Raw genomic sequence first — 144,179 nt, forward strand, 5'->3', positions numbered from 1 at the left:
AACAACACCAGGTGACAGATTAAGTTAATAACACGATCTTGCTAGAATATAGTGCTCTTTTAGAAAAGCTCAGGTGTTGGTTTGTATGTTAATTTGACAGTTTGACATCTAATGCCACTTCCACCTAAACACTGACCCTCCTCTCATGCAACTGGCACTCCTGATACTGTGTAGTCTCCTGCAGGAAAATGCAACTTGCTAAGCTTCAAAATCTACTCAGGAACAGACTGAGTAGGCTAAAGGGCTCAAGGCACTGACTTGGCCTCTAAACTCCCTAGATCCTAATCCGAATGCTCTACAACACTGTCACAGTTTGCCGAGGCAAACTGCGTGGAATGTGAGGAATGGACCCAGGTGCAGACACAACTCAAACATAACTGATGATGAACTGTTTATTAAAGCAGACAGAACAGTACAAAATAAAAGGGCGAAAACAACGCAAACTAAGCAATAACCTAAACTGGGTAAACTAGAAAGGAAACATGAAAAACTTTGGCAAGTAGAAAAACAAACAAACGCTAAACATGGCAATGATGATGAGGAGGAGGATGATGATGAGGAGGAGGAGGAGGAGGAGGCGGCGGCGGCTCTATGAAAACCTGAACGCAGGACATGGCATGGGAACAATGCAGACGATCCGACAAAGATTAAATGAAAAGGCACAGACTAAATACACACAGGAGGCTAATGAGAGAAGTGGGAACACATGGGGGAACAGCTGACACACATGAACATAATGACGTCACAGTGGAAGAGTAAAACTAAACACGATGAACACAGGAACACAAGACCTCTTCAAAATAAGACGCAGACATGACAACCTGAACTTGACAACGTAAGACACAGACATGAAACACATGAAGGGCAAGTGAGACTTAACAGGTGTGGAAGACACAAGGGGAATCTAATGACAAAGAACTATAACAACCTAGGCATGATAAAAATGAACTTAGAAAACCTGAAGGGCTTAAACATAAACCATAAACTAAAACTCAAAACGCTGGGTCAAAAGACCCAGGATCGTGACAAACACACCCAATTCATGGAGGCGCCACCCACCGCCCGCAGGACCTGAAGAATCCACCGCTGATTTCCTAGTGCTGCAGGACATGCCCATAGGCTGGACCCAATTTGGGAGGACACAGAACACATCATTATGCTGACAATTTAAATATTATGGCTGATTAGAGTATGTAGATCCAAATGCCCATTTCAGTCTAACAAATCGCATGGAAAACATTATAATATCTGTCACTTAAAAAGTATCAGTTTTCATGTTATAGTAAATCAGAACCAGAAGCACTTTTTGGGTCAGGACCAAGATCCAGTACATCCCTGCACTAATGCCTGCTCCTCGGGTGGGGACGGCTGGCTTCTGGTTGGTCCCAGTCCTTGTTGTCCTGGCCAGGTGGGGGTGACTGGTCTGCGGCCAGCCCTTCTTTTTCCAACCATTTCCTCACACAGTCTTTCACAGTCTCTGTAAGACTCAGTCTTTCTGGGATACTCTTTTGTTAATATTATTATTTCCCAGTCTTTTGATATCACTGTGTCTTTATGAGCACTTAATTTTCAAAAACAACTTCATATGTTAGTTTTAACATTTGATATGTTGTCATTGTACGGTTTTCAAAGTGTAAATGTAAAAAAAAGAAAAAAATTTAAATGATCTGCAGTCTTTTTGCCAAATGCTTGCTCACAGAGGACAGTCTCATAGTTCGAGATTCCTCTCTATTACTGTATTATCTTTACCGTAAATATATAAAGCATAAAAGCAAATATGTGAAGCAAGATGACTGTTAAAACTCAATTGAACTGAGCACTAATAGAAAAACTATGGCGGTCTTTTTTCAGAAATTATATAACCAGGGTCTGGTTAATAAGATAAAACACTTTTTTTTGTACCTCATTTTATTTGAGTTTTTAGAACCATCTACCGTTTCTAGTAAGACTTAGAAAACACTTTCATCATAATTGGTACGTGTCAAAATGAGATTATGTTTTTAAGAAAAATTGCTATGTTTTGTTAAATGCTTGTAGAGCCAAACAAAAGCAGGTTTGACAGCTTAAAAATAAATGAAGCACTTACATCTTCTGAATGAACACAGTATTTACACAGTCAATATAAAAAAAGACCCCATGGTCACAAAGTTTAGCCAGTTTCTCATCTCTTCAGAGTCTCTGTCCATTAGTCATCAGAGCTGTCAGCACTATATCCAGATACATAATGAACAAGAGGGCTGTTCTGTCACCTCTCCGTCACCTACTCCATCCGCTATCTCTTAATCAGGAGGGAACCTGTGGGGGTGTAATGTGGACATAAGTCTTTTTCTAAATCTGGGATGGAGGTTGACAGGGTAGGTCATCTTTCCCTTCCGTCAAAGGAAGTCAACACACAGGAGGGACACGCACACATTTGGATTCACCGGCATCAGTGTCTTCTAGAAGAGCCAATATTTATGTAAATGTATAAATTTAACCATCTGCCACGACACAGATGATTGGACGAGTTAATTAAAGTTGCAGTGGTCTTCAATAAAACCCATTAAATGGCGAACACACTGCGCAGGGTCTCATTGACCAGTAGCAATAAAAAATGTCAACACTACGGAAGTCTCTCTTGTGAGGTTATCGCACTCCTCCTTGGCTGTCTAATTAATTCACTGGAGTGATATCTAACTCTATCAGAGGTTATGTCCCCACCTGTTTATCTAATGGGCTTCTTCTTCCTCATTTTCACGAGCTGTCTGTTATTCTTCACCCTATCCCTTTGTCTCCTTGTCTCCCTGAGGATTTGATTTAGATTTGCCTGCAGACCAGGTGGGAAATGACTTGTGTTGCTGCTCATATGTCTATAGTGACAGATTAGGCACAGGAATCACAAGCACCAAGCCAAGGATAAGAAGAAAGAAGGAAAGGAGACGGAGCAAAAGGTGAAGCAACAGGAAGCTAATGCGTGGAAAGAGGAGTACCAGTGGAATGTGAAAATTGAAAAACTGAAAGAGATGGCAACAAAGGCAAGTTGGGGAGGGGGGGTGACAAAAGGAGATGGCGAGAAAAGGAAAGAGATTCTAATTTATAGCTGTGGAGTCACGGATGAAGTAGCAAGGAGAAGACGAAAAGACAAGAAGAGGGAAAAGAAACAGAGGTGACGGGCAAAATGAGACGGTAACTAAAACAAGAATGTAAAGAATAACGCAAAGAACAAAGAGGCTGCATAGATGACACTGCTTAAGTTTGTTTCTTAAAGAAAACATGTCTGCTCTTTAATGCAACCTTTCTACAGTATCAATGTGTGAGTAACTGCTCGGCTTAAGGACCATAGTGAGCAGTCTACCAACAGTTCTCTGGCAGCATGAACCCTGCCTGAGCTACAAAATGACCTCCAGCAGGCCTCTGGTGTGAATGTGCCAGTGGGCCTCATGTTAGTGGGAACCGTGGAGCCCGATTGATATTTGCCATAAAATAGCAGAATTGGCAGGTTCATCACTGGTACCCTGTGCTTTTCACTGTTAAGAGCGGCTTCAACCCAAACACATGTGACAGACATGAAAGGATGAGGAGAAGCCGTGGACAACTTTACTCTGCCTGGAACAGCATTCAGCATGATCGGTTTGGTGGTATGTAGCATATCCATGGAGGGCTGGACAGACCTCTACAGGCTAGGCAACACCACCCTGACTACCATTGGGTGTCAGGATGAAATCCTTGAACCAATTGTCAGACATGATGCAGCTGCAATGGATCCGAGATTCCGACGATCTCCTTCTCTTCCTCCACCACTGCTCTCTATCCTCCCTCCTTTCTACCTCGTCCTCTTCCTCCTAACCTCCAGCCTCATCTCCTGAACTGAAGTCAGGGCTCTAAAATGCAGAAACTTGTACAAACATGATTATATATTCCCGATATTGTCTCAAATACTGTTGACTACTTGTCAGCAAATTAGACACGCAGGCCTCCGGTCTCCTGATAGCTGACAACAAGGCAACTGCTCACACTCAATACAGATTAAAAAACAGCAAGACATGTTTGTCTCACAGTCGCCACGATAGCTCGAATTATGCACTTGAATTGTGATAGGTAAGAAAACAGTTTTCAGTTGACTACTTTCTATACAAGTGAGATTGTACACACTCTACCTTTACTGTAACACCACAACAACTCATTTTAAAGGCAGTTAACAGCTAACATTAGCATGAGAATATTGTAGCCTGTCAAAAACTTGAGTTTAGTTTGTTTGCTAAGTATTGCTTTATCTACAACCTCTTGGACACGGCTACTATATATGGAAATACTCAGGACGTGACAGACTCATGTGGCCAGTTACAGATGTAAAACCATGACTAAAAAAAATCACTATTAGTTCATGTTATCAATGGTCCATTGCTCTATTCACTCATAATATAACCAAGACTGTTTAAGTTTATTACTTGGCAGCCCTGTTTTCACCTTCACGCTAACTAAAAACAACAAATGTCTAAACCACACATACAGTGGTGTGAAAAAGTGTTTGCCCCCTTCTTAATTTTATATTTTGTTATATTTAGGTTGTTATTTACAAACTGCATCTTGTGTTTACGTGTGTTATCTTTATCTAATATTCAAATTTGTGTGACGATCTGAAACATTTAAGTGTTACAAACATAGGAAGGGGGCAAACACTTTTTCACACCAGTATAGTTGTGGTCATATTTCGAAATCATTAGCTGTTTTCTGGCGTTCGCACTGTGGTGCTCTGTGCTTCTTGCTGTGCATTAGTTCATTAAAAACTTCCCCTTTTGTCAGACTTTGTTCCAAGACTGTGTGTGCCTTGTCTTTATCTGCTATTAATCTCAGCACTTAGTTGGTTTCACAACACCCCTGACAAATCACTTCATTTATTCACTGCCAAATAACAGAATACTATCTATAATTTCACACTCCTCAATAACTGTCACGAGCCCCCTCAGGTAAAATGATAAATAATTGCATCACATGTATAAATCACATATTTCTGCTTCCTCAGCTTGTTGCTCGAATGGCTGTTTGTGTCTACAAGTGCCAGCTGAGAAACAGGCCTCGCTGCACATTTTCTTCTTCATTTGCTCCTCTTCTCGTATCGCCAGTGACAAAGAATAATTGCTGTCAAATGAAATGATGATACATCAGGAGGGACATCACTCCCAAGGGAGCATAACTGAAACATGTGACTCTGCGTGCCAGAAAACACACAAAAACACACATCTCTGATGAGGTATCGAGGGTTGTGTAGCAATTTTATCGATTCATGGCTTCCATAACAGCAGCTTTTCATTTAAATGGGAAATGCGATTGTTTCATGCTGTTGGGATGCGCGCAGTGCTGACATAGCAGAGGAATGAAGCTTTCTCAGCTCCTGCTTACCTATGGGGGAAAAAGATCATATTACTGATCATATTTCTCTGGCTCTAACTCATCTGTGTCAGCTCTCTGCTGATTTTAAATTTGGCTAGATTCTCAGAAAATCTAGCATGTTATTGTATCTGCAGAGGCACAAGGATGTCTATATTTATAGAGACCAGTTGGGAACCTCTGGAGACAAATTTGTACTTTAATGTAATGGTATAACTTTATATAGTGTAAGTATAACATTATTACCTCCGCCAAGGAAGTCATGTAGTAGTGTTTGCGTGAGCGTGTATCATTCTGTCTGTAAACAAAATAGATTGAAAAGTTTGAAGGAATCCATTAACAATCCATTAAAATTTGACTTACATCCACCGAGGTCCTCAAGGTCAACTTCATGATTTATTGGTTGAAAATAAGCAAAAAGTCTCATAACAACTGATGTGTATTGTATGGAAAGTACTGCATTGTTTCAAATACCACGTCACATGTATAATGTCACATTTGACCTCTGACCTCTCCTTCAAGTTTAGCAAATTGAAGTGATATTAATGCTATCCAGTCTTTAAGTTATGACGTGTGAACCCTGCATCTGGGTTCAAGCTACTCTGCGTTTATCAAGGCTGTTGTGTTTTTAACATTTTTTAATGCTTTGTATTACCACTATTCATTTTAAAGCTCAGTTTTTAAAACCTTATGATGTAACTACAGCCCAGCCCGTGCAGCGGTATATGAATGACTAACCTCGTATTCTGGATGGATTATCTCAGTTGTTCTCCTGACTGAAGTTTGGTCCGTTTACAGCATCCTGCCATGCAATTGCATTTCTTGCTAACCATTGGAAACCCTCACGTTAACTTTTATTGAGTGGAAAAAGGTTAGCATTCATCCTCCAGCTTCATTGTGCTAACGTGTTTATAAATATCCCATTATGGTTTGCTTCCGAATATCGTGTCACATTTGACCTCTGACCTCCTTTTTGTATTTCATATTTGCCTTTCTCTCAAGTTGATCCCAAAATGAGTCATATCTTTAAACAAAGCATAGTCAAGAGAAAGAGACATCACAGCCACATAAATAAAAAAAATCATTAAAAAAAAGATAATTGTACTCAAAATTATGTCAATAATATAAATATAATTTCCTGTTTTCTTACTGAGCCACATACACTGAGATCTGGGCAGGCAGGCATCCAGAACCTTCTTGCTTTGAGGTGACAGGTAGCAAAAGATTCAAGTCTAAAGGTAAAATTAATATTCAGTCAAATTTCTTTTCAATTTGGAAGACAGACTGTGAAGTGACACATTAGAATCTCAAGGAATGACTCATAAATATGTACACTCATAGTGCACTTGCAGAGGTCACATATCTAGCCTTTGGGAAGGCATTCTTGTAGTCTACATATGCAGAGAGAGAAATGGGCTTTTACTGTACAACAATGGACATACTGACCGAGGAACAACCAGGCTTGGAAAACCTTTTGTCCTTAAGCAATAAAGCAAATGTCAAAGCAATATTCATGCAGGGTTCATATGCCTCCTTCCTGTCCCTCTGTTGAGAAAAACAAGTGTGTATTACATTGTGCAGTTTGTGAAAGTGTATCTATCAGAAAAACTGTCCTCAGACGACCCTCCTATTATTACTAAGTGTGAGTGTAAACATGCATGTGTTATATAAGTGCGTGCATGTGGTTACAGGCCGGCGTACGTGCAGAACTGAACGCAGACAGGCCTGGGTCCAACAGGACTGGTGGGTCTGAGCGGTGTGACTGCACTAAAGTGCAACAACTTAAGCAGATAACAAGAATGATACAGAACCTCAATAGACAGTCATTGTGCATTAATATTTGCTCAGAGTAACACAGATGTAATTAAAAGATTATTCTGTCCACTGATTCAACAATGGTAAATGATTAACCAATGATAACTGATTATAAGAATACAAAATAAAATATCCCCTGATCACAGTCCCAAACACAATGTTATGTAATCTATTCTTAATATAAACAATAAATTAAATAGAAACAGGTAGTTTTACATTCTGCTGCCCTGTTTTTTATATAGAAACTACCATGCAAAGCAGTTAAAAGCAGAGTACCCAGGGGGGGCACCTTTCAGCACCCTGGCCAGTGACTCTGAGAAGGCTGGGTGTCTTGAACTGTCATCCTGCTTCTAAGTGCAAAAGACAGCCCGGAGTCAATCCTCGACGTGAAGATACACGGAAACAGTCCTTTTGTCCACAGACAAAAACCTACAGGCAGTGAACTGGGAGGAAGTATGCTCAATTAGAACTGTGCACCAAACACAAGTGCACATTGAAGGCTTAAACCTGAGGGGTTGAACATTAGCTGTTAAGGTATTAAAGACATTATTATACACTCTCTCTCTTTTCATGGGTTCACATGCACTTGGAAATTTAAAATGTATTATTGTCAGTATTCTTCCAGCTTTTTGTCTTCACTGAAATGCTTGCTAGGCTGATTTGAGATCAGGCAATTCACTCTGTCTTTGCTAAATATTTCATTTGTTTAACTTCAGTAACTCCTGTGTTACAGTGTGTTTTGAGCACCTGTCCATCCCTGAGCTTGGTTCTGCTGGAGGCTTCTTCCTGTTGAAAGGGAGTTTTTCTTTCCCACTGTCTCCAAAGTGCTTGCCCATAGGATGTCATAATATTGTTGGGGTTTTCTCTGTTTTATTGTTGTAGGGTCTACCTTATGATATAAAGCCCCTTGAGGCACTATTGTTGTGATTTTGCCCTGTATAATTGACCCACTTTCATTAGAATACATGCATGTTCATGCATTCACTGCCTACACTATACTTTATAATTTGTGATTTCCTTTAAATTATGAGCGTTCCCGAGGCTTTTTGTACCTTTTCCACTCTTTCTGTTACAGATTGTCCAGAAAAAGGCTACAGAAGAGGTCAGCTGATTTAAAAAAAAAAGTTTTTTGAAGTATAATTTGACCTGTTGATCCCACACTTTGTACTGTGTGGTAATTCCTTTGTATTTTTCCTGTAAAGTCTTGCTATTACATTAGACTAGCATTACAGCTACCGCCTGATGTGTGTTCTTTACTTGGCTGGATGTTGTGAAAGAGTATTTCTTTATCAATGAAGGCCTCATGCTATCGTCCACATATGATGTCTTTCTTGGATGTCCTGAGCGTTTTATGTTACCAGTGTATTTTAATTTGCACAAAGTGTAACACAGTATTCATTTAGAAACTCTTTTTGTTTCCCTTTTTTCTTTTTTTTCTTGCTGCATGTTTTAATTCAGACAACAGCAGCTTTCATGGGCAAATGCCACGTTAACCCACTCTTGTTGTATGTTTTTTTTAAATCAACTATCCAAATACATTTGAACCAATAAATAGTTTTCTGTCTCTTAAATTCAAGCAGAAAGTTTGAACCTCGGCTTTCAAACTTTACATCTCCATATGAGACGTGGTTTAAATTAGACATTTTGTTTCTTAATGCTGATAATTGATTCAACTAAAAGCTTAATATAAAGTATATATTTCAGACAGTAATGGTTAAAATAATAGCAAAGCATATCCACTACAAGTAATGAAAGGGGATGGTTTCTATTTTTATTTGTTTTTAATTTCATTTGCAGGTTTAAAATTCTGACAGCTGGGCTAAGCCCCTGACTGTGCTGCCGACTGAGAAAGGGAATCACGGTTTGACTCGTTTTCAGCTGATGAGCCACATCATCACCGAGTTGGAGGAAATCCTTCTCTGGAGCAGCAAATAAACCTTAAAAAAACCAAAAATGTCATCACTCTGACTTGTAGCTCCAGCGATTGTTAAGTAAAAGAGTCTTACTTGAATGCAGAAGCACAGAACTGACAAGCGGTCTTCAAACAACAGGTGAGCGATTGTGGTGAACGAAGGGTCCACGCTAAAAACAAGTGCTTTCCAGTTCCATGTTTTGTTCAAAAACAGCAGACTGTTATTATAGTAAGAGCATGTTCCTGGCTTTTATGAATAGTGGGGCCTTTGTTCTTTGGCTATAAATGGCACTGCAATTACCTCACAATACCCTATTCAGGGGCCTTCATGTTATAAGAAGGATTTTGACTAGAACTGTTATTTCTCTATTTAGCATGTTAAATGAGGTGATGCATCTACCACTTTGACAGTGTTCCCGTGAAAACCCCTAATGTTAAAGTGTTGTTACAAAAAGGTGGTTTTGCAGTCTAAGTCTGGTTTTGGAAGTAATCGCCTCCTAAATGAAACTCAAAATGCTGTCCTCACCTAACTGGTGGTTATACAAGTACTTATAGTTCTGGATCTTGAAAACTCGAAAACAGATTTTCTTAGCATTATAAGAGGTTTTGCTATAATTATCGGCGAAACAGGCACTTTTCATGCTTAGTGCTTTTAGCACAGCGCTGTCAGGCTGTACAGGAAAATGCATCATCTTCATCTGGCTCTGCTTGGTCTAAAAAAACAAGGTGTAGCTGACACAGATGTATAAAACGTGAAAAACATGCCTTTAACAATCAGTAGACCAACAGAAAGCATGATCAGTTTCAGTTTTTCAGTTTTATTTGTCATATGCAAGTTAGCACAGGGTCAACATTGCAATGAAATGTGTTTGACGAGCAGCAGTCACTCAGCAGCATGATACAGTAGGAGAAAATATAATAAAATAAAAATAAAATAATAAAAAAAATAGAAAAATAGTAAGGAGCAAAATATTAGAGAGACATGGTAAAAGAGAAAAGATGACTAAATATATATGTATCTATAAATATAAATATATGTACACTAGTGATGTGCTGTCTCCTGAAACGCATTTGCATAGAAGCATAGTCACTACTGATCCTGGAGTTCTTGTAGCAATTCAGAAAGAGTTAGGCACAATACATATCTTTTAAAATGTCCTTGAAGACCCATATGCTATAGTGTTTGTGTTGATTCATGGTTTATAGTTATAATCTTGTTGTGTGTTTGGTTCATATGCCTCCTTCCTGTCCCTCTGTTGTCTGAGAGAGTGTTTTCTTGGTCCTTATTTCAGTTTTCTTTTATTTTTACAGTTTGTTCTTGCCTTCACCGCCTTTTGGTAGCATTTGCTTGCGTGGGTGTCATCATTCTGTTTGTATACATGATAGCTCGAAAGGTTTTGAATGAATTCTGATAAAAAATTTTGCAGGGATGTGGAGTAGAGTCATGTTTACAATCCATTAAAAAAATTGACAAGTGTGGTGTGTATTGTTAACATATAGAAAATATCATATAAAGACATCTAAATATCGCATTAAATTTTACCTTTTCACCTTTTTGACCCGAAAATGTGTTACATCTTTAAAGAAACTATTGCCAGGAGAAAGAAAATGAGCTGCCTAGTTAGTTAGAAATATGCTACAGTATAATATTATACATAGGGATGGGAAGTGATAAGAATTTTGCGATTTCGATTCCATTATTGACATCCCTTATCGATTTGATTCCTTATCGAGTCACCGCCATCTCCAAGAAGCATATCAAAGACATTACATTCATGCAGGTTAGTTGCATTGCTGTGTGGTCAAATGTTTGTACATGTTGGATGTGTTTCCCCTCTTTGCTGTGATCAGTGTTGCACTTGTTACTTTTCTTAATAGTAAGTAAAGTGAAGTACATGAATTAATTACTCCCAGGAGTATTCTACATTGTACTACTCATTATATTATTTTCACCCTCTCCATAAAATGACACATTGTCTCATAATTACCATTTAACAATATAAACCTACAGTCCCACACACCAACACAAATCCCTATCGTAAAGAGAACACATATATGATCTTTCTCTTAGTATTTAGGCATGAACACAAAGCAAAGCAGAAAACCAGCACAATGACACAAAGAAACTGATCGCCACTGTGATTCTGCTGTAGAAACATGAACAGGTAGGGTTGGACAATTACTCAGCTTTAACATCACTCCTGGTCTTAGCTAGCTTAGTGTTAGCATACTTGCAAACTGCCAAAGTTGTGTTAACAGCATACTGCAGTTGTTTCTGTTCTGAATGCTGTTTGCAGTGTACTATCGTGCAAAAAATACAAGTACTGTACATGTCCTCGCTGCAGACTGTGCCACTGTTTTCCGCCTCTGGCACTCAAACAGAAATCAGCTGATTGTAGTTCACCCGATAAACAGGATGGACAGCCAAGCAGAGGACCAAGTCCAAGGAATTGCAAGGAATACAGGTTCTCGAGTCCCATCCCTGATTATAAATACTAAGCCCATTTTATTTATGTACAGTTATTTATAAATCAGAACCTGTTATTCATTATCTACGCCAACGCAATGTTTGTGTGATCAGAGTAAAGACATGACTTTTTACTGCACTACAAACTTCTTAAAGTATGTTTAAAAGAACAAAGTAAAGAAAATAAATATATACGAAATACAATACTACTAAGTGAGCTGAATTGGCAAAGGTTTGCAACCTTGGTGTCCTTGAAGTTTAATTGTGAGTTTGGATAAAAGTTCTTTATTTGTTTATCTATTCAGTTTCAGTTGTGTTTAAGCTGTTTGGTTAGACATAAGATCTTCACTCTTAAGGTGAAACTTAAGATTGTTTGGACTTATAATCTGGGGGAAACTATTCTATTTTTTCCCCTTAGAGTTATTGTCCCTGAGGCCCCTCTGTATATATTCTGCACTTTCTGTAAGCATAAATATGCACAAGTGTCTTTTAACAGTGACTTTGAGCCACTTTCAAGGTTTCTTTATGCCACATAAGATAAGATAAGATAGAACTTTATTAATCCCTCGGGTGGGTTCCTCTGGGAAATTCGACTTCCAAAAAAAGCACAGCAACGACCAAAGTTACAGTTACAGAACTGTTATATATATATACACACACACACACACACACACACACACACACACACACACACACACACACACATATATAAATACAGAGACAAATATAAATAAAATATACAAAGGGGATAAATAGAATAAATAGGAATAAAAAATAAAAATACAAGTGAATTGCACATTTCAAGTATTGAGTCTATTGCACTGTTGACTATTTACAAAAAGTATTGCACAAGGTATTGTACAGTGAGGTGCAGAGGCACTACAGCTTAGTTGTTCCCCCCTCCTTTGTCCTCCTGTTTCCCCTCCCTCTCCCCTCCAGAGAGGAGTTAAACAGTCTGATGGCGTGTGGGACAAAGGAGTTTTTAAGTCTGTTAGTTCTTGTCTTGGGGAGAAGCAACCTGTCACTGAACAGACTCTTCTGGTTGTTTATGGCCGTGTGCAGAGGATGCCCAGCATTGTTCTTTGTAAAGAGAGATGACAGCCATCAGGACTGTGTCACTTCAAAATATTTGCACCATCATAATTACTCCAGTACTACATTTTCCTTCTTATGACTGAAATGAATAAATGAGCATCCATTTAATTATGTGAGTGATTACCCTGCCAAATAAAAACAGAATAAAAGTGTTTTTATAGTCTGAACCCATTCTTACCTTACTAATCAGAAGGTTGGCGGTTCAATTCCTGTCTGCTCCAGTTTGCATGCCAAATATCCTTGGACAAGAGTCTAAGCCCAAGTAAGAATGTGTGTGAATGTTAGGTAGAAAGAGCGTAGAAAAAAGTGCTTATGTGACTGGGTGAATGAGGCAAGTTATTTAAAGTGCTTTGAATGCACAGATAGAGCAGAAAAGTGCTAAATAAGAACCAGTCCATTTACCATTTAATTTTGCTGGTGCTTTAAATGCGTTTAAAGGCAGGTTTAATGTCCCCGGTGAGCCAGCCAATAAAGGTATCTTTGCTCCGAAGTCTGATATTTTTTCTCTTTACATCAGAAAGTGAAATAAAACATTCTTATTGATTTCCACAGTGAATTAATGCACTCTGCCATGTGCAGGAATGTGTTTCACAATTAACTGATCATAGTTACCAAACAAAAACTGCAAACAAAGGTATGGGTGCCAGCAGTTCAGCAGTGAAGAGTCAACAATCTCACATGATATCAGTACATGAAATAATCGCTGAGACATGATAGTCATAATCAGTTTGGATTGGGTGTAACAGGCAAATGACTTGAAAAAGGAAATTCAAAATCAAACTGATAACCTTTTTGAAGCTTGGTATGAATATTATCTGAGCCAAACTGATTGAAATTTGGAACAAAAAACCCCTTCCACACCTTCCTTGTTAGGAGAGAAGCAGGCTTTCTTTTTTCACTGACATGTTTCAGAGCCGAGAGCAGGAAAAAATACTCCGGGTATTTGGAAAAGTCTGACGACTGAACTTTCGGCTCATAGAGATTACATGAACATGAGATGATTAATAATATTAATAAAAGTATCCACCACTTCAACCATATGTGTAAGTTCAACAGTGTGCTTTAAAGACACCATGATCATTGTTTGTAGAATTTTAAATGACCTCAGCACATAGTTATGGACAGCTGCAATGACATGCACTTGATTTGACACCTGCCAGTCTGCCACAAAATGCTGAGCCGCATCCTGAGTGCCTCTCACAATCTATTCTCAGACAATCCCCCCACCTCCCACCACCATCATATATTCTCCTCTGCTGTATCACGCCATGACAAGCTGTGTGTCAAGCACTTAAAGCACGGGTCTCAAGTAGGGGCTGTGGAGGGCCTGTGTATTACATTTGTGGACAATAAATTGATATGATCCACAGCATCACGCCTCTTCTGAGCTTACCCTAAAGCCCGTGGTACATTAAGTTGCAGAGCAGCAGAGGCCATTCTCACAAGGTCAACATCAGAGGTGAGGGTAACAATGATGTAGGAGGAAGGAGGAAGCATGGGGAGGATGAAGGAAGCTGGGAATTTTGTAGATTTGTCATTTAATTAAAACCTCCTGTGTCCGCATGTCCAACCAGCTCAGCCCCTCACAGTTATATAGACAACAAGAAAAGGCAAACTTGGAGGAAGAGAAGCTATGATATATCCAGCAGAGCTGTACAAAGCTTGGCTTGGCTGCTGAACTCATGGCTGTTTTCTAACTCAACTTAAAGCTCAGATATTGGTGTAATTGCAGCTTTGGCCTGCTGAAAAGCACATGAGAGAATATCATCTCAATAAATGGGGTAATAACTCCAGAAATATTACTCATTTTAGTATATACTGTTATATTAAAGTGGAAATGACACAGCCGGCTGCCCAGATGTGTGAGTGCTTTTCATAAATAAATGTAAACCCTAGCAATTGAAAGCATAATGTGGGACAGGGCGAGCAGAACAGGGCGAGATTGTGAATTTGGGTCTGAACATACCACGGAGAAAGTGAACATGTCCTTTTCACCTAATAAAATACTTTCTGTTAATAAATGTAACAATTTACCCCTCTGAAATTGGGCTACAGTGACAGAACTGTGTGTCTCTTTGGGGGAACAGCAAGACAGATTTAATGTGACCAAACAGGTAACAGTCCATAACAAATCAACTAAATGTGATATTATCCATAAAGCACCATTCTGCTAGCACTTTTCCTCTGATTTACACATAAAACAGAATCTCTGAGACAACCTTCTGACCCCATTTGCACTTCATCGTCCTGGACATCTCCTCAGAGCACAGTCGCCAAATTGACCTAGAAACCCACCTAAATACCAACCGCCCAATCCCACTGCGATGACTAAATGAGGGTGGTATTCACAGCAGAAACCCAAGTGTCTTGATTCAACTCAATTAGGCCTGCATATGGGGAAGATGTTGTCAGAGTAAATGTCACTGTACAGTTTTCACAGGTAATTACCTCGCTCCACTGTGACAAGGGGCCTATTTGGTGGAAAGTGTTAGAACACACTGGGAAGGTAAGACTAAGTTTCCCCATCTAATTCTGGAACTTTCCATTGCATGCAAAGTCAAGAGATGCAAAAGAGGGATATTTTTATCACATTGCTTTAGCACCAAATTGTTGCCCTCCCACTCGCATGCAGTCGATATTTGTCTGGCTACCAGGATTTGCTTTTAATCATCAGCTAATTGCTGACAATCGTTGAACTGGTGGTTTATTAATTATTTTTTGTGTGTGTACTGTTTGTCTGTGTCTGCTGACATGACACATAAAGCTGCAACAACCAGAAGAGACTCAAAGTTATGTTATTGCTGATGCAAACTGATCTATTTGTTCACTCAGCTTTTTTTTATCTGCTTACTGTCGCTTCAACATAAAACTCCGTTTAAATCAAAGTGAAAGGCGACATGCTGTTCCTCGCACAAACGAAAAAAACAACAACTGCATTATCTGTCAGACATGCCACGCGCGTGTTTAGAGATAAGAGTTGAGAGGTTAGTTTAGCATGTGGAGGAAAGGTTGCGCTTGTTTGACTCAGAAGTGAGTCAAGGTTCAGCAGTGCACGGTGTGCTATCTGCACACAAATGCTACGACTCCTCTCTGCCTGCAGCGGAATATATGGACGCCAGGAGAGAAGATGCCTGACACTCATGTTTTAGCATTTCACTGCTCCTCGTTATTCCTGGCTGAAAATGCAATTCATGGAGTTTTACAGAGCTGGCAGATTGGAGGCGGGTGAGGCCCAGACATCTGTACATTGTGACTTCACACGCAGAGTTTCAACCTTCCGCTCAAACCCAGTGCTGCACGGTGACCTCGTTATAATCTAAAACAGCCCCAAAGTCGGCTGGAAATCTCCCCATTAACGCCGGAGTGATTATTCACCTGATTCATTTAGGGCGGCTCATTGCTTTTGTGCCTGATTTAGAAAGACTGCACAACATTTCCCACTGCGAGAGATGCTTTCTAAATAAAGACAGTGAAATGCTATAACTGGTGGTGATATATTAAAGAGCCGGGGGCTTCTACCTTTCTACTGCTACGGTATTGACTTCATTTACATGCATGCAGACTTGGACGCACCGTTGATTAGTGGAATTGGTTCAGCACCTCGGACAGCGCCGAGCATCGATACCTGCACTGAGGACGTCAGAGCAGAGGTGGGGCTGGGGTGGTGGTGGGGAAGAGCAGCTCCATAAACTTTATTGAGCGGGACTTTTTGTCGAGTCGCGCTCTGAGCAAGAGCGGGTTGGCGTTTCTCTTCGAGGAGCGCCATTATCGCCCGATTGGTCGATGCTGCTGGATGCCCAACGCCGCTCCTTCCACCCACACACCCTCCCAGTCACCGAACGTCAGCTACCGGAGAGCGGGCCACGGTGATTTAAACACGGACAGAGAGAGAAGGTGTTTGCGTGAGAGACAGGAGCGTCTCCGGAAAGAGTGCGAGTGCACACTGTAGACATCCACACGGTGGAGCAAAGCCTACAAACTTTATTCCTTTTCTTTCTTTCATTTCTTTTTTAAGATATATTCCTGTTTACGAACACTCCCCTCCCCCTGAACAAAGACAAAGTTTTGACATCCCCACCAAAAAAAGAGCAAAAACAACAACTATTTATCACCCCACTTGTCCGCTTGGCTCTACTTGACGTTTCTTTTTAAAGCAACAAGTGTTGTCGGCTACGGTTCTTTTTCCACACAGGAGGAAAAAAAGAAATACCGATGATATATTAGCTACCGTGGTCACTCGGTGTGGCACCGCAGTGACACCAGGACTGCCATGATCGTGTCCAACGTGAGCCTGAGCGGCTGCGCGGATTTCAACAGCGCTCTGTGTGCCGGAGCCGGGGAAGGGCACCTGGGGGGCGGATCATACCGGGCCGCTCTCACCCCGACTGGGAACCTGGTAGTGGCTGTGTGCCTGGGCTTTATCGGCACTTTCGGACTTATTAACAACCTGCTGGTGCTTGTTCTTTTCTGCCGCTACAAGATGCTGCGGTCGCCCATCAACCTGCTCCTGATGAACATTTCCATCAGCGACCTGCTGGTGTGCGTACTGGGGACTCCGTTCAGCTTCGCGGCCAGCACGCAAGGAAGGTGGCTCATAGGGGAACGGGGCTGCGTGTGGTACGGCTTCGCCAACTCGCTCTGTGGTGAGTACAAATGCGGGATCAGTTAGGTGGTGCTATAGGTTTCTGTACTGTATACAGGCTCTATATTCTTTATTTCACACGAGGTCGTGAGTGTTGCTGCGCGGAATGCGTGGATCCTCTCCAGAGCACTGCGCTTTGTAGACTGGATCGTGGTATGCTTTATTCGTACAGACGAAATGATGATTTTGAAAAAGAAAACGTAAAAATGTCCAACTGTCTCTCGTGCACTGAGTCATGTGTGAAGCCATATCAAACTTTCACAGAAAAGCTTAAAAATCTTCGGACTCCTAATGAATTAAATCTGGAGATAATGAGCAATGCTCGTGTGCCACTCTGGAGACAATAAGAGCCTGTTATTACAGCTGTTTGTTCGTTCTGCATGACTCGTCGCTGCTGGAACAAGGCATTTTGTTTATTGCAAGCTTTCTCTCGTTCGTTTCGTGCATTTTGGGTGGGATCATCCTGCAGTCTCCTACGTCATTAAGGTCTTTCATTAAGGTATCGCTTAAAGTGGAGGTTATCTTATTACGTTTGATTGTTTTAAAAAACAAACAAACAAGCAAATAAAAAACTCATTCTGCACGAGTCAACTGGTTCATGAATCCAATCCGTGATTCGAGTTGCACATCTCCTCTCATAATCCCGATGAAGCTTTCACATAAAGATGCGCAGGTTTGGTCCAGGTGCGGTACTGGTCATTATATCTGTGGATGTGGTCTGGATGGAGCTCCGTGACAGACCGTACCGTACCGGTCCCTTCTGCAGCTGTGTGCATCATTTTGACATTCTCCTTGTCATAAGACAGCTCCACGGTTTCACGAAAGTAATTTAGTCATTTAGAAATCGTTTGTTCGAATTCCATTATGAACTCTGCAGCATGTCACAGTACTGTCGGCTGGTGATTTTTGTGTGCAACCTGCTATTAAATGGCCGCTAAATGCTTATTACCGTTTAGTTGAGAGGCTGTACCTGAGGCGAATCAAACCTCCTCACTGTGCACTGTTCATTTAGCTGCTCCTGCAGGTCTGTAGCGGGCTGTGGCGACGCTGTCTGCCTCCATGGCAGGTACATCTGCAGCATTTGTTGCAGAATAAAACATTTCCAAGGGGGAAAGCTGTGTAATGAGAAAACGGGATGCTGCTATACCTTTGCTCAGCAGTGCTGACATAAATAAATTGGGTATAATGATGCACACAATAGAGAATAATGCTGGTACGCACTTGCTTGATACTGGGCCAGACTGGATTGCGGAATTAAAGTAGAGCGATCAGACCAGGTGTGCTCTATACCAGCAGCAAACAAGGAGTTTCAATTAGCATTAAACACAGACTTACATTAATTGTCCTCTAAGAGTTGTATTAATTAAAACCGTCAGTGCACACATCCGAGTCACTTGGATGAAGTTCTCTTTTTTGCAAGCCTTATTTCTGTATAAAAGATGAAAATGTTCTTCTGTCAGCAGGAGTCCTTGGCCCAGTGCCTGATTTAAAGTGTTTAATGAACAGAGTCACGCTGGATGTCTGCGGTCAGCGGTGGCAGCCTTTCACTGATGAAGTTTGCAAGGGCTGATAAATCTTTTCTAAAACTTCTCTCACTCACTTCAACACATCTAATCTTCTGATGTTTAAAGGCCTGCTTTAAGCTGAGAAATGGCCACTGGAGCCAAACATTAGGTCCTCTGATACCTGCTGCAACTAAAGATTTCGGGCGTTTGATCTTATCTCGAATAGGATTACAGCTTGTTAGCCACCTATGTGAGAGTCCAGTTGCTGTGAAGCAAAAATCCCTCCGAGATAAAAGTCTGATTTCTACTTGAGAAACATTTGTGTTACATAATTTCCCATCCTTACTTTATGGTCATTCTGTGGCCCTGAGGTCGTCACGCTTCTTTGTGGTCACTTTGTGCATTATGTGAGCACCGAAACCTTCCTATCCAGGCGACAAAGGAAGAGGCTAAACACGGAGCAAACAAGTCCAGCAGGGGTTTTAATCCCCTGCTTTTATCAGCTCTTTCACACCTTGATCTCTGGATAACATTTACCCGCAGTGCACACTAACTAAATTGCATTTTACTTTCCACAAGAGCCTCGTGAATCTGTCAGCCTTTTAAATTCAAAACAGGCTCTCGACTGGTACACTCGCTTCCTCTGGGATAAGTTCCAAAACTTTATTTCTGTCTTATCATGGTGCAAAAAAGGCAAACTTCCAATCATTTTACAGTATCTGAGCGAGCTTTGATCGCATCCACCGTCTCGCTAACTCGAGTGTTAGACCAAGATTAAGCACCATGTGAAAATATGTAACACTGACCTCCACAAAGAGCCAATTTATTAAACATCTGACAAAAAAACTGGGCTTCGACAAACGTAAATATTGTAGGGAGACAGTGTGTGTGTGTGAGGGAGAGAGAGAGAGAGAGAAATATCTCACAGACATCATTAGAGCCTCCACTGGTTATGGATGAGTAATTCCTCAATGGCCTCATAAAACCAGAATGAAAGAGTGAGGGAGGGCCAGAGAAAGGAAAAGTGAAATTGATTGTTTGGGTGAATTATGCCGGGTGCCGCTTTGACAAAGCGACAGTCTCTGTATTCGTCGAATCTCCGCGAAGCTTTTCTGAGTGATCGATGTTCCTTCAAATTAGAGGGCATCACTGTCAGTGACAGAAGACATTGTTAGCGTGGCGTTAGCACGTCGTATTCCTGCTCTCTCTTCACATCGATTTCTTCTTTCTGCTCACAGTCTTAGATGTTTGAATGACTGAACAATTGAAGATGTATTGCATTGACTTTTGTGCCAAGAGCACCCACTGAACACAATTTGTGGAGACGCATGCATGTGCATGTGTGTGTGTCTTTATCTGGACCTCCTCACCCACTGCCATCAGCCTCCTGGCATCCATTTAGCTGCTTCACCTCTTCTACCCGCCTCTTTGCATTTTCTTCTCTGTCTTGCTGAACTTTTAGTGTCTTCCATTATACTGAAGATGAACAGGACAGGATCTTTTTTTTTCTGTCTCTGACAGCTCGTCTATGTCTTCCTGCATGCCTCCTTCTTCAAGCAGGCTCTGCACACAGTCGCTGGATTAACCTTGCACTGCTGGGGGCCACTCACCACATATTGGAGTCAGATTGCTTTCCGCATACACTCACTCGCTGACCTGCGCACAGCAGCATCACCGAAATAGGCGGGCAAACTGATGAGCGTGCACGTGGGGGGAAAGGAAAATGCACGAATATGTGCATCATGTTGGTGCGCACAACTTTTGGCCTGAGTGATGTTAATTTGTCAGGACGCTACGCAGAATTCTCAGTAGGGAGAAAGAAAGCAGAACAACGCTGCCCTGCTGTAAAGGTCATAGCAAGCAAGCCGACTAATGAGGCACGGTAATAAATACTGAATTAAAGGTCTTGCATAGCAGAGACCCAAAAATATGTTTAGGACGTGATGTGTGTCTGGTGTTCAGCATTCATGATCATGTCCGTATGCTCTGACTTCGAATAAGAGGTACGCACGTTTGATGTCTCTTAGTAGACTCGGTGCGTATCGCGCTGGTTTCGCGGGATCTTCTGAATAAACACAGCTTTACTCAATCCTGTGTTTTTCATTCAAACTGTCTTTTCCTGGATATACGGTATCAAAGGAGTGATGCAGAAGCAGATGGTTTCTAACAGAAAAGCAAGACAGAAGTGGCGAGTGAATGTCACACAGGCAGGAGAACAAAGACTGTTCCTTTATACATATAAATATATATATATTTCAGATGTTATCACATCATAAGATGTTTCATTTTGGAATATTACATTCAGCTGATACATTTGATCCTGCCAGAGCAGTAAAAGATTGATGCAGGGTGATGTTTGATTTCAGATGCTATCAAAGTTATATCCAAAGATGTGTGGGTGTCTTTCATGATGATATTACATGGCCTCTAATAATGGATTTATTCATACAAAGAACCTTGCAAAGCAGAGACAGTGTTGTATTCATCGGGTAGGTGAAAGTTGTAGGGGATCTGCTGCTATAATCTAGTTTTCCCATTAAAAGCAATGAATTAAATCAACTACAACAGTTTCCATGAGCCTGAGACCAGAAGACTTCAGCAACATGATGCCAGTATTCAATTTTGGGTTAATTTTGAGCCGTGGAAGAGATTTGCTAATTAGTTTTTAGTAAATGTGAAGTTTGATTTATTGTGACAGTTCTTAAAAACTGCTTAAGGGATATTGGAGAAATTTATATTCAGCTGTTGTCTGGAAGATATACAATATGCACATGCTCACCAACCTGACCCGAGACTCATGACCACAGCCAATAAAGTATGTTGTTTAAGATGAAATGCTCTTCTCTTCAGCAGTATATTATTTTCCTCATGCTATTAGGGATGCATCAGTACTGTACTCTGGATCAGGTTACAGTTATACTTCAGTCAATGAGCTCATCAATAGCTTCAATGCTAAAATGTTAAATGTAATGGACACTATTGCTCCCATTAAGGTGAAGGTTATCTCTGGAAGGAAGAAGTCTCCATGGAGAAACTCCACACTGGTGAAAAATGAAAAAAGAGAGCGTAGGAAAGCTGAGCGCAGATGGAGAAAAACAAACCTCCAGGTTCATTATGACATCTATAAAGAGAAACTTCACAATTCTAATTTACAACTGAGGAGTGCAAGGAGGTCCTACTTCTCTGACATCATCACCAAAAACAGTCATAATGCTCGAGTCTTATTTGCTACAGTTGACAGGCTAACAAACCCTCCTGTGTCAGTGGCAGCTGAACTTCATTCAACCATGGCCTGCAATGACTTTGCCAAAGTCTTCAAAGACAAAATCCAAAAGATTAGACAAACAATTGGTACATCAACAGCAGATTCAGGATATGTACTGTGTCCACCAAAAAACAGTTTAAACACCATGAAACAGTTTCACCCTATGTGGGATACACCAGGCACAAATACACGCACACGCAGGTATGTACTGCCAACTTCCACATTTATTTGTCACTGTTAGTTTTGACAGCTGAATCAGTCGCACAGCCTGACAGCTCACGAGCCCAGCTGATCTCTCCTGGCCGCTCCTCCCCGTCTCACTATAAACACAGCGGAGGGAGACCATCATCAGTACATAAACACCATCAGCTGTTCTTACCGGCCTCGCGGCGCCGCCCTGTTGAGCCTTCTGCTCCACTCCTCCCCTGCAGCTGCGCCCGGGGCCACGCCTCCGCCACACACCCCCACCGCCCGTTCGAGGCCGGGGAGCCGTCCGGCCGAGCCAACTCCCCCTCCCGCGAGCGAGAGAGGAAATCGGCCACCGCCATCTGCGCCCCCGGCCTATGGATCACCTTGAACTTAAAGGGCTGCAACGCCAGATACCACCGGGTGATCCGGGCGTTGGCATCCTTCATGCGGTGGAGCCACTGCAGCGGGGCGTGGTCCGAACAGAGGGTGAATGAGCGTCCCAGGAGGTAATAGCGCAGGGAGCCGACCGCCCACCGGATGGCCAGGCACTCCTTCTCCACGGTGCTGTACCGGCGCTCGCGCTCCGCCAGCTTCCGGCTGATGTACAGGACAGGGCGGTCAGCCCCCCTCACCTGCTGAGACAAAACGGCTCCCAGCCCTCTGTCCGAGGCGTCAGTCTGCAGAACAAACGGGAGGGAAAAGTTAGGAGTGTGAAGCAGCGGCTCCCCACAGAGAGCATTTTTCACTCGCACAAACGTCGCCTGGCACGGCCCCGTCCACTGGACCAGATCCGGGGCACCCTTTCGAGTGAGATCGGTCAGGGGGCTGGTTAGCTGTGCACAGTGTTGGGAAGGTTACTTTTAAAATGTATTCCATTACAGAATACAGAATACATGCCCCAAAATGTATTCTGTAACGTATTCCGTTACGTTACTCAATGAGAGTAACGTATTCTGAATACTTTGGATTACTTAATATATTATCGTGCTTTTTACAACAACGTGAATGTACTATTGCTGTGTGATTTATTACTATTACTGAAGGTCCGCGACTCCGAACTGTAGTAAAGGGACCTCTGACTAATACGGCGGGGTCCCTGTCGGCTCATAGCCGAAAAATAGCTTTACTTTGTTGTGTGGGTCAATTTTTCTTGCGAGAGACAGAGAGAGGCGTTGAAGACGTCAGGCACTCTTCTTGGCTGCAGTGGTTATTATTATATTTACATGCTTCCAGCTCCCGTTTTTCCACGACGACAACTCGTACCTTTCCACTCGCCTTTTTCTCCCTCCTCGCGCTCACAGACACATAACGTGTATGGCAGTGCATTCTCCCTGCAACACGGACTATACTGCCCATGATGCTACATTCTTTAGAGCTATGCTTGTAGCATTCTGCCTGTTAGCTTAGCACAACAACGAAAAGGTGCTCTCTCACCCAGGAAACACACAGTCGCAGAGAGAGAGAGCGTCGCCCTGTAACCATGGCAACCGTAACGCTGCCGCCTGGAACGAAAGAACGTAGCTGTCAAACAAAACCCAAACAGTCCTGACCCGCGACAAAATGAAACAGGAAAGTACCGCAGTGTAATCCATTTATTTCAACAAAGTAACTGTATTCTGAATACCACCTTTTTAAACGGTAACTGTAACGGAATACAGTTACTCATATTTTGTATTCTAAATACGTAACGGCGGTACATGTATTCCGTTACTCCCCAACACTGGCTGCGCAAACCCCGGCACAAAGCGACGATAGTAACCCGCCAACCCCAAGAACCGTCTCACCTCCTTTTTCGTCCTGGGGCGCGGGCAGGATGCGATAGCCGCCGTCTTCTCCACCTGTGGACGCACCTGCCCGCCCCCCAGGTGGTACCCCAGATACTGCACCTCCCTCCGTCCAACCGCGCACTTCCTCGGATTGGCCGTGAGCCCCGCCCCCCTCAGGGACTCCAGGACCGCGGCCACCCGCAGCACATGCTCCGCCCAGGTGTCGCTGTGGATGATCACGTCATCCAGGTAGGCGGCAGCATACGCCGCGTGCGGACGCAGCACCCGGTCCATGAGACGCTGGAAAGTGGCCGGGGCCCCGAACAGGCCGAACGGGAGTGTCACGAACTGGTACAAACCGTACGGAGTGGAGAAGGCCGTTTTCTCCCTGGCCTCGGCAGACAAGGGAATCTGCCAATAGCCCTTGGTTAAGTCCAGCGTCGTGAAAAAGCGGGCCGTGCCTAACCGGTCCAGGAGCTCGTCGACCCGAGGCATGGGGTAGGCATCAAAGCGTGATACTTCGTTCACCCTGCGATAGTCGACACAGAACCGTATAGACCCATCCTTCTTCGCCACCAGAACGATGGGGCTACACCAGGCGCTGTGCAACTCTTCTATTACTCCCATCCTCAGCATTTCCGCTAATTCCCTCTGCACGATTTTTCGCTTATGCTCCGGGAGCCTGTAGGGCCGTGAACGCACCGTCACGCCGGGCTGCGTCACGAAATGGTGCTCGATGAGGGACGTCCGGCCGGGCAGGGGGGGAGAACACGTCCGCAAAACGCTGTTGCAACGCGACAACATCCGCTCTCTGGGCCTGTGTGAGATGGTCATCACAAGGGAGGGAGGTGGGAATGATAGAATTTGGCACCTCAGGCCCCAACTCATCTCTCTCCTTCACCAAGCTCACCAGAGAAGCGGTTTCAACCTCTCGCCACTGTTTGAGGAGATTGAGGTGATAAATCTGCGCGGCTCCTCCCCTGTCCGACCGAGCGACCTCATAGTCCACGTCCCCGACTCGCCGTGTGACCACAAAGGGACTTTGCCACTTGGCGAGCAACTTCGAGCTGGAAGAAGGGAGTAACACAAGCACTTTATCTCCCGGTGAAAATTGCCTGAGTCTAGCCCCTCTGTCATACAGGCGTTGCTGACGCTGCTGAGCCTGGAGCAAATTCTCCCGTGACAACCTCCCCAAAGTGTGGAGTTTTGCTCTCAGGTCCAACACGTACTGAATCTCATTTTTGGCGGGGCTCGGACCGTCCTCCCAGCTTTCTTTAATCAGGTCGAGCACCCCACGTGGCCTCCTGCCGAACAGCAGTTCAAAGGGAGAAAATCCCATGGAGGCCTGGGGCACCTCCCGCACTGCGAATAACAGAGGGTCTAGCCAGTGATCCCAATTGCGTTCATCCTCGTTAATGAACTTCCGAATCATGGACTTTAAGGTCTTATTCAGCCGCTCCACCAGCCCGTCAGTCTGAGGGTGGTAGACGCTGGTCCGAATAGATTTAATGCCCAGTAATTCGTACAGTTCCCGCAGTGTACGAGACATAAACGACGTGCCCTGGTCAGTCAGTATCTCTTTCGGGATTCCGACTCGGGAGATGACCTGAAACAGTGCCTGCGCCACACTCTTAGCCGAGATGGTGCGCAGCGGAACTGCTTCCGGGTACCGCGTTGCGTAATCCACCAGGACTAACACAAAGCGGTAACCGCGTGCACTCCGGTGAAACGGCCCGATGAGGTCCATGCCGATGCGCTCAAACGGGACCTCAATGAGGGGGAGAGGGCGCAGAGGCGCTCTCGGTATGGCCGGCTGGTTAACAAGCTGGCAGTCTGGGCAGGACGCGCACCAGCGGCGCACATCCGCTCGGATGCCCGGCCAATAAAATCGGGCCGTTATTCGCTCCAGAGTTTTCTCGTAGCCCATATGCCCTGCCATGGGGTTATAGTGGGCCGCCTGGAAAAGTGTTTCCCGGCGGCCCTGCGGCACCAACAACTGGGTGTGTGTTTCCTCAGTCTGAGTGTCACGACTCACTCGATATAATCGGTCATTTAATAAGACGAAACGCGGGTAGGTCTGCGCGGCCTCAGGGCGCACCACGTGACCATCAATAGCCATCACTTGGTCAAAGGCTGAGCGTAGGGTGCCGTCACGAGACTGCTCCAGTGGGAAATCACCCATGGGGGACACTTCCGGGGCCGGCGGGACGTCCCGTGAGGGACCCGCCGGCTCCTCCCCCCCGGAGTCGGTGTCGGACGACCCCGCGTCACCGCTGAATGCTGCGCACACGCTACACCCCGCTTCCGGTCGTGATCGCACCCCCGCGTACTGCCCCAGTAGCTGATGAAACCCCGGCCAATTGGTACCCAGAATCAGGGGGTGCGACAGGCGCGGGCTAACCGCCGCCGTTACCCTATGTGTATGGCCCTTGTATTTTAGCAGCAGCGGCACTATGAGGTACCGGTGCACATCACCATGAACACACCTCACCTCCACCCATTCTGCCTCCAATAATGCCCCGGGGCGAACCAAGCCTTGGTGCACGAGGGTCTGTGTGCAGCCCGTGTCCACCAACGCTTGGCGTATACCCCCTCGAGTCCTTACCGGAATACTGTATGTCCCTCCTGGACCGGGGGAGGGTGCTGGGGCGCCAACAACGCGGAACACCTGCCCCACTTCCATAAGCGGACACTCCCTCCTCAGGTGTCCTGGCTGCCCGCACTTCCAACACTCCGGCCCCGGCGTCTGTGCTGCCCTCCGTGGCTCGGGGGCGGCTCCACTCGGCTCGGTTCCCCTGGACGGCACCAATGCCGCGAAAGGGTTAGTGGGGCTCAGCGCCGGCGGCCGCTCTGCCTGCCCTGGTGCCGGCACACGGCGTCTCGGGGCCGGCACTGGGGCCTGTTTGTTCGGCCTCCGTCCGGCGTCCCCGGGCTCCCCTGCTCCAGCGGCAAGGTGGTCCTCCGCCAGCGTCACCGCTACCTCCAAGCTTGCGGGCCGGTGGCACCGGACCCATCTCGCCGTCTCCGCTGGCAATCCCTCCGTGAACTGCTCCAGCACCACCTTGTCCACCAGCTTCGTCTCGCCCTCCGATGCTCCCGGCTGCAGCCAGCGCACCGCCGCGTCGCGCAGCTGCCGGGCCCAGGCGAATGGTCGGTCCGTTGCAGCCAGCCGACAGGCCCGGAACCGCCGGCGATGGTCTTCGGCGGTGAGCCCCAGCCTGTCCACCACCGCCCGGCTCACATCCGGGAAGCTGCTCCTCGACGCCGGAGGCAGACTCAGGGCCGCTGTTTGTGCCTCCCCAGACAGCAGGGGGAGCAGCCGCAGAGCCCACTCCTCCCGTGGCCATTGGCAAGCCTCCGCCATGGCACGGAAGGTCTCCAAAAAAACCTGTGGGTCGTCCCCGTCCCCCATCCGGGGCACCGCCACCGACAGTGGCGAGGGCTTCGGCGTGGCAGCGGCCCCGACCAGCCGCTCCAGAACTTGCGTCTGTCGGTCCGTTTGCTCCCACAGTGCGGCCAGGTGGGCACGCTGGTCGGCCGCCTGATCCCGGCTCATCGTCGCCATCTCCGCTAGCATCTGCGCCAAGAATTGCAGGGGCTGGGCGGGTGGCGCGGCCTGTGGGTCGGACATTCCCCCACCAGCACTTTCCTGGGTTTCGGCACCACTTGTGGGATACACCAGGCACAAATACACGCACACGCAGGTATGTACTGCCAACTTCCACATTTATTTGTCACTGTTAGTTTTGACAGCTGAATCAGTCGCACAGCCTGACAGCTCACGAGCCCAGCTGATCTCTCCTGGCCGCTCCTCCCCGTCTCACTATAAACACAGCGGAGGGAGACCATCATCAGTACATAAACACCATCAGCTGTTCTTACCGGCCTCGCGGCGCCGCCCTGTTGAGCCTTCTGCTCCACTCCTCCCCTGCAGCTGCGCCCGGGGCCACGCCTCCGCCACACCCTATTAACAGCAAAGACCTGGAGGACATCTTGGGTCAACTGAACTCCTCCTCTTGCTGTTTAGACGTCCTGCCAACAAGTTTTTTCAAAAAGGTCTCAAAGACTTTGGAGTCAGACCTGTTACAGATCATCAACCTTTCTTTAATGTCAGGTGTGTTTCCAGAACCACTAAAAACTGCTGTAATAAAACCTATACTGAAAAAGGACAATCTTGACAAGACACAAATGAACAACTACAGGCCGATCTCAAATCTCCCATTTTTAAGTAAGATCATTGAAAAAGCAGTTTCTCAACAGCTGAGTTACTTCTTAAAACAGAATAACTGCTACGATGCCTTCCAGTCAGGTTTTAGACAGAACCACAGCACTGAAACCGCTCTGACCAAAGTGTTCAATGACATATGTCTGAATACAGACAGTGGAAAAATGTCAGTCTTAGTTTTACTGGATCTCAGTGCAGCATTTGACACAGTTGACCACAACATATTACTCAAACGACTGGAGAACTGGGCAGGTCTTTCAGGAACTGTACTAAACTGGTTCAAAACATACTTAGAAAAAAGGAAATACTTTGTATCAATAGGTAACTTCACATCTGAGCAGACAAGTATCACATGTGGAGTTCCCCAAGGTTCCATCTTGGGACCCCTTCTGTTTAACATTTACATGCTCCCACTGGCACAGATTATAAAGAACAACAAAATAAACTACCACAGCTATGCAGATGACACACAAATATACATCACAATGTCACCAGGAGACCAAGGCCCTGTACAGGCTCTTGGTAAATGCATTGAGGAAATTAATGACTGGTTGTGCCACAATTTTCTCCAGCTAAACAAAAACAAAACTGAGGTAATAGTCTTTGGAGCCAAAGAAAAATGATTACAGGTCACCAGAGAACTTCAATATACCTAAAAACCACAAACCAGTAGTGGTGATGGATGCAGACCTAAACTTAGAAAAACACATTAAGACAATAACAAAATTAGCTTACTATCATCTCAAGAATATTTCAAGGATAAAAGATCTGATGTCTCAACAGGACCTGGAAAAACTAGTCCATGCATTCATCTTTAGTAGGCTTGATTACTGTAACAGCATCTTTACAGGTCTACCTAAAAAATCAGTCAGACAACTGCAGTCATTCAGAACTCTGCTGCTCGAGTCCTCACTAAGACCAAAAAAGTGGACCACATCAGTCCAGCTCTGAGGTCTTTACACTGGCTGCCTGTTCGTCAGAGGATAGACTTTAAAGTTCTGATGCTGGTCTATAAAGCTCTGAATGGTTTAGGACCAAAATACATCAGTGACCTCCTGACCCAGTATGAACCTTCCAGATCCCTCAGGTCATCTGGATCCGGTTTTTTATCTGTTCCCAGAGTCAGAACCAGACACGGAGAAGCTGCATTCAGCTTTTATGCTCCATATATCTGGAACAAACTCCCGGAAAGCCTCAGATCAGCTGAAACACTCAGTTTATTTAAATCCAGGTTGAAGACTCCCCTATTCTCGGCTGCATTTGAATAAAACACCAAATCCACACGTTTAAGCTTAAATTTCAAAATGTACTCTTTCTTTTTCATTTTAAATCATGGTTTTTATTTGTTTCTGTTTTTTAATGTCTCTGTAAAGCACTTTGAATCACCTTGCTGTTGATTGTGCTATATAAAGAAACTTGCCTTGCCTTATACTGCTACATCAGGCTGCCAGCTCAGCTTTTAGTCCTGCCGCAGTCTCAGGTACATTCAAAACTAAAGACATTTCTTAAAGGTGACCCATTCTGCTGATTTACATTTTCATATTATTACTGTCAGACTCTATTGTATTTTAAACTTCACAGTTTAAATTATTAATCTCATACTGGGTCTTTGTGAAGCACGTCAGCTCATCTAGTTTATTTTTTCGTTTCTCTCCCTTTAAGCCAACTTTTTTCTAATTGGCTATCCTTCACTAATAGAAGGTTTGAACAGCAGATGGGCGGGGCTGCTGTTCCTGAGATGACTGTATTCATCACACCCCCTATCTTTGGCATCATACAGAGAAAAGAACAGAATAAAACCATTTAAAGCAGAGTGCTTAAAGACATCTGAAGCCTGCACATATGCTGCACCAAACTCTAGCGATGGTTATCCAACCATTAACCATCCAAAACTGTAATGCTGTTTCGTTGTGGCTGTTCTTCTGTCATCTGTTCCCTTTATGTGGGGTTGCCACAGTGGATCATCTGCCTCCATCTCATCCTCTCCCTAGCATTTGTCTGTCACACCAACCTTCTGCACGTCCTCCTTCACTACATCTAAGAATCTTCTCTGAGGTCTTTCTCTTTTCCTGCCGCTTGGTAGCTCCATTTTCAACATCCTTTTGCCAATTTATCCACTCCCCCTCCTCTGCACATGTCCAAACCAGCTTAACGTTGCCTTTCTCCACACTGATCAAACTGAGCTCTCCCTGTGATGCACTCATTTCCAATCATGTCCATCATGGTCACTCATAATGAAAATATTAATATGATCGACTCTGCCACCCCCCGTCTTTTGTCAGTGCCACCATTTTCAAATCTCATATCACAGCAGGTCTCACTGCCATCTTGTAAACTTTCCTGACACTCTCGCCCACTCACTCCACCCTGCCTGCGCACTCTTATTCACCCCTCTTGTGCAATGTCTGTTTTCTTGGGTGGTTGATTCCATGTATTTTGCTGCCTTTGCTTGTTGCAGCTTCACTGTTACACCTGCTTCTCTCTCATTCTACTTTCCTCTTTTCTCCAGTGCATATCTCACAACTGAGAATACGCTTTTTTTTTTTAGCTGCATGGCCACCAGCTGGCAGAATTAAAAAGAAATTGCAATCTTGCTCAGTGAGAACTTGTTTATTTGAAATAAACTCCTCTGCCGAAAATATGGAAGCCTTTACAATCACTATAATCACTATAATCACAAAAATTACATCTATTATATTGTTTCTCCTAAGCTGATGACTTGGTAGTCCGTGGTCCACAGCAGCAGAGAAAACACTATAACAGAATTTGATGTGCAAACAACAATAAAATGAACCACATGAGTTCAAAAAACTTTTGTATTATCAGATTCTGCTTAACTGAAGTATCTTCTTTGCACATTTCATGGTCACTAAAACACGAAGTTTCATCTTTTTTTCATTGCCTTAAATAACGAGAGATGTTTATTTTCTTATCAGCAGTGAGAAAATTATTTTTCTCACTGTCTTTAAAAATGTTTTGCACGTGATTATTACAAAAACACTCATCAGATATCACTATGATGTGTAATGCTTAAGATTTGGGAACTTTGCAGAGAATTCAGAAAATGCTTCCCTCTCATGTCACTGAATCATTCCTCACAGGAAAGGTCAAACATCTGAGGATGCCTGAGGAAAGACCGATTTAAACACATAATGGAGTAGAAAAGGAGTTTTTTGAAAGCGTTGCTACTGGATTACAGCAGATTTTACAGATCATACCCAGCTATAAACACGACCGCTTTAGATCTCAGCTGAAAAATGACAGTAGCCCGTCCACCTGCTGTGGGAGGATGGTGTTACCAGGCTTTCATGTCAAAACTCACAGAAAAAAAGGGGGAGAGAGAGTAACAGATTTGGCTTAAATTAAAAAAACAACTGGAATTTTTTTTTTAGGTTTGGTTCTTATGAGCCAGCCCAGATCAAACAGAAACATAAGTGGACTGTTGTAAAACTGTGTTGACTTTAGAATATTGCTGTAACAGAGCTCATAAAAGCCCTGAGCTAACAGTCTGTGCAGGACAAACCACATTGAGTTTAATATCTGGGGGTAAACAGACAAGCACAACACACTGTACCACAGAGACTGTGTAGTCAAGTCAATGTATTTGGATAAACAAGACAAAAATACTCAAGTTTTCAACTACAGAACTAAACTTTGTTTCTATTCTGCTGACTTAGTTTTCTCTACCTAACCTCATGCACAGTTTATTTTTTAAAATACAGTAAAATAACAATAATAATTAAAAGTGGTCATTAAGCATGGCCCAGTGAACAGGATGACAAGACTAAAATTATGTTGTGTATTGAACAGTTACATACATATATATGAAAATGGTTTCTGAGATTTCTGTCTTGTGCTGCACTGAGACGCCGTGGGTAGTGCCGCTGTTTATAATGTGCAGTGTGGGTTTGCTGCAGGCTCCAGACTATAAATATAAGATGATTTCTTTTGCTATAGTTTTCTACGCTATGATAAAAGCTCACTTTAGCTGCACTTGTGATGCCAGGACGTCTTTGGGAGGCTTTATATCACAGTGACTGTGCATGTTTTTCTCACTAGAGAAGAAAAACATTTGGACAGGCGGTACATTTCAGTCTGTATTTTATGATCCCATTAAAGGTGAAATATTATATTCAAGCTTACAACAGGAGCACACTGAACAAGCAGTCTGTAGTCTTGCTGTATGTCTGTGCATGTGTCACACTTACGTTTCAGATCATGAAATATAATTTAATATTTGACAAATAGAAGATGAGTACGTACACTCGGAATACAGGAAATACCCTGCAGGAACGAGCAGGAAACAAACAAGCAGACTACACAGTACAACAAACAGAAGCAAACTGAAGATTTAAATACACAAGAGCTAATGAAGGAAAAGGAAAGAAGTCACTGCCATCTATCAGTCTGTAAAGGGTTACAAAGCCATTTCTAAAATTTGGGACTCCATTGGACCACGGTCCACAAATGGAGAAAACTCAGAAAAGTACTGAACCTTCTGAACTTTCCCAGCCTACCAAAAGTACTCCAAGAGTGCATCGACGACTCATCCATGAGGCCACAAAAGAATCCAGAACAACATCTAAACTTCTGTAGGGCTCACTTCACTCAGTTAAGGCCAGAGTTCATGATTCAACAAAAAGAAAGAGACTGGGCAAAAATGGCATCCATGGAGAGTTTAAAGGAGAAAACCACTGTTGACCAAAAAGGACACAAAGGCTCGTCTCACATTTGCACAAACGTCTTGATGATCCCCAAAACTTTCTGGAAAATATTCTGTGGACTGGGGAGAAAAAAGTTGAACTTTCACCATCTGGTGTAAAACTAGCACAGCATTTCATTAAAAAAAAAAAACACCATCTGAAAAGTCAAGCATGGTGATGCTAGTGTGATGGTCTGGGGCTGCTTCTGGGTGACTTGCTCTAAATGATGGGACCATGAATTCTGCTCACTGCAAAGAAATTCCGGATGGAGAATATCCAGCCATCGGTTCATTTCCTGAAGCTCAAGAGCAGTTGGTTTATACAGCAGAGTAATGATCCGAAACACAGCAGCAAGTCCACCTTTGAATGTCTCAAAAAAAGAAAAAGAGAAAACAAAGAACAAAAGCAAAATGAAGGTTGTGAAGTGGCCTTGTCAAAATCCCAACTCAAGTCAGATTCAGATGCTTATGGATGACCTTAAACACGCTGTTAAAAAAAGTCTCCAGTGTGGCTGAACCGAAGAACAGTGGATCAAAATTCTTCCACAGCGATGTGGAAGACTCACTCCCAGTTATCACAAACTCTTGATTGCAGTTCTTGCTGCCGTGGGTGGCACAACCATTTACTAGATTACGTTTCACACAGGGTCGGGTAGGATTGGAAACTTTTTCCCTTACTAAACGAAATCCTAATTTAAAAACTGCATTATATATTTACTCTGGTTATCTTTCTTTAATTAACATCAAACTAACTAAAAAGACTTTAATGATCTGAATAGTAAGGGGGAAATACCATATGTGTCTGTACCACATGTGCATATAATGCCTACCTTTGTATTTCTGTGCTCTAGGCATTGTGTCCCTCATCTCTCTGGCTGTCCTCTCCTATGAGCGCTACAGCACTATGATGGCTCCCACTGAGGCGGACTCCTCCAACTACCGTAAAATCTCCCTTGGCATCATCATGTCCTGGGCGTACTCACTTATCTGGACCCTGCCGCCGCTCTTCGGCTGGAGCCACTACGGCCCAGAGGGACCTGGGACCACCTGCTCTGTTGATTGGACAGCCAAGACAGCAAATAACATCTCTTACATCATCTGTCTGTTTATATTCTGCCTCATCGTGCCCTTCCTGGTGATTGTGTTCTGCTACGGAAAGCTACTGTCCGCCATCAGACAGGTGAGTCAATATGGGGATGGAGGAGACTTTCAGTCACCTTGCAGGACTTGCAGAGGAGAGCCTGTCCTTTCTGTGTGGGAAAATCCCCTCAGATCAGCTGCAATACTCAGACAGCCTCGCTGGCACCTGCAAACATACCATGTTCTGAATCACATATGATTGGCTGACTTAAATAAGCAAGCTGTTGAACAGCTGGACCTAATAAAGTGGCTGGTGGGTGTATATCAGCTGAACATTTAGGCGAATGTTTTTCTAACATATGTCAGTGTTGTGCTTGCAGCTTATAGAGTGGTAACATTACTCATATGTGACTCAGCAGATGCTCTCAGTGTAAAGAGTGAAATTAAATCCTGTCTACACCTCAAGACACTCAATATTCTAGTAAATCAAACAGGCAATGTGAAAAATCACAAAGCAAAAACAGAGATTCAAAGTCTTCCCAGCTTTACTTAGAACAGCAAAATCACAGGTCACTGATTCAGAATCATTTCCAGAGCTGCATATATGCACATCAGAACTACTTTAACAGTGAATGAAAAAGAAAGAAAAAATCTTTGAAAACCATACAGAACAGTGATTCAACCATTTCTGTTTTCTGGCAGTTAAAGCAATAGTTTTCAGTTTGAATAACTTTCCTCCAGTGATGTGAACCAGTGAACCAAAACCTACAGCTGGTTTATATACTCATTTCTATAGCAGAGCTAATTATGGTTTGGAACCTCAAACTGGTGAAACGTTACACTGAAATGACCATCGGTAAGTGCGTGTCTGTCTTTGGGCCACAGGACAGCTGCACACACACCAAACGTACACACACACATCTTTTAGTTTCCGCCGTTATCTGAATCAGCCTAAAAGCACAGAGACTTTTAAAGTAATGGTCTCTACACGGGGTTTGTGTATCACATTACCGTATTTTGCTTGTCTTTCCAGCTAGTTTGAATTAGCATCCTGAGTAATGTTTTCAGTTGCTGGTAGCAATAAAGAGCCTAATTTACATAACGTGAATTTACACAAGTGCTTAACAACTGAAAATAAAGTGTACAATGCTGCGGTAGCCCGAGCATAACAGATTAGTTATTACTATAAAATGACTTTAGGTGAACAATGTCTTTGAATGATAGCACGATCCGCTTGTTCCTGTTTGTTTTTGCTTCGTTTTGTCTGTGCTGAAGAAAGTCTCTGGGCCTCAGTCTTCGTTATTCTATGGAGACAAGTTGAAATGTTGTCTGACATGCGACAGGTAATCCTGCTCTTTCTACGACTACATACACTCATACTTGTATTGATTAGTGTCCCTGACACTGACAGTTTCTTAATGAAATCACAAGTGGTGATTGTGGACTAAGTGTTTTTCAGGAAGAAACATGTCCTTCCATGCAACAGGCCACTTCTTCACACTGCCCTCCCTTCTATAGATAGTCAATATCACTTTGCTGTGAATTACACTGGACATGTCTTTGGTCACCACATTTACACAGTGACACATCGCGAAAAGATGCTTGTAGTGGACCTGCTGGTGTCACACTGACACACACTTGTTAAGTGAATAGACTGTATATAAAAGATGGCCTTGGCTTAACTGCTCTGCATTGGGTTACCTGGTAGCCATTAGAAATGGTAATAATAATCATCATCATCATCATCATCATCATCATCATCATCATCTTACTCTAATAGTTATAGTGTATATACACGTGTCTATTCCTATTATTCATTCTGCATTAAACCAAACAAATGATTAATAAATAGATGTATTTATTTTATATATTAATTATTTTCTTTGGTGTTTATTAATGTACAGTCATATAATGATGATCGAAAGAATATGATAAATTAACATAAATGTCTTTCTTTTAATACATAAGTGAAGAACCACAGGTCTGACAAAAACCGCCCATAGGGTGTTTTTTTTGCAAGGAACACCACCACTACTAATAATAATAATAAAAAGAATGATAATACGTGTGAATGTGAGTGTGAATGGTTGCCTGTCTCTATGTGTTAGCCCTGCAACAGACTGGTGACCTGTCCAGGGTGTACTCTGCCTCTTGCCCCCCTCCTCCCTCGCGACCCTGACAAGGATAAGCAGAAGAGAAGAGAGGGGAAGAGAGAAGAGAATGGATGGATGAAGATAACAATGACAATGAAACCAAGAATGGCCACCAGGGGGCAACTCTTGCCCTTAGCACCATTGCACTAAGTTCATTGTAAAGTTTCTGTTTCCTTATTCTTTCTTATCATTTTCGGTTATAACACCAAGAATGAAATATGAAAATGCTTCACAAAATGAGTTTGTTCATCAGTTGGTGACATCACAGTGGCTATTTCCATCACATATTTTTTCAATATCCACTGATCAATGCCAGTCGGTTAAATCACTAAATGAAAGGAAATTTTACAAAATGAAACAAATCAGAATGAAAGCTGAACAAAACAAAGATCAAAACATAATACGCATGTAACTAAAATATGATCTCTGGCACCACCTTCTTGTGACACCAACCTCTTAACGTGGACTTTGCTCCTCTTTGAATCATTTTGCTATCATTGGTGCATCAAGGCTCACATTCCAAAGTCCATCCCACGCATAATTTGAAGAAGCCCGCAGCACCCTGGGATGGCAACATACTGAATTAGCCTACAAGCCCTGCTCTGTTGGGCAAGTTTCAACACAACAAGGAAATCTAAAATACTGGTAAAAATTTGGTCCTGATCACAGTAATGAATATTTAACAGCAGTTCCCTGCTGTGGGCGTGAGAAGGACAACAGATGATCCAAACTTTCTGTGTTTTCTGGGATTTGCTCCTTTTTCTCCCCTCGGCTGAGAACTGTGATGTGAGCCAACCGACGTTTGCTTTTCCACATTCTGTTCCACGCTGACTGAATCAAACAGTATGTGCAGAGACAGAGAGCAAGACAGAACAGCAAGAACAGGTCCCTGAGCAATTTTTTTTTTTTTTTTTTTTTTTTTAATGACATCAGAAACAGCAGTATGCGACATTACGTGATGGCAGAGCTTCAGTTCATCCTTTGTCTTTTTTTTTTTTTTTTTTTTTTAATAAATAGGACAGGGGGAATGAATGAGAGAAAGAGGGGGAGAGAAAGAAAGAAAACCAAAGGGGAGAAGAGACGGTGAGAAGGGGGGGGAAGAGAGAGAAAAAAAAAAAAAAAGAACTCCTGGGTCACCTGTATGGAGAAAAAAAAAAAACAAACAAAAAAAACAAACAGAGGAGACAGCAAACAACAAAGAGCAACATAATAATAGAGAAAACAAAGCACCATCACAATAAACTAGCTAGCCATAGATATCAATATTTACTAAATAATAAACGATATTGTGCAGCACGCAAGATAGACAGCGCACAGTGTGCTTTGAGGTAGCAGCCAAGAAAGCTGTAGTCCGCGTCTGTGAATACCCATGTGTGCATACCTGTGTGGATCAGCATGCTTGCATTCCAAAGGTTTCTCCATGTAATGATCTGCTAGGGAGTGTGGGGGGGCCACAGCCCCGTCCTCCAGGGTGTGAAGCGGGTATGGAGGAGATCAAAACTCCAGATATCCAGAGGCCCCCAGAGCAATTTTGTGTGTGTGTGTGTGTGTGTGTGTGTGTGTGTGTGTGTGTATCCTGATAAATTCCAGTGTGAGACAGAGACACACTGGTCACCTAAGATGCATAACAATGAATCTAATGGCAACAACTTGGTAGTTTTCCTCTATTTTTATGACTTTGCAGAATAAAAAAAGCGTGCTTCTTTCCTTTTCAAGTGCACACAGTTCTTTGTATGAATGAAGAAGAGAAAGTAACAATATAAAGGTCCCTTTCTCAGTTTGTCTTTATCCCATTTCTCCTACTTTTCTTTCTTGCTCATATATCCATGTGCCAGCTGGAGCTTCTTTCTTTCTTTTCGTCACCCTCGTCTTTGGTGATCACATGTGCTTTCTTTATCTTTGCTTGTTTTAATGGCTGCTCTGAGTTCTTCTCCCACTGACGGTGCAATGTAAAACAAAGCTTCTCCCGTCACGGTCACTTGGGACAACTATGACAGATAAAAGCAGCTAAGCCACTTGTTCAGCAAAAGCTAAAAGACCTGAACCTCCTCAATCTGATAATGTGGAGCTGGAGCAGTCAACGTGGAAAACATTGATTCAGCTTTGGGTTTAGTCCAGGTTGGTGTAAATCACCGCCTGTAGACAGGGAGATTTTTCCAGCTTATGACTGAAAGACTAATTTTATGTATTGCAATATAGATCACACAGATCGGTCTTTGAGGCTGCAGGTTTTAATAGTGTTTACTTTTATAAACCAAACTGTAAATGGGCTCAAATATGTAAAGACGGATCTGAGATTTCCCATTAAGAATGAGAATTTCTGTTTTTTACAAGGTTTAGAATTTATGTTCATAGCATCCACACCGAGGGGCAGACACTCAGAAGAAAGGAGCATTTTAGTGGGCTGATTGGCTTGCAGAAGGCAGGGAAGAAAACGATTGGACCAGAGTGATGATAACAGAATTTCGCTTGACAGCGTGGAAACGAGGAAGTGATGTAAAGAGCCTGCAGCAGCCCGAGCAACCAGGAATGCAGGGGTTGGATCAAGATGTCCTAATCAAATTTACTCATAAGATTCACTATGAAAGAAATAAGGATTGTTTGAATTGTGAACCAGGCAAAGCTTCTCTAGTTGGAAATGAACACAACAGGCCCCAGTAAAAAGGAAACTAAACTTCAAGGTTTCCATCAAATCCTCTCAAAATTTTAAGAAAAAAAAATGAAAACGGGCAGGCAGCCAAATGGGTGCAGCCTGTCTCTACTTGTTTGATCATAGCTGGCAGTGTTGCCATCTTTTTTTATTTCTCCTGCTCTCTTCTTATAATGTGAAACGGCGGTCTTTATCACTGCAGGAAACAGATGCTGTCTGTCCTTTCTCGGGTACTTGAGTGATAGAACATTGATTTTTAAATTTTAGCTTCAATTCTATGAGGTTCTGCCTGGAATATGATTCTAAGTAGTTTATATGATTTTCTACTTAATGTGAATTTCTGTGTATTTAAATGGTAACATATTTGCAACAAATGGCTGATTTATCACAGTTAATTTATCACATTATATTTCCCAGTCCAAAGACTTTCTGACTTTTTGCCTTCCACGACAGGTAAACAACGCCAGAAAGCAAGAACAGCAGTTTCAACAGAGACACGTGAATGAACTTTATCTATGACAAATAGTTAGGTTTTTAATAGAACACACACACACACACACACACACACACACACACTAAGCGGTCTTTGGTTAGATAACCAGTTGTCTTCTCCCTTGTGTGAACATCTTTACCTTTGGTCTGAATTCATTATGTGTCCCTGTGGAAAAATACGTCTTAAGCTTTTTCTGGGCTGTATGGCACTGAGGTCACTTTGGAGATAGGCAAGGAAATGAAGATTTCAAGAGGAAGTGCAGGAGGAAGAGATGACGGAATAACAAGCAGTGCTGGTGGTGATTATGGTGGGGCGGCTCTCAGACTTTGACTACTGGGGTCCTAATTTTGTACTGGCCTACATCATGTAGTGACCTTGTGCGGATCGTGTGTTAATTCAATGGCCACGAGGAGAGTTTTTTCCCCGTACCTTAACCCAATTGGTAATTTTGTGACCTACTATTTCACAAAAACAGCCAGGCAGTGCACTACAGGGGAACGTCTGTGCAAATTAGCTGGTGAAGCTTCAATTGAGAAATTACACTCCACATCACACACAGCACTGGTATTGAGGGATCATGTGTATGTTGCACTAGTATAATGCATAAAAAGCTACAATGCAAACAGCATTTTTCATATTGTAAATAATAAAGTTGATCAACAGAGGGAAATGTTTTTATGTAGAATTCATATTTTGGCTCCCAACTTATCAAATGTCGGGTTTCTTTATTACTGTACATTAAATATATTTGGATATATTAGTCAGACAAAACTAGCTGCACCCTATTATTGTGAAGAGAATGGCAAAAGAGAAGCAGAGGGTTTCAGACAAGCTATATTGTCTTGTAATCACACTAGGCACAGTTATCTTACGAGGCCATGATTTGTCCCCACTCTCCTGCAGACCTGTGCTCTGCTGGGCTTAACCTTCTGGACCTGATTGGGCTTCACTTTATCTCCTTTGCTCCTCATAGTTTCACTCCATCACTTATCTCTCTGTCTTTTCTTTCTACCAAACCTAAAGGAGGATCTCAACTCCTTTTGGTCACTCTCTCACATAACACAGTTTTTTGGGGAAAAAAATAATACAGTGAAAGTCCTGTGAAAACCTATGTACACCCTGTGGTTAAACAGCTTTTTGAACCATATTTAGCAGCAATAACTTGCTTTCCATATGACTCTCTTAACAACATTGCTTCAGTCTATTGACATTTAATAACAGCTCTCTTAGGGTCCCATGTTTTCTTGTTCAGTCATTCTTTTGTAAATTTGCTGCTGCGCTTGGGATCATTGTCCTGTTGCATGACCCGGTTTGGACCAACCTTTATCTGCCAGGCAGACACCCTCACATTTGACTCTGTTGTAGTTTGGTATACAGAGGAATCCTTTGTTAACTCAATGACTGCAAGCTGCTCTGTGGCTGCAAAACAAGCCCAAATCATTAACCCTGCACCACCATGCCTGACACTTAGTATTAGGTGTTTGTGCTTTTATTTGTAGTTTGTCTGAGGATTGCATTTTCTGACCTTGGGGTGAATTTGCTTGGACTTCCACTCCTGGGAAGATTGTGGCATCGTATTAAAACACCTGAATGCTCCAGACCAGCAAACTGCTAAAACCTTTGCTATTTTATGCAGTCACATTTGCTGATGATCAGTTAATTAAGTGCATTTGATTAACAGCACTTAATTACCCTTAAACCTTAAATCCCGTGGAAGCAGTAGTAAGGGTGTACTTAGTTTCTCACAGACACAGACGACACAGATTCACGTTATTGGGACCCTTTTGTAAGTGGTGAATGCCAGTCTGTCACATTTCCTAGAGACTTATTAGTCATTTAGTCACACTGTTGAGATCATGTTGGAGTTCTGTGCTTGGTCAGCAAACACACCATATGTATACTTTAATCAGTGTTGGGACTAACGCGTTATTAAGTAACGCGTTACAGTAACTACGTTATTATTGTGGTAACGAGCACGGTAACTAGTTATTATGCCAAAATCAGGAACGCATTACTCATTACTGGGATTTAGATAGGCTCGTTATTCGTTACTTCGTGTGGTGGCCATCGCGGAGCTTCCACAGATTCAATAACATTAGCAAGTGTTGGAGGCCAGCAGGTGGATGAAGGAAAAGGGAGGCAAGAGGAGAGACCCGAAGCGGCCGCCGGTCCGAGAGTGTCAGGTGAACTGAACTTCAGGTAAGAAGTTATGACCTGCAGTCCATCTGGGTCAGATATAAACCAAGTTTAGTTGGAGTTTATTTTCGCTATGCTGACTTTTTCGTACTGCGTGCTAGCTAGCATGACGGAGTTTCTATACAGCTGGGTGGTGCTATGTTACTGATGTTGAACTTTATTTTGTTCATAAGGTTAAGAGTTGCCAACCCTCCCGTAAAAAACGGAATCGTCTCGTATTCAGAGAAAATATTACGGGTTTCCTATTGAGCTGAAAAGGAACATTTTGTCCCGGACTTCAGCTACAATGAAAAAGACACAAAGCTGGAGTTATTCTGTGTTTACGCCGCACAGCTGCCTCTTCTTCTCTCATCCTCTCACCCTCCCTCTCCTGTTTCTACTTCAATCATGAAACTGATCAATGATCAGCTGATTGGCTTTTCTCTCTTGTTTGTTTATCGCCCACTTTGCGCCAGAAAGAGGAAACCAGCAGATGTCGCGCTAAACAACAGCAGCACGTTTAAGCTTGATCAGCTGTTGTTAGAATTTATTTAATATTAATTTCAAGTATCAGCTGATGTTTGCTGGAGCCACAGCTGTAAACCTGCTGGTCATGATATGGTTTGGTTATCTGGTGAGAGGGAAACATGAAGATGAAACCAGGAGATGTCCTTACTGAATCATCAGAGCTGAACAGGTGATAGAGAAACAGGTTTACCTTTTAGGTGACATGAATGAGTTGAAGGGAAGTTATGAACTGTTTCTGAGAGACAAATAACACCAGGATCCTTTTTTACGTAGCTGACAGCTGGTAACTGTGCAGGGGCGGGTCTAGCAAAGTGTTGCCAGGGGTCCATGTAGGGCATTAAAAGGGAAAGGGGGGCACAAGGAAATACTTTCTTATTCTCATTTAAAATGTCTCACTCAAAAAATAATTATCTGAGTCTTACAACAAACAATTGATAGATTGATGCATATATACCATCAGAACAGTGTACATCACTGTCACAACAGTGTTTATTTTCATTCAAAGGCTTTATGATTTTTCCTATAATGGTGGGCCAGTCTCTAGTCAAAATGCCCGGGACGATTTTTTTGTCCCAGTCCAGCTCTGTATGCAGCTCATCTGCAGTCTGGTGTTACCTACATCTTCCTATTCAGAAGGAAGAATTTCCGAGTTCTGAGTACAATCGAAAGCACCACGACTGCAGTTTTTGTGTTGGATGTAAAAAGCAGGCTAGAATCATGGCAGCAGTCAATGACGGTCCAGGCGTGGGATTTCTCTCGTGGAAATATGCACATTTTCTTTTCCTTTCTATTGGTAGGTGGCACAGTGCACTTGCGGCAAGTAAGCAAGCTAGAAGACTGGCAAAGTTATGGAAGAAACACATTAACAAGAGAATTCTGAGTAAAACCAAAGTTACTTTCCCTAGTAACTAGGTACTCTGAAAGTAACGAGTAACTTGAAGTAACTGAGTTACTTTTGATAGAAGTAACTAGTAATGTAACTAAGTTACTAATTTAAAGTAACTTACCCAACACTGACTTTAATATACCAACACCACTAATGACTACTTTTTCTGTGTAAAGCAGGAAGATATAGGATCTTATATGCATGTTGCTGTATGTTGTGAAAAGCTTAACTTGAGAATCTAATTCCACAGTATTTGACAAGAAAGACTCAACAGTGAACAGCTGAGTGTTGTGTTATTTGCAAACACAACCTCCCCATTTTAGTGCCATTGAAGGTAACTCTCCCCAGGGTAACAGCATCAAAAAGTCAAAGGAAAACAGAAATCTGTTGGAATGAACAGACAAAATACAATTCATAACAAAACTTCAGGGACAGTTTAATGCCTGCTCCTCGTCTCTTCTCACGTTTCATAAAGAACATGCCGCTCATGTCCAAGTGTGCTTTGGGCACAAAACCCGTATCCGTGTTTACTTCTTTGGTTCATATTAGGACTCCTGATGTTTTTCACACTAAAAAATCACCATGTGTATAAACACAATACACTCAAACATCAGAAGGAGGAGACACAGCTGTGAAAATATTTCTTGGCAACACTCAGAAGGAAATTTGCTTCTGCTTGATATGAACTTTGTTTGGCAGAATACTTGACACTAGAATGCACAATTAAAACATACAATACTCCTGGATGTCCGATTGGATTAAACTTATGCTGTTTATGTGTGTGCTACAAGTGCCTTGTCTCAGTCTCGCTGGTCCCTTGTTTTTATTGCATGCTTTACCGGCAACCCCTCTGCTCTCTACGCATCCAACTTTAACCCAGTGTCTGCTCTGTTGGCATGTCTGGACTCTTATCTTAGTTGTGCGCTCTTCTTTCTTATTCTTATTTTCCACACATTCACACTCTGTGCATCTCAGCAACTTACATTTCCAATCTTTGCGCACACACATATCATATATAAGAGTGGCTCATTTCATCTTTTTGCAGTACCTACTTCAGTCTCTATTTTCTTGCTAGCTCTTTCACATTGTTTCTCCGTCTCCATGTGCCCTGCTCCTATATTCTTTCCCTTATTCTGTGCCATTATCATCCGTCTTCTTCACCTTGGTTGTCTCACTTGCCATTATTGTTTCCATTCAGTTCACACCACCTCGCCATAAAGCACCCCAAAAAGTGTTGTTTGTGTAACAATGGGCCAGATGTTAACGCCTGAAAGCAAAACTTGTAAAACAGAAGGTGGGAAGCCCGTGTTCTGAATGATGTGCATATGCCTGATGTTTTATTTTGCTTTGTTGTGTTCCCAGCTGATGCAAATACTGCATAAAATTTAATTTATTGACAAAAAAGTTACATGAATGCAAACAAACAAGAATAAATAGATGCTGTAAAGTTTGTCCTGTCAACAATTAAAAATACGCAGAACGTCATTGCATATGGGGCGATGATTTGGATCCATTCTATTGCAACTTTTAATTAAGCCACTAAGCGCTGTTACAAAGTGAAAACTACGATTAATTAAATGAAAGTGTAATGAACAGGACTCAGAGCATAAAGAGACTCACGAAGAAAGAACTTTTCCTACTACGGCTGAATGTTATCTCCAGTAATTCCTATAACTGTGAGATCTTCAGATTTTTATTTTTAACTTGTTAATTTGCTATTATGCTATTTAATGGTGTCATTAAACAAATAACACAAATGGATAGCTGGCTTTTCCATCTGATGGTGCAGCAGTTCTGAGGGGCATTTAGAGAGGAACAGCCACGCTCATAGGTGAGAAGACTGTCATTCAAAGCATCATTCACAAACACATTTATTGTTGCCAGACCAAGATGCTGTATAATATTTCAGATCTGAGATATTGACTCTCAAATTCTAGCGATGATCCAGGTAAATGTAATAAACTTTTCAGTCTCTCAGAATTTAAGGTTTGGTTTGATTTTTCTTTTCTTAACAAATCAAATACACTAAATGTCTTCTGGGAAACACTCTTACAGGAGGTTGGTTCTGTCTTTGCAGCTCTTGATGATGACAGTGGTCACTTTCTTTATAATGTATTTGTAATTTTTTTTAAAGGCTGTGTAAAGACTTCCTCTCCTTACACCCTTCCACAGTTTTAGTCTCAGTATAGCTGAGCACAACGGTTCAGTGATGATGCTGTGAATTAGGACCTTTATGGATTTGGCTTGTGATACATCTGCAAATAGGATCTGGGGAATTGGGAAGCTAAGTCAGTGCTATCTTGTTTGGGCCTTTCCTGGGTGCTTTTTGCAGTTTGATGGAGTTTATTTTATTCCTGGAGGAGCCCATCATGGAAAATCATCACCAGTAGTACTGGACTTGGTCTCAAACAATGTTTAGGTGATCAATAGCATTTACCTACCCATTATTTGGTTTACATGTGTCGGCTAATTGGTGTCAGTTCTTGACCATTAAAGACATTTAAGACATAGAAACTTGATAACCCAGTGCTGAAAATCTTAGGCTCAGAGAACTCTGGCTTCACTCATTACTGGAGGTGGAGCCAACAGTGGAAACAGGAACAGGACAGTGGTTCTAAACCGTCGGGGGATTATTGAGGGTCTTAGTCCTTCCATCCCAATGAACCCTTTGCGACAAAGGTGCCATTCTGTGTCGCTGTCCCAGCCTATACTCTGCCTCTGTTAGCCCCTCGGACAATTCAATTTCAAAATGTGGTGCAGTGGGCGGAGTTAGTGTCAGAGCTGTGGGCAAGGTTACAACTTAAATTGCATCAGTAATAAACCATAAGTCTTTATTTCATATCCCATGTCGACCTCCCTCATTACTTTTTAATGACGCCCTGTGAAATCTACATAATGAAAGAATATTAATAAGTGGCAATATTTAAGAATACTGTAATCATAATGCCATTCCCAGTGTCCTTAAGGCTTTTATTTAATTTAGCAATATAATTGTTTTAAACGTTAATTCATCCTTTGTTTAAGAAACTAATGTGAGATGTAGATTTAACTTGGATTCTAATATTATGTAAATTCTGTTAGTGTAAACTGTGCCATGATCTGAGTGAGCATCTGCTGTTTTTGTGCGTTTTTCCATGCTGGCTCTGGTACTCTGGTATCCACCTATGTGGGCTCATTTTCACACCGGCATCGTCCACCTGTGATCCATCAGTGGCAATCAGCAGACAAATTGGCCACACGGTGAAAGTTTCAACATGGAAAAAGCTACTTTATTGACCCACAAATCTCCAATGTCCACATTATTTGAACTGAAAGGATTTCCTGTGTGTATTACTGACCCAATAACTCAAACCAGTTGCACCACATGGGGAGAAAATTATTCAATTATTCATTCTTACTGCATTAATTATTGACACTTGCGCCATGGCCCTCTGTTAGGAGACAAGGTTCGGATGACTGTCACTAAAATACCAAATAGTGTAAACTTGCATCCTGATAATTCCCATTACGTTTGTCTCCAAACCAAACTGGGACAGGAAAATCTGTAAATATCAGCCCCAATTCTCCTTGTGCTGAAAGCTTTCAAGTTGGCATCCCAAAGAGGAAATCAGAACACAGGCAACAAAGTAAAACTGAAACACTGTAAATCTCAAGGCTCTTCCGTCATCGAATTAACTACAGTGCTTTACTTTCTAGACTCCCAGTCTTTACTGGTAAATGTAATTGGATGGTTCTGTGGGAAATATAATTAATGTTTATTGGCAACATGTGGAGGCATGGGTTGTTGCCCTATTATTCCTGAAAATGATTTAATTTGATTAGATCAAAACTTAATACTTAGTATATATTGTGGAGCTTCCAAGGCAAACCAAAGTGAACCACACTGTTGGTCTTTCTGAAATCACAGTCAGCTTTTTGTTTTGTCAGAACAGAAAGTCACACCCTGATGTGTCTTTGGCAGACTGACAGTCACATGCAGACAACTCTGTAATTCCTCAATGAGTGAATATTAAAAAACAAAATAAAACAAGCAGAGAAGCAAAAAGCGGAAAAAAATCAACAAATAAAAAACAACAACATTTCTTTTTGTGTATTTTTGTAGAACAAAAAAAGTGAGTGATGTACAATCTAAAAAACTATGAGGTTTACACAACAGCCGCCCTAAATTAAAACCATTAGTAATTACCAAAACGTGTTTTTTTTAAAATTGTTAATCAGTCAGTTTTAAAAAGCTATCTAACTAAAATTATAGCTTGGATGGAAAAATATTATTGTTGTTATTATATTCATAAATTTTCAAATTTACAGTTTTACATATTTTTACTTTTTTGGGTGGAAATGCCAGATTACAGTTATTTACTAATATTTTGAAACAGAAAAAATACAAATAATAAAAGGTTAAAATTAATTAAGTATGAAATTTGCTTGTTTAATTTCTGACTTGATTAATTTCTGACTTTGAGCATGACTGTGCCGGCTCCAATTCAGTAGTTTGCCTTATAAATAGCAATGCAATTTTTATATTTACAAAGTTTTGACAGACTTCTAACATATTTGTGTTTCCTTGTTTTTGTGACAGGTGGTCTAATAAAGTTGTTAATCGCTGTACCTGTATGGCGTTTCACTCTCTGCCTGTCTTGACCTAGGAAGCTGTGTCCTAATTGAACTATTTGAATGTCAGGCAGCCTCTTCTGTGGTATTTCCAGCCTCTGCAGCCATCTGTCTGTACGATGTATCGTCATTTCATTTTTGGCTAAAACACACACCTGCACTCACACTTATTAACTCAACAATGCAGCCGAACTCAAATGGGCTCTTGGGAATTATAGCGGTGCTTTTTTGAAATATTTTTCGAGCTGCATGTTCATTGACGATGCCTGCCTGCTATTGTCACAGTGTGTGCTTGCCTGGCTCTGCTGTCTCGTCCTAAGGACAGACCTCTTGAGAATTCTGCATTGAAAATGGAACAGCGGCCAGACGTGTTATTGCTTTGATTGGGTCCTTCCTGACCTACATCTGTGTACTCTCTTATTCCCTGGCCTTCCTTCATAAGGTTGGTAAGCTTAAGGGAATGCTGAATTCTGTCATAGATTGATATTCCTAACTTGGCAATTATTCGTTTTTTTGTTGTTGTTTTTTTTGAAAATCAAGGTCTGTAATTGGATGCTCTATAATTCTCCTTCTGCTTTTCCAGCTTTTTGTAGATGTCCTCTTCTTCTATACAACACTTCAGTCTCTATTTGTAATGTGTTTCTTTTTTCTTTTAATGCCCTAACGTTCTTCACTGGCAATAGAACAATTAAGTTTTAGTGAACCGAGTTGCCTTTAAAGATTCCTACTCCAGAGCTTAACAGTGGAAAGAAACCATACTTTGTTGAAAGGAAGCTCTAACAACAATCCTTTTAGGCTTATTGTGGGATTATATAATGTTTACCTGCATCATTACTGGCTTTTATGTGTTTTCTGATTGGCTCCCTGCAGTCCGTCTTCTTTTTGCCTCAAATTAAATTTAAAATCTTGAAACACAATCTGCTTAAAGAAGCACTTCTTAGGACTGTCAGCATATCAGTTTTTCTATACATGGTTAAAAGAATTCACTTTAATGATTTTACTGGCTGAACTGATATAACTAAATAGAAAATGATATTGTAAATGGTGCCACATTTGTAAGGAAAATTATTTTGTGAGGAGTCACTGTGGAGGCTCTCTACAAATAACGCTGTAACTTGATTTTACTGTTACCATGTTAGAAGTTGCCTTACGGCTCAGGCCGTGTCCAGATCAGTTAAACATAGCAGACTTGGAGCAGACGCCAACTAACCGCTGTAGCAGTGTCCATGCTCACATACCCGAGTACCAGCAGCTCAAAACAAGAGTCAGTAGCTGAACAAGCTGTATGGCACAGGCAGAGAAGATCTGACAAGGTTTTCATGGGAGCAACCCACACACTCAACTCTCCTACTCAACCCACAAACGCATTTTCCTTACAAATGTGAACCATCTAAGTGGAAATAAAGAGGCTTAAAATGTAATACCAAGAAGCATTGTTACAACAAAGACATAATGCACCAAACTCAAATTACCCGCTATAATACAAAGACTAACTATACTGTGTATTTTTTCTCCTTTCGGAAAACGAATTTCACTCAAAACATGAGTGAAGGGAGGTGGAGAACTTCAAAGAAAGAAAAAGTGAACCAGATTATGTACGTAGAAAGGTTTGGACTGTTAGACAAGTCTATTTAGGAACCTGAGCCTTCAGGAACACAACAATGTGAGCTCACACTGATGTGTTTTAAAGAGAAACGTAGAAGCTTTGACATGCAGAGTGAGATGAAACTTCCAAATTATTATCTTTATATTCAACCATCGAGTAACTGAAAACTTCATGCACACTTAAACTGATCCTAAGCTGCAACCATATAAAGAGAATAAGTGCATTTCTTTAGTGATTTTTCCTGACCTGCTACCCAGCTGGTACTGTGCTTCAGCATTTGGCTACATCTTTTTAAAAATTTGTTCCTCCTCTCTACCAACTTTCTATTGACAGGTACAATTGGACAGGTTGTTATGTGTGCATTGATGTTTGTCTTTGGGGTGCACACCTGCATGTTATGGACCCGATAGATGCTGTGGTGAGAGCATACAGTCTTTAAGTGAGTGTGACAGAGTTGCACCTGATGCATTTATTATGAGCCCTTCGTCAGCTCATTACGCATTTTATATTATAAATGACTCAACTTATGAAAGGCTGTCCACATTTTTTGCACTCATTGCAAGTTTGACCACATGACTGCCTCTGACCCATGATACATGTGACAGAAGAAGGATTGCTGCAATATGTGGGGTCAGGTTTGCAATAAACAGGGCATCAAACATACTAATGGAGCCTAAAAACACAGAAAACCTTTCTAGCCCTAAGCTCTGTAGTGTTGCACTGTCTAATTGCTTTTCCCTCCACTATAACAAATTGAATATTCATGTAGCTCATTAATTTTCTGCTTTCAGTTTTATGTCCCCCTGATGTATTAAACTGGAGCCTTACTGGGGCAATCTATAATTTTCATACTAAATGTGTTTAAAATCATACAGAGAGAAATCTTTCTGGCAAGGTGTTGGTGTGTGAGTGCACGTGTGTGCACGTGCTAGTTTTAGGCAGTTTCAGGACACACTGAGAGATGAGCTGTTAGCTCCCTGCTGGTAACTGATGAAACACAAGGACATAACACAGCCATTCTCTTTGACTATGACTGTATTTGTGTACACGTTAGTGAGCATGTCTGAGGGAGTAACACATAAAATTGCTTTCCATGGGGAACACTATTTGTTTAAAGGCTTTTTCCTGTCTTTTTAAAACTTAGGTCTGAGCCTTTTTTAAAGGGCCTGTGGCAAATGACCTGGAAAAAAAAGAAAGAAGAAATCGTAAGTTTATACAGCATCATATTTGGCCTAGTTCCAAACTGCAGTGATTAAGTATGTAGTCAAAGCCTTTAGCATAGCAGACTGCTTCAGGTTTGACGGGATACTATTGTAGTTTTTAACTAATGCCTTATATACTCATTCAGATAGTCAAACTACTCCCTAGACCACAATTAAAATTTCCAGTTGGAATAACAAAACTGTTTCTTTTTATATATCTCGTGAAACAAACCAAATCTGCCAATTTTCTGTGTAACACATAATAGAAAAACTGTTCATTTGCTGTGAAAAACTTAACTTTAGAACTACTGTGATGGTGATGGCCACAAACTATGTAAAAACAATTAAGGTTTTTAGTCAAATTACTTACAATTTTCCTGCTGGAGGAACCCCAGATCATCTGGCTTCATCCTATGATGCTAATTCTAATCTTTAATTAAAGACGCTGTGCAATTGAACTATATAAATTGTGATGATAATATTCATTTTATGGACTACAGGTCAAGACATCTGCTTTAATTTTGGATTTTGTCTGTAGTACAAAGCAAAATTGCAGTAAATCCCCATCAGCATCCCTTATTGGTTCAAAAACTCATTGAAAGAGTCCAAAAAAAATTTGGATAAGTAACCTTTTACTGTTTGAATATTATTGCCTTGATGCAGAAAACACATTATGTTTATTGCATAAATAAAGGGTGCGACCGCTGAAGTGAACTGGACTTCTTTAAAGATGTCTCTTTGAAATTTCAAACTTCCTGTTATGGCAAGGTACTGATGTGCATCTATAATATGTGACACTGGGAAAATGTGTCTGGATATAGATGTAACGAACTATTTCAGGCCCACACTAGTGAAGCCAGCCATGTCTATCACATGGTAGATTGTTGCCTTTCATTGTTATTCATTCATTTCATGCCACGGTTTGGTTTAGCCATTGCCAACAGCGATTGTTTGCCATCCTTCCAAATGTGGTTGCAAAGTTCTGAGTGAAGCAGTTTTAAACCTGTCTTTTTGTCAGTTACCGCTACACTTGGGAGTCAATTTGATTGAGCCAGCAAGCTATCGACACACAGACAGACCCATCAAATGAGTTGGAATAAAACACTCGGTCTTTCACAATGCCTGTCACAAATAAAAGCCTCCAAGCGTCCAATTTAGTTCATTGAAGTGACAATTTCCCTGTAGACTTCCACCTTAAATCCAGTTCATTTTTTTCCTTTCTTCAATTTACAATGAGTTCTAAGCTAAAGATTTCAGGAGCTGGATTTAAGGCATTTTTAATGTCAAAATTGTAATTTGTGTTTGGCATGGAAGGCATGTGCATGAACTGCTATAAATGTGTCTTTGAAACCTTCCTCACTCCCAGCAGATATGAATCATTTCGTTTTCTGTAGCTAGTGAGCTCTATAAAGACTTTTGACATCAAGGAAGCATCAGTCACTCAATTCCCCCCCCCACCTCCTCAATTTAAAGTCCATTTAGAGCTGCAGGAAACAGGACATGAGGCAGGATCTCCAGAAATTACCAAAAGCAATCTAACAGTGAGAAAAGCCCTTTAGGTATACAATTCAACAACTCAATTCTACATCTCTGGTACAGTGCTCCGCTCTCCTTTTGGTTCTCAGAGTGTTATTACTCTGAATGAAAATGAATGGCCTCCACTTCAGCATACGCACGCTTGCAGCTCCCATCCATTTACCACATCTGAATTTCTGCAGCAGCCAGACAGAACGTCACCTTCAATGCGATTCTGATTTCTACGCTTAAAAAGTTGTTTGTCCGACAAAGCGGCTGGCGATGCTCGTTCCCCTACGCTCGACAGATTTACTCGACTCCCCCCGATTCAATTCAAGCTACAATCAGTCTTTTTTGCACGACCGTACAAACACCTCGATGTGACGGCTGAGGGGGGTGCGGGTGGAGGGATGAGAAAAGGCAGCAGCGAGTGTTTGTAAAGTGACTCAGTGGAGCGTTAGGGATTCTTGCTGAGAGAGACCCTTTGATGGGGCGACAGGCGGGCGCAGTGTTTGGCAGACCAGGAGACTGGTGGTGTACAGGACTAATACAGCAGACACAAATCCTGCGATCAATCATGTTTAGCAGCCAACAACTGTGTTGGCAGAACACCCGGGCAGACTCAGGAGCTGAAATGCTGAGGCAAAACAAGCCATTTGAAAGTGCTGCGCCTATGTCTTTTCCCCTCCTGGGTTTTGTCTACGTGTGTATATCTGTGTTTGTGTGTGCGTACAGTTTGGTATCTGCGACCAGGTGTGTGTTTAAATATAAAACTATATTTCAGATAGATCTGCTTTATATTTTTGTTTTCAAATGCTGGAACATCTTTGTGAAGTTCTTGAGGTTATATTTGCAGAGTACATACACGGATGATTCTGAGTGTATATTTTTGTACGTTATGTATGTACATCTGAGTGAGTGTAGAAGCCACACACACACACATGCACAGAAAAAAAAGAAATTGTCAGCATAAGACTGGAGTTATGCACAGCTGATTGGCTGCAAGAACCATTTCCCCTCTCTCGCCAACATCAAGCATTTGCTTTAAGAAGAGAAATGTCTCATACGATCACTGATGTGTTTTCATGTGACTCTCAGCATTAGTTGCACGTCTTGTTTCAGTCACTGCTCTTTCCCTCCCCCCCCTCTGGCACATTGGGGATATGATGGAAGGGCGAAAAAGTGTGATTAGATTGGTGAGGATGTATCTTTCTGAAGTGTTCATGTTCTGGTGCCAGAATTTTGACTTTGCTTTGATATCCTGGTGCAGTTTTAACTGTCAGAATCCCGCCAACGGGGGCTGAACACAAGTCATACGAGGGAATTTTCCTAACAAGTACCGACAAGATTTAACTGTTTAATGTGTAGATTTTCAATATAACGATGGTGTCTGAACCCGGTGAGCCACTTTTATTACATTTGCAATCCCAGTTGGCCCTGATCATCCAGAAGTTGAGAGTTTTGGTAGTTACACATGATACGCTTGCGTTTAATAAATGATACGATTGAAAGCTACGAGGAATCGCTGTGTTTGTGAGGGTGAGGTGAGCTGTGGCATTAGGGGTTCAAATTGCAACTCATTAAATGAACAGAAGAGGAACCCCTGCAACAAGCACGCATGTCTCCACATAACTGCACTGACACTCAAAAGTCGCGACATCAGTTTTTGACTTGCACCATTTCTTTTTTTTTTTTTTTTAGAGTGGCTATTTTACAGACTTGAGAGTGTGAAAAAATGGTTTCTTTGAAAGACAGTAGGAGATGTGGTTGTAAAGCACTTCAGAAAATTGCTTCTAATCTTTCCTTGCTGGCTGAGGAGGTGTAGCTTCGCAAAGCTGTTCCAGCTCAACTCTCTCCTGAGTTTTCTTCCAGGTGTTGACAGTGCGTTCTGGGGTGCATTCAGGCATGTTAGACACTAATTATTTTGAGCAATCTGGCTTAGGTCTCAGTTTCCCAGAGGGTCTCTGAGGGTGTGCGCACTCAGAGAAGGGTCAGGGAGGGTTATTTGCGCCTGCGTGACAGCCACGTCTCTAAAGGTTGAGCACATGTTTGCGTAATCAGCGACTCAAACATGGTGCGGCCACAAATTTTTCTCTGGCTTGGTAGATCTGGCAAAGCTCTACCAACATTACCTGCTGTTTATAATTGCACAATGCCAGCCCATAATGAGGACAGAAAGACGAGGGCAGCGGAGGGAAGCCTCATCAACGGCAGCACTTTAGTCTCTGCTAATTTGGCTTTAAAATTGGACTCACAGGAGGAGAACTCAGCTATAAATCTACCTGCATGCAGCTACGCCTTCTATCTCTTCATTTCAACCCCTCTGAGAAATTCACTGCTTTCTCATTTCTCCCTTCTGAACCCATCCACCCCCGGCCACAACCACCATACGTTTACCTCTCAAACAACCTCTCTCCAAGTTATCTCGCTCTATCCTCTTCGCCTCTTCTTCCTCTGCCTGTTTTCACCCCGATGTCTTGCTCACACTGCTTGCTTTCCATTGCTGCACCGCTTCCAATCTCCCAAGCTAATAGCTAGTGTCTGCTGCTGATTCTGCTGTGCTGGCGGGTGTGAAGGAAAGCAGCAGCAGCTGGGGAAGGCACAGGTGGTATAGTGGCTGTCTAGGGCCTCCCATGGCTTCAGAAGCCAGTCTGCCAACCACCTCCATCCGTGTGATCAAGTTAGCCAGCCAGAAGACTCCAAATTAACTGATTATGTGGATTAATTAAGAACATTTAGGGTATGCAAGTACTGTTGCATGTGTAGGGCGACAGAGGAGTTGGAAGCATCTGGTATAAGCGTGGGGAAATTCTCGGTCACCAGAAGTCATTATGAACAAGATTTTATTCTCTACTGGTAACTCTGTTAGTTAGGACACAATTGTAAATAGCAGTGAATGGAGAGAAAGAGAGAGACGAGGAATATCTGAACACAAGAAGTTGTGAGAAACAAAATTAAAGCGGAGAGCTGATAAGAAGCGTTAAATGCAATGACTCTTCTGTTCTTGTGTTGATTTATTTCTGCCTTCCTTGAGCACTGCGCCAAGATGATTATCAGATTCTCTCCTCCGTCCACCTGCAGACCAGTTTTATGTTTGTTTGGGACGTGCTGGAGGTGACTTACCCTAACGCCAGGGGCACACCGTCTCACCTGGCATCAGTCTTAACCTATACATGACCACCAAACTCCCAGTGTTTTAGCAATAAACCAGCGCAGCTGGTTAATTAAGAAAGCAACTGTGATCTCAGAGTCATCTTGGCTCATTTGTCATGCATGCTTTGAAATAACCTGCTGTTTGTTTTCCTTTTGCCACATGCCTCCAAATCAGGATTATCTGGTGCTGAAACCTGAAAAATTCATTTCTAAACCATGACAGGATATCGTGACAGAAATACAGATTTGGAAGTTAATTTGGCACAATGCGGGACTTTGTTGTCAAACTTCTGAATGCAGCTTTTTTGCTTTATTTTACTCTGAAGAAAATGTGCGCAATATAGCAGAGCTGACAGTCAGAAAACAAAGTGGGAGTTCTGAACGCTTCAGATGTGTGCACAGCACAGAAAGAAGCCCCAGTGTTTAAATGTTTGAAGTGTAAAATAAGATGTGTGAGGTGGAATCAGTGACAGCAACTGATATATAATCAGTGAAAGGAGTTTAACTAATGGCTAAACCAATCAAGTGTCAAAGATGAGTGTAAAGTCTGACTCGGAAACAGAGTCATGAAAGAACGACATTGTGCAGACTTTTTATTTTATCTATAGAAGGCAATATTTGAGTTTTAGATAAGATGTGTTTCTTTTAAATTAAAATATTTAATCTAGTGACCTAACCTTTCCTCGTGTCAAGTTCAAGTGCTAATTTGTGGCCCAGTCTGCACAGCAACGGAAATATCCTATTGAGTCAACATGTCCTGGAAAATAAACGAATTTACCTTGATTGAAAAAAAAAACATACAATTATTTGGGAATAAAAATAAATGTGTGCTACTTGGGCACTGCTGAATGAAGCAAGAACAGAGGATAAATTTCCGCTTGTAAAGTATCCAAAGCTTTTAATATCTCCACATCAAGTTGTGCGTGCAGTGTATAAACTACCGAAATAAGCAAACAACAGGTTGTGAAATATTCTCCTTGAAAACTAGCACTAAAAAATGGATAGGATGGAGTGTACCGAGCTTTTCCCCTCCAGACTCTTCCATCACCACTGACAGTACTATAATGACTCCTGTCTGAGCCCTGCAGGAGTCCTGACTTGCTTCTAGACAAGGAACTGTCATACAAAGCCCACATAGCAGCGGCAACTGGAGCATGGGGATGTCTCTCCCCAAAATCCATCAAATCTCCTCCATCTCTCCTCATCCCAGCTCTGCCCAGCTCTTTACTGAAACTTTAATCATCCTCCACCTTGACCACTGCAACACCTACTGGAGCCACGCTGCTGAAATATTGGTTTGAAATGAAAATCATCCCCAAGTTTTCCAAGCTCTGTATGTTCTACTACTTTCACCTTGAAATAGTAGAATATTAGACTAGTAGATGTTCATCCCCTCCAGCTTTATCAGGACAGCTTGATTTCAGAGTTGTCCCAAATATTTGATACCTTTGACGACATCCACCTCAAGGCTTAATCTGCCTCTGATATTATTTTTAAAGTGACACAGAAACTCTGGTCTATCGCTTATAATGCTCCAAATTTTAAATTGGCTGATTTTAATTGCACTGTAAAAAGTACTAGGTCTAGGCGATGTCTGCGATTCTCCAATCATAGATACATACACATATGTGACACCTTTTTCCTGTGTATGGATCTCAGCTGAGAGGAGGGAGACGAAGATGGAAAAAGAAGGTCGATGTCCTGAAGTGAGGACATGTCTTCTGCCCTTCAGCAATGTTTTAAGTGCTCTTCTTGTCAGTGTTTCAGCAGAACTCTGCTGATAACGAATGATACAACATCTTCCACACGAGTCTTTGTATGTTAAAAGGGAGTTTTTCCTTCCCACTGATGCAAAAGTGCTTGCTCATAGGGGGTCATATGATTGTTGGATTTTTCTCTGTATGTATTATTGTGGGGTCTACCGTACAATATGAAGTGCTTTTGGAGACTTTTGTTGTGATTTGGTGCTGTATAAATAAAACTGAATTGAAAGTTGTGATAGCACACCTTTTTTAAAGAAGTAAACAACAACTTACCAAACACATTAAAGCTATGTTAATATAAACGTGCCTGAATAACAATGAAAAAAAATATTATTGAAAAAAATCAAGGTTGGCATGATGGCATCGTGGGTAACACTGTAACCTCACTGGGTTCAAAACCATCAGCTGACTGAGGCCTTTCAGTCATTTTGCATATTCTCCCTGTACCTGTGTAGACTCTCTCTCTGGGTACTCTGAATTTCTTTCTATCTGCTTTTCTGCCTCTCTGTGTTAGCCTTGTGATAGACTAGCAGCCTGTCAGGTTATACCTCACCACGGGGTACCTTGTACTGTATGGCAGCTGGGATAGGATTCAACCACCCCCTTACTTCGAATTGGAGTTCGGAGTAAGGGGTTGGTTGAGTTTAATTGGAGTTTAATTGTAGTCGTGAGTGATATAAAAGCCCCCCCACCCCCCAAAAACCCCCACAAGAGTCTAGGTCATACCAGCATCTGTGGCCAGGAACTGAAAAACTATGGAGAGCAGCTGTGTGATATCTTAAAGTATATTTTTGCACAATCCCTTAAGCTGCAGAGGGTCCCCGAGCTCTGGAAACATTCCATTATTGTCCCGAATGTCAAAAGTAATCTCCTAAGTTGTTAGACAAGTTCAGGCCCTTAGCTTTGACATCCATCCATCAATTCATCCAGTCATCCATTCATCTCATCCACTTATCCGGCTGAGGTTGCTGGAGCCTATCCCAGCTGGCATTTTTGGGTGAGAGCTGGGTATAGGGTCAATACATACCATCGCCGGGCTCACAGAGACAGACAACCATTCACACCCACATGCATGCCTACAGCAGACCTATCAGAATCAGAATACTTTATTGATCCCTAGGGGAAATTATTTTTCGTTACAGCGCTCCATTATAAACAAACATGAACAAAGACAGACAATACACTAACTAAGAATAGCATAATATATACATGCATATATATACATAAAAGTCACTTCTTAATAAATAGCTGAAAACCTAGAATCACATGCTAACATGACATTCACGTCTTTGGACTGGAAGACTAACTGGAACGCTGAGAAAACCCACACAAGCACAAGGAGAACATGGCAAGTCCACACAAATAATTCGCTGCTCCACACAAATAAACATCTTGCTAACCACTGCACCAACTCCAGCTTTGATTTCTTTTGGCTATAAAACCATCCCTTTAATGCTTTTGCTGGAACAGCTAGAACTGTTACAGTTTGCATCTTGAGGGCCACAAACCTTATTCCAGATTCTTACTTATTGATTTTTCTTCAGCGCTCAATACCACCCCAGTCATTGCTGCTCACAGAGAGCCTCAATTATTGCTTTGAACTTGGTTTTGATCTTACCTTAATTGGGTGGATAACTGACTTTTTAACCACTTTTTAACCAGCAGGTTAGAGAGTGTGCGACTTAATGGTGTTCTCTACTTACCCACTGGTTGCCCTCAAGGTTGCTGTGTCTCCCCTGGTTATTACATCAGCACAAATCAGTGTTGCAGCAACCACCATGACAGAGCCATTAGAGAGTTTGCAGAAGATTTGATTTGGTTGTTGTGTCAGAAACAAAAGATCTGATCAATCATTTCAGAAAGTTGCCACCAAATTACTTTTAATGGGGTTTAAAACATTTTTTTTACCTCTTATATTTTAGATCTACAATTTTTTGTTTTGAGTTTTGAATCCTGTATTGATGATACCTCTGAATTGTCACATTTCTTTCTGTGGAAGATTCATCTTCGACTCCCTCTCGCAGAAGTTTTAATCATTTGGTTAGGAAACTTAAATATGTGTCATACCTGGACATTAAAAAGGCCTGTAAGATCTCAGTGAGGACTCAGGCAAACACTTGATCATTTCTTATTTGAGCTAACCCTAAGCTACAATACAGGGAGCTCGAGCTTTTGACCTCAGGTCACCCATTTAAGGTGCTCGTAAGGAGGACTAAAATTTTCTGTCTTTCTGATCTTGAGTTACACTCTTAAAAGCAGTTCACAAGGTTATTATCGTTAACGAAAACTAACGAAATAACGAAAACTAGAAGTGAAAAAACATTTTCGTTAACAGAAATAAAAATAAAAACAAAAAAAGGAAAACTAAATAAAACTGTAATGAGTGTTCACAAAACTAACTAAAATTAACTGAATTTATAGCAAAAATGTGTTTAGTTTTCGTAGATGTGTGTGTGTCATACAATAGTCAAGGGTGAAAATGAAGTTTAGTTTCCAGATTTTTTTCTTGCTGTCTCATTATGCCAGCAGGTGGTCAGTACGTTAGTCGAGTCGTCTGTGTTGCTGATCTGTCCACGCGCAGAATCATGTCAGGAAAAGTCGGGAGAAAGCACCAGAGTCCAATTTGGGATTACTTTGAATATGACTCTGTTTTGGATAAAGCAAGTGTCTTGTAGTGGAAAGAGACAAATTATGAGGGACATTTCTAAAGGGAAAAAAATCCCACAAACCTTAAAGTGCACTTGAAAAGCTCACACAAGAAGGCTAACCTAGCTTACCTTGAGAAGGGAGCACACTCAACCCTCATCCCCAGAAAACAGAAGCTAACCCCAGGCAAGGCAGCGTGATGCATCCCGAGACAACAGGACTGGGATATCTACATAACTGTGTGAGTCAATTGCCTTCAAAAAGTTTATCAATTCACTTGAACCAAAATTACGAACACCCGGTGCTGCAAGAGTTAATAGTCTCATTGGGACCAAGATATACATTTTGTAGTTTCCTGGAATCAATGGTTGTTCATCTGCCTTTATTTATTTATTTAAAGAACCCATAGGTGGGAATGTGAGTTGTCTGTCTCTGCGTGTTAGCCCTGCGACAGACAGGCGACCTGTCCAGGGTGCAGGGTATGGTAGCTGGAATAGCAACATACCCAAGGATAAGCAGAAGAGCATGACTGATATGATGAAACTGGGATTTTGCTACACTTAATTATTGCAAACACAATTAAAACTATAACTGAAACTAATCAAAACTAAACTGAAACAAAGGATTTTGAAAAACAAAAAACTAAACTAAACTAGCAAACAATTGGTAAAAACTAATTAAAACTGATATAAAATTGAAAATCTGAAGTCAAAACTAAATAAAAATAAAAACTAATGAAAATTGCAAAACTATTAAAACCCTGGCAGTTCACATCCTGGCTACCTGGTTAACTTTCACTATGCTGACACATTGGCATATTTGTACTTGGTATTGATTTCCATTTTCCTTCATTAGCTTGGTGATTTATTGTTGTTGTCTCTTTGGACTGAATGTCGTTATGACGATCACTGCCGCTAAACAATAGAAATATGCCTGAACCTTACAAAGGCTAATGATTCGTGCTGCTGTGACACAACCTGGTCACCACTCCTCTTGCTTTGGAATGATCGCTACACTGAGCAGAAGAAAGAAGGTTATTTTTCTATGAAAGTACATCGTGTTCAGTATGTGTTCAATTGTTTTTGTGTTTTTGCCCAGTGGTTTATAATCACATGAGAAGGAACAGGTTCTACCATTCACTCATTTGAAGATCTTTTTGTGAACATGATGTGTGAATGGCTAAATGACAGTAAAGCATTAACTGTCATATATCACAAGTAACAATGTATTCAGCGTGTCTTCCTCACTTCGCACACCGTCTTCATCTTTTTGCATGTGGCACATTGATATTAGAATAGATCTCTTTGCCTACTGATGTCAGTGTGACCCAAAAGAGCGAATATCTTCCGCCACAGAAAAACAGAACATAGCTGAGACTGAAAACAGGTTCTAATGTCAACTAGGGCTGCCACAAACGATTATTTTGATAGTCGACTAGTCACCGATTATTTTTGCGATTAGTCGACTAATCAGATCATGCATCCATTGGACGTAAAACGTACAGCTTATTGCACCAGCATGCATCTGCTCTTATAGAACTATCATTAGCTTACAGCTTTAAGTGTTTAAGGTATGTGCTAACTAAAAATAAAGACAAGATGATAGTTTGTTAAATTTTAATGAAATTTTCAGATTGTTTCGGTGAAGTTTTCCTTGCTATCTAAAATATAACGGGACACCGGAGTATATTCTCCAGCATCTAACACTTCTGATAATCAGTTGTCTGCTTGACGTTTATTCAGCTGTGTAAAAACTATAACTTTTATCTCAGCCAAACCGATTTACTCAGGAACAAATAAAATACTAAAAAAAAAAAAGCCAACAATAACATTTTGAAGTTATCTAAGTGACTTATATATGTTTAACCTGAGTAGCGAAAGACAGCGGTGGGTTTGAAAACGATTTTCCGAGAGTTCACGGGTTCTAGTGAGCCTTGCCCCCGGCTAGCTATCGAGCTAGTGGGTAACAGACGTCTCCGAAAACGTCAGAGCGCTTTTGAAAATATGTGGTGTCTTGATAAACTGAGCAGATATTTGAGGTTTACACGGTTACATTCTCGCCTGAAAATATGTTAAAAGTTTATTTTGTGATCCAGAAAGAATAATAAGAGCAATATTAAAACTAACTAGCTGCCGCCATTGTTGGAAACTGAGCAGGGCTGCGCTATGAATTCTGAGACACAGCTGCTTCTTCTTCAGGGTTTAACCGTCATGTCATCCTTTAACGGCAGCTGGCATCCTTGTACATGCAGTGCTGCCATCTTCTGTTTCAATCCGTTATTACACTCTTAAATACTACTACTTATTCCTGCGTCTTTTGTGATCTTACAAAGCTTCAAAGGACGCGTCGACTATTAAATCAGTCGTCGACGATTTTGATAGTCGATGTAATCGTGACTAGTCGACTAATCGTGGCAGCCCTAATGTCTACTTAGTTACTTAATTGACAAAATCTGTTCAGCAGAATGCACACATATGAATACATATGTAGAGGCAGGTATAATAAAGTTAACTCCACAAAACAGGTATTCTCTATTGTGCATACTGCCATATTTACGTATATGTATTCTAATATAAGTAACCGCAAATAGTAAACTCAAGTAGTAAGCAATGGAAGATAAAAAAAATAGCTTCTTTTTCTTTCTTTTTTTAAAAAAAAATTGCATGAAAGCACAGTAACATCTTGGTTAAAAGTAAAGCTTTTGTGTATAATGCCACTGTTAGGAATGGGATTTGTGTTTGTTTGTAAATGTTATCCAAACATGGTACAATACAAACACTTTTTCCTAACATACTACATATCGCGCTGCTTTTTCATTGTCGGCAGCTTAACTGGCAGTGCACTGTTGTTTTCTTATTCTTAACAGTCTGTCTGAATCCATCTTCTAGGTGTGAATTTCTGAGTTTGTTGACTTTGGCCTTTTTATATTCAGTAGTTTGCATGCACACAACAGCTTCTTCTGCTGCTGAGCCCAGCTACAGCGATGCCAACACTTCTAATAATTTAGCATGTTTGTCTTCTCTGATCAAAAACCTTTCACTCTCTGAGAATTCAACAGAAAGAATTCAACAAGGACATCCCTGATTTTTGGCACACAATACACTGGGCTTCAAAGCCTCAGTGCTAATCATAACACAGATTTACTTTAGAAGATATTCGGTCATACAGCATCAATAGAGAGCACATGCAAGAAGTGAATCAAAATTTGGCAGATGAGTGAAAAGCTCTGATTAGAATGAAATGACTGTGTAAACAGCATTGTTGACTAAACAATTGGGATGACTACACAAAAGGCCACATCTTATTTTTTGCATATAGTGTTAATATTTCTGTATTATCATATTATCATTTATATTGATGAGCTTAAGAAAGTTCCTCAACTGACCCAACAAATTACCATGTGTAGCTTACCAACATAGCCAGTATGAGTGTCGTCTAATCTGATCTAATCTTAGAAAAATTATCTCGAGTCTTTTCTTTTCTTTTCTTTTTAAATTTTGCTGTAAATTTGCTGCTGTGCTTGGGATCATTGTCCTGTTGTATGACCCAATTTCCTAAGAGAGAAGAGTTCAATTTCCTAAGGCAGACAGACCTTCGTAATTTGTCTACACACATAGTTTGAGATGTTCGAAATTTGTTCACAAAGTATGAACAAATTCAAACATGACAATATGGATGAATCACTCGTTTGTGCAGTGAATGTTCATATGCACAGTTTATGTGCAGCTTTGTAAAGAAGAGGTCTATTGTTCCAGAAGTCTTTGTTCAGACACAATTTCCCTTCTGAACTTTTTAAGACAGAAAAGACTTCCTCCTCGTAACCTTTCCAAACAAGCCATACTTCATACTTAAACACTCTTTATCTAATTGTACTGTCATGAAATTTACCATTTAACATCCAAACTGAGGCCTGTAGATTCTGAAACGTAGCTCTTGCAGTTTCACAGTTCTGATCTCCTTGGAAGACGGGCAGCTGTCCTGAATATTGCCCACTTGTGAATAATCTTTCCCACTGCAGAGTTTCTTCAAATTGTTTGGAAATGGCCTTTCCTGGAGCAATCTCTTCTCAGAGATCATTGTTGATGTATTTCCTTCTTGGCATTGTGTCAACACACACCTGAATCCCCCAGACCAGTAAACTGACAAAACCTCTGCTTTCACGGAGGTGCTCACACTTGCTGATGATCAGTTCATCAAGAGCATTTGATTTTCAGCACCTGGCTGCTACCTACCCTCTTAATTCTTATAGAAACATTTCAGACATTGCGTCGACATTTTGTTCGTTTTTGTTAAATAAATACAAATATCACGTGTTGATCACTTGGAGTTATATCTGTCTAATTTTAAATCCTGCTGAGGATCAGATCAGCATTGTTTATTATATCCTGATATGTGAAACCTGAGTATAATAATTCACGAGTGTTTTTTGATCTGTAACCTCTGTGTGAGGTCTGATTAACTGATTAACTACTGCTCTCATTGGTTATAGGTATTGGTCAATCACATCTGATTCACTGTTCACACTGAATGCAAATAACAGTACTCGTTGACTCTATAGATGCTTTAAATAGTATCCACTCAAATGTTACACTTTGGCTTCATAATTGTATCCTGAGATGTCCTGTGTTTGTTGTATTTGAGTTTTAAGTTGATAAGTTAAAAAAAAAAAAGGCATAAGGGAAATCATTTGTGCTAAAGTTTTTTTTTTCTTTTTACAAAAATTATTTACAGATGATGAAAGCAAAAAGTTGTTTCATGCGCCCTGCTGTTCCTTTTAGTTAGAAATCTAGCATTAAAATCACAGCTCACTGGCCAGATGATTTATGTGAATAAGCGACAGCCGCCAGGGACGCAAAAGGAGACAGCGCTCCTTCTGCCGTCACAGGGGAAAATTAGCCATGGGATATTTAATTAAGTTGACAAAGGCTGTAAAGATATTCTATCTGGACAAGAATATCTCTCGTTTCTTTCCCACCTGTCTAACTATATGCTGTTAAATATCAATACCATACTGGACCGTTGCCATTAATCTACAGCTCTATTTCCAACTGTCATGATGCTGAGCGAAAAGGAGAGAAGCAAATGTTCTTGTTTCACTGACTGCCTTCTTATATCAACATCATGTTGTCCTTTGTCCGAATCATCTATTATTTTTGAGGCTCGTTATAAAGCTTGTACTTATCAACAATTTGACAAAAGGCTGTAACATTTGGGCCGTCACATGGACTCAAAATATAAATATTAATTCCACTGCTTTGGGGATCGCTGTTTAGCATATGAAACAGTTCTCTGTTGGGGCAGTCAATTTGTCAGTCAGCTTCTTTCAAAAGCCACTCAGCCTTTGATTGCAATCATTCAACACTTACTCTTCATTTCCTCAATTTGCCTGTGATCTCTGGCATTTCATTTATTTAATCAGAGCCAAGACTGAAGCTATAGGGCTTTGGAGCGTGATGTCACGGGGGTGGGCGTGGAAAGGATTTTGGCCCGATCCGCCATTTTGGGGGTCTAAGTAAGGAGCGAAAGCATAGCCATGGTTCGTACTTGCTGTGCGGTCGGCTGCAATGTTCGATCTTACGACCGGCACGGGAATAAGTTTGGATTGTCTTTTTATGCTTTCCCAACCTGGAAGCAACATGAAGGAGCTCATGTATCGGATATTACCAAACGAAGGCGTCTAGCCTGGATAGCAGCCGTGAGACGAGCTGATCTTGTCTTGTCTTTCTGATCTTGAGTTACACTCTTAAAAGCAGTTCACAAGGTTATTATCGTTAACGAAAACTAACGAAATAACGAAAACTAGAAGTGAAAAAACATTTTCGTTAACAGAAATAAAAATAAAAACAAAAAAAGGAAAACTAAATAAAACTGTAATGAGTGTTCACAAAACTAACTAAAATTAACTGAATTTATAGCAAAAATGTGTTTAGTTTTCGTAGATGTGTGTGTGTCATACAATAGTCAAGGGTGAAAATGAAGTTTAGTTTCCAGATTTTTTTCTTGCTGTCTCATTATGCCAGCAGGTGGTCAGTACGTTAGTCGAGTCGTCTGTGTTGCTGATCTGTCCACGCGCAGAATCATGTCAGGAAAAGTCGGGAGAAAGCACCAGAGTCCAATTTGGGATTACTTTGAATATGACTCTGTTTTGGATAAAGCAAGTGTCTTGTAGTGGAAAGAGACAAATTATGAGGGACATTTCTAAAGGGAAAAAAATCCCACAAACCTTAAAGTGCACTTGAAAAGCTCACACAAGAAGGCTAACCTAGCTTACCTTGAGAAGGGAGCACACTCAACCCTCATCCCCAGAAAACAGAAGCTAACCCCAGGCAAGGCAGCGTGATGCATCCCGAGACAACAGGACTGGGATATCTACATAACTGTGTGAGTCAATTGCCTTCAAAAAGTTTATCAATTCACTTGAACCAAAATTACGAACACCCGGTGCTGCAAGAGTTAATAGTCTCATTGGGACCAAGATATACATTTTGTAGTTTCCTGGAATCAATGGTTGTTCATCTGCCTTTATTTATTTATTTAAAGAACCCATAGGTGGGAATGTGAGTTGTCTGTCTCTGCGTGTTAGCCCTGCGACAGACAGGCGACCTGTCCAGGGTGCAGGGTATGGTAGCTGGAATAGCAACATACCCAAGGATAAGCAGAAGAGCATGACTGATATGATGAAACTGGGATTTTGCTACACTTAATTATTGCAAACACAATTAAAACTATAACTGAAACTAATCAAAACTAAACTGAAACAAAGGATTTTGAAAAACAAAAAACTAAACTAAACTAGCAAACAATTGGTAAAAACTAATTAAAACTGATATAAAATTGAAAATCTGAAGTCAAAACTAAATAAAAATAAAAACTAATGAAAATTGCAAAACTATTAAAACCCTGGCAGTTCACATCCTGGCTACCTGGTTAACTTTCACTATGCTGACACATTGGCATATTTGTACTTGGTATTGATTTCCATTTTCCTTCATTAGCTTGGTGATTTATTGTTGTTGTCTCTTTGGACTGAATGTCGTTATGACGATCACTGCCGCTAAACAATAGAAATATGCCTGAACCTTACAAAGGCTAATGATTCGTGCTGCTGTGACACAACCTGGTCATCACTCCTCTTGCTTTGGAATGATCGCTACACTGAGCAGAAGAAAGAAGGTTATTTTTCTATGAAAGTACATCGTGTTCAGTATGTGTTCAATTGTTTTTGTGTTTTTGCCCAGTGGTTTATAATCACATGAGAAGGAACAGGTTCTACCATTCACTCATTTGAAGATCTTTTTGTGAACATGATGTGTGAATGGCTAAATGACAGTAAAGCATTAACTGTCATATATCACAAGTAACAATGTATTCAGCGTGTCTTCCTCACTTCGCACACCGTCTTCATCTTTTTGCATGTGGCACATTGATATTAGAATAGATCTCTTTGCCTACTGATGTCAGTGTGACCCAAAAGAGCGAATATCTTCCGCCACAGAAAAACAGAACATAGCTGAGACTGAAAACAGGTTCTAATGTCAACTAGGGCTGCCACAAACGATTATTTTGATAGTCGACTAGTCACCGATTATTTTTGCGATTAGTCGACTAATCAGATCATGCATCCATTGGACGTAAAACGTACAGCTTATTGCACCAGCATGCATCTGCTCTTATAGAACTATCATTAGCTTACAGCTTTAAGTGTTTAAGGTATGTGCTAACTAAAAATAAAGACAAGATGATAGTTTGTTAAATTTTAATGAAATTTTCAGATTGTTTCGGTGAAGTTTTCCTTGCTATCTAAAATATAACGGGACACCGGAGTATATTCTCCAGCATCTAACACTTCTGATAATCAGTTGTCTGCTTGACGTTTATTCAGCTGTGTAAAAACTATAACTTTTATCTCAGCCAAACCGATTTACTCAGGAACAAATAAAATACTAAAAAAAAAAGCCAACAATAACATTTTGAAGTTATCTAAGTGACTTATATATGTTTAACCTGAGTAGCGAAAGACAGCGGTGGGTTTGAAAACGATTTTCCGAGAGTTCACGGGTTCTAGTGAGCCTTGCCCCCGGCTAGCTATCGAGCTAGTGGGTAACAGACGTCTCCGAAAACGTCAGAGCGCTTTTGAAAATATGTGGTGTCTTGATAAACTGAGCAGATATTTGAGGTTTACACGGTTACATTCTCGCCTGAAAATATGTTAAAAGTTTATTTTGTGATCCAGAAAGAATAATAAGAGCAATATTAAAACTAACTAGCTGCCGCCATTGTTGGAAACTGAGCAGGGCTGCGCTATGAATTCTGAGACACAGCTGCTTCTTCTTCAGGGTTTAACCGTCATGTCATCCTTTAACGGCAGCTGGCATCCTTGTACATGCAGTGCTGCCATCTTCTGTTTCAATCCGTTATTACACTCTTAAATACTACTACTTATTCCTGCGTCTTTTGTGATCTTACAAAGCTTCAAAGGACGCGTCGACTATTAAATCAGTCGTCGACGATTTTGATAGTCGATGTAATCGTGACTAGTCGACTAATCGTGGCAGCCCTAATGTCTACTTAGTTACTTAATTGACAAAATCTGTTCAGCAGAATGCACACATATGAATACATATGTAGAGGCAGGTATAATAAAGTTAACTCCACAAAACAGGTATTCTCTATTGTGCATACTGCCATATTTACGTATATGTATTCTAATATAAGTAACCGCAAATAGTAAACTCAAGTAGTAAGCAATGGAAGATAAAAAAAATAGCTTCTTTTTCTTTCTTTTTTTAAAAAAAATTGCATGAAAGCACAGTAACATCTTGGTTAAAAGTAAAGCTTTTGTGTATAATGCCACTGTTAGGAATGGGATTTGTGTTTGTTTGTAAATGTTATCCAAACATGGTACAATACAAACACTTTTTCCTAACATACTACATATCGCGCTGCTTTTTCATTGTCGGCAGCTTAACTGGCAGTGCACTGTTGTTTTCTTATTCTTAACAGTCTGTCTGAATCCATCTTCTAGGTGTGAATTTCTGAGTTTGTTGACTTTGGCCTTTTTATATTCAGTAGTTTGCATGCACACAACAGCTTCTTCTGCTGCTGAGCCCAGCTACAGCGATGCTAACACTTCTAATAATTTAGCATGTTTGTCTTCTCTGATCAAAAACCTTTCGCTCTCTGAGAATTCAACAGAAAGAATTCAACAAGGACATCCCTGATTTTTGGCACACAATACACTGGGCTTCAAAGCCTCAGTGCTAATCATAACACAGATTTACTTTAGAAGATATTCGGTCATACAGCATCAATAGAGAGCACATGCAAGAAGTGAATCAAAATTTGGCAGATGAGTGAAAAGCTCTGATTAGAATGAAATGACTGTGTAAACAGCATTGTTGACTAAACAAAGGGCTTCAGATTGGGATGACTACACAAAAGGCCACATCTTATTTTTTGCATATAGTGTTAATATTTCTGTATTATCATATTATCATTTATATTGATGAGCTTAAGAAAGTTCCTCAACTGACCCAACAAATTACCATGTGTAGCTTACCAACATAGCCAGTATGAGTGTCGTCTAATCTGATCTAATCTTAGAAAAATTATCTCGAGTCTTTTCTTTTCTATTCTTTTTAAATTTTGCTGTAAATTTGCTGCTGTGCTTGGGATCATTGTCCTGTTGTATGACCCAATTTCCTAAGAGAGAAGAGTTCAATTTCCTAAGGCAGACAGACCTTCGTAATTTGTCTACACACATAGTTTGAGATGTTCGAAATTTGTTCACAAAGTATGAACAAATTCAAACATGACAATATGGATGAATCACTCGTTTGTGCAGTGAATGTTCATATGCACAGTTTATGTGCAGCTTTGTAAAGAAGAGGTCTATTGTTCCAGAAGTCTTTGTTCAGACACAATTTCCCTTCTGAACTTTTTAAGACAGAAAAGACTTCCTCCTCGTAACCTTTCCAAACAAGCCATACTTCATACTTAAACACTCTTTATCTAATTGTACTGTCATGAAATTTACCATTTAACATCCAAACTGAGGCCTGTAGATTCTGAAACGTAGCTCTTGCAGTTTCACAGTTCTGATCTCCTTGGAAGACGGGCAGCTGTCCTGAATATTGCCCACTTGTGAATAATCTTTCCCACTGCAGAGTTTCTTCAAATTGTTTGGAAATGGCCTTTCCTGGAGCAATCTCTTCTCAGAGATCATTGTTGATGTATTTCCTTCTTGGCATTGTGTCAACACACACCTGAATCCCCCAGACCAGTAAACTGACAAAACCTCTGCTTTCACGGAGGTGCTCACACTTGCTGATGATCAGTTCATCAAGAGCATTTGATTTTCAGCACCTGGCTGCTACCTACCCTCTTAATTCTTATAGAAACATTTCAGACATTGCGTCGACATTTTGTTCATTTTTGTTAAATAAATACAAATATCACGTGTTGATCACTTGGAGTTATATCTGTCTAATTTTAAATCCTGCTGAGGATCAGATCAGCATTGTTTATTATATCCTGATATGTGAAACCTGAGTATAATAATTCACGAGTGTTTTTTGATCTGTAACCTCTGTGTGAGGTCTGATTAACTGATTAACTACTGCTCTCATTGGTTATAGGTATTGGTCAATCACATCTGATTCACTGTTCACACTGAATGCAAATAACAGTACTCGTTGACTCTATAGATGCTTTAAATAGTATCCACTCAAATGTTACACTTTGGCTTCATAATTGTATCCTGAGATGTCCTGTGTTTGTTGTATTTGAGTTTTAAGTTGATAAGTTAAAAAAAAAAAGGCATAAGGGAAATCATTTGTGCTAAAGTTTTTTTTTTCTTTTTACAAAAATTATTTACAGATGATGAAAGCAAAAAGTTGTTTCATGCGCCCTGCTGTTCCTTTTAGTTAGAAATCTAGCATTAAAATCACAGCTCACTGGCCAGATGATTTATGTGAATAAGCGACAGCCGCCAGGGACGCAAAAGGAGACAGCGCTCCTTCTGCCGTCACAGGGGAAAATTAGCCATGGGATATTTAATTAAGTTGACAAAGGCTGTAAAGATATTCTATCTGGACAAGAATATCTCTCGTTTCTTTCCCACCTGTCTAACTATATGCTGTTAAATATCAATACCATACTGGACCGTTGCCATTAATCTACAGCTCTATTTCCAACTGTCATGATGCTGAGCGAAAAGGAGAGAAGCAAATGTTCTTGTTTCACTGACTGCCTTCTTATATCAACATCATGTTGTCCTTTGTCCGAATCATCTATTATTTTTGAGGCTCGTTATAAAGCTTGTACTTATCAACAATTTGACAAAAGGCTGTAACATTTGGGCCGTCACATGGACTCAAAATATAAATATTAATTCCACTGCTTTGGGGATCGCTGTTTAGCATATGAAACAGTTCTCTGTTGGGGCAGTCAATTTGTCAGTCAGCTTCTTTCAAAAGCCACTCAGCCTTTGATTGCAATCATTCAACACTTACTCTTCATTTCCTCAATTTGCCTGTGATCTCTGGCATTTCATTTATTTAATCAGAGCCAAGACTGAAGCTATAGGGCTTTGGAGCGTGATGTCACGGGGGTGGGCGTGGAAAGGATTTTGGCCCGATCCGCCATTTTGGGGGTCTAAGTAAGGAGCGAAAGCATAGCCATGGTTCGTACTTGCTGTGCGGTCGGCTGCAATGTTCGATCTTACGACCGGCACGGGAATAAGTTTGGATTGTCTTTTTATGCTTTCCCAACCTGGAAGCAACATGAAGGAGCTCATGTATCGGATATTACCAAACGAAGGCGTCTAGCCTGGATAGCAGCCGTGAGACGAGCTGATCTTGTCTTGTCTTTCTGATCTTGAGTTACACTCTTAAAAGCAGTTCACAAGGTTATTATCGTTAACGAAAACTAACGAAATAACGAAAACTAGAAGTGAAAAAACATTTTCGTTAACAGAAATAAAAATAAAAACAAAAAAAGGAAAACTAAATAAAACTGTAATGAGTGTTCACAAAACTAACTAAAATTAACTGAATTTATAGCAAAAATGTGTTTAGTTTTCGTAGATGTGTGTGTGTCATACAATAGTCAAGGGTGAAAATGAAGTTTAGTTTCCAGATTTTTTTCTTGCTGTCTCATTATGCCAGCAGGTGGTCAGTACGTTAGTCGAGTCGTCTGTGTTGCTGATCTGTCCACGCGCAGAATCATGTCAGGAAAAGTCGGGAGAAAGCACCAGAGTCCAATTTGGGATTACTTTGAATATGACTCTGTTTTGGATAAAGCAAGTGTCTTGTAGTGGAAAGAGACAAATTATGAGGGACATTTCTAAAGGGAAAAAAATCCCACAAACCTTAAAGTGCACTTGAAAAGCTCACACAAGAAGGCTAACCTAGCTTACCTTGAGAAGGGAGCACACTCAACCCTCATCCCCAGAAAACAGAAGCTAACCCCAGGCAAGGCAGCGTGATGCATCCCGAGACAACAGGACTGGGATATCTACATAACTGTGTGAGTCAATTGCCTTCAAAAAGTTTATCAATTCACTTGAACCAAAATTACGAACACCCGGTGCTGCAAGAGTTAATAGTCTCATTGGGACCAAGATATACATTTTGTAGTTTCCTGGAATCAATGGTTGTTCATCTGCCTTTATTTATTTATTTAAAGAACCCATAGGTGGGAATGTGAGTTGTCTGTCTCTGCGTGTTAGCCCTGCGACAGACAGGCGACCTGTCCAGGGTGCAGGGTATGGTAGCTGGAATAGCAACATACCCAAGGATAAGCAGAAGAGCATGACTGATATGATGAAACTGGGATTTTGCTACACTTAATTATTGCAAACACAATTAAAACTATAACTGAAACTAATCAAAACTAAACTGAAACAAAGGATTTTGAAAAACAAAAAACTAAACTAAACTAGCAAACAATTGGTAAAAACTAATTAAAACTGATATAAAATTGAAAATCTGAAGTCAAAACTAAATAAAAATAAAAACTAATGAAAATTGCAAAACTATTAAAACCCTGGCAGTTCACATCCTGGCTACCTGGTTAACTTTCACTATGCTGACACATTGGCATATTTGTACTTGGTATTGATTTCCATTTTCCTTCATTAGCTTGGTGATTTATTGTTGTTGTCTCTTTGGACTGAATGTCGTTATGACGATCACTGCCGCTAAACAATAGAAATATGCCTGAACCTTACAAAGGCTAATGATTCGTGCTGCTGTGACACAACCTGGTCATCACTCCTCTTGCTTTGGAATGATCGCTACACTGAGCAGAAGAAAGAAGGTTATTTTTCTATGAAAGTACATCGTGTTCAGTATGTGTTCACTTGTTTTTGTGTTTTTGCCCAGTGGTTTATAATCACATGAGAAGGAACAGGTTCTACCATTCACTCATTTGAAGATCTTTTTGTGAACATGATGTGTGAATGGCTAAATGACAGTAAAGCATTAACTGTCATATATCACAAGTAACAATGTATTCAGCGTGTCTTCCTCACTTCGCACACCGTCTTCATCTTTTTGCATGTGGCACATTGATATTAGAATAGATCTCTTTGCCTACTGATGTCAGTGTGACCCAAAAGAGCGAATATCTTCCGCCACAGAAAAACAGAACATAGCTGAGACTGAAAACAGGTTCTAATGTCAACTAGGGCTGCCACAAACGATTATTTTGATAGTCGACTAGTCACCGATTATTTTTGCGATTAGTCGACTAATCAGATCATGCATCCATTGGACGTAAAACGTACAGCTTATTGCACCAGCATGCATCTGCTCTTATAGAACTATCATTGGCTTACAGCTTTAAGTGTTTAAGGTATGTGCTAACTAAAAATAAAGACAAGATGATAGTTTGTTAAATTTTAATGAAATTTTCAGATTGTTTCGGTGAAGTTTTCCTTGCTATCTAAAATATAACGGGACACCGGAGTATATTCTCCAGCATCTAACACTTCTGATAATCAGTTGTCTGCTTGACGTTTATTCAGCTGTGTAAAAACTATAACTTTTATCTCAGCCAAACCGATTTACTCAGGAACAAATAAAATACTAAAAAAAAAAAGCCAACAATAACATTTTGAAGTTATCTAAGTGACTTATATATGTTTAACCTGAGTAGCGAAAGACAGCGGTGGGTTTGAAAACGATTTTCCGAGAGTTCACGGGTTCTAGTGAGCCTTGCCCCCGGCTAGCTATCGAGCTAGTGGGTAACAGACGTCTCCGAAAACGTCAGAGCGCTTTTGAAAATATGTGGTGTCTTGATAAACTGAGCAGATATTTGAGGTTTACACGGTTACATTCTCGCCTGAAAATATGTTAAAAGTTTATTTTGTGATCCAGAAAGAATAATAAGAGCAATATTAAAACTAACTAGCTGCCGCCATTGTTGGAAACTGAGCAGGGCTGCGCTATGAATTCTGAGACACAGCTTCTTCTTCTTCAGGGTTTAACCGTCATGTCATCCTTTAACGGCAGCTGGCATCCTTGTACATGCAGTGCTGCCATCTTCTGTTTCAATCCATTATTACACTCTTAAATACTACTACTTATTCCTGCGTCTTTTGTGATCTTACAAAGCTTCAAAGGACGCGTCGACTATTAAATCAGTCGTCGACGATTTTGATAGTCGATGTAATCGTGACTAGTCGACTAATCGTGGCAGCCCTAATGTCTACTTAGTTACTTAATTGACAAAATCTGTTCAGCAGAATGCACACATATGAATACATATGTAGAGGCAGGTAGGTATAATAAAGTTAACTCCACAAAACAGGTATTCTCTATTGTGCATACTGCCATATTTACGTATATGTATTCTAATATAAGTAACCGCAAATAGTAAACTCAAGTAGTAAGCAATGGAAGATAAAAAAAATAGCTTCTTTTTCTTTCTTTTTTTTAAAAAAATTGCATGAAAGCACAGTAACATCTTGGTTAAAAGTAAAGCTTTTGTGTATAATGCCACTGTTAGGAATGGGATTTGTGTTTGTTTGTAAATGTTATCCAAACATGGTACAATACAAACACTTTTTCCTAACATACTACATATCGCGCTGCTTTTTCATTGTCGGCAGCTTAACTGGCAGTGCACTGTTGTTTTCTTATTCTTAACAGTCTGTCTGAATCCATCTTCTAGGTGTGAATTTCTGAGTTTGTTGACTTTGGCCTTTTTATATTCAGTAGTTTGCATGCACACAACAGCTTCTTCTGCTGCTGAGCCCAGCTACAGCGATGCCAACACTTCTAATAATTTAGCATGTTTGTCTTCTCTGATCAAAAACCTTTCACTCTCTGAGAATTCAACAGAAAGAATTCAACAAGGACATCCCTGATTTTTGGCACACAATACACTGGGCTTCAAAGCCTCAGTGCTAATCATAACACAGATTTACTTTAGAAGATATTCGGTCATACAGCATCAATAGAGAGCACATGCAAGAAGTGAATCAAAATTTGGCAGATGAGTGAAAAGCTCTGATTAGAATGAAATGACTGTGTAAACAGCATTGTTGACTAAACAAAGGGCTTCAGATTGGGATGACTACACAAAAGGCCACATCTTATTTTTTGCATATAGTGTTAATATTTCTGTATTATCATATTATCATTTATATTGATGAGCTTAAGAAAGTTCCTCAACTGACCCAACAAATTACCATGTGTAGCTTACCAACATAGCCAGTATGAGTGTCGTCTAATCTGATCTAATCTTAGAAAAATTATCTCGAGTCTTTTCTTTTCTTTTCTTTTTAAATTTTGCTGTAAATTTGCTGCTGTGCTTGGGATCATTGTCCTGTTGTATGACCCAATTTCCTAAGAGAGAAGAGTTCAATTTCCTAAGGCAGACAGACCTTCGTAATTTGTCTACACACATAGTTTGAGATGTTCGAAATTTGTTCACAAAGTATGAACAAATTCAAACATGACAATATGGATGAATCACTCGTTTGTGCAGTGAATGTTCATATGCACAGTTTATGTGCAGCTTTGTAAAGAAGAGGTCTATTGTTCCAGAAGTCTTTGTTCAGACACAATTTCCCTTCTGAACTTTTTAAGACAGAAAAGACTTCCTCCTCGTAACCTTTCCAAACAAGCCATACTTCATACTTAAACACTCTTTATCTAATTGTACTGTCATGAAATTTACCATTTAACATCCAAACTGAGGCCTGTAGATTCTGAAACGTAGCTCTTGCAGTTTCACAGTTCTGAGCTCCTTGGAAGACGGGCAGCTGTCCTGAATATTGCCCACTTGTGAATAATCTTTCCCACTGCAGAGTTTCTTCAAATTGTTTGGAAATGGCCTTTCCTGGAGCAATCTCTTCTCAGAGATCATTGTTGATGTATTTCCTTCTTGGCATTGTGTCAACACACACCTGAATCCCCCAGACCAGTAAACTGACAAAACCTCTGCTTTCACGGAGGTGCTCACACTTGCTGATGATCAGTTCATCAAGAGCATTTGATTTTCAGCACCTGGCTGCTACCTACCCTCTTAATTCTTATAGAAACATTTCAGACATTGCGTCGACATTTTGTTCGTTTTTGTTAAATAAATACAAATATCACGTGTTGATCACTTGGAGTTATATCTGTCTAATTTTAAATCCTGCTGAGGATCAGATCAGCATTGTTTATTATATCCTGATATGTGAAACCTGAGTATAATAATTCACGAGTGTTTTTTGATCTGTAACCTCTGTGTGAGGTCTGATTAACTGATTAACTACTGCTCTCATTGGTTATAGGTATTGGTCAATCACATCTGATTCACTGTTCACACTGAATGCAAATAACAGTACTCGTTGACTCTATAGATGCTTTAAATAGTATCCACTCAAATGTTACACTTTGGCTTCATAATTGTATCCTGAGATGTCCTGTGTTTGTTGTATTTGAGTTTTAAGTTGATAAGTTAAAAAAAAAAAGGCATAAGGGAAATCATTTGTGCTAAAGTTTTTTTTTTCTTTTTACAAAAATTATTTACAGATGATGAAAGCAAAAAGTTGTTTCATGCGCCCTGCTGTTCCTTTTAGTTAGAAATCTAGCATTAAAATCACAGCTCACTGGCCAGATGATTTATGTGAATAAGCGACAGCCGCCAGGGACGCAAAAGGAGACAGCGCTCCTTCTGCCGTCACAGGGGAAAATTAGCCATGGGATATTTAATTAAGTTGACAAAGGCTGTAAAGATATTCTATCTGGACAAGAATATCTCTCGTTTCTTTCCCACCTGTCTAACTATATGCTGTTAAATATCAATACCATACTGGACCGTTGCCATTAATCTACAGCTCTATTTCCAACTGTCATGATGCTGAGCGAAAAGGAGAGAAGCAAATGTTCTTGTTTCACTGACTGCCTTCTTATATCAACATCATGTTGTCCTTTGTCCGAATCATCTATTATTTTTGAGGCTCGTTATAAAGCTTGTACTTATCAACAATTTGACAAAAGGCTGTAACATTTGGGCCGTCACATGGACTCAAAATATAAATATTAATTCCACTGCTTTGGGGATCGCTGTTTAGCATATGAAACAGTTCTCTGTTGGGGCAGTCAATTTGTCAGTCAGCTTCTTTCAAAAGCCACTCAGCCTTTGATTGCAATCATTCAACACTTACTCTTCATTTCCTCAATTTGCCTGTGATCTCTGGCATTTCACTTATTTAATCAGAGCCAAGACTGAAGCTATAGGGCTTTGGAGCGTGATGTCACGGGGGTGGGCGTGGAAAGGATTTTGGCCCGATCCGCCATTTTGGGGGTCTAAGTAAGGAGCGAAAGCATAGCCATGGTTCGTACTTGCTGTGCGGTCGGCTGCAATGTTCGATCTTACGACCGGCACGGGAATAAGTTTGGATTGTCTTTTTATGCTTTCCCAACCTGGAAGCAACATGAAGGAGCTCATGTATCGGATATTACCAAACGAAGGCGTCTAGCCTGGATAGCAGCCGTGAGACGAGCTGATATCAAGTTCTGTTACGTCTCCAGATATCAGTTGGTGTGCTCAAGACATTTTCATTCTGGTAAGTTCTAAATATGTTCACATCACACTTTATAGCTGAATAATATCATCGTTGGTGGTCTCAGAAGTTATAGAAATTGCGATCAAACATAGAATGGAGTGACTTGATTGGTTGATGTAAAGACAATAAATGAAATGAGACAGGAAGGACACAAATTGGCGTTAATAATTTACCCGATTATCAATGTGTTAACTTGCATGTACTTTACAATTATGGGCATATAATATGATAACGATATTTTAGCAGTTAAATGATAAATGTGTAACATTAATTATGGTGGGGGGTGGAAAATGGCTATTTCACTCGGTGCACTCCAGCTGACTTACTTTGACGACGTACTCAGAGTTTGGCGGCTTGAAAATAGCCAAATCTTGCACCCAGCCATTTGTAAATTGGATGTGCGCCTCCAGTGACTTGTAATTACGAAACTGGTTCGCTGTGTAAGCGCTTACTCCACAAACAAGATACGTGAAGATATCGGGGTAGGACAGTGGCGGTAAGTCGTCTGGGTCTTTACTCCACTGCCGTATTTCAAATGGGTCCAGATTTGCGATGCACTCTATTTTTTTTCAAGTACCGCTGCTTCGCCTCTGGACGCAATCGGTCTCTATACCGTCCGTTTTCTTTTGAGCTGCTTTTAAGCATGTTTCTTGTCGTCGTCGTTCCAACACAGTGTGTTTGTTTTGATTCGTAGACCCCGAAAATGGAGCTGCGCTCCCACAATGCATTGCGGCGTGACGTCAACTCCAAAGCCCTATTAGCCACCTATTCTGCAGCGCTGACAAAGTGGGAACAGAGTGAAACTACAAGTAAAGCTGAAAAAATGTCCAGGGACCTTAAAAATACACAAGACAAGACAGTAAAAATGCAAAAATGTGTGTGTTCAAGTAAGCAATGTGGCAAAATATGACCTATAACCTTTCCAAATCAAAACTACACAAGCAACAGTTTGACTCTAATGTAAGCACAGCGGCATAAAACAGGTGTGAACGGGTGTGCCTAATAAAATGAACAAGTTTATCATATAACAAGCAGGTTTAAGGCATAAATAAATTATAAATATAAAGTAAATAGAGAGTACTTTGTTTGCAAAGGAAGACTTCAGAACAAAACCATGATAGCTTCTTGTGGCTTAAGTATAATGGGCGTTATTACACTCAAAAAGCAACACAAATACAGACAATGTTATTAAATGATATCAACTGCAAGGCATCAGCTCCAAATCCCAACCAGTCTGTGAGCGTATACAGGCTTCAGGCGTACATGTCTGGGTGTGCTTGTATGCAAGAACAAAGGGAGAGAGAAATGAGCAGCCACAGACCGTCAGAAGTGGGAATGAAACAGTGCAGGTGTAAGTGGACGGGGTTTTAGAGCTAAGTGGAAAAGTTTGGATTCCTGTGAGACTGTTTTTTTATCTCCTTTCAACAAGAGTCAAAATACCAAAGCAGCGATCCATGACTTGTTAGTAAAAGGAAAGATAGACAAGCATACCAAATCTGATGTGAAACCACTTCACAGCGAGAAGAAAAGAAAACACTCAAAAGTTTGATTTAGACGCTAAATCGTTAATCAAAATTGCATTGAAGATACAATATTGAAAATCTAATAGCACAAAGTACTAATGCTCTTTTTCTCTATATGCCATGTCTTTGTTAGTTTTCACTTGATCAGGCTTTGAAAATACTATACTAAGCACTGATAAAAGTAATTAAAAGTACAGGTGTGGCAGTTTGGCAGTTTTGTAAGTAACAAAATAATTAGAAATACCCCAAATTAAAAGCTAATGTTCAACTCTATTTTTAATATATAGCGTCCTGTTTGTTTAAAAGAAAATCAGCCACACAGTGTTTTCCATCATCTTGCAGACCACAACTGTTCAAATCGGCTAGCGACTGGTGCCATATTGAACAGCAGCATTGACGTCTGTCTGCTGCAATAAAAATGCAAAACTTGTTTTCCCTTCTTTTTTTTCTTTTTTTTTTTTTTGGCCTGTCCCGTTTGGCTCTTTTGCCATCAGAATTGTTGTCTAAAGGCAAAGAAAGATGCCCAACGGATTTACTTTACCAAATTGACCATCCCAGCCTTGCCATAATGGTCCATTTGATTCACCTTTTATTGTTTATTTTATTTTCACTTACTGAATATGGGACAGACTTGACTGGGGGAAAGAAGGGGAGAAAGAAAGAGGGAAAGAGAAACAGCTGAGAAGAGGGACGGGGGAGAAGGGCAAAAGACAAAAACCAACAGAATGAGCAGAAAAAGAAAAAAAAAGAAGAAAAAAAGAAAAAAAAAAGCATATATCAATCACCTGGGTCACCTGCTGAGAAAGAAAAAAGAAAACAAGCAGAAGAGAACAAGAGTAATAGAATAAACAACATCACAATGATATATGGGAATATGACAGTAAATACTAAATGTTAAACATTATTGTGCAGCACATAAGATCAACAGAACAGTGTGCTTTGAGGTAGGAGCCAAAAAAAGGGTACAGTTTGTGGGTGTGATCACCCGTGTGTACACCTGGGAGCATGGACGCGTTTGTTTTTTGTTTTTTAAAAGGTTCCTTCATGTAATGATCTGCTAGAGGGTGTGGGGGGGCCACAGCCCCGTCCTCCAGGGCATGAAGCAGGTATGGAGGAGATCAAAACTCCAGACATCCAGAGGCCCCCAGAACACAAGAGACCAAGGAAGACCAACAGAGGGGCAGCCACGCCACTGTCCCAGAAAGAGCTGAGGAGAGTCCCAGATGAGGGCTCACTCAGCAGCCGTGGAGCAGAAGCCAGGGGGAGTTGCAGTGACGCGCCCGTGAGCTCCGCCGGCAGCCAGCCGTGCCTGAGTGACCAAGCCCCAGGCCGAGAGGCCGAGAGGCCGGGGGCACCCCACCTCCGAAGTGGCCGGAGCAAGCCCCAGGCTCCAGGCCCCGATAAGCGGCCGCCAAGGAGTGAGCCGGTGTGTACCTGGACGCCCATCCCCGGACACAAAGAACCACCAACGCACCGATGTCTGAGGGAGTCCGCCACTGGCAGGGGAAGTGGTGGTAGGGGGAGATAGGCCTCCATACCTTGGAGGGCCTGAGATGTCCCCAGAGAGGTGGCGCCTGACACCCAACCTGACATATAGACACAGACATACAGGCACACACATATACAAACATCCATTCCCACCCTCATGCTCTCATATACACTTACTCCACACTCAACCAACGTGGAGACAGACATAAAGAGACGCTGTACACACGATCACACTCCCCAAGCGTACTCTAAGCCCCGGGTCTAGGTACCCTTGCCCCTGGAGGGGGGGAACTGCCCCCAGACCCAGGTGGTGTTACCCTTTTCCCTGCGGTGGGGGGAGGCAGACCGCCCCGACTCCGCAGCAGCAGGAAGGCCCCACACTCCAGACCGCAGTCGGACGGCCAACTCCTCCTAGCCCCCCCGCTCCAGCAGGTCACAGAGAATGGGGGTGAGAGAAGACTCCAAACCTCCCTCCACCCGCTCATTGTAGTGTTGATGCATGTGTGTTCTAAGGTGCATTTAAAACCCAGGAGGGCATGGAGCTACCTGCCAGAGAGCAGCAGGTAAGCGCATGGTCCCTCCTGCTGGCCCTCAATGTCTACGTGTATTTAACATTGAGAGGTGGGCAACGACGCCAGGGGTGGGGTGTACACCCTGATGGTACTTTGGATTCCGTGTATCGTGCCCACCCCCAAGATCCTATATGTATGTGTAATGAGAGTGTGAGTAATGTGAATGTCTAAGTTGTGGGATAAAATTGAGGCAGAGGCAGCCAGAAGGGGACAGGGGGGGGGGGGGGGGGGGGTAGCCTCCTCTGCACCCTGGTGACATACCCCTACTCCAAGGTCCTGCATGTGTGGGTGGTTGTGGTGGAGCGGGAAGAGGGAGGCAGCTGGAGATGGGGAGGGAAGGAAGGGAGGGGCAAGTGACCCCTCCCTGGGGCCAGCTCGTTTGTTTTCCAGCTTGTTTTCCCTTCTTAAAACTATCGACCCATTGTTTCACAAATTACAAAGCCTTTCTTTCAGGGAAATTGTGTTTTCGATGAAGACGGTCCAAACAGGCTTGTGTGAACACAGTTCCCCTTTGCACATTTGCAGCCGTCTCGTGGGGGTAAAGGTAACGAGACTGTCAGTCACTGGCTTGGCTTGATTAGATGTATAAGCACACCTGTCTGGTGAAAGCATACTGTACTTCTATACTGATGTGTATATATGAATACAAATGGCATATGAGCGGCGGCCCAGGGAGTCCACGAGACTGTGAGTTGACAGCCTGCCTGAATAATGCTAATCATGCTTCGCCATATTGTTTAAACCCTCACAGCATACATAAACATGTTCAGGCCGTACACCAAGAATAAAACACTGAGAATCAGCAGCAATGAAATTCATAGTAAAATAATATAGCTGCAAATCTGGAGTGAGGGTTAAAGGATATTAGAGTGATCAGATGTCACAATGGCGACGATGACTGATCACTGGGGTCAGGAAGTTTTGAATGTTTACATCATCTTTTTCTTTTCAATAGTGTGTGTATGTGTGTAAAAACAAAAAAACAAAAAAAAAATCCCAACACTGCTAGAGTCTTTCTTAAAAGAGGCTCCCTGCCAGAGTGCGTCTCCGCCGCCATGAAACTGAGTGACAGTAGCAGACATGTGGCCATCGGGTAGCAAAACAAATCTCGACAGTTTGGGTTTGGGGAGCGCGAAGATGCTTGTCAAGTGCGTGCATGTCCGTGCGGGAGGATGCATTATACTTGCTAGATTCAACCCGATACTTTGATATTTTAACAAACAAAAAACTTCAGTTTATTCAAACTTGATTCTTCTTTGTATTTCATTTATTTATTTTTATAATTTTCAGTTAATGTCTCACCAATGAACTTTCTGAAATCTGAGAAATATGCAAGATTTCTATCAAAGACTTTCATCAGGTCATAAAGATGTAGTCGTAAATGTAGTCAACACTTTCATTTATCTTTGCACAGAAATTACTAATTAACTCAAAGTTATCTGTCAGTTTTAGTAGTGTTTACATATTACAATTTGACATTTTTGGGACATGTGCTGATTGACCTTTTGCAGAAACTCAGACTATCCCCAGGATACAAACCAAGGCAGTCCAAAGAAAAAACAGAATATGCCTCCCAGGCCTTCTTATGCTCACTTATAAGAATGATGCACTTGGTTTATTATTAAGCAGACAACTGTGCAGCTCCCAGCAAAGGGACTCTCTGCTACATAAGTTCAGTTAAACTTATCTCAGGGACTGCTGGCTATAATTATATTAACAAAGAGGCCTAAGAATAGTACTGACCTTCTAATTTAACTCTACGTAAAGACACTGGTAAGTTAATTTTCCCAAAATGTCAATCAATTGCTTTAACTTGCTGAGTGTAATGTTATTACAGATGGGAATGTAGGCTTATGTTACAAAAATGAAACCCAGAAGTAGATGTATTGACTATATAGTGAGCATTTTATCCCCCAGAATCCTCCTCTTCCAACAGCAAAAGGAGGGAAAATGTCCGACCACAATGTCTCATCACAGGAAATCGCCGGCTTATTAAGGTCTTTCTTTTCCACGTCTTTTCTCCCATTGTCTCCAGGTAAGCGGGATCAATGCGTCGATGAGCAGGAAACGTGAGCAGCGCGTGCTATTCATGGTGGTGATTATGGTGATGTGCTACCTAATATGCTGGCTGCCTTATGGCATCATGGCCCTACTGGCCACCTTCGGCCCACCGGGCCTGGTCACACCGGAGGCGAGCATCATCCCCTCAGTCCTTGCCAAAACGAGCACGGTCATCAACCCAGTCATCTACGTCTTCATGAATAAACAGGTAAGAGGAGGGAGGGCTGAGGCTGGGGTCAGTACCTTTTTCTATTTCGCTGTCAAAAAGTGGCAGCCGGAGGTCTTCCTGCCCACTGAGGCGAATGATTATTTCAAGGTGGATTAAAATAATAGAAATTACTCCTTGTTTTCTATTCCTGTCAGGTGAGTCAGTGGCTTCTTGACACTGAATAAACTAAATTATGTACTTGTGTGTGCATGGTGAATAAGAAGGTCTTTGAATCTACCTTTTTTTCTAACATATTTGACGAACTCTGCCAACTCGGCTTGTTCGTCTAAATAAATAACGTCTAAATAAATAATAGACATTGTGATGAGCTAATGAAAACCGAGTGCTTACATGTCTGTTTGTCACGTCAGAGGGGGGTATTTGCAGTGTCGTGCAAGTACCCGTTTTTTCAGGTGTTCGTCATTAAAATTGTAAAAGATCTCATTTAATCTTGGCCCACGCTCACGTGAGGCAATATGATGAGACCCTTTGGGTGTTAACTGGGAGCAATTATTTGGAGCTTGCTGTCTTGGTCTTATTTGCTTTTATACTTTAATTACTGTTAAGTTGCCCGTGAGAAGAATTAATAAAGCTCACCTCAGGAGCCTACAGTGTGTCATATGACCCTCATAGCTCATTTCCTTTTACTGTGTTTTCTATTTGTGCTGCGCTAAAGTTCCAATCGGCTGTAACCTCTTCTATCCCGGCTTACTTTTTGCAAAGCAAGAAGTACATAATGCATGGAGACTACCCAACAAAATAACATTTTTAAACAGTCAATACCTGAGCTGGTCTGCTTCAGTGTGATTGTTCTGGTGTGATTTTGTCAACTTTTTGATGCAATATGAAAAATTTTGTTTTGACCAAAACAATAAATAAACTGTCAGCGATCAGTGGTGTGTGAAATTATAGAAAATCACTTAGTTCTAATGGCATCACTCCAAAGAACAAAAGAAAATTGGGAAATATATTCTAACCTAAATGTGTTTGTTTTTATTTTTATTTTGTTTTATTTAGGATCCGATTACTGAGAGTATAAAAACTGTTGAGAAGCATTCAGGACCGTTACAGTTGTGGTCACATACAGTACATTTGCCAAATTTAAGTGGAAGCAGGAGAGCAAAACTCATAACTATTCATCTGTCAGGAACTGACAGGAATACAGAAACTTTGCCGGTGTCAGCGTGGGCTCTGCTCGTACTTTTTGACTGGAGGGCCAAAGACATAGGGGGAAAGGATGAAAGACAGAAGACACTGAGGACTGAGAAGAGAACCAAAGATCAGAAATGTTTGTTTTCCGTGTGTCAGTGGCCCAACATTCAGAGAATCTCTTCTGATTATAAACTAGCTGTACATATTCAATGATTAAATACTATGGCACACAAAGAAGTTTACATCCAAATAAATAATCAAAGTAAACCTTAAAAGTAGTTTCACATTTGTCATGCAGCTGTTGTTGTTTTGTGTTATTTAATTAAACCCACAGACCAACAGTAAACGCTTATGTTATTGTTGAGTGATGCAGTACTACTTTTTTATCGAGCAGTGTCATCCCGGGCATGACCGAGCTCAGAGCCCAGTGCAATAGTTGAACTGGATCTTAGATTCTTCTTCCTTAAGTGAAACTTTTTGACCAGTAGGAACCAATACTGACACAGTTTACCCCGACGAATGTGACTGGTGGGGATGTTTTTGTCAGCTGATCATTTCTGGGTGCTTGGCTTGGCCTTGTTTGCTGGTGTGTTCTATTGTTTGTGCTAAAATCACACTCAAGTTTTAAATGTTTAATTCATTGGTTGTATAAATGGTTGAGGCATAGAGCTATAGAGACATTCCAAAGCATCGCGATGGCTCACTTGTTCATAGTGTTGGTTAATCTAAATAACAATTTAGTTTTACCTCATTTTAATAAATTGGACACTGACAGATTGATTTGTGTTGCTCTTGGTAGATTACATGAGTCAATACTGAAATTAGCTGATTCTGACAGAGCTGTTTTAATGTGTACATTAATGGCAGGGTTAGTTCCATAAATAGTTGGACTATTTATGAAAACTTTTTGTAGTTTTGCCTCTGCATACCAGTACAGGGGGTTTTAAATCAAATAATTAATTACTAGCTATATTTTTAAAAGACTAACATTTTTGTAGTTTTAGAGTTAAACCTGGCAGTCTTCTTACCAAAGAACATTTGGATTGTTTGACAATCCACTGTGGTGGTGTACAGAGGCAAACTACAACAAACTACCAGCTATGGAACAATACTTTCCACAATCACTGGTGCATTTTTGCATTTGTGGTCTCTCCCTAATTTCCCCCGTTAGGTGAGCGGTCATGTCAAAGTAACATCCACACGAATAGATACGCCAGAATGCCTCGTATTTTTATTCACCTCACATTAGTTATATTTTTACTGTGCTCCCAAAGTTAACTCTAAATTTCAAGTTTACTTTATTCTCCACCTTCCTTATCAGGGTTCTCTCTCAACTCAAGCTCTCTGTGCAAACAATACATTTAAACTCAAGATTTAAGATGTTTTGTTCGTTTCTGAAACATAGTTCATCATCGTGAGCATAAATAGGAGAAGATAAGCGAGACTGTCTCACTGAAGCAGACTGATAAAACTTATTTTTCTTTCTAATCTTTATCATCTCATTCTGGTCTATTAAGTAAAGCTCAATGAAAAGCATTATGCTATGTAAGGCTTTAGCCCTCTCAGGATATCTATGTGCAGTAGATCCTGAGATGTACTATACAAAGAATTATATGCAGTGCAGTATATTGGAGAGCCTTTCAAAGTGCAATACTTTTTCTCAGGCTTAAACTTTCCTTACTGGAAAGTTACTGTGTTACTGCCAAGACTTATTTTACTGTGGAGTTGGAAATCTACTGAAAAAGCATACAAACTCAATATGCTGCTGTCATCTGGAGATACTGCATGCTTCTCCTTACATGTTACATCAGATGCTGAGGCCACCGCCACAGCTAACTGACCTTACAGGGACATTTTAGCCGACACGTCATCAACTTCAACTTCCCCTGGGAGGGAGCCAGTGGGAGAGAATGAAACCAAATGTCCTGTATGTCATTTTCAGTCTTCAATTCCTCCCAGCCCATTACTATGGAAACTGTGAGTTGAGGCGAGTTGAAGACTAAAAATGCTGTACAGATACAAGGATCAGCTGGTTTGTCCCGTCAACGATCAGCTCTGCTCACAGCCGAGACCCCCGGGGTGGTTTAAAAAACAGGGATTATGGGTAAGTTTAATCATCTGTTTATTTTTTAATCACTACTTGAAAATAAACTTGTGAATACTCGTGAATACACTGCTTTATATATAGACCAATCCAAAAATATCTGTATATTGTCACAATTGTCACGTTTTCAAAACTAAAACCTGAGTATGATTTTATTTGACTGACATAAAAATAAAAACTAGGCATTTTTAAAAAGTGAACTAATGACACCAGACTGTGTACTTGGAAAAATATACTAAAACAAAATAAAGATATACAGGAACTGTCACTTGTGTAGCATCTTGTACATGTTACAGCGCTTTAATGCAAAGAGAAAATACATACATTTTCAATGTTAAACATGAAAAACTGAAAAGATGGTGACTGAAACAACTAATAGATCATTGCAGTCTTTGAAGTCCTTACCTCATCTCTTAATCCAACAATAAGTTGTGTAAAGACCTAACCTTGTCATTGTAGACAGGGATTGCATGCATCCATCCATCCATTCGCTTCCGCTTATCCTTTTCAGGGTCACGGGGGGCGCTGGAGCCTATCCCAGCTGTCTGAGGGCGAGAGGCAGGGTACACCCTGGCCAGGTCGGCAGTCTGTCGCAGGGCTAATCATAGACACAAACAACCATTCGCACTCACAATCACTCACTATGGGAAATTTAGAGTTTCCAATTAACCTAACCCCACTAACAGCATGTCTTTGGACTGTGGGAGGAAGCCAGAGTACCCAGAGAGAACCCACACAAACACAGGGAGAACATGCATGTATGTTAGGGTAAATTATATGTGTAATGGTGTTATTGCCTCAGTCCAGCCCCATAAGTACCAAGTCACACTTCTTGATGTTAATTTTAAAACAATCAAGAAAGACAACAAGGACCAACTAGGCTCAAAATTCAAAACAACTGTAGAGGTTTGTTTCCTGGTTATGAATATTTTGCTGATCTCCTGGGAAGAATTCATTCAGTGACGCTCTACATCACAAAAAATTGAATTTGCAGGAAATCTAAAATGTTCCTACCTTTTCACCTCAGAGTGAGGATATGACTGATTTACAATATAAACCAAGATCAGCCTCTGCTGAATTGGTGATGTGCCAAAAATGTTTTCCCAAATATCATTCTATTCACAAGTTCTTATGTGAATGAATCATTGTTTTTCCAGCTCCAACCCTCTGATTTTTTAATACAATCTATGGTTTGCATTGTAATTCATAGCACTGGGGAGTTTCCTGGATTAAGTCAAGCAAATGTCAAATGAAGCAGAAGGTATCTGCTGATGGCTATCGAAGAAGCTTCCTGACATTCACTCACCTCATACAAGTCCCTTAAACTACGAGACTGTCTTCTGTAATGTAGAAGAATGACTGACTGCAGTTTAACTCTTCTGAAACTGTGGAGAGAGCACTGCAAATGTTTTGATGTATGTCATACAGAGAATTCAGTTAAAATCTATCTATTTGGGTCTATCCATTTTCCATCTAATCCTCCAATAAGAATGTCATTCAATACAAATGCCACATATTTTTGGAATGTGCTGGACCTTTACAAACACAGACAATAAAGATCTGTCCTTTAGGAAAAAACTACTCTCATGTACAGTCACAGCAAAACTGAATAACATTAAACCCAAGACAAAGTCTGATGTTTTTAAGAGAAAGTTGAGCTCCTCTTTCCATATAATATCCGCTCAGTTCACAGGGTTCATCATCATCCACACCTGCTCTAACCAGTCTGAGATGACTCTTCATAAATTCTCTGCAGCCCTTTCTCTCTGAAATATTCTGTCAGTGCATCTTGTTCCTTCAATCTCCCTGTCATGCTTTATCTAGTTATCTGTCATGATCTTCACCTTTCTCCTGACCTCAACCTTGATGCCTCTGTGCCCTAATTTACTTCATACTTTAGCATTTGTTTGTTGTCTCCATCTTTCTCTCTCCCGTCCTTCTAGCCCTCATCAGTGTGGTGTTTGGACAGCTGAGGGAAGTGGGGAGTGTGCATCAACATTACAGAGAGGTGCTGATCATCTTGTTTCTTTACATCTCCTTGCTAGCTTTCACTCTCCAATGACCTAAAGGTTACTGAAATACTGACAATAGGGACAAACATGTTGCTTATAGACACAGTGCGTGAAAGATCTTTTTGGTTATGTCCTGGGGCATTTTGCTCTTCTTCTCCTCAGCATCTGTTCATGCCCAGCAAGGTTTTGAGACATAGTGTGCGTGAGAAGTTCAATGACGAGTCAAATGATTACAGGCTCTCATGAGATGAGGTCACAGTGTGGTAAAAAAGTTTGAGATATGTTTTTAAGTCGAAGAATAAAAAGTCTTAAAAGACAACACTTCGCAACTTTGCCAACCTGTAAGGGGCTTTAAATCAGGAGATTGTTGATTAAACTGAAGCAGGTGGAGTACACAAACTACTTATTTAATGTTGTATTTAAGGAAGAGCGAGGGCCTACGGTGCCCCCTAGAGATGTACAAACTCCAAAACAGAACGGAAGTGCTCCAGGACGCTAGGGGCAGTGTTGAGCTCAATTTGCAAAATAAACGGCAAGTTTGTTGCAAACATGGAGTTGGATACCGGCGGAAAACACCTGCAAGGATAGAACAACCACGCTTTATAAGAAAGGTAATGTGCAAACTGTTGTTTGTTTGATTTTTTTAAAATTGCTATGAATGCTTAGTTTATGGTGGAGTCAAATCCTACGTTAGCTAACAGTCAGTGTGGTTGGCTTAGAGAGAAGCCCAACACTGCCCCTAGCGTCCTGGAGCACTTCCGTTATGTTTTGGAGTTTGTACATATTTTGGAGTTTGTACGTGCTTTGTCTCTAGGGGCCACCATAAGGGCCCCAGTGCAGACTCGTAACTTAAAACAACCTTTCACTAGAGGTAAATCATAACACATCAAAGAATGCAATTATAGTAAGGCTCGCAGGGATATAAGGGATACCAGAACTATTAAATGAAAGAGTCGCGTCATCTCCATTCACTTCATTAGACCATTTTTTACAGGAATGGTGGAGCCTCACAATAGTTGTCAAAGTTAGCAAAATGTACTAGATGTGCCATAGAGATATAGAAGAACACACATTCCAACTGCCCACTAAGCGCTTGCTGGAACTATTTGAAGGCTACATTAGTGATGTGGGAGGACAGGGACAGGTGCTGCTAGGGCAAGACAGACGTCTCTCACGAGTCCTTTAGTGCTGCAGGCAGGCAAAGTGTTCAAATAGGCACAACTTCAGTTTTTTTATTTCTATATGATGAACCCTGCATTATTAAGTGATAAGAACAAGTAATCTGATGCCCTGTAATCATTATGACGCTATAATTTGAGATACAATAAATAAAATACATTTTTGTACAAAGTATCGGTATCGGATCAGTATCGTCGATACCACCCTGAATATTACTTGGTATCGGATCGGAAAGGAAATCAGTGGTATCGCACATCACTAGGCTACATGACCCTGAATTCTGAACTCCCACTGAATAGGATGACGTAACCAAAGGCCACAGCGAGACAAGAACTATAAACGCACACCCAGTAATCAGGGAGATTAGACAAACCAGGAAAACTCACTGGGGGAAATCAAGACTGGGAAAATTAAAACTGAACACTAAACACACAGGACAAGGATTAGCAAAATAAAACAGGAAACACTAAAGCGGAGACAAGGACTCAAATATATGAACTTGACACAGAAAGACAATCATGGAGACTAGCACAAAGACGAGCCTGAGGGAAAAGGAAGGAAATACAAAGCGGAACTTATAAACCTATGTTCATCAATAACTAACCAAAAGATAAAAGACAAAAATAATAAAATAGGAAACTAGTAACAGGGGTCAGAATATTAATAAAATATAACAATAAAAATCACGAACACATGGAAACACAAAACACTATAAACCAAATTTAGGAATAGAATCTGGTCTCCAAACCAAAAGAAACCCACAAAATGTCAAAACTGTGATATTTAAGTAAAACAGCCGTCTACGTGCTGCAGTTAGAGATGTTTCTCCAAACTAAAGTAGACATTTGGTTGGAAATAGTGGTGAAAATCATTGAGTAACACACAGTATAATGCTATCATGATAGTTCCACAAAGTAACAATATTAAAAAATACTGTCAGACTAGATATTCACATGTAGTGGTAGCCTATTAATATAACAGTGCCTCATCCAACGTAGGCTTCAGTCACACTAGAGTATAAATAGGATGGCAATTTCCATCTGGTGAAGAAAAGCCATTAGTTGGTGAGTCATTCAGTTTTTTGCTGTCTGGGGTAGATTGCAAGTAGTCACGGCAACCAACGAGCATGCAGCACCCTCAGCCCGGGTGACCACTTTTGTCACAATGCGATTGGTGGAAAGCAACTTGTCTCTGTCCAATCTCAATCTCAGTCAGATTGGTGAAGGTTTACAGACGGAGTACATTCACCATCTAGTTTATAAATACAGACAGACTGCCAACATGTTCTAATCAGAGTCAGTCTGTGCTGATTGGTGCAAACGATCTGCTCCATCAAATACTGAACCACACAAACCTGAGCTGCAAATGTCTGACAGTATATAATGTTTTGTTTTCTTCTGCACATCACACATGTCAGCTGCTACAAAATGAAGCTTTCAGGGTTGCATGAAATAATAGTTTTTAATACAGCAACTCTGGATAAATCCACTCCTTCATTCTTTGCTCAGTTGTAAGAACCACACACACTCCTCAATAAATCTTAAGAGAAAAGTTCACCCTTGTATCATAAACATATTGATTCTTCTTCAGCATCCTTCAGAATCTTTATCTAAACTGCCATGCTCTTGTCAGAGAGAAACACAGCATTAAACCTGCACTTTCACTGTGTTATTTTGTTAGTGCGTTACTGGCATTCTCATTTTTGAGCTGCAAATTTGCAGTGCTCTTAAAAGAATGCAGGTTATTAATGAAATTAACTACTTTCTATTTGCTATTAAATCATTCAGCTGTGGACCAGTCTATGGCTGAGGGTATCATGCTTGATGTGTGAATTCTGCACACAGGTGGCGAGTCCAGCTCTAAGGTACGGATTTGCAGATTTGAGATTAATCACAGTTAATTGTGATGTTATTGCAAACTGGTGGCATGTAAGTGCCGACTTTCGGTAGCACAGCAGTCTTCCCCAACTCTTTTCTCTAGTGTGACTGCAGCATAACTTTACACAGCACCTCTGTTGACAGGCCGGCACTCAGCAGCTGAATACATCGACATGAGTGAATGTTAACATCACTGAAGAGAGGTCAGCTCCAGTTTCAACATTGAGGTTTTTAACAGTTATCATGCACGTTAACATGGCCACCATTTAACTAAAACTAGAGCAATAGAAATTATTGTGACATATTTCAGAGTGACTCTTCTCCCAACGTTGCCCCACTACAACCAGTCTCGGGGTTCCAACACCTGCTGAATCTCACTTTAACCCGTGACTGTGAGTGGAGACAGTCACTCATCTACATCTACAATGTAAGCAACAGGAAACAGATATTTCTTTTACATTTACTTTGTTTTCCTCTGCTTGTATTCTGCAAAACAGATGTTCAAGTTGTGTCCATTCATTCAGAATTAGAATTTAATTTGAAATAAAGTTTCTATTCTCTTATATTAATATTATTCTATTATCCACACAAAATAGCTACTTTTTAATTTTATATGAGTGGTTTTATATATACCACACACACACCTACATATATACAGTCTAGTTTGGACACACCACTGCACATTTAATGGTTTTTCTTTATTTTTACTACTTTCTACATTGTAGATACAAACTGAAGGCATCAAATAGATGAAGCAAGATATGTGGAATTATGTAGCAAAGAAAAAAATGATAAAAAACTCTAAATATGTCTTATATTTTAGATTCCTCAAAGTAGCCACCCTTTGCTTTGTTGACAAACCCTTGGCCTTCTATCAATGGGCTTCATGACGTGGTCACCTGAGATGGTTTTCACTTCACAGGTGTGCCTTATCAGGGTTCATTTGTGGAATTTCTTGCCTTCTTAATGGGGTTGAGACCATCAGTTGTGTTGTGCAGAAGTCAGTTTGGTACACAGCTGACAGCACTATTTGACAACTGTTAGAATTCATATTATGGCAAGAACCGACCAGCTAAGTCCAGAGAAACGACAGTACATCATTACTTTAAGAACTGAAGGTCAGTCAGTCAATAGTAATGTGCAGTTGCAAAACCCATCAAGCACTACGACGAAACTGGCTCACAGTCACCTGACCTAAACCCAATCAAGATGGTTTGGGATGAGCTGGCAAAAGGGCCAACAAGTGCTCAGCATCTCTGGGAACTCCTTCAAGACTGTTGGAAAACCGTCTCAAGTGACAACCTCATGAAGGTCATCGAGAGAATGCCAAGAGTGTGCAACGCAGTAATCAAAACAAAGGGTGGCCATTTTGAAGAATCTAAAATATAAAACATATTTGGATTTATTTCACACTTTTTTGTTTACGACATATGTGTTCATTCATAATTTTGATGCCCTCAGTGAGAATCTACAATGTAAAAATAGTCATGAAAGTAAAGGAAAACGATTAAATGAGAAGGTGTGTCCAAGCTTTGATTGGCAGTTGTGTCTGTGTATGATTGAGTTACACTATTGTGGCAGTTCATCTTAGCCGCCCTTGAGTAAGCTTTCGCTCATTCTTTCACCGTTTCCCCTGTGTCTGAATTTCTTCTTCTTTTCTGTAAAATAGTTGTAAACATTGATTCACTGTCCTCTCATTTGAAAAAGCAAATATATAAGGAGACATAAAGTAATCAGATTAGTGAGGGGAATCTTTTTAGAGCATCCATATAAGAATGACTGTCTCACAAGAGAGTCACATGATATTGATATATTATCCACCCTTATTTGAAAGTACCAACAACCAAAGGGCAGAATATTTAAAATCAATTTCAAAACAAATAAATAAACAGACTGTGGTACCTGCGCTAATTGTACTGGAGAAGTGCAGAATTCCAGAATTCCCATTGTGGTTTATTTTTTCTTCATTTTAAGCAGCAATAGAGGTTTAGTGGAATAAGCCATTGCGTTTTGGCTCCACAAATAACACTTAACAGAAGCCATTTTTTGGTCTCTAATGATCAGTGGTTAAAAAATGGTCAAGATACAATCTGTGATATTCTGTACACATGCTTTCAATTACACAAACACATGTCTGGGTCACATAACATGCTACTGTCGTGAATCTAATTCAATCAATAAATGACTTTTGAACTAATTATCTGTGTACACTCGACCTTTTTGTCTCTTTCCAAATGCCACATGTGCGATTTCACTGCTGTGATGCCTTAAATCTAAGCACATGCTGCGAAAAAGTTTCACTGTATTTTGCACCCATGAGAAAATGTAGTAGACTATAAGTATACATGAAACTCAGAAAGTATACTAAGTATACTACGTTTACTCAAGAGTGGCATCTTCAGAGTCCACATTAACACGAACTCAGGAGGAGGACTAAATTGGAGTTTAATGCCAGCCGTTGTGTTGAGAATATGTTACAGACATGGATAGAAATGCATAGAATTGAAAATAAACCTGTATACCTTGAATCCATTGTTACATTTTTAACTTGCTGCTGAGGCCTTTAATTATTCAGAATCTTTCTATCCATCTATGTGCAAGAAATACCCAGGTTTATGCTGGATAACACTTTATTTTTCTTTCTTTCTTTTTTTGTTAAGAGATTGATATAAAACAGCTAAATCTGCATGAAATCTCAATCTCGAGACTTCCAGTTCTGTTTCTTGGATTTAAAAATGTATCCAGAGGTCCACTGACTATTTATTATATCCTGACAGAAGGTGTATACATTTCAATGCTTTCCCTCTGTACCTTGGAGACAGCCTGTCCTTTCTTTTCACAAACTGTGATGTATTCTGACTCTTGGTGCTTGTGAGAATACAGTATTTGTGGAAGTGTAGACCAGTAATGGTTCAGAAAGATAATGTTATCAGTTAAAAGAGTTCTGTTTACTTTAAGGCAGTTTGCTGTTTGTTAGTTTAAAGCTAGTTTTACAGAATTCGGTCCAAAGGTACTTAACCTAACTTTATCTTTATTCATTTTTGTATTCATCTTGCAGATAATACAATTTACTGCATGATGTTACTGTTGATGAAGAGGCCATGATCAACTATAAGATTAAAATGCTTTTATCCATTTAAGTTATAGCTGATTTATTTCCTGCTTATTTGATTGGATCCACCAAGTGATGTTTAGAGACCAGCTGATTTAATAAAAGCTTTATGTCTTTATTTTGATTACAGAGAAATGCAGTTATGATTGCTTTTATATTGTAAAGCTCTTCTGCAACTTCAATCATGCATCCAGCTTTTTGCACAGTGCGTGTCTTTCATTGCCCATTAAGCTAATATGCTGAGAAGCACTGGAATGTACTGGTGATAATTCCGAAGCGTGAGCTCAGGTGAAGCCCTGCAATCATCCCATTTACCTGTGAAGAGCAGTGACACTATAGTGCAGAACCTAACAGTGCAAAATCCATGATTATGTTAAACAGTACTTTTGTTATTATTTCCCACTCTGAGTAGTTACTGGGAAATGAATGAAGAACTGAGAGGTTCTTTCAAATGTCCTAATCAAGGACTATCTGTTAATTAATTAGACTGAACAACACTCCGCAAAAATATTTCACTGTTTCAATGTTTTATGTATCTGTGGAATCTTAGGATTATCACATTTTTCAATAACTTATAAGTTTTTACATCCCATGTTACAACCTTTAAAGTGACTTTACTATATAAGTGATTTAGAGTTCAAAATAAACCTTATTTATCTCATATTAGGCCTTGGTGCAGTCCTACAATTCATCCACAGTCTGAATCAAGCTGTTTTAGTTCTTCTTTAAGGTCTTCCCCTCTCTAAATTAAGCCTTTAAGTCTTCTGACTGGCTCCTCCTGGCATTATGCAGAAGAAAGAATAGAAGTACATGTCTAAAACGTCCACCATATAAAACATCTGATGAGCATGTTAATTCCAGTTTTCAATAGTGCAAGTCTGGATCTCTCACACTCATATAGAAAGGTAACACTCCATTACCTCTCAAACTAAAGATATAAATCCACTGTCTCCTACTGTCTTCTACTCTAGGGCAGTGTATGGCAGCGAATATATGATATACATCATCAAATATGGATTTAGGATATTAGGTTTGTGGAATAAGAACAACGATGCTTATAGCCTTCACAAACAAGATGCTGAACATCTAAACTGCCTTTCCGGTGAAGTTGCAGTAATGGAGCTGGTAATAACAGAGTACTGCAGGAGCTGCAAAATTAAGAGGCAAAGGTGCTGAGATCTTTGCCTCCCACCACTTCAGAGACATTTTCATTTTGTCACAGCTCACATCAAACACATCTCTGTCACAAAATAGAAGAAACTTCTGATTAAAGCAGGCCCAAAAAAGTGATAAATGTATGTTATTAGGGTCCACCAGGTGGACACAACCCTATCGTCACCATGTCAGAGTTTGTTGGGAGTTTTTGCAGCATTTCCCCAATGATTGTTTTGTTTCTTTACTAGCCTTGCACCTACATGATGAGTACATAATTGTACCCCTTCCTAATGCTAAAGACCAGCCATCATTTCTCCAGCAGTGGGACTGTAATTTTCCTGGTACAAGGAGGGCTCGGGTGTGTTCTGCTATGCCTGAAGTCCTTGTTTTTCTGTAGCAGCACACAGTAGGGGATCACCTCTGTTTGTAGATCTGCAGGGCAGGTCTCAGCCTAGAGTCAGCCTTTTTCTGGAACTAAAGTGCAGTAGCTTACCAATAGCCCAGTGAACGCAGCATGAACCCTAGCTTTGTTTTCTGCTTCATTAATTTAACACCATTCATGTTCAGAGTTACAGAGTCAGCGTCCTCTTCCCTTACAGCCTATTTTGTTATACAGAGACCGAGCGACACCACAGGTCCTCAATTTCTCGTCTCCAGAGGGTTGTTATGTTTATCCAAAGCTGACTCTGCAGCATTAAGAACAATGGAGATAATGATTGTGGATGCCAGTGCTGCTCCAAAACCAATGGGACATTATTCCTACATCGAATAAGGTTAATGCAAAAAGTCAGTTATTCAGAGCAGCATGATATAATTTTATTTTCCCTAAAACAAAAACAAAAAAATCTAATTCATTCTATTTGCTACACATTCACATTTTCCTCATTACATCAAACAGCCAACGCTTTCAGAAATGCAAGACAATGCCACAGTTTTTAAGGTAAACCCCAAAGGCTGGTGAACGGAGGCTAGACCACAAACACAAATGTAAGTGGTAAAAGCAGAATAAACTTAACAATGTGATTATGTGTGTGTGTGTGTGTGTGTGTGTGTGTGTGTGTGTGTGTGTGTGTGTGTGTGTGTGTGTGTGTGAATCTGAAAAAGAGGGCATTGGCTTCAGGAAGAAATCCATGGTTTTGAAAGGCCACTTGAATGAAGCCTTGTGCTGAAGGTTTTCTTTTTCTTCTTGTTTTGTCTTTTAGCACCTTTTGCTTCCCCTGCTGTACAAACTTTTAATGAAATGATTAAACTTTTTGGATTTGGCATTTAGCAGATTTGGCTTCAGCATGGAGTGCACTTTCTGTTTTAACTGGCACAACTTTCATGTTGTTAAAAGTGCTAAATGATTTGTGGCACTGCACAAAACACATTGAGAACCTAATTGGGAACATTTGGAATAACCACGTATGAGAATACATATACAAAATAAGCCCATTTTCTCACCCCTTTTTTGTGTGTGTGAACAGTAAGCACTGAACTCACATTTAAATTTAAACATTTCTTTTAAAATATAACACACCCCTTTTATTTCTTCATAATTTGCTTCCAATCAACCAGACTGGAAGCCAGAAGCTCAAGTAATAGTTCTCCTGGCTTTCTAGAGAAGTAATTTACTAAGTTTTAATCTATGAAAAATGCTAAAGATGATAGAGTTTCACAGGAATAAAATAGTATTTTTGCACTAACAAGGTAATTCTCAAAGCCAGAATACAATAAATCTAATATAGTGTTATATATTAGAGGAGTTGAACAAGTGGGGTGAAAGAAGAAATGGTAGCCCTAAAAAAAGAAGGTGGAAGGGTAGCTGTCAAGCCATTCCTAAGTAAGGATGAGGTATGCCAAATGACACAATAACTTGTGTGAGAATCAGTGGCAACAGGACTTATGGAGTGATGAATGCAAATTTGAAATTGTTAATGTAAATAAACAGCCATAAGTAGAGGTCAGGAGAGAGATCCAGCAGTGACAGTCTACAGCCATCTGTAAAACACGGTGGAGGCTTTGTTGGGGATCTTGTCAAATTCGACAGAATTAAAATACCACCAGACTGTAATCCATCATGCAAAGCCATCTGGAGAGCATCTGATTGGCAATAAAGTAATTTTTCACAGCACAGCAGAGGTAACACAGTAGAACCTGGATACACCCTCCACTTGCCATCCTTTGCAAGGGCGTAATTCCCCCCCCCCACACACACCCCCCGACAGCAGGAGGTGTATAATTTTTCCACCAACACGAAAGCGGTGTTTTTTGTTTTTTCATTTCTTGCTCATAAGCAGAGAGTGCTTGCTAGCGCTGTCCTTAGACAGCAAACGTGACGAAACTATTCAGGAAAAAAACGCCGCGTATATATTGTTTATCATGACTCTGGCTTTATGTGCCCTATCAGCACAATTTAAAAACTGGTATATATCACCTTGTTTCTTTGTCATCTCGACGTGGTCATGTGATTGGCTTACCACGACTACTTTATTCTTTCTCAGTCAAACAGCAGCAGTCATGCGTTTGTTTTGCCCCCTTAGCTCCAGGTGTTGTGCCAAAAAGTGATCGTCAGGCAGAAAGTGATTGCTGTCTGCAAGACCGCGCGCAGCTGCTTATAGCTGTAGCGCCCAGATTACTTACATAGACAGCTACTTCCATGCAACTGAAGGTGCGGTAAGCTGAAGACAGCTTCAACCGTCTGTTTGCTGAAAAATAGTAACGCGACCACATTTTCTTGTTAGTAACTGTAACGACGTTGTAACGATAGAAATAGTAATTAGTTAGATTACTAATTACCATTATTCCCATCACTGGTTATTACCAGTAAAATAGTTGCATGTTTCATCATCTGGGAATTTACCCAGATTTATTTACTTATTTAGACAGAGATCTTGACACCCCCCCTGTCATGGTTGGCTGTGTGGCAGGTGGGCAAGCAGGAGTGGTGGATCCAAAATGCAGGACTCAGACACAGAAGTTCAACTTAAAGTGCAGCTTTATTGCTGTAAAACCTCTTACTAACTAAACTCACCAAAAGACAAACAAAAACGCTGGTGGACTAAAACACTGAAGCAGAAATACTGAACTGAAACTAGAGCTGGAAACAAAACACTGGTAACACGGAGGCAAAACACACACAGCTTGTTGAGGGTACGACGCAACACTGACTCAGAGAAACACAGGGTCTAAATCAGGGGTGCCCAATCCCGGTCCTCGAGAGCTACCGTCCTGCAGCTTTTAGATGCATCCTTGTTCCCACACACCTGAATCAAATGAATGGCTTGTTATCAGGCCTTTGCCAAACATGATGGCATGCTGAAGAGGTAATCAAACCATTTGATTCAGCTGTGTTGGAGTAGGGATGCATCTAAAAGCTGCAGGATAGTAGCTCTCGAGGACTGGGATTGGGCAGCCCTGGTCTAAATACACTGGGAAGTAACGAGGAGAATGAGACACAGAAGGAGAGCACAGCTGGGGGAAATTAGAACTGACGAGACAAGCAAAGCAGGACACATTCACATAAGACACGGACCTACAAAGTAAAACAGGAAGGATCACACAGAGACGCGAACTTGACACAGTGGAGACAGCAACTAAGAAACACAGAGATATAAACCATAAGGCAGAGGACTCTAAGAACCGAGAGACACAGAGGGGAACCCAAACATGCAGACACAGACTTACACAGAACAGAGGGGACAGAGAAACATGAAGACAAGGGATCGAAACTAGAAACCATAGAAACTCACACCAAGTACAATAATACAAAAATCACAAAGAACTAAAACGCTGGGTCAGGAGACCCAGGACCCTGATACCCCCAATGTTCAACACAAAGTTACGCCGATGATCCTTTGCACAAATAACCTACATCAGTTGAAAATACAGTGATGGCTCACACTCATAATTAAGAGAGAGAAGAGTGAGACTAAGAAAATAAAGATTATGAGTCACTATAAACTTCCCTGTTGAAGAAGCAGCAACTTTGCTAAAAATGCATCAAGCTGGTATTGTCCTTAAAGCAATATTAGAAAAAGGTATAAAATGCAGCCTAGAAACATTAGAACTAAGTGTTTAGTTCATAAAGTTTTGTCCTCTGTGGTCTCTTGCATATAACTGTGTAGTTTAAAAGAAGCTTGACCATATGTTTGTGCTGTATGCTTGCCTCAGTTTTACAGGTGCTTCCAAGCCCTGCTGCAGTGTGAAGCTCCTCGAAGAGGCTCCAGCTTAAAGAGTTCCTCCAAGGTCCACACCAAGGCCATGAGGGGAATAGCAGGAACTGGTCCCCGCCGTACTAACGAATTCCTATTTATGGTAGCCTCATTGGGTCAACCAGCTGCTACAGTCCCCCGACTGGGGCTCTCATGTGAACCTACTATCGATATCACAAAAGCCCCTTCTTCAGACAATAAACCTGTTGTAGTCTCACTAGTGGCTCACCGTGAATGCTGACAATTGGTTATATAATCATAAAACCCTAAGGTCCCCATCCAGGAGATCAGTGAAAAAGAAAGAGGTGGTTTTACTGAGACTTGGAAAGCGGCGGTCTGCCAGTCCAGGTGGATTCAACGTGACTCCAGCATTAACTCTGGCCTGCCTAGTACAGATGATAGATCAGTAAGAAAGGGCTGTCTCTGAAAAATGTGAGCAACTATCAGAGATGACAGTAAATCTACAGAAGCTGGGAGTTTGTATATTTTACTGAGAAAAGAAACACTCATGATCCTTTCTTAGAAAGCACATTTAAAGGATGCTCTTATCAGAGCTCTGGAGTCAGACTGTAATAAAAGAGGAATTATAAGGATAATTTTGTGCAATATCTCATTCTCTTAAAATGTCATAACAATAGCGTGTTCAGGAGTGCTGGGGAAGGGCTATGATTGGTCTGTACTGATTGTTACTGACAGCAGTTACAAAGTGAAGTGAAATTGAAGAACACCAGCCACTTATGACTGCAAGCTTTTTGAAGTCCTTCAGAATGAGAAAACTTTAATAATCTGTGCAAGGGGAATGCTTTTGCAGCACTTGCACAAATAAAAGAAAGTTGTAAAATTACACAGAAACACAAGAAAGTGTAATGCAATAAAAGTACCTGAGAAACGACAGAGGTGCAAACTTAAATGGAAGTGGTGATAACTTTACCACCATAGAGTGGCAAACTCTATAGAAAACTATAGAGTTAAGTCTTCAAACCAGCAATAGTAGCGGCCATAACAGTTACAAGAAAAAAATCAAACGAGTGCAATAAGTCAAGATGTTAAATTGGGTAAAGAGAAGGAGTAGCATTCACAATTAAATGTCTTAATAAAAAGTTAATTGTACATTTAACATTGCTAGTATGCCGGGGGTGTTTGGATTTTTTTCAGGGAGATAGACTTTGGAAAGAAATACTGTAACTGCAAGTTGGAAATCACTGTACAGCCCAATCAGTAATGGCTGTGAATGTGCAGTCTAATGTAAAGGAGTTTGATGAAATGCAGCATCTAGCAATGTTAAATATTTAGCACTTGTATACCTCGAATTTTATATTCATGCTGTGTTTTGTTAGAGTTTTAAATGTGTATTCAGAGGAAAGAGGTAACATCCTAAAATGTTAGTAGAAGATTCAGATAACTACGAGTTTAGTTTATTGTTCATAAGCATGCTGTCTGCAAAGTTTGGGCACAAATCAGCTTAGCTCATAATCTTCACAGTAGCTGATATATTTATTTTCTCAAGAGTCATTCTGCAGAGTTTTGCAGTTCAATAATCAGTATCACATCTGACAATGTGCTCCAAAGTGTCTCCAAAGCACTCCATTGCAAGCAACTCATATAAGTTAAATGGAAAGAATTTGCTTTATCATATCATGTTTTCCATGTATTTGTCAGCATCTTGGTTTTTGGGGGTTTTTTTGCTAAGAAATTAAAAATCTCTCCCTTCTTGAAATGCAAAGATTACAGTAGAGTTTCTGAATGCATCAAAGCTGTGTTGTCAGTAAATGTTTAAACTGTATATGATGTGGAGCCACTTTTGCTACTGCATACAGCATACACCTGTTGGCTACAACAAGGACAGCAATGGCAGGTGAGGTGAAAAACATTGATTATATTATTACCAATCTGTCAGTGTGTAGGAATTATTGGGCAGCAAAAATCAACATTTTTTTAAGTCCAACCTGGAAATAACTTACAAACAAGAGAAAATGGTAAGTGTGCCCATTTTTCTTGGTCAGCTTCTGATGGTTGGACAACTGGACTACTAGCATTTCCAAAATAGTGATTGTTGTGAATTTTTCCCAAAAGCGAGCTAAAGAAGGAAAACAAGTAAACCAGCAACAGGGTCATGAGCACCCAAGACTCACTGATGCACGATGATTCCTTGAAGGAGGGTTGAAGGCTGAAGAACACATTTTCTTTTCTATTATGTTGACAGCTGAGTGTATGTGCATTATTTACAAGAGGAAGAGATGGCAGCAGGATGCACTACTGGAAGTAGTTAGGCAGACCAAGGTAGTGTAATACTATGGGAAATGTTCTGCTGGGAAAGCTTTCCCATATGGAAAAGAAATGGAAAAAACTTATAAAAGACTTGCATAAGATGTGGTCTACATCATATAATGAATCCTATAAAACTTATATGATTTACTCATGAAAGTGGTCACTTTCTCATTACTTTCATATATTGTTTTAGTAAATATTGAACCCTGATTCTTTTATTCTTCTACTGGACTAGAGAACACAGACTATCCAAACCATACAAGTTTCATTCATATAATTTTTCAAGGGATCTTATATGTGTTTTCACTCTTTTATGCTTTTCATACAAGTTTCACACAAGACAGATACAAACTTTATAAGATTAATATAAATCTTTTTCATATGGGTTGGTTTTGGAGTTCATGTGACACATTAAGAGGTATCACATAAATATTGTTGCTCACCATGTATGTTTCATGGCAGGGTATTCTGAAATGACAATGGGCTCTTTCAGCAAACTATGCTGCAATATCAACTGCAATGTTCGGGAAAGTTGACTAATATAAGAAAAATTTGATGGTTTTGATGTGGTCATTAAATTCCCTTGATTTGTGATTTGGGATGTGCCAGTTTAAAGTAAAACAAAAAACCAAAACAACTGTTAATGTCTTCATGCCTGACAACCCAGGAGGTCTCGTGGCGTTCATTCATCGACTGCTCAGAGCTGTTTTAGCAAGAGGGGAGCACAAAATTACACACTGTTGTGGCTGAATGGTATAAGTTTGTATTGGCAATTTTTGTAAATCACTTTTACCACAAAAGCTGTTTTGAGTAAAAACAAAACAAAACAATTTTGGAGGTGCATTGTTCAATATTTTTTTTACATCTAAATATACCTGCAGTGTGATTTTGGTTTTTTGTTGGGTTTTTTTAGAAAAATCTTTCTAAAGCAGAACGGTCAAAGATTTTAGATGTTTGACTTCGATGTGTTATGGGAAATGCAGATGGACTCAGACAGCAGAACGCACGGAGGCACAGAGCTGCAATGAAGCAAATTTATTTACAGTGAAGGGCGAATTTTCATGGACAGTGTATTTACAACAGAATGTGAATGGGAACGTGGAGCCAGGACGTGCAGGTGAAGAAACACACACTGGTAGCGCACTCGATTTGGTACTGTTTGCCAAAACCTCCAGAAGGAAACGAACCAGACGAGGCGACCCGAAGAAACAGAGAGGCGAAATCCTGGGGAGGAAACAAAACCCTGTACTGTCACCAGCAAAAATAATCCACAGGCTCCAACAGTAACACAGGTGTCACTGCCCCTTTACACACTGAGGAAAGTTTCTGTTAAAGTTTCAAAACTGACTCACCCATAGTTTTCCTGACAGTAAAAATGGGTCTGAGCTCTTATAGGTTAAAGAAGACGGACATCAGTAATGTCTCATGTATGTATATGTTAAGCAATGATTTGTCATTAGCTGTTCAGGGGATGTTATGGGTGCATATAGAGCTATTTAGTGTAGTTTGAGGGCTGGCGTCATTTTTTGTTACTAGATCAAAACCCATATTCAAATGAAAATGTTGACTGTGAGCTCTCAGTCTAAAAAGCATATTGCCTGCATAACCCTGAGCCTAGAGGAGCTACATTCATTTTGTGGTGAAGCTCTTAGAGCACCACCAATGTATAGACATTTAAAAAGAAAAAAACTAACATGAGATGTTAATTATAGCTGATAAAACCTTCGGCTGCTTTAAAAAGTGTTTAAACAGTGATTCAAGAGATTTCAACACTTTTGGAACATCTCTATTCCGAGGGTTTTTCAGTGTTTAAACTATAAAATGACGAGCATAGAAAGATCGATTTTTTACAATAAATTATTATTATCTATTCTTTCCAAGCTGCAAATGTTGATCAGTGTGTAGAAAGTATTTTCCAATGCATCTTGTGTTCATAGTGCATGAACACAAGTGGTTACACTACAGCCCAAGTTTGATTCTTCTCTTCTTTTCTCTTCCTGGCTCTCAGTATCAAAAGCACAAAGACCAAAAAAGTAAATCTTAAAAAGCATTGCTTTTTGCATGCTGTTATTAATACTGAATTTCAGACTATGTGTGTCAGATAGCAGAAGATGTTTTTTCATTACTTGAGGTCCTGGGAACTACTTCCAAGGACCTTTAATATCTCAAATCTGGGTAGAGTCAGGAGACAATCTGTCTCTGACATTATGATGATGGACTTCATTAAACCTGAGTCTCAGGGCATAATGTCTGATTATTTAACTGAATAGTCTCAAGGCTAGACTGAAGATGGGGTGAGTAGTATCCTTTGTTCTTTGATCTTATTTCAACAGTGATTATAACTGAGTAATATTGCATTGTTCCAGAAGCTGTGAGTAATAATGTAAAACAAATATGTGCCTATGAGTCAAGGAGTCTCATCAAATTTTCCTGACTGTAAGTCAGATTTGACAAAATAACTGTCTAAGATGATGTTTTAGGAGGTTTTGTTACTTACAAGTGATTAAAATGATTGTATTTCACATTGTAAAGTTAAAATATAGTTCTGAATTCACTAATAAATTGAGTAAGACAAAAATAAAGAACTTATTAAAAACTGAGCACTCACTGAGAAATAATGTCCTCTTTTTATCCCACGTACCCCATAATTCACAGTATGATGAATATGCCTACAGTGGAACCCCGACTTACGAAATTAATTTGTTCCCGAGAGTCTTCGTAAAACGAAAATTTTCGTAAGACGAAGCACCCATCGCGCGTTTTGACTGAGGCGATGCTGAACGACAGGTTATAGGCTAATTGCTATCTAGAACAACAACCAAGGGGTTGTCACATGATTCGGAAGGCATTGTGGGCATTGTAGGCTCAGCCAATCAGAGCCAGCGGATTTCATTACTCGGGCATTTTGCCGTAACACGGGCAAAATATTGCTGTTCAGTGCCTTCCTAACTTGAATTTTTCGTGAAACTGGGTATTCGTAAGTCGGGGTTCTACTGTATTTTAGGGTAAGTCTTGAAATATGAGATGATGGGTGTTATTTGAACAGTTATATGATTGTTAAAATGCCAAAGGGTGAAAATGACTCTGTTGTGGTCACTACCACAAATCAGTAACATTCTAATGCAAAATATTGCCATTTTACTTCCAGCAGGTTATCATATTAGTACCGATATTATTATACAATTACTAATTGGTTTTGCCTCATGGGCATGCTTGTTACCACATTACCACTCCAAGCCGTTGACCTGTAATTATCCAGTTAAAGAAACTGTTCATAAAAGACAGTCACTTGGATATTACTTTGGTAATTAGGTGGTAATACCTTCCTATTTCCACAATATTATCTTCTTGTTACCACCCCATAATTACCACATTATTACTGAACTGTGGTGGTATCCATTCACCCACCTAAATCCATGCATTCAATCTTTCTCTTTATTACTTTTTTAGTACCTCTCCACGCATCTCAGCCAAGTGTTTTGCCAAGGGCTCCTTAAGTTATAGTGCAAAGAGAAAACAGGATTGGAAAAAAGTTTTGCACTGCTCAAACACAGATTTGTCCCTTAATGTAATAAAACCATATGGCTTTATCTTCAAAAATAAAGTATGTCTTATTTGCCTATTAAAGGAAGCATGAATGAGATAGTAATAGGATGCTGGTTGATTTTGATGCATTCACTTAATAGGGTTCCCATCTGGTATAGACAAAGGCGTAGATTTGGCATGGACGGAAGGGACATGTCCCCACTAATATCCAGCGATTAATGAATTGTCCCCACCAATAATTTGATCTCTTCAAGTAAAGAAAAACAAACCCGATAGAGAGAAAAAAACGATCTTTCAACGTCTCATTCACCCAGCGGTGCAGAAAGAGATAAATTACGTTCTCTACTGGAGTCCTACCTCATGTGACAAATATGGCCAATGTTATTGGCTGTGCCTTTCAGGGAGTTCTGTTTAGTTTTAGCAGCGGCAAGCCTGCGCTGGAGGATGGCAGCACAAAGGAAGAACCTGGATATAAGAAAGTATTTTTCAAAGAAACCTGCAAGTCACTTAAAGCCAAGTAAACCCATGAAATGTGTCCGTCACAATAACGTTACAGGCTATGCTAGGCTTTGGCCCACATCAGTCTAAAATTGTATGTAACCATGAATAACGTGTTTTGGAAACTAACTGCACAACAGGCAGCACTATTAGTTCTCTCAGTCTCAGAGCAGCATTTCTAATCTTGATTCAAACTGTCAGAGAAAACGGAACCTCGAGTAAGCCAGGATATTAGTTTACAGAGGCTGTTAAAATTATATGTCTAACGTTAAAATGTTGGGCACACAATAATTTCATCCTAATGGCACTGACATATTCATAGGGTTAATTTTTGAGACAAAATATCATGAGGTAGTCATGATTTTGCAAATGTTCCACCTTGTAGTGCAGTTTGCACAAATTGTTTTAAAAATGCACTCACCCTACAAACATTACTGATGAGTCAAGATCTGCACAAAGTGACAGAAACACTGAAGCAGCTCCACATTTTATTCTTATTGTCATGTATGTCCTATTTGTCAGGTGACAGAAGAACCAACACAAAGCTCAGAGAGCAACGGTGATACAAGATCACAGGTGAAATTGGATGATGACTTGGTGGTTCAATGACTGTATTTGAAGCACATGTGTGACTGCATGTATTTGGAATGTCTCACTGTTATTCATCAGGTGACAGAGGCAGCTCTGCCATGTTGTAGCTCAGACAGAGGTGAAGAGGCGAGGTCACAGGTGACTGACTCATGATTTGGTGCTATTGATTAACTAGTATTTATTGTCATGACAACTGTTTGGCTGCTGATGTAATTTTACAAAGAATCTGAATTGACATGTCTCACTTTTTATATGGAATATGGCTGAAGAAAACTAAAGTCTAAAATACTTGGTCATTTGTTTAATAGTAATTTAACATTATATAATTCACATATAAAACTATGAATTGTAATTTTAAATGGTTTAAAAGCATGTAGAATAGCATATGTAGACAAGTATATTTCTCCTTTTCTTTAATCAAGAAGCAAAGACAAAAAGGAAAAAAAATAAGAAGCAGGGCAGGGTTCGGTGGTTGAATCATCCGTCCCCACCAATGTCAAAACCAAATCTACGCCCTTGGGTATAGAGCATAAACATGTCAACATGTATTAATCTGTAAGTTAAAATGTTTTATTGTGTTTTTATTCAAGCAACTGAGAGTAAAAATGGGTAACCCCTTATTTCCAGTCCACCCTGTGCCAGTAGCAGCTCTAACAGCAGATACTCAGTTCGTCCTTTTAGTCTGTTATTATTCTCTTTCTCACTTGCAGTGGACTTTGTGACTCTGTTGCTAACAACACTATTGCAGTCTGATTAAAAACAGAGCATGTCATTATTCAGAAGCCTAATGTTTTCCTGAGAAAACTCCAATGTTCAATTTAGCTTTGAGTATAAGAAAGACCCAGTTAGGGCTACAGTTACCAGGAGGAAATACAGCTGTGAAGTTCAAATTAAGCATCAGAATGAGGGAGGAAGGTGATTTAAGTAACTTTGAACATGGCATGGAGAAGACCACATCAGGTGCCTTGGGATTTTTTTCTATTTTCTATGTCTTTGTCTATTTCCTGTCAGCTAAAAACAGGACACTGGCTAACTAACAGATGATTGGAAAAATGCTGGCTGGTCCAATGCCTTCAGTTTCTGCTGCAACAGATTCAGTCAGAATTTGGCATCCAAAACGTTAAAGTATGGATCCATTCTGCCTTGTACAATCAGTTCAGGTTGCACCAAAGGACTCTGTCGACTGCACATTCATGATGCATTTTATCTTTGTTCTTGCTAAATAAATTATTAGAGGGGACATGAAATGCTACACACATAAAGGCTAATATACACCATGGAGCCCCGCTCTGATGTCCTGATGTCATGTAGTTGGTCGGTTGATTGCAGCTAATAGACTTACATTAGTTTATGTTAGCTAACTAATGACAGAATCGATAACTCAGAGGAAAATAACTACAATAAAACTAAAAATCAGTTGAAAGGGATCACATTTATTCTGCCCCTGGATGCAACAATGAGTTTTATGTTAAGAAACCGAGGCTATACTGTCCACTTTTACTATCTGTCTCTTTAGCAGTAAGTAGCTGATCGCTGTTTAGCTAGCTGCACTCAAACGGGATAATCCTGCTGTTAGCCGTAATGTTTGGGTCTGTAAAGCACTTTATAAATAAGAACAGTGTGGACGAGTCGACACTCCAGCTTTTCCAGTTGTTCCTGATGTTTGCAAGATGCTATCAGCACTTTTTTATGAAATAAAATATTCTCTCTTTTCCCCAAAAAATCCTTCACTTACATTTGGCCTTCACTTTTCCTCACTTCTAATATGAAGTAATCCAGTCAGTGAGATGATGTTAGGGAAAAACAAAAGGTCTCAAAAAAGTGTGGTACCTCTTTCTTGGAGCCGCTACTTTCTTTTGTTTTTCCTTCGCACACATGACCTATTTTCCCTGCAGATGGGATTCCCGATGGTGCTTCGGTAAGAAACTTAGTTATGTTTGTGGTGTGATGTGCACATAGTGGCCTGTTATATTGTAAACTGTCTGATACTAATGGTTCCTGAAACACATGGAGTGTTTATCTTTGAGTCCTGCCAAACTAGCCAGACTAAGGCAGTTGTAGTATCTGGCAGGCTGCCCGGTAACCGGTGGGCCCAGCCAGCTCTCTGATGATAAAACACACTGTAAATGAGCGCAGACAGCTCAGGCGGTTCTATGGATAATTGATTAATAAAGTCCACTGTCACATGAAACCACCCACCATGACGTTTCTCGCAGGCTCCCCAAATTATATGTTTGACCACCCACAGGACAGGCTTAGAGCTCAACCCAATAACATTTAGACAGTATCAAAGAATATCCTTGCAGATTGTTGCTGTGGCTGTGAGGGTTTTGTTATGTTTTACCTGCTTGTAAATGATTATTTAAATAATTTATTCATTTTACAGCTTGATTGCCATTTAGCTTTAGATATTGTCACCTTGATTTTCTTTTATTTGATTTGTTAATACGTTTCATTGCATCTGCCAAGTTACACACATATTGTTACAGAGATGATTTCATATTTAATTTTTTTCCCCATTTAGCTTTGTTATTTACATGTAACTGTATCTTGCGACATACTGCAGCATTTGGTCTATAACAAGCTGCTACAAACAAATTGCCCTTGAGATTAATGAAATAATTTGTACTGCATTGTATTCCATTGTTCTGTACTGTATTGTTTCCTTGCTGCAGTGGCCCCAATAGGAAAGAGTTAGCTCTCTTGCAAAAAATGTAATGCAGTATGTGTTGCATATACAGTGGCTGCCTCCTTCAAATTGCTTGTGCTACTGAGTGCATCATCCTTGGAATAGCAACTTTGTATAATGCAAGGTTATACTCAGTACATGCTGCATTTGGAGACTATACAGGTCGAGTGATCAACAAGCCAGTGACTGAGGCTCGAAGATGATAGGAAAACAACAGGTTTCTATAAATAATCATATAAGCACCACTTCTTCCCAACTTTTCCTCTTTCTGAGAATCTCACTGAACCAGCCTTGGTCTTTCTAAAAGGTTCCCAATTAATTTCTGTCACAACCCCCACGACAGTTCCTTATTGGTTTGCTGTTCTTCTCCTGTTGATCCATGACCTCTGGATGCAAAGATTTATTGCATCTGGTGGTTCTGTATACTTAGTGAATGTAGGTAGGTTTTGTTCCCTGGCGCCTGTTCTTTTAGTTACAGGGTTTGTAGTATAGAAACCTTTGCAGTGATGTCACAAAGACAATCTTTGGAATCTCATTTTGCTGCACTTTTAACTGAAGATGCAAATTATTTAAAAATCAGCTAAATTACAAGCACGTTTTAAAATCTGGTGGTCTGCTCAACTCTGAATGCACCACTCTGCTTGGTGAGAATTTTCGACCCGACTTTGTCAAGGTTAATTAGTGTATTCAGCTTTAAAACTCGTTTGACAGTTTGGTCAAAATGAGATTCATTAATACAATAAAATATTTACCGATGGGGAATTTCTCTGCCAAGGTGGCTCGCAATGGAAGCCCGTCTGGCAATAGAGTGCAAAAGGAAACAGTGGTAGGCGCTGGATTGATACACTTCATGGCAGATCACTGACTGTTTGGGGGATCTTGGGAGCATCAGATACACTGATTATTATTAAATGTTGGCATCACTGCAATGGCGGGCATGACAAACATGCCTATACAAATTTTAAGCACCTAACAAAAAACCGAGGATGCCAGTGATTATTTTTTATAATTATTCATATAGTTAATACCCTGTTGCTAGCCACAGATCTTGTTCGCCCACTTTGTAAAGTGCTCTCAAGGCAAAGCTTAGTAAAAGTCTGTTGCTCTCTTATTCATCACTGAGACATTTTCCACTACATCTCCTGCAAACTTGAGAGATCATTTTTCTTTCATGTCCTTTTATAGCTGGTGGGTGTAACCTGAAGCAGTTCTTGGTTCTTGCTGCTATTGATAAGGGCCTATTCACTTTCCCATGATGGCTCAAACTGTCACTTCTTGCCAAAAGCTTTATTCAGAGAACATTTAAGCTTTTTGGAGCCTCCCATTCAGTTGTCCTTCAAGGTCATGAGCAAACATCCTCTTTTCGCTTTGTTGAGTTCTGCTTTATTAAAGACTCAATAAGTTATAGTGGGTAATTTATGAAAAGAGACCACTGCTTTATGAGACTAAGTCAAAAAAACACAGCCTACATTTATTTGATGCCTTAATTTCATGTATGTTTTGGGGGTTTTCAGAATAAAATTCACGTTTTGGGTGCACTGTGTTGACTCTTCTGCCCGGAGAAAGTAATTAACTGAAGGGTGAAATACAAACCGTCTGCTGAACAATGGGCACTCAACCAAGAAAAATCTGAACTCACAACATTAGATATTAAATCTCTGATCCCCTGTGGTGGTATAAGAACCACAGAAAATTATGTAGATGGCTAGTCATGCCTTTTACTGCAATATTAGATGATTTTCCACTTCAAACATGCAAAATGACATTTCAGTCCCTCATCCTGCTTAAAGTCCAAATCTTTAAGACTTTTAATACAATCAAAAATAATATTAGTTATTAAAAATAATAATAGCAATAACTGATGGGAAACATTACTGTTTCAGCATAAAAGCATGACATAGAGCCCACTGCATGCCTCCCATCGTGCACATAGCTTTCAACAAGTCATGTGACATTAAAGAGCTGCTGTATGCTGCTAGTTTGACACACTTAAGCCCAATCATAAGGTTTTAATTGGAGCCTTGGGAGTCAGTAAGGAGGCCAAGTGGACAGTATCAGGTCATCTTTTCTGTGAAGTCAATGAGGACCATCTACAAATAGATCCACTCTGAGGTCTCTGATGTGAAAGAAATACTCAGTGTATAAAGAAACATATGCACATTGTTGTTTTGTTTGTTGTAATATAAACAGATGGGGAGGTGGACTTGACTAATGAATGTGCTTGTCTGAATTCAAAATCTTTGATTAAAGGGATCATTTGCTTCATATCACATTTTTGTGCATATCGAGCTTAGAATAGAATAGAATTCAACTTTATTGTCATTGCACATGCACAGGTACAGGGCAACGAAATGCAGTTTGCATCCATCCAGAAGTGCTTTAGTGATATAGATATATTACAATATCGAGCTTGCCATTGTTTTCATTTCCTCTCACACAACGGTAAACTTGTCTAGAGAAACAATTGCTCAGGCACTTGAAAGCAGTGAAAAATGTGTGTGCGCGGCCTTTCTATGCATGTCACAGTGATTTATGTTAGGGTTGCACTGTCTTTGTAATCATCCATCCAAGTGGAGACCACGCATGCGATTGAATTTAATTACTCAGTGACTAATACCAATTAACTGAGGAAAAGTGTCAACAATGTAAGGTTATTACACATAACCCTGCTGAAAATTTGCATACTGTGTTATAGAAATCCACAAGAACATGAGGGGAGAAAAATCCCAGAAATTGCAGATGGATAGCCACAAATCTTAGTGTGAAGACAGAAAAAACTAGAGCAGCACAAAAATGTATTTCTCACAAAGTAAGAAAATGAGGGTTTTTTTCCCCTTGACCACAGATTTTTAGATATGACTTTTAGAATTTTATGAGTACACATCTAAAAATCAGACTCGACCAATCTGAGCTTTCATTAAAAAGCAAGCATTTTTGTGTTCTTTTGCTTTTATTATACAAACAATAAAATGTTAGACTCAAGCAACCACGTGCAATCAAATCTCCCAAAAAGTTGTCATTTTAAAAAATGTAAGTAAAAATAAATTATTTAGCTTTTTCATGATTTGTCAAACATTAGTCACCCTCGATCAGCTACAAACAATCTTTATGAAGCCATGCTGTTAGAAAGTAATCATACTTTTCTTAAAAGTACTGCAGTATGTTTTTTAATTACCCACTAGAGCAGAGGTGTCAAACTCAAATACACAGTGGGCCAAAATTAAAAACTGGAACAAAGTCGCGGGCTAACATTAATATTTATTGAAAAAAAAAATCTTCCTCTAGATATAAGAAGGAATCTTTTCTTATGGACTCAAATAAGTTTTGCTGAAAAACTGAATATGGAACAAGCAAAGCTTAATACTAAACAATATATATATTAGCTGTATAATACCAGTAGGCCAGCTCTAACAGTAATTTGTTATGGCTTCGCAGGCCAAATTTGGCCCGTGGGCCAGAGTTTGACACCTATGCACTAGAGGAAGTAATTTGTTACACTAGTCATTACATTACCTTCTCATTACTCTATAAAATGACCTGAAACACCTTACATAAATACCAGTTAACAATATAAACCTATAGTCTACGCTTTATCATTGCTCTTTTGCTCTTTTGTGCAATAAAAAGTTATTTCCATACCTTGGCTTCTGAAAATTTGTAGAAACTCCACCATCTCCCACCTCCTGCACACTAACTGAAATCAGCTGACTGGCACAAGAAGAAAGCATGTGTGTGTGTGTTTTTTTGTTTGTTTGTTTGTTTGTTTGGGGTTTTTTTTTACCATCAACATAATTGTAATGTAATTACTGAATTTAGTACATTAAATAGATGCATTACTGCACTACTGAAAAATGTAATGTGACTACAGTAACGCCTAACACCTGTTATGTAATACATACAAAGGGCGTTGTGGCATTGTCTTGCTGAAACAACAAGGCCTTCTGCAAAACAGATGTAATGCACATCAGCTGCATGCTGTTGTAAAGCTTGTACTTAAACTGCAATTTGATAGTACGCTTAATGGTCCCTCTCCTCTTTGCCAAAAGGATGCAGTGATTTCTAAAGTGCTGCTTATGTGCCAGTATCACAGTCTGGCTGAGGCAGATTATATGGAGTGAAGAAGGTGGACCCAAGGGCGGACACGCAAAATAACAAGACTTTATATTAACTGAAAACGAGCCGTTTATTGAAGGCTGATAGCAATAACAAACAAAAGCAAATACAAAACTAAATCATAACCTAAACTGGGTGAGCTAAACATAACAAAAGCCTGGCACATGGACAAAGACATAGACCTGGCATGAACGCATAATCTTGGAGACGAGGTGGGATAACAGACGCTCGGGCAAGGAATGAATGAACACACACAGACTAAGAGCACACAGGAGGTGATCAGGGGAAATGGAAACACATGGGGAAACAGCTGACACAAAGGAACATAATGAACATAACAGTGGAAGAGTAAAACTAAACACATGAACACATGACCTCTTCAAAATAAAAGGAAACATAATGAGACAGACATGGCAACATGAACTTGACAACAAATGACGTGCAGACATGAAACACATAAAGGAGAGGGGAGACTTAGCACAGGGGTTGAAAACACAAGGGGAAACTAATAAACAAAGAACTATAATGACAACCTAGGCATGACAGAAATGAACTTAGAAAACCTAAAGGACTTAAACATAAAAACAAACTAAAACTCAAAACGCTTGGTCGAAATGGCCCAGGATCATGACAGCCAGAAGATTAACCAGTCAATATATGTTAGTCCTTGTCCCGTGGTACGACAAATCCTGCCAGAACCTCTGAACATTTCATTTATATTATGCACTGTTGGTCATTAAGCTCCAACATTTTTTGTATTTTTAAGTAGCATTAATCAGCTTCTCCACACTGGTACTGGTACTGGTACTAAAACAATAGTAGCACAATAGGACCAATACTTACTTAATGTCCTGTAAATTCAGTATGTGACCCAAAAATAGCAGTGATTTAGAATTGTGATTCAAATTTGCACATTTTGATGAGTCATCTCACAATCCACCCCTCACAACTCATCAGGAAACTGACAGACCTGGGCATCAGTTCCCTCATCTGCAAATGGTTACTGGACTTCCTGACCAACCGCCCCCAACATGTCCGGCTGGATAACCGCTGCTCATCTACAATCACAATGAACACCGGTGTACCACAAGGCTGTGTGATGAGCCTTTCCTCTACTCCCTCTTCACCCACGACTGCAGACCTGCTGATGGTTCCAACACCATCATTAAGTTTGCAGATGACACCACGGTGATTGGCCTCATCAGTGACAACGATGAGGCCGCCTACAGGGAGGAGGTGGATCGTCTGGCTGAGTGGTGCGACACAAACAACCTGCTGCTTAACACCGAGAAGACCAAGGAGCTCATCGTGGACTACAGGAGGAATGCTGACCCACATTCACCCATCCACATTAAAGTGACGGCTCTGGAGCGTGTGAGCAGCTTCAAGTTCCTGGGAGTCCACATCTCCGAGGATCTCACCTGGACGACCAACTGCTCCAAGCTGGTCAAGAAGGCTCACCAGCGCCTCTTCTTCTTGAGGACTCTGAGGAAGAACCACCTGTCCTCAGACATCCTGGTGAACTTCTATCGTTGCACCATCGAGAGCATCCTGACCAACTGTATAACAGTCTGGTACAGGAACTGCTCTGCCTCGGACTGGAAGGCGTTGCAGAGGGTCGTGAAAACTGCCCAGCGCATCGCCGGAGCACCACTTCCTGCCATAAAAGACATCTACAGGAAGCGGTGTCTGAAAAGGGCTGGGAAAATCATCAAAGACCCCAGTCACCCATCACATGGACTCTTCACCCTCCTGCCCTCTGGGAGGCGCTACAGGAGCCTCCGGACTAAGACCACCAGGTACCGGAACAGCTTCTTCCCCACAGCTGTCAGACTCCTGAACTCTGCCTCCTGACATCTGACCCACGTTAAACTCATGGACTGAACACACACACACACACAATGGACAACTGTACCCTCAAACACACAATAATAACATGGACTGAACCACCACTCACAACCACCAGCACTTTATATAGCCTCTGTAGAAATCATCCACATATCTCACTTATCTTAACTGCACTAATGTATAGCTCTGTAAATAATCATTCTGCACACGATAATTTTTAATCCTACAACTGTTTACAACTTGCATGGTTCCCATTTCTGTATAGCTGTATATCTCAGATTCTGTAAAGTTATTTATTTCATATTCTGTATAGTTTTTCATATTTATATCCTGTTCATATCCTGTACATAGCTTGTACTCACTACAGCCTGTACATACTTATAGTTATAGAATATTCACAACATACTTCATACCGTGTACATTATAACATACCATAATAGACCCATTTCTGTAATATACTTACATATCTATATTATTGCTAATATATATTGTAATATATCTATATCACTAAGCACTTCTGGATGGATGCAAACTGCATTTCGTTGCCCTGTACCTGTGCATGTGCAATGACAATAAAGTTGAATTCTATTCTATTCTATAAATTAGGTGTCACTGCTCTCCACTACATGAGCTGCCTTTATAAGTTACAGTGGGGCAAAAAAGTATTTAGTCAGCCACCGATTGTGCAAGTTCCCCCACTTAAAATGATGACAGAGGTCAGTAATTTGCACCAGAGGTACACTTCAACTGTGAGAGACAGAATGTGAAAAAAAAATATCCATGAATTCACATGGTAGGATTTGTAAAGAATTTATTCGTAAATTAGGGTGGAAAATAAGTATTTGGTCATCTCAAACAAGGAAAATCTCTGGCTCTCACAGACCTGTAACGTCTTCTGTAAGAAGCTTTTCTGTCCCCCACTCGTTACCTGTATGAATGGCACCTGTTTGAACTCATCATCTGTATAAAAGACACCTGTCCACAGCCTCAAACAGTCAGACTCCAAACTCCGCCATGGCCAAGACCAAAGAGCTTTCGAAGGACACCAGGAAAAGTATTGTAGACCTGCACCAGACTGGGAAGAGTGAATCTACAATAGGCAAGCAGCTTGGTGTGAAAAAATCAACTGTGGGAGCAATCATCAGAAAATGGAAGACATACAAGACCACTGATAACCTCCCTCGATCTGGGGCTCCACGCAAGATCTCATCCCGTGGGGTCAAAATGATCATGAGAACGGTGAGCAAAGATCCCAGAACCACACGGGGGGACCTGGTGAATGACCTGCAGAGAGCTGGGACCAAAGTAACAAAGGTCACCATCAGTAACACACTACAACGGCAGGGACTCAAATCCCGCAGTGCCAGACGTGTTCCGCTGCTGAAGCCAGTGCATGTCCAGGCCCGTCTGAAGTTTGCCAGAGAGCACATGGATGATACAGCAGAGGATTGGGAGAATGTCATGTGGTCAGATGAAACCAAAGTAGAACTTTTTGGTATAAACTCAACTCGTCGTGTTTGGAGGAAGAAGAATACTGAGTTGCATCCCAAGAACACCATACCTACTGTGAAGCATGGGGGTGGAAACATCATGCTATGGGGCTGTTTTTCTGCCAAGGGGACAGGACGACTGATCCGTGTTAAGGACAGAATGAATGGGGCCATGTATCGTGAGATTTTGAGCCAAAACCTCCTTCCATCAGTGAGAACTTTGAAGATGAAACGAGGCTGGGTCTTCCAACATGACAATGATCCAAAACACACCGCCCGGGCAACAAAGGAGTGGCTCCGTAAGAAGCATTTGAAAGTCCTGGAGTGGCCTAGCCAGTCTCCAGACCTCAACCCCATAGAAAATCTGTGGCGGGAGTTGAAAGTCCGTGTTGCTCGGCGACAGCCCCAAAACATCACTGCTCTCGAGAAGATCTGCATGGAGGAATGGGCCAAAATACCAGCTACTGTGTGTGCAAACCTGGTAAAGACCTATAGTAAACGTTTGACCTCTGTTATTGCCAACAAAGGTTATGTTACAAAGTATTGAGTTGTATTTTTGTTATTGACCAAATACTTATTTTCCACCCTGATTTACGAATAAATTCTTTACAAATCCTACCATGTGGATTCATGGATTTTTTTTTTCACATTCTGTCTCTCACAGTTGAAGTGTACCTCTGGTGCAAATTACTGACCTCTGTCATCATTTTAGGTGGGGGAACTTGCACAATCGGTGGCTGACTAAATACTTTTTTGCCCCACTGTATATGTATCAGGATCAGTACTGGTATCAGCAATACTGGCCCTGTATTTACTTGGTATTCAATCATTATCATAGAGCACTACTACTAAGTTTTCCTCTTTGCATTAAGTGAGCTACTAAAATAAAGGGTTGCTCTGTCTTTCTTAATTGGCTTGTGTGGCCACACCTTAACCCTATATGCTCGCTCAAGCTCAAATAGTAATGATGTGTTTTTTTAAAACATGTTACTGGGATTGCAAACTCTCCTCTCTCCACATGTCCAGTGTACATACTGGACATAAGCTTTAAGTCAGCTATACAGAAATAAAGGAAACAGGATGAAAGCTAGAACACAACCTTAAAAACCTCAGATCAGCTTGTGGTTTACCATGTGAAAGAGCTAATGGATCGGTGAATAATCACTTTTCCACAAAAAGCTGAGAACTGTGTGATTAGGGAACCAGTAAATTAAGCTAGTTGGAGGATTGAGGACCACCCTTTAAATTATAGTTTGAAAATGTCCAAAAAAGCAGAACTTGCTTCCGAGACTGAAAGAAAATCGCCACACTGAGCTAAATGTTACCAGCAAAACAGCCACAATGTACAGCACCACAATACAAGGCAAGTATTGTTTTGCCTTGATATAATGCAGAGGAAAAATGTACTTAGTCACTGGGACGTGTACACAAGATAAAAAACAGTTATTTGTTATTAAAGAACAATTGAAATGCTAGATTCACAGCAAACTCTACTGGGACAATATTTAGGTTTTAGGTGATAGTGTGTAAATAAAAAAAAAAAATGAAACTTGATTCTGGACCTTAAAGTTGCAGTGCACACAGTAAACGTAGTTATTTTTTATTTTTTAAAAATCAAACTTTTCAAACCACAAAATCAATACTCCCTACTGAAGTGTAGTGAAGAAATAATAGAAATAATAATAGAAATTATAGTGTCCCAGTTCACTGCTCCAAAAATCCCCCTGGTTTGCCAATGGCAGCATTCTTAAGAGCTTCTCTTTTTTAAGCCATGTCCCTCAACCTTGTTTACTTACAGTTCATCAAGTATCCATCTATTCCTCAGTGCATACTTCAGTCCATTTTTATCACCCCACTCTTTCTGCCAATTTCCATCAATTTCTCATTAGCTGCCACAACTTTACTCCGGTATCCCCAGTCAGCAGTAAACTGGGCCACCCCAAATTAGTGAATTCTCCGGGAAAGGTACATTGGAATACAAGAAGCTCAAATGCTCTGGAAGTATTGGGAGGGTAATCTCTGAACATAGAGAGGTGAATTTCCTAGGGGAAACAAATATTTCATTAATCACTAGCTTGTGTGACAGCTAGACTTAATTGAAAAGGCAGGCATATTGAGCCAATCTCTTCTTTTCTTGTGTAAACCTTGAAATGTCATTTATATATATATATATTTTATATTTTTCCTCATCTCAGTCTCACTTCTCCACATTTTTTGTCACATCCCACGCACACTTTGTTCTTGCTGTCCTTCCACGCAGCAGGTATGATAGAGCCAAATAATGAAAAACATCTAACTATATGCCTATAATGCACACATGAAAGAGGAAACTTTCATGAGGAAGGCATTTTTGAGACTCAAAATGTAGTTTTAGTGTCAGTGTTATGGTTGTGTTTAGGCTAAGGGTTAGAGTTAGGCATTCATTTTTGATGGTTAGGGTAAGCGGCTAGGGAAAGCATTATGTCAGTTACATGTCCCACTAAGACACACATGGCTGTGTGTGTGTGCGTGCCATATTTTGTTAAAATAAATACAGGAGTGAAGAGTATCCAACCTCCAGCGGCTTAATGGGCAGCACATTCATATGCAATGTCAGCAGTAATAGTGAAAGTGAAGAATAAAAATAGAGGAAGAAAAATACATAGTCAACAATACAAAGTCAGACTGTAAAAATACTAATAATGCTAGAGCTGAGAACATGTCTACAATCTTCAAAGCTTCTCTGTGTCATGAACCGAAGTTCAGCGCACAAGCTGGACCCAGAAGCAGAGCCAACACACACAGGAGCACGAGAAAATAAACTTTATTTTAACTGAAGGTGTCCCGGGAGGGTAGAAGGAAAACACGCGTGAAACTCGAGAAACCAAGGGACCGGAAGATGAGTCGCGCAGGACCGCCGAAAACGGGACTGTGGGAGGCTGCAACAGAAAAAGGACAAGAATTATTGGGGCGCGGGGAAATAGCAGCATACGTGGGGGAAGAGTATGAGTCTTACGGTGACAGCGGGGCCGTGGGAGCCGGAGGGAGGGGTGAGGGTCCGCGGGGGAGCTCCAGGAAAGTCGAGATGGCGAGTAGGGGAGATAGTTGTAACGTGGGTCAGTTGTAACACTTCCAATTTCTCCAATCAGGGCTAAGTTTCAAATGATGTGACTCATCCTGTGCATGCCCAATTCAGTTCTGCTATCACATGTGAAAAATCAGCACATTTTGTCAAATACAGACAATTTAGCACGAAAAAAAAGTAATTTGTATGCCAAAAAGTAAGTTTTTCTACTTTATTTCAATTTGTAATAGCATTATCTGCTTTGCAGTTAAACTCATCAAACTTAAATTATGTTATTTGTATGTCTATGGGGATATATTCTGTGTAGGTCTTTAGAGCTAGTGTTTTAGCCGTTGGCTGTAATGTTAGCTAGTTCATGGCTATAGGAGTCTGGGTCAGTTGTAACAATAATGCAGATGTTACAACTTGCCACACTATTACTTTAACTTATATTAAACAAGTTGGGGCAACGACATCAGCAGAGAGAGGTTCACTGGTCGCATTTGTATATGCGGTTAATGCCATTGGCAACACAATTCCTCCACTGTTTGTGTTCCCACACATACATTATGCAGACCACTGTGTCAGAGATGGACCAGTAGGAAGTATTGGTAGTGGAAATAAATCAACATCTGGATTCATCCACACACCCCTACTTCTTAACTAAAATAGGTGTACAAATTTCCAGCAGAGGACAATATTGGCCCATTACACTAATAACAGATCCCACAGTGTTATCACAGTTTGTTGTGCAGTTTGAGCCACAAACCCCATCGCTCAAAATGCTCTTCTGTACATGCCCCAGATTATGCATCATAGATGAAGAGACGGTAGTTTGAAATCAAGAACAACAGCAGATGTATCAATGTCAATCTTTTTTCGTGGTGTCATTATCAGCCCCAGAATTTCAGTATTGGTCAGATTCTTGTCTCCAGCATGAAAGTTCTGGCTTTTGACAGAATACATCAGGGCATTCGGGCGACCATTGAACTTGAGCTCCTCTATAGCCTTTTCCCACTTGTACCTACTCAGCTCGACTCATTTTCAGTGATTTTCCATTACACCTAATGTGCATGGGCTCATTATTGTAATGCTGCAGAAAGTCCCGTAACATCAACCGTGGAGGACGCTGAACCAATGGTATACCTGCTGCTCAGTGTATGGCTTTTTGTCAGACTAGGGGATCATTGTGTTGTTTTTTGTGTAGCCATTTCACTCATTATTGGGTTTCTACCAGTACCTGGTACCAGGTACTAAAAAAGCACTTGGTACTAGGTACTGAGAAATGGGAAAAATAACTACCACAAGGAAAACCCTCGGCTGGAGTCGAGCTGAACAGAGCTGATTAGATACTAGTGGAAAATCGCTAATGGAGATGAGTACTCTTGAAGAGACCCAAGGAATTTCATTACCAGCAAGTGTTGTCAGTCTTTTGATGATGATAATGGTGATGCCTCTGCTGATTATTATAGTTGTATTCTTTCTTTTGGTACAGCATTGTTTCTTAAGTAATACAAGGATTGTGTATTAAATCTAAAAAGTTTACCAGCAAATCATTTACATTACTGAATAATAGCAGTGAAGAAAGACTGGATTTCAGTCCAGGTACAAAATAGAACCTAACCCATAACCGCTGGAGGATATTGTCTACTAGGTAGAGTACTAATTGTCATGTATTGATATGGCTATGTCTTAAGGTGATGACCTTTGAACCGGATGTTGTTGTCCGAAGGAAGCCCCGTTAAGTGGCTAGTTGTAAGATGGACAGTGTTCAATAAAGCAACATAAAGACCGTGCTTTATGTCCTGATTCAATTCAGAGTGCTCTGCCTAATTTAGTAATAAGGTGAGCATACAACAATGGCGACGAGGACGACACGGACCTGGATTTGTTTTTGTGAGAAGTAGACCCAGCGGCGGCACGGTGTTAGCGAAAAAAAAACTTGTGGGCTAACATGGAAAAGTCGGGTATTCAACCGTTCGCCTGCTACACGGATCCAGCTACGCTCGGACCGAGATGGACGCGCTGGTTAACATCCTTCGAGTTGTTTGCTGATGGGAAAGGTCTTATTTTGACGGATGATGCTACAGACGCGATCAGACAGCGGAGACGCGCTCTTCTACTGCACATGGCCGGACAGGACGTGCAGGACGTCTTCTCCACTCTACCACAGACGGGAGAGGCAAAGGATTACAGCGCTGCGGTGACTGCGCTCAACACTTACTTTGTTCCTCAAGTGAATGCAGCATACACACGCCAAACTTTCCACAAATTGTCCCAAACACCAGGTGAGACTGTGCAACAATTTTGTACACGTTTGAGGCGAGCTGCAAAAGACTGTGACTTTCAAGCTGACAATGATAACCAGATACGGGACGCTATCCTGAGTAAATGCACTTCTGAATATGTACGGAGAAAGCTGCTTGAGGAGGGTCCAGGCTTAACTCTAAATCGCACGTTAGAGGTGGCTTCACACTGTGAACGTGTGGAGGAGCAGATGGCGGCGATGAGCGTCACCGGGGAAAAGAAAGGAGAGGACACGGTCAGCCGGATTTTTACAGCAAAGAAAGAGAAGAACAACAGACCAAAAGGAAAAATGAAAGATGATAATAAAACAGAAAGACAGTGTTACAGGTGTGGTTATACTGACCACATGGGCAAAGATCCCAAATGCCCAGCACGAGGACAAACATGTTACAAGTGTAATGGTAAGGACCACTTTTCAAAAATGTGTCGTACAAAAAGACAAAAGAAACAAAATGTGAATGCTGTTGAACAAGATGATTATGCATTTACTGTAAATGATGATAATATACCTGAGAAACTTACCTTTTCTGTTGGGGGAATAGAGTTGAAAATGTTAGTTGACTCTGGAGCTACAAGTAATGTGATGGGAGAAAACATATGGGAAAAGCTAAAAGCTGAAAAGATAAAATGTCACTCATATGTACCCAAAGAGCAGAGGAATTTATATGCATATTCCTCAGCACAGGCACTCACGGTTAAAGGCGCATTCAGATGTGAAATCAAGATTGGTGACAGGACTGAAGAGGCTGAATTTATTGTGATTAGAGGTAATGGTGAACCACTCCTGGGGAAAAAGACTGCCATAAAGTTAGGAGTGTTGAAAATAGGTGAAAATGTGGCGGCTGTCACAGATTTAAAGCACACTCTTAAAGAAAAGTATCCAAAAGTGTTCAAAGGAGTAGGAAAACTAAACACCAAACAGATCAGCCTGTACATTGATCCAAATGTGAAACCAGTAGCACAGCCACTGAGGTGCATACCTTATCATTTGAGGGATGCAGTGGAGAAAAAGATCAATGAACTAATTGACATGGACATTATAGAACGTGTAGAAGGACCTACACCTTGGGTAAATCCTGTAGTGGTACTCCCAAAGAAATGTGACAAAGATATCAGAATGTGCTTAGACATGAGAAAAGCAAATGAGGCAATAATCAGGGAAAGATACCCCATACCCACTGTGGATGAAATCTTGCAAGGACTAAACGGCTCTGCAATCTTCACCAAACTCGATCTCAAGTGGGGATACCATCAACTAGAGCTTACCCCGGAGTCAAGAGAGATAACTACATTTGCAGTGCACAACGGAGTATACCGGTACAAAAGGCTAATATTTGGAGTCTCATCAGCTAGTGAGCAATATCAGCATGAGATTGCCAATGCACTAGCTGGCATTGAAGGAGTTGAGAACATTTCAGATGACGTAATCATACACGCGCCAGACCAAGAAACACATGATAAGCGCCTGCATGCTGTGATGAAGAGACTCTCTGACTGTGGCCTGACACTAAACTCAGAGAAGTGTCAGTTCAACATGGACAGACTCGTGTTCATGGGAATACTGCTGACACAGAAAGGCATCGGCCCGACTGAAGAAAGAGTGAGAGCTGTGGTGGAAGCCCGAGAACCGAAGAATGCTACTGAGGTGAGAAGCTTTCTTGGACTGGTAGGCTTCAGTAGCAGGTTCATACCACAGTTTGCTACACTCTCTGAACCACTAAGACGTTTAACTCGAAAAGAAACTATGTTTACATTCGGGCCAGAACAAAAGCAAGCATTTGAAAGACTAAAGACTGAGTTAGCCAGAGCAGGTACCCTAGCCTATTTTGACAAAGAAGCCCCAACCAGAGTCATAGCAGATGCAAGCCCTGTAGGCTTGGGTGCAGTGCTAATACAAATACAGAACGGAGAAGAGGTACCAGTGTGCTACGTAAGTCTAACAGACTGTGAGCGAAGATATTCTCAAACAGAAAGAGAAGCCCTAGCACTGGTATGGGCATGTGAGAGACTACATACATATGTGTATGGCAGGAAGTTTGACCTCATCAGAGACCACAAGCCATTAGAGGTCATATACAGCCAGAAATCTAAACCTTGTGCACGCATAGAAAGATGGGTTCTCAGACTGCAACCATATGACTTTAAAGTAGTGCACATTGCGGGAAAGCAAAACATTGCGGATTCACTGTCAAGACTGCTGGCTGACACCACGTCAAAAGAGATACATAAGCATGAATCTGAAGAATACGTGAGATTTGTTGCAGTTAATGCTACTCCAAAAGCACTCACGACAAGAGAGGTTGAAGAAGCCTCTGCTACAGACTCAGAATTAACAGAAGTGCGAAGAGCTATTGAAAACGGACACTTTGAAAAATGCAAAACATATGCACCCATTGCAAAGGAACTGTGTGTCATCGGCTACATAGTTTTGCGGGGAACTCGCATTGTATTGCCAGAAAACCTCAGAGCTCAAGCACTGTCACTAGCTCATGAAGGACATTTAGGAATTGTTGGAACCAAACAGCATCTCAGAACAAAAGTTTGGTGGCCAGGGATGGACAAAGCTGCAGAAAAGTTTTGTAAAGCTTGTCACGGATGTCAAATAGTAGCCAGACCAGATCCACCTGAACCACTGAGAAACACACTTTTACCAGATGGACCATGGCGAGATGTGGCGGTAGACTTACTGGGACCACTACCTTCGAACCACTCAATACTTGTACTGATAGATTACTACAGTCGGTACTATGAGTATGATGTAATGTCATCTACAACTGCTGAAAAAGTCATCGACTCTATTGACTGTATATTTAGCAGACATGGGCTACCAGTTACAATCAAATCTGATAACGGCCCACAGTTCAAATCTGAGCTGTTCAGAGAATATTGTGAAACTAATGGAATCAAACATATAAGAACTACACCAAAATGGGCTCAAGCAAATGGAGAAGTGGAACGGCAAAATGCATCATTGATGAAAAGAATCAGGATCGCACAAGCCGAAGGACTTGACTGGAAGCGAGAGCTAAGAAAATATGTAACAGTGTATCGCAGCATTGAACATCCAACCACGGGCAAAAGTCCGGCAGAACTACTGTTCAACCGCAAAATGAGAGGAAAGTTACCGAACATCAGTGAGGCAAAAAAACGGAGTTGGACGTGCGTGACAGAGACGCTGAACAGAAAGGAAAATCAAAGACTTATGCTGATGAACGAAGGGGAGCTGAGTATTCAAAAGTTGACTCGGGAGACACAGTGCTGGTTCAACAAGACAAAGTGGACAAGTTTACAACACCATTCAACGCAACACCACACAAAGTTGTAAGCAGAACTGGAAACCAAGTCATTATTGAATCACCAACAGGAGCTCGCTATCACCGGAATACCACACATGTGAAGAAATACGAGACGAATGAGACCAGAGAAGGACACTATGACACAATACCTGAAAGGGAGGAAGGTGAAACACCCACAAAGACTGACACCTTCACTCCAACACCACAAGAGGGCTCCCAGGGGCCAGAGAGACCAAGTAGATCACAGAGGGCTAAAAAGATACCCGAGAGGTTTCGTGATTTTGTGGTGAAATGAACTATAATATGTTAAGGTGAAGAGGTAACTTAAAGTTGGCAAGTTTCAAGTTCATATGTGTATTTTGACATGTATATATTGAAAAAAGAAAGGTACATGTGTGGTGAGACAGTTAGATTATATACTTGTTAGAAAGTAAGACAAGAAGAATGTTCAGTGTTGAAAAGAAAAAAAAAAAAAAGACATCAAAGTTATTACAACTAAAGTTTGAGTCTAAGGAAAAGGGGGATGTCATGTATTGATATGGCTATGTCTTAAGGTGATGACCTTTGAACCGGATGTTGTTGTCCGAAGGAAGCCCCGTTAAGTGGCTAGTTGTAAGATGGACAGTGTTCAATAAAGCAACATAAAGACCGTGCTTTATGTCCTGATTCAATTCAGAGTGCTCTGCCTAATTTAGTAATAAGGTGAGCATACAACACTAATGTTTAAAATGCATGAATTACATGAAAGACAGAGCTGTTATTATGTGACAGAACCAAATAAAACTAATTAAACATCATATGTTATCAGAAACATTTACAACTCTTGTGTAAATAAAGATTTAATTAAATATTAACCAATATAGAGAACAAATGAGGGTGGAAACAATCATTTAATTAAGATCATACACTCAGAATCTGCTGATTGTTTTTCCTTTCTGTCATTTGTGAGCTACCATTTATATTCATGGGTCTTCCACTGTCATGTCACGGTACATTACACATGACAACAAAGAGCAATAGAAAGACAGACAAGGTTTGCCTCCATCTCCCAATGCCTCGCAGCAGACAAGGGAAGTGAGACTCTCAGGAGACCGGGTCAAAGATCCATCCATCCTGACGAGGAATGAAGGGCGGACACGTACATACGTACAATTATTTCAAGGTGCTTTTGAGGTCACTGTGAGTCAATTAGGAAAACAAACGGTTATTTTAATGGGCTTTTTACCCCTGAATCGGGACGTGCGTGTTGCTGCTGTGGGGCTGTTGTGGGGCTGCAGCAAGTTGTTCATCATTTATTTTAGTGAGAAAAGATCAAAATGACAAATTATTAGGAATTAAATGAATTTCAAATTAAGTATGCACAAATTTTTATGTTGCTAGCAGCGTCATTCAAACCCGAAGCTTATTCATGCTGTAAGTAACGATTAAACATTTAATAGGAAAAAAGGTGCTTTGACTTGCAGTCCCAGACTAAAAAATATTCTTATTCATGTTTTGGCAACAGGAAAATGAAGAAAAAGATTAACATCTGTAGAGCACAGAAGGAAGAGCCAACTATTTATTTTGATAAATTACAGAAGTGTGGCTGGTGTATTTTCTTTCGGTAAATTAACCGATTAACTGAGGGGCGATGTTTGTTATTTAAATTAACTTTATTTAAACATTGTTTAGATAAGCGCTTCAGCAATATTAACCCTTCATGTATCTGAGCTCAGCCCTCTGTCTGTCTGTGTGTGTGTGAGAGAGAGAGTGCTTGAATTCTCCTGCCAATTCCTCAAGGTTTCTCTTAATCTGGCATTTGTCGCACTGTCAACAGCGAGTGTCATGCCAGCAGACAGAAAGTCACTGTCTGCAGTAGATATAGGAAGGATGATTACTCGCTTCTAAAGCGCTGAGTTGTTTCTGCTGCTTAATAACCGCAAAGCAGCCGTCAGTCTGTCAGGCTGCCGTGACAGATGGTTAAAACTGTCCCTAATTGCAACAGATCTGCAAAATATTCTGCGTGGTGATCATAGGTGCTCAACTTAGCCCAGAGACAGGAGAAAAAAAAGATTAGTCAGCTGGATGAGGCTGGAGTTGTAATTTTTTCCCATCTCCAGAATCAAACATATTAACCTATAAACTCATGTAAAGAGAAGCAGTACACCGTCAGACTGCCACACGTCCCCTCCATGTCATTGTGACTGAGCGGTGTGTGTGCTTTGGAGGTCACGTTCTACCCCAACCCCCACTGCATTTCGTTGCCCTGTACCTGTGCATGTGCAATGACAATAAAGTTGAATTCTATTCTATTCTATTCTATTCACACTCACTGCCCAAGATCACCATCATGTGGAACCTAAGACGCAAACCAGGCCGTACAACATGGCGGAGGACTTTCATCGATGATTTATGCACCTTAGACATTGCATAAGGCCGAAGCAGCCACAGCTGATCGAGTATGCTGGCGGACATTTGCCGTCCAATGCGCCAAACGGCACAGGAGGACCTAAGTCTAAGTAAGTGAGTAAGAGAAGCAGTGGGCTTCTAAACACCACATTGTGCCATAAAATGTGACTCAGCAACAATGGCACCCTAATGCAGTAAAAATGAACAGTTGGCAAGGATCCAGTAACTGACCTGACCTGACCTGACCTGAGTCATGACCTAATAGTCTGATATATTCAACTGTGTTCGCTTGCACATGATTTGGTAGACATGTTTGCATGATTGCACTGTGCTGCACTCTGACACAGCACTGCAGAACCCACAGGCTGCAGACTGATTAATATATTATATGTACCTTGCTGCTTTCCAATGGGATTCAATGAGCTCAAGCACACACTTTTTATGCAACATAAAGCAGCTGTGGAGAACAAGCACTGTTTGAATCCCTCATTCCAGCTATAGATCAATACAGACTGATTTACTGAGATTCCAGTGTCAAACACAGAAACCATTGGTTTTGATTTGTTTTTTTCGATTTAAAAATATGCTGTGGTGAGATTAATAAATGTTTTACAATGTGTGTCGTAACCATTTTTCTGCCATTTGCTCTGAGCGTTTAATTGACTGTTGTTGAAAAATCAAGTAGAATTTCCACATTCCCTCAAAAACACAAACAATGAAGTCCTTCATTTGATACAACTTGCTAACTGCTTGCAAGTCACATATATGCCATGCAATGTTGACTGAATGTGCCTGATCCCACCAAAAGACAAAGCCACACAAATGAGTGAAACAACTTTGAACGTCTGGGATTAACCAAAATTACGGATGTTTGCATACTTGTGGACCCAGGATTTGCTGGCTGCATATCCACGAGGTGAATCTGAGATCTGGTGACTGTGGAGGCCATGTGAGTGTTATGTTCAAAAACACAGCTTGAGATGATTTGAGCTTTGTTATGTGTTGGTATGCTAATGATGTCCCTGTAGGACGCTTTTTCACTGAGTGACCTTCCTCTCTGAACTGTACACATCTAACAAAATGCAGAGCAGGAAGAGGAGGGGACTGCCAAGGGAACTGAGCAGAAAGTTAATGAACAGCCTTCACAACTGACAGGGGATGTTTATAGGCACACGGATGCACAATCATGCCTCTGCTAGACAGATCAGCAAACCACCCACATGATTTCGCACACGTGCACCACCATCACTGCTGGTATTTCTACGGCCTCTCGAGCCATCCCATTCATTTCTCCACTTTATCCTCCCAATTCACAGAGAAAAAGAATCCAAAGAAGGCTGAGAGAATGAGACAGCAGGGAAATCAATTTGCTGTCTCTAGGGCCCTGAGAAAAAATGTCTTGAGCTGTCATAAGTGGGAGAAGGAGAGCTTGTCATTTTCAGACATTTAATTAATTTCCCATGTACCCACAGCCGTCAGCTGTGGGATTTAGAGTAAGGGCGGCTCTGAAAAAGGGAAGGAGTGAACCTTGTGCACCTTGGTTGAAGGTCTAATGTCATAACGGTCATTTCCTGGTTTAAACTGTCTACACAGTAAAATTGCAAACTTTTTGTTTGCAGTGTTATGTAATGTTGCTGATTCTAACAATTCTTTGCAAAAACTATTTTTGGAAAACAAGAACATTTCTGTCCAGTGATCTGACAAACAAAACCATAATCTCATTAGTGGATGGCTGGGAAAGGGAAGACTTTTTTTCTCTTTTGTGTTGCACCTGACTCTTCAACAAAAATAGCCAACAGGATTTTACAACAGGCTTTTGAATGTAAAAAGTAAACTCTGTGGGAAATAAAAGCTTGCAACACTTGGATGTTTTTTAAACAGTTTCATAAATTTTGAAGCATAAACTCAACTGTTAGAAGTTAAATTCTACTGTAGTAGAATTTAACTTCTAACAGTTGAGTTATAACTACCGTCTTCTCATCATTTCGGCAGCACCATTAATGCCCTGTATGCAAAGTGATGATGTTGAAATTATAACAATAAGGTACATGTTTTTTTATACTGTAGAATCATGACCGCACATTTATTTCAGGCATCTAGCAAAAAAACAAAAAAAAAAACACTGACTTTAATGTGAGGGAACCAGAAGTGTAAAATATAAACTCACATCTGAGCTGTAAAGCTCATTCACACTATTTCCAGTATTTCTTTCATCTTGGTAAAGGTCTTTAAGTGCAAAGGCTTCAGATTAATTAGACTCATACTCACAGTAATGACACAATGACATTGAAACTGCTGTCCAGTGTCTTTCTAATTAGACATTGGAAGCATGAATGCTAACTAAGTATGTGGCAGTCTGAAGAAAATGCTGAAAATATGATCATAAAACATGGCCAGAGATCAATAATCCATTTACATACTGATCAATAAATAATGATAAGCACTAGCTTTCTCCTTCCACAAAGCTGTAAGTCATTCTCCCTCGCAAGGACCCCTAGTTGTCCTGCCACAACCATGCTGATTCCCCATGTTATCTAAACACATGTTAATAAAAAGCTATGATTTGAAATATTATTTGTTATAATGAATCATTCTCATGATGGAAGCATGTAACTTTTGTTCTAGAGGATATGCAGCAGGTTAATTGTCTTGCCTGTTACCTGGCTATCTATCTAGTTTTATGGAGTACTCCCTTGTTTCCTGCAGGAGGCTGAAGGAGTGGCACTGAGAGTGTTATGAATGGGATGAGAAATTGGAAGTAAATAAAAGCTGTGTGCCTGCCAGACCTCTGTTCTGTAACCCTGCAAAGTGGAAGGTGGATGCCTGCAGAGCTGAAATATGGAGCTGTCAGGAAGAGGCACATAGCAGCAAAGAGAGGTCACTGTGACCCAACCAGGGAGTGTGGTGGAGATGTGCCTGGACTTGTTTGGAGTACCTTATGCCTGATATGTCACTGGTACTCTCCCAGCCTGCATAAAAGAGAACCTTAATTGCTTTCAGTGATAAAGAGCCACCACGACAGAACAAGCAAAGATACTAACACTATACACCACTCCATCGACAGGTCCAAGGAAGACTCTGCGCTCTGAGAACTGAGGCAATGCTGTGTCCAAACACTGACTACACCCCATAACTGATGAATTTCTCAAAGTTAATATGATTAGTGGTGCTTCTATTGTAACTAAACCTTAAACTGAACCTAAGCTGAATTAATGTGCTGTGACTGTATGTCCCCACATTCAACTTTCTCATCTTGCACTCACACAGACTAGATGATGAGCGCCTAGAAATGTCTTAGGAAAGCAAATGAGATTTGGCAACTTTAAAGATGACTGTTGATTACAATCATTGAATCATCAACATTGTAATGTGGGGTCTAAAGAAAAGGGGAAGACCACAAACACTAAAGGAAAAAACTAAATCAATCAGAGAATCTTCACCAACTTGTCATCAGAACAAATCTGTTTATCTTTCTCTTACTATTCCTAAGACACAGTTCTCTAAACCAGTCCTCTTCTCAAAAATCAAAACAAAAGGAAAGAATTTTTAAAAGAAATTCACAAAACTTCTTAGTGTTCTAGCAAAAACCCACAAGTGCATCAAAACAATTTTGTCTTTTTATCATCATAATGTCTTCAGATAGTGAAGTAAGACTACAGAGCATTCATTACATACACAGAAAAAAAACTAGGAAATGATGTTCATTACACAGAACTCAAGTCTTTCCATCTCTATTTGAGTCTCTCGCAATTCTAAGAAAGATTCAAACATATGGGGTAAAAACAAAGATCATGCAAGGTAATGATAAAAAAAAGAGGATCTGCTGAGTTGTTCACTTTACCTTTCCTCTTCAAATCACATGTGAAAAAGAATAAGAAAAAGCACGGAATAAATCTTTGTTTTCATATATTGTCTACAAAGACTTGAAGTCATATAATTTGTTGTAGATTTGCTGCAGCGCTTCGGAGCATCATCCTGTTGTCAGACTGTCAGACAGATGGCCTCACATTTGAATCTAGAATACTATACAGAGAAGTTCATGGTTGACTCAGTGACAGCAAGGTGCCAAAGCCCTGTGGCTGCAAAATAAAAATGCAAAGTGTATTGGTATTTAATGTGCCTCTACTGTAAGTGTAATGTTTAACCCTTTACTTGGCAAGTGAGAGGTCACTGGTTCAATTCCAGATGGGAACTCAACTAACCCTTGGGGCTTTGTCAGGAAGAGCACCTGGTGTAAAACTACTAAATGAAACATGTGATGCTGCCTGCTGTGGCGATCCCTTGTGACAAGGATGCAGCTAAAAGTAGGTTACTGTCACAAACTTTAACAGTTAACATCTTAACTAAGGTCTGTTGGGTCTGAGTTGGAGCTCTTGGGGGTTTTGCAGTTTCTTTGAGCATTGCACAGTTTGACCTTGAGGTGAACTGGAACATCCAAGACAATGACATGTTATGTTAATACACACTTGAATGCTCCAAACCAGTAAACCGACACAACATCTGCCTTTATTGACGTGCTCACACTTTTTAATGACTGCAGAATTCCAGGTGACCTGTACTAGGAAGATTTTGCAGTAAGAAAAATCTTACAAAGAAAAGGCCATGGATGCTAATTATGCCAGATATTGTGTTGATCACATAAACTAATACACTGAGCTACTGAGGAAGTAGCCCTACCTGATCAACGAATCATGGGTGGTGATCAACCTTTCCTTTAAGGTGTCTGATGTTAAGACCTAAACCACCGATTGATTCCAGACATCACTGATGATAAATCCAGAATTATCAAGACTGTATGAAAACCCAGTGTCATACTGTTTCAGAATTTTTAACCGTAACATAGATATTGGTTATTTGTAATGTATATAAATTACATTCAGCACAATCTGAAAACATCGTATATACATAGCCTTTAATGCATAATAATATATCATATTCAAATTACTTATATAAAATGATAAAGGTGGCATGCTTGAGTTACGAAAGTTTTTTTGTCGTCGTCACGCAAGGTGGTGTGTCCAAATTTAATTCAGTTTTATGTTCTGTGCATCAACTGCCTTCAGATAAATTATTTGCATTCACATTGGATTCAGAAAAAAATAATAATCCTGACAATTTCAAACACTAAATCTGCCCAAAAGATGCCCTAATCTCAGCAAACTGTTATACTAAATATTAACTACCATGAATATTGAAGAATGTAGATCAATCGTATACAAAATCCTTATTCATTTGGCTAACAACGGTCCACACAGAGGATGCTTTGTATAGGTTCTGCTTGTGTAAAGGCAAAAACTACAGGTAATGCAGAACCAGTGGCCATTACAATAATTAACTTTATAGAAATCTCCATGTTATCTTAATGAGAACATCAAAGCATGATTTACACACATAATGAAGCCTGTTTGCAGTTTTAGCATGCACCGAGCCAAGGCAGCACGAAAGGGATTTAAATGGATGATGAGAGGAGAACCTTAAGTGTGTCTAATTCATCTACTCATCAGAGTAATGCTTTAATCAATGTATTGAGCAACTGAAATCAGGTAATGGAACAGTCCTATCCAGTGCAACCAACACAGGGATTAATCAGCACTGAGGCCCAGTGAATCAATGATAGCATTAGCATGCATGTGTGTGTGTTCATGTTTGTGTATGTGTGGAAACTGCCTACTTCTTTGATAAAGATCTGTATGTTTCTGCGCCTACTGGCCTGAGACTGTTTTTAGGTTGAATAATCACTCTTTTTGAATTGCACAGGATGTTGAAATGTTGAGACAGGAATTAAAGGAAGCAAGATTTATTGAGCAGAGGGGGTGTCAGCAGTGCTGAACAGGCAATAGAGACGTGAATTTGTGATTGTGTGCCCATATGTGCATGTGTGGCGGTATGTGTGTGTGAAACAATGCATGCACGTGTGTGTGTGTGTGTGTGTGTGTGTGTGTGTGTGTGTGTGTGTGTGTGTGTGTGTGTGTGCGTGCACATAAGGAGTAGAAGGCACAGGGGCACGTTGTGGCCATGCGATAACAGCGATGAATGGCCCCGCCAAGTATTTAATGAAGCATTAGTGACAGAGTGAGGGAGGATGCTCTTCGCCTCCACTGTAGCCAGCGCACTCTTTCCCATTCTTCATGCACCATGTGGAGGGATGGACCCAAGATAAAGGGATAAATGGAGGTGTACAGAATAGTGTGGAGGAGACGTTCACGATGAGTGCTCCCCTTAAGGCAGTGGGATGTCAGCTCAGCAAAAGCACAAAAAGGCAGCATCTCATTTATTACATTTGTTAGCTGAGAACACTTGCTGAATATGCAAAATCTGAAATTTCTCTATGCATCAGGATTGACATTATTGGGTGGTGCCTGAGTAGAAGAACCCAGGTTATTGAAAAAGCATGTGAGGATGCCACCAGCTGGTACGGCAGTAATGAACTACTAAAAATAGGTCTGCTCCGGCACACAGAAGGAGGAGGGAGCTGCAAGGGAGCACCAAGTGTGTGGAAAGTACTTTTATTACTGTCACAGTGCGGCCGTGTTGTCATGATGGAGAAAACACTTGCCATCATGCCAGATTAGGTTATTTGCACCTGAGATGCCTCATGACTGCCACATACAAGTTAGCATTGAAAGTCCGACCCTTGGGTCAAATTCAATGACCTGACTTGATGATCTTTGGTCTCTGCTGTTTGGACATATGGATGAAGCAATACATCTAGCTTTCATCATCTAACTCAAAGGAAGATTCTGCTCTGTGTTATATCTGCAAAATAAATTTGATATATGACATATGGTGGCACATGTTGCCCCATAGCTTGCCAACAGGCTGTAAACACTAACCTCTCCTATGCTTTTAAAACAAAACACCACTGGGAGTCAGTAAAGCTGTATAAGAAGGGCACGAGTTTGGAGACAAAAAGGTCAAGAAACTGGCAGAAGGTTCTTAAACTGAGCTGCACTTTCCAAACTCAGTCTGAACATTGTTATATTAAAGATGTGATCATTATACCATCAAGTTTTCGAGGAGGACCACATAACGGAACCAAGTTCTTAAAAAATAAGTTTAACTCCAGGATTTATGTCCCTCCTGCATCACCCAGGCGATGTTATGATACCACAATCACACAATCTTACTATTAGCACTTTAATCATTTTACCTACCTCTTAGGCTAAACTGACCAATTTGAATTTAATTCAGTAAATTTGATTTAAACCATTAAATTTGCTCTCCTCGGTGTCCTCCTCCTGTCTGTAGCAGTGCAGCGTGAAAATGTGCTCACAGCAAAGATGCTCTTCTTCTGATTGCAAACATTGCTTTTCTTTCACATCACTTAATATATAAGCAACAGTTTTATTGAAGCTGTTATTTACAGCTACACTGAGAAATATAAATAAGTAAATAATTAAATAAATAACAACAAAATCCGATTTTTTTCTCAGTGTGATTCTAATCTCAGTACGTGCAGTCATGTGAGGGGGGAAAGCAAAAAGACATAGACAGGAAAAGGTCATGGCAACTGATGGAAAGTTATGTATGTATTGTTAGATTATAATATTATTTTATGCCATGTTATACCCCTAATTAAAGATTGTGAATTATTATGTAGTTTTAGTTTGCATTATTCTCCTGAATTAGAAGAAGCTGATAACTATTGCATTAGTTAAACTGATTTGCATTACATTAAACTGCTGACTTGTTGTGAATGAATGATATTGTTTTATGATGCATTATACTGCTGAGTTATAAGAAATCTAATTTGTCTGAGTAGAAGAGAACAGAATATACTGGAGTTTTCTGCCCCATTTCAGCAGGAGCAGATAAACAGGGAGCCAAGGTCGTAGCTTAGGCGCTGTGTGAGAGAAAGCATGTGAATGTTTAGGCTTTGTATGATAAGGTGGAGGCACCAGAGGCTATAAAAGTTTGAGCAATGCTCCACCATTTTGAGATTTTGAGGCTGTCTGCATCAGTGTCCATCTCCCACGTGTGTGATCATTAAATCATCGTTTGACTCAACCCGACCGGACCAGTGTTGTTATTGTGGTTTTTCTCTTGTCTCCATCCCCAATATTTTGAACCTTAACATTTTGGGGGCTCGTCCTGTGGTATTGGGGTGGAATTTAAAAGTTTGGACGGTCCGAGGTTGTCGAACGGACAGGCACGAGCCAGTGGTCTGATTTGAGTGGACAAAAGCCGGCTTATCTAAAGGTAAGGCACTACCTGTTGAATTATTTCCAAAATGTGCCAAATTGGATATGACTAAATTAAAGTCTACTCACTGAAATTACTGGTAGAGTGTCTGTTTTGATTTTGATGAGAATCACCGTGTGTTATGCAGTTAAAGTTGCTTAAGAGTATTTAATGAAGTTGAAGTAAATATGAACGTAATAATGTTGGGTTTGAGTCCCTGGATATTGAGCTGAAGGCTCAGGTAGTTTGGTAGGGAAATTAGGACAGAAACTGTTCCCAGAAGTAACAGAGACTGGTTAATAGTTTTACAAATTAGGACAGAAACTGTTCCCAGAAGTAACAGAGACTGTTTAATTGGTCGTAAAAAAGTTATCTTTCTTCGGTGAGACCCGTTATGGTAAAATTTCTCAAAATCGGTTAGGTGAAAATTATTATAGGACGGCAGCCCAGAAGTCTGCTAAGAAGCACATAGCCCGGGGGTTACGCCCCCTCCTGGCCGTGGACGCGCGGTCTTGACCTGTCGGCGAACAGGGTTAGTTCAGTTTGGCTTATCTGTGGGGTACAGGGCATCCTGAAATAAGCTAGGAGTTACCGAGTCTCCTCATCGTTTAAAACGGTGTCATGTGCTTGTTTGGACAAAGTTAAATTGAGTTAGGGATTTAGAAGTTAGGTCAGAAACTGTTCCCAGAAGTAACAGATACTGTTTGATTGATTACAAAAAAGTGAGACTTTCTTCGGTGAGACCCGTTATTTTAAATTTGTCGAAATTTGTTAGGTGCTGAATCTGTCAGGCCTGTCAGTGATTGTAAATATAAGACGTCTTTGTAATATAAAATAATAGAGTTTTGCCTGAGCTTTGTGTGAGACTCTGTGTGACGTGCAGCTGCAGCGCTGCGAGCTATTTTTAGACGGTGTGTGAACATGCAAATGAGCGGTGACACGCACAGAGGACTTTTGTTGCTGTTTAGCGTGTTTTTGAGTTTTATAATTTTGATTTGCAAACAATGATACATGCCTGTAATTAAAACGCTGATTTTGCTGATTATGATACTACAAATAAGGTTTTGAATGACTAGGGTGTGAATGATGTTGGAGTTTAAAGCTGAAACTCAGAGAGGAGTGTGTTGGGAGACTGGCATGTAGTCTGCAGTGCAAAGGTGGGCGTCTTGCCTGCTAGTCTATTTAACAGTGATGAAAATGATATTAAATAAATCTCTCAGTGTGTTGATACAGGTGGCTATGGGGCTGGACCAACTGCCCCCACAAGCACGGCGGCCGAAGCAAAATTATAGTAATGGAAACCAAACTCAGCAAGAATCAGCAGCTGTGGAAAAGACAGCAGCTAGCAGAGAATTAAAGGAGAAATTAAGAGAAGTTTTAACACATAAAATTGCGGCCAACAGACTTGTGGAGGTTGGGAAGGCGCCTGGAGCATCACAACAAAAAGGTGAAATAAAAACACACACAAGCAGAGAAATGTGAGAGAGAGGCACGTGCTAGAGAAATGCCTCGTTTGAGAAAAAACGTTAAATTAGCCCATGTACAAACGCACATACACGCAATGAAGAAACAGCTTACACCCATAAACACGTGAAGATTTTCCAGCAAGTTTAAAGCAGTGAAACTTAACATACATCCGCCGTTACACAATAAAGTTTATCCACTACTAACAAATAAACCCTCTGGGTTGCAGGACAACAACTTAACTTCAAAAAAATAAATAAAAAATCACAACCAGTGATAACACGACAAATTTAGTGGTTAATAAAAGTCAAATTGTGACATGTTTTCTGTTGATTGATTAATACAAGTGATTACTGAATGAAAGAAAATTCCATTTTTGTGCTTTAAACATGATCTTAAGAATTTTAACATGTACCTGTGTTGTCCTGTCAGCTTGGTGGGTTATGAGAGGATTATATGGTGAGAAAAAACAAAAAAAGGGGGAGAGAAGGCTGACACAGGGCCTGGTCCCGTTGTTTTTCCCCTCTCTGAGTAACACAGCCAATACAACATGATTTTCCTGTTCGTTTGTTTTTGTTTTTGTTTTGTTTTGTTTTTTCTCTTTATGCTTGATTACAGGCTGCTTTGTCGGCCCGGAAAAGCCGAGGCTGACCCTGGACTCCTGCTCTCCCCTCTACCATCGTTGCTCTCTCCTTTACCATCTTCGATGTGACTCTGACCAAATGCTAAAGCAGCTGGACCCACAACAACTTGAAACTGTCAACAGTGCTGCAGGAAAATGATCTCAGGCAGCAGAGACGGAGAGAGTTAAATCCAAGGCCCGTTTCACTACACGGGGAGATTTCCGTCAGCGTCTTTTCTTTCTGAGAAGACTGAGAAAGGCCCGGCTCCCACCACCGATTCTGACCACCTTATATAAAGGAATTATTGAGAGCATCCTGAGCAGCTATATCACTGTCTGGTTCGGGAACAGCACCATGCCGGACAGACAAGCTCTACAGAGGGTTGTGCAATCAGCTGAGCGCACCATCCGCTCCGAGCACCCTGACCTGCACTCAATCTACAGCAGGCGGTGCTGGACCAAGACCAGGAAGATCGTGAAAGACCTCAGCCATCCCAACAACAGACTGTTCTCTCTGTTGCTGTGTACGTGACAAATAAACATCTGGATTTGGAAAACGAGGCACTCGCAAAGCCACCAGCATTGTGCCTGATCGGACACACCCCTCTCACACACTCTTCACACTCTTGCCATATGGAAAAAGACAGCTTCAGCTGACAGAGCTGTGACGAGACGCCCATTAAGCCCAGATGAAAAGTGAGGCCGAGCAAAACCATGCTGACCTTAACCACTCTGCATTAAAACTGTGCAGGACAGTGACGGACCAACAATGACCATCGGGCAGCAAAAAGGGCGTGCCAGAGACAGGAGGAGTAACTGAGGTCAGGAGGCACCTCAGAATGGACAAAACACCAGGAGAAAATAAGCTGAAGGCACAGGTGTCGGGGCTCGGCCAGGAGCTGACCTCTGAGAAGAGCCGAACAGCAGAGCCGCAAAAGGCCGTGGAGCAAAGCAAGGAAAACATCAATGGACTTTAATCTGATTTCTACGGAAAAGACTCTGAGGTTTCTGCCCTCAATAAGACCTCGAGGCATCAGAGCAGAAACTGAGCATGGCCCAGGAGGAGCTAGCTGAAAATCGAACCCATCAGGCTTGGAGTCCAAGACACCGGACTTGAAATCAGGCCGGAGCATCCTGGAGCTAGATGAGCAGTGTGATTTTCCGGTCTGCTATGGAGCAAACGTTAGGGGGATGGCTTCCTGTCGCCTCTGCCGTCCTCCGATCGCTCAGCGTCCTGGGCTGCCCAGCTCCGGACTGAACGCTCGGGCCGAGACACCCAAACAACCATGGACTCCATTCCCCTGGAATGGGACCACGACTACGACCTGAGCCGTGGGCTTGAAAGTGCAAGCAGGGATCCCAGAGAGCCTTGAGGCCTGTGTTAAACTAACAGAACAAAGATTGAGGTCTTCCACTGGGGAGGTGGAAGCTGCAGACTCTCCTATACACCTTCTGGATGTCAGCCGTTCCACCTGCAAACAAACGGACAGCAGTCGCACTTCTGCAAGCAACAAACGGACATCCAGACAATTGAGCTGCGCATCAAAACCCTGAAGGAAGACCGAAGCAAAAGGGTCAAGTTAAGGAGGAGCGAAATAAGGAGAAGATGCTGGACACTGGAGAAAAGGACTGCCTCAATTGGGGCCAGAACCAGTATGGACAGAACTCTGAGCAGCAGCACCAATGGATGCAAACAGACTGAAAAGGAGGAGGGCAGGACCCAGGGCATGCTTCAGGCCGTGGTTTACCCAGAACACTACAACAGGAAAGTGATGAACACAAACACCCACACAAACACACACATCTACATGCACCGACTCAGAGTGAAAAGAAACATACATATGAACATATGCACTCGTTGATTGAGGGAGAAATGACACACACACACACACAAATTAAAATGTTGATTCAATGAACTGAGAAGTGATCCACACACACACACGCTGATGCAATGAAGAATGCTTTACTAACAAATGCTGCACACAAACATCCAAATACGGAGTTGGTTACAACAGCAAGAACTGATTGATTATTTATTGCTTAAATGTATTTCATGCCACGCAGAGGGCATTTGTGTAGATTTAGAGGACATGGTCTGAAGCACTTTGATAATGAAAACAATGTCTGTGCGTGATGTCTGTTTATGGCTCAAAGCCTCCACTGAATTGTTTACTGTGCTTCACACAGTCTAACAAGGAGCAGTGGTACAGAGCGAAAATGATGAATGAATGGTGTGAGTTTTATTTCGAAGAGATTATGAAAAGGTTGTGTTGATTCAACTTAGTTGTTTACGTTTTTTGCCAAAGTAAAGAGTTGGTGTGTAACTAGTGTCCACTATTGAGTCAAGTAAATCCAACATGTTTTGTTGGTGCAAAAAGGAGTTTTGGTTGATCTTTGGGTTTTGTTTGATACTAGGTTGATTCTATCAGTGAGGTTTGGATTGTTTTCTTTCTCTGAGAGAGAAAAGGATGGTTTTATGCTTGGGCATGTTTGTAATGGGCCCCAGTATCTGTTATTATATGAGTGTTTAATTGGTTACGTCTGTGTTTGCTTTCATTACAGTGCACTGAGATAAGAACATCTGAGAGGTGTGATCCACCGGTGGTGATATTTGGGTATTTTGTGAGCTCCTGATTTAACAAATCGGCTCCTTAATCCAGGCCTGAGAGAGTGAATTTTCAGAATCAGAATCAGAATCAGAATCAGAATCAGAAACTTTATTGTCATTGTCATGAGAACAACGAAATTAAAAATGGTCCCCGATCATTGCATCATCCCTAGCAATATCAAAATATAAATAAAACAATAAAATTCAATAAATAAAATAGATAGAATACTTAAAATACTAATAAGATATAACAGTAAAACATTCACATACATTCCCACACACATGCTTCAGACCGTGCATAGATTAACACAAGAGTGGCGTGATGGACATTTTTTTGTAGTATTCAGATGTGTTATTGCAGTTGGATAACAGCTGTGTTTGAGTCTATTAGTCCTTGCTCTGATTGCCCTGTACCGTCTGCCTGAGGGCAACAGTTCGAACAGGGAGTGGCCAGGATGTGAGGTGTCTTTTATGATGTTTTGGGCCTTTTTAAAACAGTGGGCGTTGTGTAGAACTTCCAGTGTGGGGAGAGGGCAGCCAGTGATCTTTTGGGCGGTGTTAATGATCCCTTGGAGTGCTTTCCTCTGAGCCCCTGTGCAGCTAGTGTACCAGATGCATATGCAGTAAGTTAGAACACTCTCAATGGTGGCTCTGTAGAAGGACACCAGCAGTCTCTGTGTGATGTTATTCCTCCTGAGAATTCTCAGGAAGTACAGTCTCTGTTGGGCCTTTTTCAGCAGCTCGGAGGTGTTCACACTCCAGGAAAGGTTCTCCTCTATATTGACTCCCAGGAAGCGGAAGCTTGCCACCCTTTCTACACAGTCCCCATTTATGAATAGTGGTTGGATCTCTGCCTTTTTCCTTCTGAAGTCTATTATGAGTTCTTTGGTTTTTGAAGTGTTGAGGAGGAGGTTATTGGCCTTACACCATGACGTCAGCTGCTCCACCTCGTCTCTGTACGTAGACTCGTCTCCCTTGGAAATGAGCCCCACCACTGTGGTGTCATCTGCAAATTTCACAAAGATGTTGCTGTGGTGGCGAGGAGTGCAGTCGTGTGTGTAGAGAGAGTAGAGCAGTGGACTGAGCACACAGCCCTGGGGTGAGCCAGTGCTGAGACTCAGGGCTGAGGATGTGTGATGGCCAACTCTGACTCTCTGTCTACGGCCCGAGAGGAAGCTATTGATCCACATGCAGGTGCTGTATGGAAGCCCCAGGTCTTGTAGCTTGGCCACCAGTTTGTGTGGAAGGATGGTGTTAAAAGCTGAGCAGTAATCCACGAAGAGCATCCGCACATAGCTACCATGCTCTTCCAGGTGAGTTAATGCAGCATGGAGTGCTGTGGCTACAGCGTCTTCCGTGGATCGGTTTGCTCTGTAGGCAAACTGGTGTGGATCCAGGCTGCGGGGCAGGGCTGCTGTGATGTGTCTGCGGACCAGCTTCTCAAAGCATTTCATTACCACTGGGGTGAGTGCCACCGGTCTGTAGTCATTCAGGCCGGTGATGTGGGGCTTCTTAGGCAAGGGGACTATGGTGGAGGACTTCAGGCAGAGTGGGACAGTCGCCTGTGCGAGGGATTTGTTGAAAATCCTGGTGAAGATCCCAGCCAGCTGTCCTGCACAATCCCTCAATATTCGACCTGGCACACCATCAGGACCCGCCGCCTTCCTCGGGTTAACAGCCTGCAGCATGCGCCTCACCTCGTGCTCTTCCAGGGTGAGGGTGGTGCTGCTATGGGTGGCGTGTTGCTGCTGTGGCTCCAATACCTCCGGTACCCTGGTCTCAAAGCGGGCAAAGAAGATATTCAGCTCCTCTGCCAGCTCCAGGTCACCGTCCGCAGCTCCGAGATTGATCTTTAAAGTGTTATAAAATATTCTTACTGAAAACAGTCGCGAAGTATTTTTCTCCATGATTATAATGAGCTTGGGAGAAAATTCACTTATATGGGACACTGATCCTGAAGCCTAAAAGGATTGCAGCGAGTCAATCCAGTCCAAAGAAGGAAAAACAAACAAGGAGCTGTTTCCTTTAAAATGATGACGTCATCTTGTTGGTGATGGAGCCTCGAATAGGTTGCGCGTGAGACTCCATTATCAGCAATATCTGGTATGAATGTGTGTGAATGTATGCATGTGACTGGACTGTGACGGACTGACGACTAAAAGTTTTAACTGACTTGGTACTGAGACAAAAACGGTGCCGACTTTAGGATTATTAAATGTCCACAGACAATTCACCCAGCCTGTAAAAGAAGGGTGAATGTTTTCTTTTGCTTTGTTTTGTCTGCAAGAACAGAAGAATGACAGAGACTAAAGAGCTGTAGCTTCACAGCAGTGTGAACTGCAGACTGAACCCTTTGGTTGCTAATTTTGAGCTACTGATGTTTGCATTAAGGAAATTGTGTTTTAGTAGCTGTGTTTTAATTAAGGTATCACATTATATTGTTGGGAATATTAAATGCTAAAGTGAAGAAAAGGTTTGATCCCACTCATGACTGAGCATGTTATTATTAACCATAGTGGGTCAATGTAGAGAGTGAATTAATTTTAGAGAAATAAAGAAAAAACAAACAAAAAACCCTCCACCGAGGTCTATGAATAAGAGGGGAATGATAGACAGCCACACTCAAAATGGAGATATGTAATGATAAACACTGGTCCCCGTCTTTTGGGCGCTTTCTTGAAGTAGTCAACATTTTAAAAGTAAGATAAAATAACAGGGGCATGTGCTGAGGGGTGGTGCTGCACAAGAACAAGAGTAAAATAAAGAAAATATTGTTTTTAGTTTTGAGAAGTGCAAATTAAAATGTACCATTACACTCAGAGGATCAATATGAAGCTTGATATTTGTTAATTTTGAATGAAGTACATGACTGGTGACTGTTCTGTCCTGAGCTTTTGTTTTTACAGCACCCGCTTGATCACACCAACAGTTTCTCGCCACCGAAGAGGGGTACTTGCAAAAAAAAAAAAAAATAAAGCTGTGGGAGAACAAGGGAGTGTCATCTGGACCTGCTATCCTTGTAGTAATAGTTTGTCTTGCACCTGACTTGCGCAAACACAGAGGTCATCTTACATATGGTTTGCCCGTCAGGGGGACAAAGGACCTCAGGAGTG

The 144,179-nt window shown here is 40.9% G+C and overlaps 1 protein-coding gene across 1 annotated transcript; it reads left to right on the plus strand.

The window, feature by feature from the left end:
* The first annotated feature begins 16,926 nt into the window (after window positions 1–16,926).
* tmtopsa (teleost multiple tissue opsin a) lies at window positions 16,927–100,355 on the plus strand. The gene is made up of 4 exons (XM_085377836.1): window positions 16,927–17,299; window positions 33,802–34,130; window positions 83,097–83,330; window positions 100,074–100,355. Exons 1-4 carry the CDS (start codon window positions 16,927–16,929, stop codon window positions 100,353–100,355), a joined length of 1,218 nt encoding a protein of 405 aa, XP_085233962.1.
* The last annotated feature ends 43,824 nt before the right edge of the window (window positions 100,356–144,179 follow it).

The sequence above is a fragment of the Diplotaxodon limnothrissa genome, linkage group LG18 (assembly GCF_057381915.1).
Source record: "Diplotaxodon limnothrissa isolate DT_005_m linkage group LG18, D_limnothrissa_male_GT1.1, whole genome shotgun sequence".
Lineage (NCBI taxonomy): Eukaryota > Metazoa > Chordata > Actinopteri > Cichliformes > Cichlidae > Diplotaxodon > Diplotaxodon limnothrissa.

What these genes read in the sequence shown, in the direction of transcription:
- tmtopsa (XM_085377836.1), top strand. Translation starts at nt 16,927, where the DNA reads ATGATCGTGTCCAACGTGAGCCTGAGCGGCTGCGCGGATTTCAACAGC. An exon ending in TACTGTCCGCCATCAGACAG is followed by an intron (nt 34,131 to 83,096) that starts GTGAGTCAATAT and finishes CATTGTCTCCAG; the next exon opens with GTAAGCGGGATCAATGCGTC. An exon ending in ACGTCTTCATGAATAAACAG is followed by an intron (nt 83,331 to 100,073) that starts GTAAGAGGAGGG and finishes TGCTTGCCTCAG; the next exon opens with TTTTACAGGTGCTTCCAAGC.